General features: G+C 37.3%; 1 protein-coding gene and 1 pseudogene across 1 annotated transcript; both read left to right on the forward strand.

The window, feature by feature from the left end:
* Positions 1-7322: 7322 nt before the first annotated feature.
* Positions 7323-69319, forward strand: A2m (alpha-2-macroglobulin). The gene is made up of 36 exons (XM_020174956.2): positions 7323-7494; positions 9583-9766; positions 10577-10733; positions 10899-10951; positions 12623-12643; positions 12917-13082; positions 13513-13597; positions 15635-15755; positions 17128-17242; positions 17390-17499; positions 18776-18937; positions 29636-29866; positions 30066-30129; positions 31111-31253; positions 31849-31998; positions 33428-33592; positions 34053-34149; positions 35477-35600; positions 43290-43518; positions 44261-44387; positions 44715-44836; positions 45231-45282; positions 59597-59680; positions 59990-60166; positions 60619-60706; positions 61492-61648; positions 61923-61997; positions 62443-62623; positions 64535-64758; positions 65270-65488; positions 65628-65755; positions 66621-66711; positions 67415-67483; positions 68278-68380; positions 68830-68871; positions 69195-69319. The coding sequence occupies exons 1-36, from the start codon at positions 7409-7411 to the stop codon at positions 69209-69211; spliced, it is 4419 nt and encodes a 1472-aa protein (XP_020030545.2). The 5' UTR covers positions 7323-7408; the 3' UTR covers positions 69212-69319.
* A 4994-nt stretch (positions 69320-74313) lies between these two features.
* On the forward strand, positions 74314-91289 carry LOC141424279 (dehydrodolichyl diphosphate synthase complex subunit NUS1-like; annotated as a pseudogene).
* Positions 91290-111029: the final 19740 nt, after the last annotated feature.

Raw genomic sequence — 111029 nt, forward strand, 5'->3', positions numbered from 1 at the left:
TGCTGCTTAATGAATATAAAAGTTCAGATTTGCAAGGTAAAGAATTTCTGGAAATCTGTTTCACAACAACATAAATATACTTAACACCACTGAACTGTACACTTAAAATGGTTAACATAAAAAAAAGATAAACCTGTTTCTCTGATATACAGAAATATTTACAGACAAGAAATATTTGAGGAAGTTCATGGCTTATTTTCTGTTTTCTTCATATCTATATATTTTATAACAGGCATGCTTTGCTTGTATAGCTCACAAAATATTTTTAAAAGCTAAAAAAGATTCAAAGTTACTTTCTTCCCTCCAATTCTCAATACCTAAAAGTATTATACAAGTACTTTCCAAAGTTTGTTGGAAAGATAACAGAAAAAAGGAGAATGAGGTATTTTATAAAGAGAAAGGAAGGTGAGAAAAGGGACAAGTTTGGCGTGGAGTTTCCCCATGCTGGCTCCCTGGAAAGCATGAGTGTCCTAGAACTGCTACTGATAGACTGTGGGGAAATTGTATACTCTTCACGCTATAGCTTTGCACTTTTCCCTCTGGTACTGTAATGCTTTCTGGCATTAGTTTCTCTGACCTTTTCAGCAAAGTCTAATACCATAGCACAGCATTACATGGTGATGACACAGAAGACAGGCAATAGTGAAAGAGATTGTAGTGAAAGAGATTATAGAGGGGAACAGAGTGCCAGGCAAGAGACATATGTGGACAAGTTTCAGGCAGCAGAAAACAGAAGTCCACTATGCTCCTTGTTTGAGAAAAGAGCTGAGAAGGCACCAATATTGAAGAGAAACTTCCAGATTTGGAGCAGCTGGATTCTTTCACAGACACCAGCCCTGTCAGGAATCTCATGATGGGAGCTGGAAATCAGCCAAGTGATGACTTGGAGTCCTGGTACTCTGGATTCTATATGGGGTAGATCTGTACTAGAAAACCAGATGGGCAGCTGGTGAGCTATGCATTCTGTTCCAAAAATCAAGTAACCTAAACCGGGACTCTTACCAGATTCATCAAAAGATGAGCAACAGACAAACTTGCACTTCCCTCTAAGAAGTCTGGTATCACATGAAAAGCTTCTCATAGACTAGAGTTTCTCCTACATGTCAAATCTAAAATCGTCACTGTTTCAAAATAAAGTTTCAGGGGTGGTGAAGTGAGCCAAGTGGTAAGAGTGCCTGCCTAGCAAGCGTGAGGCCTTGGGTTCACACCCCAGTGTTGCCAAAATAATAATAATAATAATAATAAATAAAGTAAAATTTCAGTAGAAAGTCACATTTTACATAAAATTTGAATGAATTATACAAAAAATTTTCTTAACTGGTCTTCATTTAAAAGGCTCACCACAACACAAAAAAAGGAAAAGAAAAAAGTTTTAAAATAAGAAGAAAATAAAAGACTCACAGATAAAATAATATTCTCCATTCTAGAAAATGAAACCAACAAATTATTAAATGCCTGTGTCTAATTATAATCTTTAATATCCCTACACATTTTGTTCCTAACACTTGAGTTATATGTTTATTCAGAATCATTGTGATATATCGCTAAATGTTATGCAAGTTGTATTATTAAAATTATCAGGTTTAGTAGTAAAGTACATGAACTGACAAAATGTAAACATAGAAAAGGCATTTCAGTTTCTATTTAGGTCAAAAATCTGTGGAAGCCAGGCATGTTGGTGGACAACTGTAATCCAAGCTACCCAGGAGGTGGAGATTAGGAAAAGCACTGTTTGAGGCCAGTTCAGGGGAAAAAATTAAAGCCAACCCATCTCAACAAACAACTCAGGCATGACAGTACACAACTGTAATTTCAGCTCTTCAGGCGATGAAAGTAGGAGGACTGAGGTCCCAGGTCAGCCCCAGGTAAAAACATAAGCACTTACCTACAAAAAAGATTGGGGGTATGGCTCAAGTGGTAGAGCAAAACAAAACTAGCAAGCACATGGCCCTGAGTTCAAACCCCACCATCACAAAAAGATACCTCTGCACACTCAAAAGTATGTATGTGTGCTGTATATGTATACACAGTCATGAAATTTTATTGGTTGTAATAAGCTGTTTCAGTTGAGGCAATAATTCTTTCGCATCACAATGTAGGGTCTAGTAAAGTGGACTGTGCATGGATAGCAACCCTCTTTAGAAAACTAAGTGAGCAAATAGATTTTAATTGAAAACATACAACACTAAATTTTCGACCATTTTGAGAAATTATGGCAAGTGTTCTACAACATAAACCACCTGAGAGTTTGTCACGCTTTTATCTTCGCTCATTCAAATTTATTTCTTTAACAATTGGGTGGGGGAAGGGTTAATAAGCACAAATGAGAAACACTCTGATCTGGAGGGCATCTCCGTGGATACCATCACCCTCACTTCCTAATCCAGGCTTTGTCCAAGACACTTACGCAAAGAAGCCAGCGCAGTTCCTGATAGGGCAAGAATGGTTACATCATCATCTGAACTCTCTGCTCTCGAAGGTGATTAATATGTAACCAGCCAAAATGTCCTTCACTGTCATCACTGACAGGAAATACCTGTCCTTCAACTGTTCTCTTTCATCAGGCAGCATGAACGAGGTGTTCAGTTAGTACAATTACAGAAGCACTATTGCACTAGGAGGGGAAGATATTGTTTTATCTATTTTTACGAAGCCCCATCTACCTCCTAATCCTAATTTTTCTCAATTCCCAAAGCTTCCTCCTTTGTTCTTAATGTCATGTGTTTCCCAGTATTTTGCTCCCCTGCCTTCTTTTCCATGAAACTCCCTTTCTTATTCCCTCACTTTCTTTTCTCTTTGCCTGGACTTTGTAGCAGTAAATATTTGTTAAGTTCTTAAAAGTTTACAGAATGTATCTGCTTTTTGTGTTCCCTTTTCAGTTAAGAACTTCCTTACTAGGGTAACACAACTCAGTTTTTTCCTGGAAATATTGTTGGCTGCTCCTTTTCAGAGCAGAGAGGAGATAGACCTCTTTCTCAACCATTAGGGTATAGTCAGGTGAACAATTTTAAAGCTCTGTTACCTCTAGCATCTTGTTCAAGCTACTCCCACAAAGCTGACACAACAGATATTATAACTTGCACATTTATTAGTAAGGAAGCAGAAGTTTACAGTAATTAACCGAGTTATCCAAGATCACACGGCTTAGTTAAAACTAGGACTCAGGTGTTCAGGCAACTGGGTGGTCCAGTCATTTTTCTCTTCTGAAGCCTTACTGAAGTGAAATTTTAATAAAAGTGGAGTCCCTCCTCCCAAAGACAACTTCTGCACACACATTCTTTGTTTTTATTAGCACACATGAATGTGCATGTTAACGGGGCCAAGTGGATATTTCCATATACACATACAGCATTCACTGATCAAATCGAACCTTCGTTTTTCCACCCATACCCTCCCACACTCTTCCCAATCTTCAGTAATCACTATTTTACTTTTAGATTGACTTTTTTTTTTTGGCATGACTGGGGCTTGAACTCAGGGCCTACACCTTGAGCCACTCCACCAGTCATTTTGTGTGTGTGTGTGTAATGGGTTTTTTCCAAGATAGGGACTCATGGACTATTTGCCTGGGCTAGCTTCGAACCTCGATCCTTGTGATCTCTGCCCTCTGTGTAGCTAGGATTATAGGCATAAATCACCAGCACCCGGCTGACTTTTTTTAGTTTCCACATATAAGAGAGAAACTGTAGTACGTGTCTTTCTGAGTCTGGCTTTATTTTTAATGTCCTCTTGTTCCACCCATCCACTTTGCTGAAAATATGGGACTACACTCTTCTTCATCACTGAATAATACTCCATTATCTACGTGTTCATAATATATCTGTCCATTGCATCCTCTGATCCTCCCTCTGGGATTATCCCTTCTCACTCCACACAGTTCACCCTCCTCCTTTCTGTTGGCTCCTCCCACTTGACATTTGTAGAAGCAACATTTCATTTAAACTTATTCAAGAGTCTCTTTCCCCTTAAAACCACCTTCCTTTCACTTTGCATTTCTGACACACTCTGCCCTGTTATTTTTCTCCTCGGCAAACAAATACTACAAAGCTAGCTCCAGCTTCTCACAGTTCCCTCCCTCCTTAACAAGCCGAAATCAAGCTTTTGCCTTATGCAGACACTGAAATAGCTGTATTTTCTTGTCCCTAAATCCAGCACATTTCACACTGGCATTGGACAAAATAGCCAGGAATTTAGCAATAACAGCCTCTGTAAATCATTTTTGCAATTTATGATGAAGCATCAAATGAATGCTTTAATAGCAATCCCCTCTATTTTAAGTAGTTAATCTTGAAAATGAGTTTTCAGTTGTTTTTGCTTCTTATAAATTTAAACTCTGTTATATCTTGAGTCAATATATTATGAAATCAGACAATAATTTGTAACTTTTATTTTGTGGGCTATTAATATTGATGTCTTGGCATAACGTCAATCTGACCTGGTAAAAATCTTGTAATGATTATTCTCTTGTTAAAACTGTCCTTTCCTTGGGCCTCAGCGATTCCTCCTCCTCCAACACACACCCACACACACACACACACACACATGCTCCTGACTGTTTCACCCTGTCTGAATGGCCCTTCTTCTCCATGTGAGCAACTCTGCCCATCACCTAGACAAGAGTGTTCCTTGTGCCTCTGTCTTGGGCTCTTTCCTCTTTTCATCAGCATCTGGTGATTATTTTCATTCTTTTCCATGCCACCAGCTCTCCCCAAAACCTGATAAATCTCTAGTCCGTGTATTAAGCCAGATCTTGTTACACAGCTATATCCAGATTGCTTTAACTAACTCACAGTAAGAAACCTTGCTCTTTTTCAACAGGCTGTTCACAGTATATCACTGCAATCATGTTTTCACAATGTAGCTTTTAGGACACTCACTGTGGACAGAGGTGATCTCAAAATACAAAAGTTTAACCCAGAGAAAGATTTCTCTCCTATCAAAGCTCAGGCCTTTTGATGATCCAAGGACTAAAGTCTTGTCTTGCTTGTTGTTTTGCCTTTGTTAGCCTGTGACTTCTGTGTTATGGTACATGTTATACTCCCTATGAATACTGATAGCTATCTATTTCACAAGCACTCTCTGAAGGATGCTCTACCTTCTCCAGCCCCAGCCCATCTGCTAGTCCTGCTGCTGCTACAGATGTTTCCTGCTTGACTCCCTCAGTTAAAGGCAACATAATCCCTCAGGAATCAGATGGAAAATTTAAAAGGCACATTTTTTTTTCATTCCTTTTAATTTCACCTCTTAAATATGATATAAATCTGCAACCTCTTTCCAGTCCCTTCATGAATACCCTGGTTTGGCAACAACTCCTGCCTGAACTTACTGCTTCCTGGACTCCTTCCAGTTCATTTTCCAAATCTTAGCAAGAGCTATCTCTTCAGGAAACCACTGATCTTAATGTTGCCAACAAGTCCTTTTCTGATTTGAAGCCACCTTTCTTCACCACACTTCTAAGTATTCAGGAATTTCCTTCATAACAAATAGTTTCCATTGTACTGAAAGTGCTAAGAGCCTTTGCATGTGGCATTTCCCAAGCTGTAATATTCCCTCAGTCTCCTCCTCTCTCTCTCCCTCCCTCCTTCTCTCTCTCTCTCTCCTCCCCCCCTCCCTTTCCCACTCAGACTTTAGAGCTTTACTTATATTCCCTTTCTCCTAAATTTCCTTTCCAAGACCCCAAATCTGGCCTGTGCATGCCCTTAATTACTCTTAGAGCATTCTGAACTGCTTCAATAAAAATGAAGTTTGCCAGGTTCAAAAGACCAAAGGCTGCATGTTTCCAGTCATATGTGGAATATAGACCCAATACAAATACAAGCAATATTATGAAAAACAGGTTGTGCTAAGGGGAGGTCACTAATGGGAGAAGGAAGTTAAGAATGTGAATATGGCTGATGTACTTTCTATACAAGAATGAATATAGAATTTTTAAACCTGTTGAAATCACCATGAGAAGGGGACTAAGGTAGAAAGGAGAAAATTAGAGGGGATGAACCAATTTGGATTATAATACATACATACATGGAAATGTCACAATGAAATACCCTGTATAGCTATCTTGAACAAACAAAAATGTCTTTTTCAAAAGCAGAGAACAGGAAGGTAAAACAGGTCCTGTCTTGAGGTTGGTACCAGTGGCGGGGGTGGGGGAGGATACAAGGAAAAGGTGTAGGAGGGAATGTGGCAGAAATATTATGTACTCATGTATGAAAATGGAAAAATGAGACCTGTTGAAACTATCCAGGAATGGGGGGAGGAGGGATAAAGGACAATGATAGAGGGGGTGAATGCAACTATGATATATTGTAAAAACTTTTGTAAATGTCACAATGTAACCCCAGTACAACAGTAATATGACAATTTATAAAAATTCAGAAATCTGAAAAAAATGTTCGGTTACCATTTGTATCACTTACAATTTTTGCCTGTTTTCACCCCTATAAAAAATGTAAGACCTTTCAGTGCATACCTGCTTCTAATTATTGGTCATTCTCTTTCTAAACTCTTGCATGGTGTCTGGCCCTTATAGGATCAATAAATAATTACAAAATAACCAAATAGCTGCATAAATGAATTGATGGATGAATGAATTAATAAAATTAGTCAGATAAATTAAAGACTGAGAAGAAAGTCATATATAGAAGGCAAAAGGATATTTCTTAGGATATTTGTCTGTAGAGTAGATGGGAAAGACAATTGGGATCTTTGTTAGGCACAGTAATCAAAATTGTTTTTGAGGTTTTGTTAACTTCTCCTTTTACTGTTTCACTTTCTTAAAACAGAAAACTATTTTTATTTTTCATTCTTCCAGGCCCTGATGCTTCATCTACAGCTCATCATTTAATCTAAGAACAAAACCTACTAGTACGATCCAGTATCATTCCATAGAGGATTACTGAACACTGAAACAGCTTCAACATTTAAGGCAGGCATATCTGCTAGGGCACTTGCAGGCACACTAACTTGCTGTGAAACACCTATTTTGAGCCTGCCACGGCTGCTTACACTGCAGCCTCCCTTTTAACTATTCACACAAGAGATGTGAGGATCCATGAAAGCCACTGCAAGAGGGCTGGGGAGGAGGGGCGAGGAAAGTGGATTGAAAAGCTGATTAGCTGCTTTCCTGTAAAACCCTGAGAAAGTGAGCACTAGCAGAATATGGGCTTACCCCTCCTGGAATTCTCTGTTGCCAGCTGGGAATTAACCTTGACAGTAAAGAATCCATCAATGATCCTTTCAGAAACTGTTCTCTAAACACTTTGTTTAGAGAACTTGTGTGGGTGGAACTTCCTGTTTGCACAGAGAGCAGTATAAAGCCCTGCTTCCCTGTGGAGTGTTTGGGACTAGATGGTTGCAAGGAGTGGAGTATAAGACAGTGTGGTTTCCTCCGGTTCTTTCTCCCTGCAGCATGGGGAAAAACAAACTACTTCATCCAAGTCTGGTTCTCCTTCTCCTGGTCTTCCTGCCCACACATGCCTCAGTCTCTGGAAAGCCGTAAGTTCCACACAAAGTTTGAAGTTTACATCCCTTTTCTTTACTTTACATTCTCCTTTATATCATTCATCTCTTTCCTATGAACCTATACCCCTTTTCCTCTCAGCTTCTTTCCCTCCTTAAGATTTTGTAAACCTAGCTTGTTTATTCTTCACTTAGTCCTAACCTTTTCCTCAAGCTCTCTGCATCTCTGCAACTCTAAATTCTTTGGTGACATGCAAAGCCTTTCTAAGGGGAATCAGAAATTAATACTTTTGTAAACAAGTACCTTTTTAGATCCTCCTGTCCCTGTGGCTCTGTTAGGATTATGCTGTTTATCCTTTCCTGCTTTCTCTTTCTTAATTCTCTATCTTCTTGTTTCATAAAATAAAAATCAACCTGCCCCTCAACCAGATATTGTCATGGAGCATGCTTCTAGACTATAAAAATCTCTAGGGTACAAAATAAAGGAGCAGTTTGAAATACTGGTGTTGATTTTAAGAAACTAAAGCTCTCTGGTGATAGAAAATACTTTTGCAGATCAAGTGGTGATGAAATGTTTGTTTCAACAAAACTGAAGGAAAAACTAAAAAGAAGCACTACTGAGAAGTGGTTAGGACATTTATTCCTAACACAAGAGTAGGTGACTTAGGGCTGATAATAGAGGAAAGGAGGTTCAAGAAGTGGTATCAATGACATGTTTATATTTACCTGCCATTTACTAATTTTTTGAGTGGACAATTATTTTTAACACTTAAAGCTAAACAAAACACAAGGGCAGAATCAATGTTAGATTTTGTTTAATTCTTGCAATAAGGGATATCCATCCATGAATACACAAATTCACAAAAGGGGTAAAAACAGCTTATCATTCTCATTAAAGGCATACTTCAAAAGTATTTAAATTTTATGTCTAATACATGTGAATCATAATTTGTAATATATTTATTTTGTTTTGATCAATTATGTGTTAGTACTTTTGACAATAACTCAATCAGAAAATATTTAATATCTACAAATTTATGGTTGTATTATATTTAAATTAACATATATACCCGTCAATAAAAACAATCCATAAAATATTTTGAAGCATAAAAATCTTGGCATAAATTTCTCTGGGGTAACTAATATGGAAATTTAAGTAAAGGAGAAAAAAATGTTAAATTTCTGACCATTAACAAAAAGAACTTCTTGCTGTATTTTTAAGTAGGTATTACTAGTATACTTACCTCTATCATATTTAACATTTTACAGTAAAATTGCAAAATAATTAAGACTTAAATTAAAATATCAAAAGTGATGTATTTTGCTGTTATTTAAAACTATAATAAAAATAGAAATATAACTGAAAATATGTTAAGAGGTATACAGTGTCTAAAAATAATTTTAGGAATTCTATAATCAAAAATATTTGAACAGTACTGGGCTCATCTTCAATTATATATTAGGGTATTGGGAAATTTTCTTTCCTGCTCATAAGTTACCAAGGTCCAAATTCAATCACTACAGGATCAATTTTGAATAGAGTTTTTCTCTAGCTAAGACTTGAAAGGCAAATATTTAAAATGCAAACATCCATGGTTAGGTAACACACAAAGACTGCTTACCACAACTGAGACTTTAAACTAATGACTCACTGTCTTTGAGCCTTCGATTACCTATTTGCAAAGTGGAAGCAAGTACTTTCCACATGATCTTCACAGGGTTGTTGAACCCCCCACATACACATTTGATAAAACTTCTGTGATTTTATTGTTTTTTTCTGGTATCCACATGCCTGAGTGCTTCTTTGTTTTTTATAAAATCTTAATGTAGAACCGATTTTAACAATATGTTTGTAAATACAATCAAGATATTTTTATTCAAATTCAGATGATCTCATATTGGTGTTCCTTAAAGTGAAGTATGCTTACAAAGTTTGGTCACCTTAAGGCCTACCTCTAGTAAAATGTTCACACCCTGGCGTGTAATGGAAAGAGGAAATAATTTGTATGCCTGCCATTTGACAGCAGAGTTTCATGCTCATCAATGTCTCCTCTTGGTATTGAACTGATGATTGTACCAGTAACTGTCCTTCACTCTTCTCTAACTGGACTCTCTTGTTCCCAGACATTATATGGTATTGGTCCCCTCCCTGCTCCACTCTGGGACCCCTGAGAAGGGCTGCCTCCTTCTGAACCACCTGAATGAGACAGTGACTGTAAGTGCTTCTTTGGAGTCTCTCAGGGAAAACAGGAGCCTCTTCACCGACTTGGTGGTGGAAAAGGACTTATTCCAGTGCATCTCCTTCACTGTGAGTGTGGCTGTTTGCCTTAATAAACTCAGTTCTATTAGTCAGGGTCTAAGGTTCTAGAATTGTTAAGACAAGGCTCTGAGATGCTGGTAAAAACTTCAAGAAGTTATCAAATGGAGTAACCAAGTGTAGGAATTAAGATGCAATGCATTAATTTCCAACTATAAGAGATACAGATTTATAGGCATATTGAAAAATCATTTAATGATAAAAGAAAAATTCCATTAGTCTGAAAAAAACAGCATGCATTAGACAAAGAAAAGTGTGACTTCTCCTTACAATTACAGTGGAAAAAACATGTATAAAACAAACTTGGTCAGGCTAAGCATGAGCCACCAGGGTGAACTGACAAGACCCTCATACTCTTTCTAAGAATAAAACTTATAGAAATTACCCTGAGCAAATATCCAGAATCTGTTTAGAGTTGCCTATATGAGGGATACGTCCAGCCTAGTGTCAATAACGTAGTTTTTTCATAACCTCAAGTCATGCTTCTTCCGTGCCATTTTAGGATACAGCATCAACTTAGTAAAACCGTGTAAGTGAATTAAGACTGTATTGTGTGAGACCTCTATGAATAAAGATGTGACTCTCAGTTACAACCTCTCTTACTAATGTGTTTTTCTCCACCATTTGTAAAATGGCTGAAGTAATTCTTGTTTATGCCAACTTTCCCAGATGAGAACAAGTAGGAGAAATTTTAAAAAGTGGGGGTGGGGGGAGCTAGACCTCCAGAAAGGAGTGAAATAAGAAATGAGGAAGGAGACTTGAGAGACTAAACGGGCTGTTGGGTTCTCTTCTGTATTTCAGGTCCCACAGACTTCATCCAATGAAGTAATGTTCCTCACTGTACAAGTGAAAGGAGCAACTCAAGAATTCAGGAAGAGAAGCACAGTGATGATCCAGAAGAAACAGAGTCTAATCTTTGTCCAGACGGACAAACCCATCTACAAACCAGGGCAGATAGGTATGATGACATAGTTTTAGTCAGGACAACAATCATAAAGAAAAGATCTTCTGGCCTTAAATATTCCCCAAAGTCCCTATAATACTGGTTCCTTAATAGTTTGCTTTACCATCCTATAAGCCTGGTCAAAGGTTTTGGAGCTTATGAAAATCATTTGTGTTTCAGTGAAATTTCGCATTGTCTCAGTGGATGAAAGTTTTCACCCTCTGAATGAATTGGTAAGTCTCCTATTGTTCACATAAAATCATTATTGTTTGTATAAGCTGACTGGGAACCTCTTTGGGGTTTTGAGGGGAGGACCAAAGAGAGGAAAAATCTAATATCACTAACAGGAATTTCTGACATCACAATAGCACAGGAGCGTCATTTAAATCATTATCCCAGGCCAGGATCAGGTAGTGGCTCATGCTTATAATCCCAGGTACACTGGAGGGGAGACAGGACAATTGTGGTTTGAAATGTTAGCAGGAGACCTTATCTGAAAAACAAACTAAAAAGCAAAAAGACTAGGTGTCGAGGGTAGAACACTTGCCTAGCAAGTGCAAGGCCCTGAGTTCAAACCCCACTATTGGGAGTGTGGAGGAACATGATATCAAGTCAGAAGAGTAAGAAACTCTTTTCATCTTGGTATGCTACTTACTCAGTTGTCACACAATTAAACTTACTCTTCAGTTTCTAATTAGGAAAATAAATTCAATAATAGACACTAAAAAGTATCAAAGAACCTAATTTCAAATAATTTCTCAGAGACCTAAACTTTTCCTAACACACTTACCAAAGACTCTGTTATGAATTTGTTCAAGACTAACCCTTGGGTAGGAGGGATAAAAGAGAATGGTGGAGGAGGTGAATTCAAGTATGCTGTATTTGATATATTATAAGAACTTTTGTAAATGCCAACACAACAAACAAAAGTTAACCCTTGATATCTGTGAAAAGACATACTCTTTTATTATAATGCAGACCTCAAACCAAGTCTTCAATTTCTCTCCCAAATCTATTGCACAATGATTTTCTTATCTCAAAAAAGGCAATTTTTCTCTTCTAGCTTCTAAGACAAAAGATGATGACATAATCCTTGCTTCTTTTTATCTCACATCCATATCCACTTTACCAGAAAACCATGTTGTCTTGTAATGTACCCAGTACACTTCTTAGTATCTGAATTGCCAAAACCACCTCTAAACAAAATCACTGCAATAACTTTGAAACTGGACCCCAGCTTCTATTTCACTCTCTTATTTAAAATCAAACACTATATTTATCATTCTATCATTTTAACCTGATTTGCTTTTCTTCTTAGCATTTAACACACGTGTGCACACACTCTTGGGTCCTTTTCTATCCATCCCTATTAGAATGTAGTTTCCATGAGCATAGATATTATTCTTTTATGTGTTCCTATATTCTTAGCACATAGAATGACGCACATCACACGAGTAGGTATATAATATCTATTAATTTTAAAAAGTGACTATTGTTAACAGAAGAGCTAGTCCCATTCCTATTCATTCTTAGAACTACCTAATAATGCTGTGATCTACATTAATTATTGGAGCCAAGCATGGTTTCTTCCAGTTCATGTTTTTATTTCTCAGTCTATAAAATTGCCTACCAAAAGAGTGTTCTTTACTGGCATTCTGTAAGCACTTAGTGTTAGTAATTCCCATTCCTAACAGCAGTACACATACATGTTGTTGCTGATGGCCTCATCTATTAATATACTTCATCAATTAATTGCATTAAGTGAACTAATTTAAAGTTCTATAAAATTGAATCTGGAATCTTTTATTGTATGGTTATTCTACATATGTATGGAGTTATTCCACATAAATTAGAATTGTAAATATTTGAGAAAAATATAAAATTCTTTTCTTTTTGTCTTTCAGATGACACTAGTATACATTCAGGTAAGCAACATGAAGCACTCAGTAATTAGAAGGAAAGTAATAATGTCAGGAAAAATGTTCTTATTTAAACATACAATATCACAGAAACTTGTTATCAAGGGAGAAGCCTCCAAACTCACCTAGGAATGGATGTTTATAACTCATCTCCCCTCCTTACCTGTCACCATCACCCCATTTGTTCTCCTTGTGGATAATGTAGACGTTTCCATTGATATCTTTTATTGTCTCTGATGTTCTGGGAACCTTTATAAATGACCATTAACTTATCCACAGGATCCCAAAGGAAATCGCATTGCACAATGGCAGAGTCTCAAGTTGGAAAGTGGCCTCAAGCAACTGTCCTTCCCGCTCTCATCTGAGCCCCTTCAGGGGACCTACTTGGTAGTGGTACGGACAGAATCAGGTGAAAAAAATCACCAGTTCACTGTGGAGGAATTTGGTATGTACCATGGAATATCATGCAATATTTTCTTTCATGTTTAAACATCTAAATGTGAACTCATTTGGAGTCCTTCAATTTCCCATGGGCAATATTGGGCTTGGAGTAGAACTAATTATGTCTAAGTCTGATGAAGACATCAATGATTTGAGAACAGGATTTCACATAGCTTGGTTATTTTGTAACAATATTTAATACTCAAAATAAAACGTCCTAGTTTTAGTGGAATCTTTTATGATCCATTAAATTACAGTGTTCTGTCATAGTCCATCAACCAAAATCTCTATTTGATAGTAAGGTAAACACAAATATATTGTAGAAAAGAGTTTTTCAAAGCCCCAGGATATCATTAGAGAATTGTAGCAGAGATCTTGAGAATATTAGTACCCTAAGTTTTCAATCACTAACCTTCTTTATTACTAATCAACAGTGCTTCCCAAGTTCGAAGTACAAGTGACAATGCCAAAGACAATCACTATCTTGGAAGAAGTGATGAATGTGTCAGTGTGTGGCCTGTGAGTTGATTTTTCAGTATTTTGAGGGTAATGATTTAACAAGATTCAGCTTTGTGATATTTTGACTAATTTTTCTAAAAGCAGTGACAAGAACACTTTTAAAACTTTGGGAACATCTCCAACTATATAATGTTATTCTCCTTTTGCTTTTTATTTTCTCCTTTTCATTTTCTTTCATGTATTTATCAGCATTACTATAACTATCATGGGGTATAATATTTAAAGAGAGGTTATGCTACTAGGATTGGTTCTGAAAGTGACAAAGCTGTACAGAGACCATACACATGCACACATACATGATCACACACATGCAATAAAGCACACACATGCACACAAACCCACACACGTGCACACTCACATGTGCATACATGTGCGTTCACGTGTGTGCACTCACATGTGCACACACTAACACACATACATATGCACACAGGTGTTTACACTCACACATTGCATACTCACGCACACACACATATGCAAACACAATGGAATATTGCTGATGCATAGTGACTTTCCCTTAACCAGAAATATCAAAACATTTTGTTACTAAGGAGATTAATTAATATATGGTTATAGAGGAAATCAGTCATCAGCATATCACTTACCTGATCTTGAAAATACAGTGGGAAAAGAGCTTAGATTTGAAGTTTGCAGGGTCTAGCATATATCCAAAATCTCATTGAACTCAGCAGTCTATGTTAGACATGGCACATACCTCCCTGCGTTGCCTTTTTACTCAGGAAACTGAACATGGCCTCTCAGAATGAACTCTTTAAACTTTCATGTTTCCAAGATCTTGGACCCCATCCTCAGTAGCCCTTCAGTAGCAGTAGCAGTAGCAGAAAGAACAAGCAAAGCAAAAAAGCCAGACCTGCATGAAGACCACATAGGTAATGTGTGTTTACTCAGCTGGGACCTGACCCAGTTCTGTTTCAGAGTAATGGCCACCAAGGTTTCAGCCCCCTATACTTGGTGAGCAAACATTCTTGCAAATAAAGATATTGAGAACATTCCAAATAAGGAAGGAAACAAATGCCCTTGAAAATACAGCAATCACCTACTCCATACTTATAGCACAAACTGACTTTTATAGAAAGTAAACAAAAGTAGCCAGGGACCAGTGGCTCATACCTGAAATCCTGTCTACCTCGGAGGCTGAAATTAGGAGGATCTCAGTTCCAGGCCAGCCTGGGCAAAAAGTGAGACCCTCATCTCCAAAATAACCAGATCAAAAAGGACTGGAGATATGGCTCAAGTGATAGAGTATCTGCTAACTAGAGCAAAGCCCTGAGCTCAAATTCTAGTACCACCCCCAAAAATAAAATAAATAAAAAGAAAGCAAAACTCAATATAAGTAGAGATTTATATTGAGGAGAAACCATCAACCATCACATTAATAGTTTGAATTCCCAGGCAATTTTTAGAGTGTTTGTTTTTCTATATTTTTGTTGTTGTTGCTGTTTATTTTATTTTTAATGGTATTGCTTTTCTCTTGAGTGTGTTTGGCTTTTGTAACAAAAAAGGCATTATTAAGATGATACTGAAATTAAAATGAAGCCATGTGCAGTGGCTCACACCTGTAATCCTAGCTATTTAGGAGGCAGAGATCTGGAGAATCATGGTTCACGATCAGCCCAGACAAAAAATTAGTACAATCACATTTCAGTCAATAAGCCTGGTGTAGTGGTGTGCGCCTGTGGGGGCATAGACAAGGGGACCTCAGTCCCACGTTGGCCTGGGCAAAAAAGTACAAGACCCTATCTGAAAAGTAAGTAAAGAAAAAAGGGGCTGTGGGTGTAGGTAAAGTTGTAGAGCGTTTGCTTAGCAAGTGTGAGGCCCTGAGTTCAAGTCCCAGTGCTGCCAAAAGGAAGGAAGGTTAGTTTTATAAAATAGAAGTGTCGTGTGCTTCCCCTCAACGTGCTATGAGCTCTGCAGAGAGAAGTTTGGAGGGTGAATGTGTAGCAGCGGAAGGAGAAGTGTAGAGGTAGAGAGGGGTGTTCGGTGTTGGCTGTGATTCATTTGGCACGGTTCTCGTGACAGATATACATACGGGAAGCCTGTCCCAGGACATATGACCATGAGGATTTGCAGGAAGTATAATGAGCCTTCCCATTGCTTTGGTGAAGAATCGGAGGCATTCTGCATGAGATTCAGTCAAAAGGTAAGTTTTAGAGCTGTGTCTTCTGGGACCAATAGTAAAGGTATTGTGGATAAGCAGTGAGCTGCAGCATGGAGCTGAGGAAAAGAGCAATCTGGAAGATAATTCCATGCTATTTGTTGTAATTTTCAAAAAAAAATTAGTGACTTAGCCCAATAGCGGTTATTTATTTCTTGTAATTGCCAACCACAAGTGTTCCAGAATAGAAGTTAAGCCATCCAAAGATTCTTTACCTCCTTACTTCTATGGAGGAAGAAGAAACATATCTTTTTTTTATCGCCTTGGCTGGTAAGGGAGTCAGTTCTGCTCTTTATGAGCAGAAACCTGTCACAGTCCCCTGTCCAGGTGCCAAGGAGATGGTGGGAAAGTTCTCACATAAACAGCCAATTCCCAGTCAAAACGGTCTGCTATGGGAGGAGACCTAGAGCTTGGGGAAGATTTAGCTATCTGCTATAGTAAGGTTATCCTGCCTTCCCAATTTTTTTTATTCATTTATTCGTATGTACATACATTGTTTGGGCCATTTCTCCCCCCACCCACCTCCCCCTCTCTCTCCCCTCACCCCCCTCACTTCTAGGCAGAACCTGTTCTGCCCTTATCTCTAATTTTGTTGAAGAGAATAAGGAAAATAATAAGGAAAACAAAGTATTTTTGCTAGTGGAGTTAAGGATAGCTATACAGAGAGATTACTAGCATTGCTTCCATGTACAAATGTGTTACAACCCAAGTTGATTCATCTCTAACTGATCTTTACACTGGTTCCTGATCCCCTTCTCAAGTTTATCTCTGTCACTTCTGTATTAGTTCCTCTGGAGTGGGGACATCAAACTCTTTCATGTTTTGGGTTTTCTACCTGTTCCCATATCTCCCCTATGTGCTCTCCCCTTGTCATGTGATCCAAGTCCAACCACATTGCAGCATTTGCCCTAGATCTAAAGTCCGCATATGAGGGAGAACATATGATTTTTGGTCTTCTGAGCCTGGCTAACCTCGCTCAGAATGATGTTCTCCAGTTCCATCCATTTACTTGTGAATGATAAGATTTCATTATTCTTCATGGCTGAGTAAAATTCCATTGTGCATAAATACCACATTTTCTTAATCCATTCGTCAGTAGTCTGCCTCCCAGACTTTAAGGCATTTCTGAATTATTCTTTCCATGGAATTTCAGATACCAAGGAATTATACCTGTCGGTTATATGCAAGAGATTGTCATGAAATGTTATAATAATCAGTCCCTAGACAGTCTACATTATGTCACCTCATAGAAAATACCTAGATTATGTTGTCCCAAAAAATGCTAGCAAATGAACTAACCCCTGATCGTCCAGTATGATTCCATTATGTTTCTGTGTTTTGTTTTCTCTCCTCTTAGCTGAATAGCCAGGGCTGTTTCTCTCAGCAAGTGAAAACCAAATCCTTCCAGCTGAAGAGGCAAGAGTATGAAATGCGACTCAAAGCAGAGGCCAAGATCCAAGAAGAAGGGACAGGTCTGTGTACCACATAGGCCTGGGAGGAAAAGCGGTGGATGTTGATCTATTGCCCTATCCAAATTACGAATTGTGAAGGGGGGAGTATAAGAAGTTTAGAGACATCATCCTCCCAAAAACGAACTTATCTTTTCTTCTTTTTTTCAGATGTGGAAGAAACTGGAAGAGCATCCACTGAAATCACAAGAACCATAACCAAACTCTCATTTGTGAAAGTCGACTCAAACTTTAGACATGGGATCCCCTTTTCGGGGCAGGTGCGGTAATTTGCAATTCTCTAGTCAAATCACATACTGTTACATAATTCACATCATTTATACAATTTCTGCTAAAATGTGTACCTGGTTAACGTTATCAATTAATGTAATCAAAGGAAGAAAACAAACAAATGTTGATTAATACAACCAAAAATGTAAAACCACATTAAATAGATCTATTAATCTTCAATTTGCACATGAAATTTATAAAATCATTCTACAGCCCTATCAAAATTAGCAAGGCTTCTTTTTTTCACTTTTAGAACAGCATTGTATGACACCGCCTGATCTTTTTTTCAGGTTTACCTGGAAACCTCAGATTTTTATGACATTTTCTCATGAGAATATCAATATTCGTGGTGACTAGCTAAATTATGCTACTCACACTAACTTTGTATGGAAATGGATGAGTAGATGATTTTACTCTTGAATTTGAAGTATTAAATACTCTACCTAGGATTTCTTTCATAAATATGATATATTTATATTAATTTTCTATAATAACAAGTATATCTTTAAAAATGTAAACATAGGAATAAAATAGTATTTAAGGTTCCCAGATTTCAAAATTATGAATTTTCTCACAGACCTATAAAAAATCTTTTCATTGTGATTATTTTTAAAGACAAAGAATTGGAGTTTGTGCCTATTTTTGTGCTTATAAATGTAATTGACATTTCACTTGCAGACTTAGATTTTGTTAGTCAATTATAAAAACTACAGTCATGCTGCATTGCTTCCTGCTACCAAAAGTAGCTTATGGTGGAGAGGATTTTAGATGTTCCTAAACAAAAGAAATGACTAATATCTGAGGTAATAGATATGCCAATCACATCAACCTGATCCTTACACCCTGCATACCTGTATTGAAATTTCACACTATTTATTCCATAAATAATGCACAATTTGTGTATTGACGTAATACCCAGTATTTCCAAAATATCCAGAATATATTTTTCAAGTCACCCTTATTATAATCCCTGTCACTCTCTATCCCTTCACACTACTTTACTCTATTCCTTCACACTACTTTACTCTATTCCCTTTGGATTGATTAATACTAAATAAGTGTATTATTTATGTTTATTTAGCATCTGTTTCTTTTACTAGACTGTAAACTCTGTGATGGATGAACCTTTTCCTGTTCACTAGTATATTTCGGTGCCTAGAAATGTATGCAACATATAGAAGTTACTTAAAAGATATTTGTGTTAAAAATGAATGGGTTTCATGTAGTTCATATTCCTAGAACTGACCCACAGTTTTTAACCTTCAGGTGCGCCTACAGGATGGGAAAGGTGTCCCCATGCCAAATCAGCTCATCTTCATCACAGCAAATGAAGCTGACTATCAGTCAAATGCTACCACGGATGAGCATGGGCTCGTGCAGTTTTCCATCAACACCACCAAAATTACAGGCAACTCTCTTACTGTAAGGGTAAGTTTGGAAAGACCTAGACTTGAAGTTTCATGGAAAACAAAGTTGCAACCTAAAAGAGGAGACATTTCCAAGTTGTGTTTTGTCCCATGGAGATATAACACTAGAAATTAGGACCAATCTAAGGTCAACTTATAATAAGTTTATGGCAAGGAAGTAATATAGTGTTGTGGTTAAAAGTGTAGATTCTAATTTAGCAGAATTTGTGGGAATGTAAAATGATGCAGCCACTGTGGAAAATAATGTGGCAGTTCTTCAAAAAAGAAAAAAACTATTTGCATCATAAGACCTAGCAATCTTACTTCTAAATTTATATCAATACTATTTGCACAGTAGGCTATATATTTGTACATATATAGGGAGTAATACTGTGTCTTTGAAAAATCTGGAAGAAAGTATTTTGAATGTTCTTATAAAAAAAATAATAAATATTTGGGGAAATAAATTCTTACCCTGATTTAAACATTATGCAATGCATACATGAATCCAAACCACACATAAATGTGCACAATATGTGTTTGTTTATCAGTTTAAATTTCTTAGCTAATTTAAACCTTTAAAAAAAAGAATAGAAAGTAGAGTCTCAAAAAAGTTTACACGTCTGTGTTCACAACCCATTAGAGGTGGAATTGTTCATCAGCAGATGAATAAATATGCAAAGCAAAATGTGGTATACACATACAATAAGGTATTATTTGGCTTTAAAACAGAAGGAAATCCTGTCTCAGACTTCAAAATTTCCCTAAACTTCAAGGTCACTAACCTAAGTGAAATAAGCCACTCACAAAAGAACAACCACTATACCACTCCACTTACATGAGCTTTCTAAAATAGTCAAAGCCATAGAAATAGATAACAGAGTAAATAATATTTTCCTGGGACTTGCCAATGGGAGCGATGGCTAGCTGCTGTTCAATGGGTAAAGAGGTTTAGGTATGTAAGACAAAAAGTTCTGGAGATACTTAACACAACAGATGTACTTAACACTGCTAAACTACACATGAAAAAATTATGAAGATGGTAATTTTATATTTTGTGATTTTTAACTACAGTTTTTTAAGTCATTAGTTTCAGAATGAAAACCAAATACACTAGTTTGAAACACTGACTCAATCCAACATTAAAAACCAGTAACTGCATAATCCTCCATGGTTCATTTAATTTGCTTGTTTTTCTTGAGAAGGGTCTCACTTGGTAATTCAGAGCTGTCCACAAACTTGCAATCCTACTGGCTCAGCTTCCTAAGAGCTGGGATTACAAGCATGTTCTGCCACTCCTTTCTTATGCTTCATTTCTTTCTTTTTTTTTTTCATTTTCTGAAAATGGTTTGAAAAAGTAAGCTCTTTCAAAAGTACTTCATGTAATTCTAGTTGTAGGTTATATACCATGAGAATTGAAAATTTAATTCTGTATTTCTTCACATTGATGAGATGGAACTCATTTTATCATCTGAAGAAAAATATATTTCTTTTCCATAAAGCAGCATATTTCTTTCTTTTAAGTTTCTTTTATTCACATGTGCATACAATGTTTAGGTCATTCCTCCCCCCTTCCCCCACCCTATTCCTCCACCTCCTCCTTCTCCCCCCCACCCCTTCCTTACCAGGCAGAAACTATTCTGCCCTTATCTCTAATTTTGTTGAAGAGAGAGTATAAGCAATAATAGGAAGGACCAAGGGTTTTTGCTGGTTGAGATAAGGATAGCTATACAGGAAGTTGGCTCGCATTGATATCCTGTACATGTGTGTTACTTTCTAGTATTCTTCTCGAACTAACCTTTTCTCTAATTCCTGGTCCCCTTCTCCTATTGGCCTCAGTTGCTTTAAAGTATCTGCTTTAGTTTCTCTGCATTGAGGACAACAAATGCTATCTAGTTTTTTAGATGTCTTACCTATCCTCATACCTCCCTTATGTGCTCTCGCTTTATCATGTGATCAAAGTCCAGTTCCCTTGTTGTGTTTGCCCTTGATCTAATGTCTGCATATGAGGGAGAACATACGATTTTTGGTCTTTTGGACCAGGCTAACCTCACTCAGAATGATGTTCTCCAATTCCATCCATTTACCAGCGAATGATAACATTTCGTTCTTCTTCATGGCTACATAAAATTCCATTGTGTATAGATACCACATTTTCTTAATCCATTCGTCAGTGGTGGGGCATCTTGGCTGTTTCCATAACTTGGCTATTGTGAATGGTGCTGCAATAAACATGGGTGTGCAGGTGCCTCTGGAGTAAGCTGTGTCACAGTGTTTTGGGTATATCCCCAAGAGTGGTATTGCTGGATCAAATGGTAGATCAATGTTTAGCTTTTTAAGTAGCCTCCAAATTTTTTTCCAGAGTGGTTGTACTAGTTTACATTCCCACCAGCAGTGTAAGAGGGTTCCTTTTTACCTGCATCCTCGCCAACACCTAATGCTAATGATAGCTATTCTAACAGGGGTGAAGTGGAATCTTAGTGTGGTTTTAAATTGCATTTCCTTTATTGCTAGGGATGGTGAGCATTTTTTCATGTGATTTTGGCCATTTCACTTTCTTCTTTTGAGAAAGTTCTGTTTAGTTCACTTGCCCATTTCTTTACTGGTTCATTAATTTGGGGAGAATTTAGTTTTTTAGTTCCCTATATATTCTGGTTATCAGTCCTTTGTCTGATGTGTAGCTGGCAAATATTTTCTCCCACTCTGTGGGTGATCTCTTCAGTTTGGAGACCATTTCTTTTTTTGAGCAGAAGCTTTTTAGTTTTATGAAGTCCCATTTATCTATGCTATCTTTTTCTTAGTTCTGAGCTGCTGGAGTTCCATTGAGAAAGTTCTTACCTATACCTACTAACTCCAGAGTATTTCCTATCTTTTCTGTACCAACTTTAGAGTTTGGGGTCTGATATTAAGTCCTTGATCCATTTTGAGTTAATACTGGTAGACTAATAAACATGGATCTAGTTTCAGTTTTTGCAGACTGCTAACCAGTTTTCCAGGCAGTTGTTTGAAGAGGCTGTCTTTTCTCCATCACATACTTTTAGTGCCTTTATCAAAGACAAGTTAGTTATAGTTGTGTGGCTTCATATCTGGGTCCTCTATTCTGTTCCACTGACATTCATGTCTATTTTTGTGCCAGTACTATGCTGTTTTTATTGTTATTGCTTTGTAATATAGTTTGAAGTCAGGTATTGTGATACCTCCAGCATTGTTCTTTTGACTGAGTATTGCCTTGGCTATTCGTGGCCTCTTGTGTTTCCATATAAATTTAATGGTAGATTTTTCAATCTCTTTGATGAATGTCATTGGGATTTTGATGGGAATTGCATTAAACATGTAGATTACTTTTGGGAGTATAGACATTTTTACTATGTTGATTCTACCAATCCATGAGCATGAGAGCTCTCTCCACTTTCTATAGTCTTCCTCAGTCTCTTTCTTCAGAAGTTTATAGTTTTCCTTGTAAAGATCGTTCACATCCTTTGTTAAGTTTATACCTAGGTATCTGACTTTTTTTGAGACTATTGTAAATGGAATTGTTTTCATATATTCCTTCTCAGTTTGTTCATTATTAGTGTTAGAAATGCTAATGATTTTTCTATGTTGATTTTATATCCTGCTACCTTGCTATAGCTATTAATGGTGTCTAGGAGCTTCTGAGTAGAGTTTTTTGGGTGTTTAAGGTATAGGATCATGTCATCTGCAAATAGGGATATTTTGACAGTTTCTTTACCTATTTGTATTCCTTTTATTCCTACTTCTTGTCTAATTGCTCTGGCTAGGAATTCCAGTACTATGTTGAATAGGAGTGGAGATAGTGGACATCCTTGTCTAGTTCCTGATTTTAAAGGGAATGGTTTCAGTTTTTCACCGTTAAGTATAATGCTGGCTGTAGGTTTTTCATATATAGCTTTTATGATGTTGAGGTACTTTCCTTCTATTCCTAGTTTTCTTAGAGCTTTTATCATGAAATGGTGTTGGATCTTATCAAAGGCTTCTTCTGCATCTATTGAGATGATCAAGTGGTTTTTGTCTTTCCTTCTGTTAATGTGGTTTATTACGTTTATTGATTTTCGTATGTTGAACCACCCCTGCATCCCTGGGATGAAGCTCACTTGGTCGTGGTGAATGATCTTTTTGATGTGTTGTTGAATTCGGTTTGCCATTACTTTGTTGAGTATTTTTGCATCAGTGTTCAATAAGGAGATTGGCTTATAGTTCTCCTTTTTGGAGGTGTCTTTGCCTGGTTTTAGGATAAGTATAATACTGGCTTCCTAAAATGTGTTAGGCAGTTTTCCTTCCCTTTCTATTTCGTGGAACAGTTTAAGGAGGGTTGGTATCAGTTCTTCTTTAAAATCTGATAGAACACACAGCAGAGAATCTATCAGGTCCTGGACTTTTCTTTTTAGGGAGACTCTTGATTGCTGCTTCAATTTCATTTTGTGTTATAGATCTATTCAGGTGATTAATATCTTCTTGGTTCAGTTTTGGATGATTATATGTATCTGGAAATCTGTCCATTTCTTTAAGATTTTTGAATTTATTTGAATAGAGGTTCTCACAGTAGTCTCTGATGATTTCCTGGACTTCCATGGTGTTTGTTGTTATCTCCCCTTTTGCATTTCTGATTCTACTTATTTGGGTTTTTTCCCCTCCTCATTTTAGTTAGGTTTTCTAAGGGTCTATTGATCTTGTTTATTTTTTCAAAGAACCAACTTTTTGTTTTGTTAATTCTTGGTATGGTTTTTTTGGTTTCTATTTCACTGATTTTAGCTCTTATTTTTCTTATTTCTCTCCTTCTATTGTTGGAGATTTGCTTGTTCTTCTTTTTCTAGGAGTTTGAGATGTATCATTAGGTCATTGATTTGAGGTCTCTCAGGCTTTTTAATATATGCACTCATGGCTATAAACTTTTCTCTCAGGTCTGCCTTTGCTGTGTCCCATAGGTTCTGGTAAGTTGTGTTTTCATTTTCATTGACTTCCAGGAACTTTTTAATTTCCTCTTTGCTTCATCAATAACCCATTGTTCATTAAGCAATGAGCTCTTCAGTTTCCAGCTGTTTGCATGGTTTTTGTCTTTATTTTTGTTGTTGAGTTCTAGTTTTATTGCATTGTGATCAGATAGAATGCACAGTATGATTTCTATTTTCTTGTATTTGCTGAGGCTTGCTTTATGCCCTAGCATATGATCTATTGTGGAGAAGGTTCCATGGGCTGCTGAGAAGAATGTATATTTTGTAAAGTTGGATGAAACGGTACCTTTTGATGGGGGAATTAAGTCCATTAACATTAAATGTTAGTACTGATAGGTATGTGGTAATTCTTGTCATTTAGTTGTCTTAGTTGTTTGAATGTTTGATTGTATGTACCTAAGTTGAGGTTACTCTCTACTTTCTTGCTTTTTCTTTTCCTGTAGTTTGGTGCTGCCTGCCCTTTCATGGTTCTGTTGGGGTTCACTTTCTGTGTGCAGAATCCCTTGAAGAATCTTTGTAGTGGTGGCTCTGTGGTCACATATTGTTTTAGCTTCTGCTTCATGGAAGACTTTTATTGCTCCATCTATTTTGAATGATAGTTTTGCTGGGTAGAGTATCCTGGGGTTGAAGTTATTTTCATTCAGTGCCTGGAAGATCTCACCTGAAGCTCTTCTTGCTTTAATGATTCTGTTGAGAAGTCTGCTGTGATTTTGATGGGTTTACCTTTGTATGTTACTTGTTTTTTCTCTCTTACAGCCTTCAATATTCTTTCCTAGTTTCTGTATTTGTTGTTTTAATGATGATATGCCGTGGGGTAGTTCTATTTTGTCTGATCTGTTTGGTGTTCTGGGGGCCTTTTGCATCTGTATGGGAATAAATTTTTAGATTTGGGAAATTTTCTGTAATTATTTTGTTGAATATATTACGCATGCCCTTTGCTTGCACCTCAACTAATAGTTCTTCGGTTTTTCCCTTAATTACCATTTCATCTTCGAGTTCTGAGATTCTTGTCTTCTGCTTGTTCTATTCTGGCCCTCTATTTTGTTTTGCATTTCTGTTTCATTCTTTTTTCTGAAGTTTTCCATATCCTGAGTTTCTTCCTCTTTAATGTTGTCTATTTTCATCCTGATTCATTTATCTCTTTATTAATCGTGTTCTTTGTTTTACTTTGGTGTTTATACAGTGCTTCTATGGTTTCTCTTATTTGTTCTTGTGCTTTCTCAAATTCTCTATTTTTGTTGTCTTGAATTTCTTGAGTGTTTCCTGTACATTTTGGTTGACCATATCCAGTATCATCTCTGTAAAATTCTCATTGATTACTTGGAGGATTTCATCCTTCTAATATTTTTTGTGGGCTTCATTTGGTTCTTTGGCATAGTTTATCTTCATTTCATTGGAGGCTGAATCTGAGTATCTGTTTTCTTCATTTCCCTCTGGTTCCTGTACTAATTTTTCCTGTGGGGAAACTGGTTTCCCTGTTTTTTCTGTCTTCCCATCATTGCCCTTGGTATTGTTACTGTCCCTGTACTGTGTGCAATTAAGTATTTTCTAGCTTGTAATAATAACAGTGGTGATATTTAGAATGGGATGGTGAGGGGAGAGGGAAAGCAAAAAAGGTAAAGAAAAAGGGAAAAACAAATAAACAAGTAAAAACAAAACAAACAAATAAAAACCGTGTCAAAGATATAAACAGGGAGAGATAGTGTACTAATCAACAGTAAGCTAAACAGGCATTAGATAGACAGTGAAAGGATTAAAAAAATAAATTAAAATAAATAAAATTTTAAAAAATAAATAAAATAATTTTTAAAAATATCAAGTTCAAATGCAATGAAGTTTAAGTCTTAATAATTTTGGTGTTAGTCCTTCAGCCTCCAATCCTGGAGATGGTGTCTCAGAAGTAGTTCTGGGGGGTGGGGGCAGGGGGGAGAAATGAACCAAGCCTTGTATGCACATATGAATAATAAAAGAAAAATGAAAAAAAAAAAAAAGAAGTTCTGTCATTTTCTAATCAAAAGGAAAAAAACCAAAAAGGAAAAGAAAGAAAAACCAAAACAGAAGAAAGTGGCCCAAGTTCAGATGCAATACAGTTTCAGTAAGTTTTTTAGCATGCAGGTGTAGTTAGGTTGTTGTCTCATCAAAGGAAGTGAAAAAAAAAAAGAAAAAGAGTCTGGAGAGATTTCTGTGAATGGCTATCTGAGGCTGTGGCTCACCTGCCTACTGTCAGCCTGCTGTTGCTGGAGGCTTTATTTATGCAGATCTCAGGAGTGACCTAGTCAGGCAGGATTTGTTTACTTAGAGTTCTCCTGGGCATGTCCACCACTGTTACAAGCTTTCCTCTTTCCAAGCACACTGGGGGAGGTGGTGCTACACAGGCAATCTCTGGCCAGCGTGTTTATTTACAGTTCACGTGGGAAATGGGTCTTCCCCCCTCTCCCATGGAGTTTTCCTCCCACCACCACTTTTACAAGCTTTCCCACTCCTGGTTGCTTGGCTTGTGCCGCTCCTGCCTTCTCTGGCCAGCTTGTTTATTTACAGTTCTGTGAGGGATTGCTCCTCCCCCTCTCTTCAGTGCCCAGGGGGCCCCACTCTCTTTGATACATGTCTTTTTTCTTTTTTTCAGCTGCTTGTTTATTATTCAGTTTGTTTTTTTCCCTGGGTGGGAGTTACTCTGTCCAGGGAGCTATGCTGATCTGGCCCAGGGTTGTCTATGAGAGTACCATGTGCCACTTAGCTCACCTGCTGTTCTGCTTCTCCCAAGCAGGTTAGGCACTGGCTCCCACAGCGTGGGAGCCCTCCTTGTTTCTCTGTTTAACTTGGAGTGGAGATGCTGTGCGTGGGCTGGGGATGTGGTGGTGCTGGAGTTTTACCTCTTCTTGGTGGTTTTTCCTGCAAGGTGTTTCTCCAGCATCTCTCCAAGATTTTACTTTAGGAAGCACACTTTCTGCTTCCTCCCTCTAGTCACCATCTTGGAATCCCTAAATCTCTCTAATTTTGTTGAAGAGAGAGTGTAAGCAGTAATAGGAAGGACCAAGGGTTTTTGCTGGTTGAGATAAGGATAGGTATACAGGGAGTTGACTCGCATTAATTTCCTGTGCATGTGTGTTACCTTCTAGGTTAATTCTTCTTGAACTAACCTTTTCTCTAGTTCCTGGTCCCCTTCTCCTATTGGCCTCTGTCACTTTAAAGTTTCTGCATTAGTTTCTCTGCATGGAGGGCAACAAATGCTATCTTGCTTTTAGGGTGTCTTACTTATTCTCACACCTCCCTTGTGTGCTCTTGCTTTATCATGTGCTCAAAGTCCAGTCCCCTTGTTGTGTTTGCCCTTGATCTAATGTCTGCATATGATGGAGAACATATGATTTTTGGTCTTCTGGGCCAGGCTAACCTCACTCAGAATGATGTTCTCCAGTTCCATCCATTTACTTGTGAATGATAACATTTCATTCTTCTTCGTGGCTCAGTAAAATTCCATTGTGTACAAATACCACATTTTCTTGATCCATTCATCAGTAGTGGGGTATCTTGGCTATTTCCATAACTTGGCTATTATGAATAGCGCTGCAATAAACATGGGTGTGTAGGTGCCTCAGGAGTAACCTGTGTCACATTCTTTTGGGTATATCCCCAAGAGTGGTATTGCTGGATCATATGGTAGATCAATGTTTAGATTTTTAAGAATTATGCTTCATTTCTTGACCCCCAATGGTAAGTAGAATAAGCCAGTTCCAGTGGCTGATGCCTGAAATTCTAACTACTTGAGAGGCTGAAATCAAAAGGACTGGTTCCAGGTCAGCCTGGGCAAAAAACTTTGTGAGAAGAATCTGTATGTGGTATCATGCACCTGTCATCCCAGAGATGAGGAAAGCATTAAATAGGGGAATTGTGGTCTAGGCTGGCCTAGGCAAAAAGCAAAACCTTATCTCAAAAATAACCAGAGCAGGGCTGGAGGCATGGCTCAAGTGGTAGAGCACCTGGCTAGCAAGCACAAAACCCAGAGTTCAAACCCCAGTATGACCAAAATAAATAAATGACATAAAAAATAACCAGAGTAAAAAAGACTGGAAAGGAGATTCAAGGGGTGGAGTGCCTGCCTAGCAAGTGTGAAAGCTCTGAGTTCAAATTCTAGTACCACAAAAATGGGTAAAATATTAGTGCTTAACTCTTAGAGTAGTTGTGAGGATTAAATGAAAGTTCACACTGATGCACTTAGTGAACCCTACTTAACCTTTACATACCTTTACTGTCAGAGCCCATTTTAACATAATTAGCATTTAAATTTGGAAATACACACCACATAAATTATTTCTTACTTTACTTTTGTCCTGCTAGTCTGATGTTCCCCAGATGGCCTGCTTCTCCCTAACTTTTTGTACAGCATACAGCCTATCCATCAATAGAGATGTATGTTTATGATTATAAGGATACACAGTGGATATTACATGGTCATGGTGGTGGAAAACCTCTGCCTCTGAGGAGTTTTCATGCTTTTAGATAAAGGGAAAATAATGGATTGTATTGGTTCAGCTGTCAACAGATGGCATAAAAGTCTCTAATAACTAAAACTTGAAGGCTTACTACTTATTGATCAAGAAGTGTCTTGAATGCTTTCTGTGCCCCAGGCTAGCTTTGAAAAAGAAATGATTTTAAATACTCCCTTTTTTATTTAAGTTTTATTGTCATATTATTGCTGCACTGGGAGTACATTGTGACATTTACAAAAGTGGTTACAATATATCTTATCTAAATTCACCCCTTCCGTCATTCACCTTTATCCCCTCTTCTCCCATTCTTTAGTCTCAACAGATCTCATTTTCCATTTTCACACCATGAGTATGTAATATATCCACCATATTCACCCTCCTTCACCCTTTCCTTATATCCTCCCTCCTACTACTGGTACCAACCCCCAGATAGGACCTGTTTTACCTTCTTGTCCTCCATTTTGAATAAAAAGATATTTTTGTTTAAGCTTTCTATGCAGAGTACAGCATTTCCATGTATACATGTAGATACTCCCTTTTGTGATTATCATATATATTGTCACTATCACATGACTTTAAGATGTGATCAAAGTATTTTGCTAGCACAAAGATTCATTCATGCTATTTGGGACCTGTGGGTGAGGGTAGAGAAGACCAGATGGAGCTAAGGAATAGCTTCTGTGTGAACAAAAGTTGGGGGGAAAATCAAATAGATCCTATGAGACACAAGAATCCAGAACCACAGGAAGCATTAACAACAATCGACCTAAGACAGGCCTGGAAAGGAAGACATCAGCTAGTTTATCAACCCACTCTTTAAGCAAAGCTTCTTACAGAAAGTTTTCTCAGATATCATTTATTCATAACACCCAGCTCAATTCAAAGAAGCAGCTATTTTCTAAACTACAATTAGTGATTTCTAAAGATTATTTACTCTCCTTATTAAGGTTTCATGGTTTCAGTGTCTCTAACTTCATAGGGTAAAGTAACAAAGAACCTTCCAGCAAGCTAATCAGCAACAGATACCTAATTATTTACCCTTCGGATCTATAAATACTAAATCCAAGATGCTTTCTAGTAGAAAGAAACAAATCATGCCTACATTTGATACAGACAACCAAAATATGAGACCTTCTCACTTGTCACTATAAAGCAAGAGATTTCTAGCTACTAGTTAAGCCAGGACAGTAAACTTACACAGCTTTGTGAGGACATTGATTCTTGACATTCACTCTATAAAGTAATACTGTTTTTCTAATTCATTAGGTCAAGTATAAAGATCATAGTCCCTGTTATAGTGGTTATAGATGGCTGACAGAAGAAAATGAAGAGGCACAACACACGGCCAGTGCTGTGTTCTCCCCAAGCAAGAGCTTTCTCCACGTCGAACCCATGCCTGGTAAACTGCCGTGTGGCCAAACCCAGATCATCCAGGCACATTATATTCTAAATGGATGGGTACTACAGGAGCAAAAGGAGCTTGTCTTCTATTATCTGGTGAGAAGAGAGGTTACTTTAGGTCAAGCCTTTCTGTGGGGCAAGTCATTATAAACCTCTTTGGACATAACTACTTTGACTCCTTACCCATGTTCCTTTGGAAAGTCTGACTTCTCCTGGGGCTAAGTACTTCCAGTAGAGCCAAGACTGGAGTAAGTCTCTGTCAAACAAACTAAATTTCCTTTTTTTTTTTTCACAGATAATGGCAAAGGGAAACATTGTCCGAACCGGGACTCACGTGTTGCCTGTGGAGCAGGGAGACTGTGAGTATCTCTGTGATCTTCACATTCCTGCCTCATTCTCACCCACCCAACCTTACACCACAGAAATACCAAAAATACTTTCAAATACAACTGATGTCCATCCAATCACACTAAAGATGAATGAGGGAAAGCAATAAGCTTTCTTTTGTTCGCTTTTTAACAATTACTTGTTTTCTTTTTCTTCAAGATACTCATTTAGATTTTCTAAAATGATCATGTCTTTGTGTGTAGACTATATTTATTCCAAATTTTCAAGCTATAAATATATATGGGCCTTATTCTCAAAATAAGGACCATTTTTAGAGTTGTGATAGAGAATGGGGAGAAGGGATGGTAAACTTTTGGTGTTTCCTATATTCCAGGTCTTGTACTGAATCATTGATATTTGTATAAATGTCTTGTTTCTCCTTTGAAGTTATTTACAATTTATGAAGGATAAGTTGGGTATTTCCCATGGAATGGGATTCACCCCATGAACAAATAAGGAACAATGTAAACCCTTGAAGTTTTCTCCTATTCTAATGGAATCTAAACAATGACTAACTAGAAAATTATGAATGAATTACTGTTTGGATACCTCTTTGTACAGGGTAGTAGAGAGGACAAAAGCATAAATACTGTGTGCTCTTACTATTGAATCTTTTAACTCCACGTTTTGTTTCCCTCTTCTAGTGTGAGGTCTATATTGAATGGTAGTAAAGTAGACTATACCATATCCTTAGGTAACATCAGAGCCTTGTACGGGTAAGTTAAGCTTAAAGTTGGTGAGAAATCAAAATGTGATTTATACAAGAGATAAGTCTTTCATAAAGTCTTTTTTCTAAAGCTGTTGTTCTTAGAAGTACTCATCCATTTATTATGAACTATTTGTTATTTCTACTAATACAAGGTCACTAACTAGGTCAAGTAACAGAATTTTATTTCGGCTCTGGGCAGATGACTAACCCATGATTGCTTCATGTTCTTCTCTCTGCGCTCCAGTGAAAGGCCACTTTTCTGTGTCACTCCCTGTGGACTCAGACTTGGCTCCCATTGCCCGGTTGCTCATCTTTGCCATTTTACCTGATGGAGAAATGTTTGGGGATTCTGCAAAATATGATATTGAAAATTGTCTGGACAACAAGGTGAGTTGTTTCTATCATAATATTCCACATTTAAAACTAGTAGTTACTATCACTATTGCTATTTTGTCTATAAGTGAGGACTGACAGCAAAAAAAGTTAAATGAACGATCCAGACATTCAACAAGGTAGAAGCAGAGTCATAGTAAGAAACAATATCATTTGAGTCACTTTGTAATATTCTTGTACAGCATTATCTCTTATCATATGTCACAGTTCAGAGTATCTTATTCTTTCTTCTATGATGAAATATTGAGAAATATGCAACCAAATATTTAAGACTTCAAACTGCCAAAATAAAAACACAGGGGCACCTAGACCCATTCACCTTGTACCCAGAGTTAACTAGCACCTCGTCATATGTACAAAGAATTAGTACATCATAAGAATAATTAGAAATTGTTGCAATGGCTCAACTGAATCTTGAGAATCAAAACAAAGTAGAGGGGACAAAAAGCCTCAGTGCTAGCATAACGCCAACCACCATGAAGGCCAACATAGCAGTTATGCATTGAATGTAAGAAACACTTGGGAAATGGAGGTGAATACATGGGTAAATCTAGAAACTTGTTTTACTGACCTTGCTCCCCATTCATAGGTAAATTTGAACTTCAGCCCAGCACAAAATCTCCCAGCCTCACACAGCCAACTTCAAGTTTCTGCTTCTCCCCACTCCCTATGTGCCCTGAGAGTAGTGGACCAAAGTGTGCTGCTCATGAAGCCTGAAGCTGAGCTCTCTGCATCCTCGGTGAGTTCCCATCAGCCTTGGGCAATCAAGAAGGGATGTGCACAAGGGGCTCAGATCAAGAATAAATACTTGAGTGAGAGAAAATCTATTAAAATTCTATTTATCTATGGATTAATAGTTTTAAGCTCTTTCACATGCACTTTTTCAGTAATCTCTCATGTTCTGTCACTCCTCTGGATTAGATGATAGATACATAGATGATAGATGATAGATAGATAGATGAGAGAGAGAGAATCACACACTACTATATTCTTCAGGCAAATATTAAAATACCTTTAAAGGAATTATTAAGTGCCTTTCAATAATGGAAGCAAGGGACTATGACATGATTTTTAAATTCTAGGGTTTTTTTTTAATTATAACAACTCTGGTAGATATAGAAATCAGACAATACTGTTAATTTATTAATAATAAAGCAGAAGCGTTCAGGTATTTGATAGAGGGACACCAGTTCCTATCAATCTTTGATTAGTGTTACTGATGAAACACTTTGTTCCTCATAGTTTAATTCATTCACTGAACTTGTATTGATTTAATGCTTACTGCATTGTGGGCACCATACTAAGTGCTAGGAATCTAATAGTGAAATACTGGAGTGATAAAAAAAAACTTTATGTCTTGTGGAATTTATATTTTCATAGATGAGACAAACAATGACATATGTTTTGGAGAAAAATCAAGCAGGAAGGAGAAATGGGAAACATTAAGAGGGAGTTGCCTTTGAGAAAGCATCTAAGTTCATCACACTACTCATTTTGCTGATCCATTCTTTTCAATCATTTTTCAAACTCCTATGAATATTGTACAGTGTACCTGTCAGCATTTTCTTGTCTATCTCTCCCCCCATTCACATGTACTTAAAAGCATCATTTCCAATATTTTAGACTTAAACACTTATTTATTGTGTGAAGACCTGAAGCATTTTGTTCCATGAATAATACCTTAGAAAATACTATCCTGTCCTACATGGAGGATATATACAATATATATACAATATTTATTCATGTGTCTATTAAGAACATGCATCCATAAGCCTTGTTGTATACTGAGCCAATTGCTAACTACAGGTATAGACAAAACTATCACTCATTCAATCATCCCCAAGCTTTGTACGATGACTCACCTCTAGCAGAACTCAATTTCTCAATTAATATTACTTAATTTCATTTTAGTATTGAATCTAGTGTTTTCCTGTGAGTGATATAACCAAGTATTATGACCTTTGAGTATTTGGGGTGTTTTAAAATGCTAAACATCTTCAAAATGAAGCTAATGTTTAGACAAAGTTATCCATTTCTGTTCTATAAATTATCAAAACAATAATGGCACTCAAAGAAAGACTGGTAGTGATTTTTCTCCTTCTTTTCTCCTGGCACTTTTAAAACAAGCCACAAATAAGTTTGCCCTTGCATCTTTTGCATTTCTTCAGGTTTATGAACTGCTACCAATAAAAGACCTCAGCGATTTCCCTGGAGGTTTGAGTCTGGAAGAAGAGAATGAGGAATGTGTTGATCACCATAATGTGTACATTAATGGAATCCTATATTACCCAGTATCAAATACAAATGAAAAAGATATGTATATGTTCCTACAGGTAAAATCCTTACATTGTAGATAGTCAGTTCTTAAGGTTCTTAAAAAGTCATACGTGGAAAAAAATACTTATTTTTAATGCCTTATTATCATGGTTAGGGTTAATGGAATAGAGAAGTCAAGTGACTACTCCAAGGTCACTAATAGTACCAGATCTGCCAAAAGCATCAGAACCAGGACTGGGACTTTCTGGTCTATTAATCAAATTTTCTTTTTTATTGAAAGTCATTGCTGTATGATGTTTACAAACATCAGTTATATAAAATAATTGCTACTGAAATAGTTTAAAGTTCAAAGTGAAATTATCTCCACATGTATAGTAAGGTTCTTTGTACAGATATGAACATTAAAAGTTTAATATTAAGCTAATTAGACTGTTTATTCAAGTCAAATAAAAAGAAGCATGTGCATATACATTTTATAATATATATGTACTGATGAGATGATAATTTCCATTGCAGGGTATGGGCTTAAAAGTATTCACCAACTCAAAAATTCGTAAACTGAAAGTTTGTACACCGCCTGAACGATATGAGGTGCACTATGCAAGATATTCTGGTAAAATAATAATAAATTATTGCCTAAAATATTAAACCAAATAAAATAAATTTTAAAGATAAAATGTGATAAAAATTTAAAAAAAAACGAGTTGTGATTCAGATACATAAATGTTCTTGCACAAGGTTACATAGCAATACAAGCCCAATTTTTATTGTGGCAAACCTCCTACAAATGCAAATCTGAAAGAATACAGGGCAGTTTATCAAAGTTCTGAAAGAGAAGTTCAGGTAAAACACAGGAGCATGAATAAAGGCAAGGACTAACTTTGATTGGGGAACTCAGGAAGTCATTCGTGAAGAATCTGCTTCTGATGTGTGGGATTGGAAAGAGAAGGGGAAGTTTCCAGGCATAGAATCAGCGTAAACGGTAATAGAAATGTTCACTTAACAGTACCACATCCTCCTCAGTCATGAAAAGAAGCTCTTGGCTTCCTCCAAAGCATCAGCTAATATTTATGTCAGAACCACACACATTCATCAAATGATGTAAGCTACTTCTTTGATGAATCAAATAATAAACAAGCATTTATGTTGTCTTACATTGTCAAAACATGGTTGAGCATAAGTTGAATACAGCCCAAAAAAGTGTCAAAAATGAAGGAAAGCATTCTATGAGAATCAGTTTCTATGTGAAATTTGCTATAAAGATGATTGTGTATTTTATTTTATAAACTATAAAATCCATTACCAATAAAATTTATAGTAAACTTATATATATACAGGTATATACACAAGTTTTCTCAAGAAAACTGACTGTTAAGTATCTACCAGAACATCACTAGCAGAAGGTGAATAGTGGGAGAACCTAAGTCTAACACTCTAGCTCAACATGGAATAAAGAGCCTTGGCTCTTTCTGAACCTGTCATTCCTATAAACTGTTTCTCAAAATCACTATCATATTATGTGTGCTACAGTTTTTCTTTGTTCCCACAGATGAACAGATAAATCAGTGGCTACTTAGACTTCTATACTTCGTCCCACTCCATAGTCCCCATCTGTCCACTTAGCCCACTGTCTATGGGGCAGTAGCTTCCTAGGACTCCACAGAGCCCTTCTGCTTCACCAACAATCCAAGGCTTTTTGCCAAAGTCTTGTTTACATTCTTTGTGGTTTTCTAGCCACAGTTTAATGTATAATAATACTTCAGAATTCAGTTAAAATATCTCCACCTCAAAGAGATGATGTTTCCTGGTTACCCACGTGCCCTCTTCTGGCTCCCCTCTGTTTCATCACCCTACTTATTTCTTTGGTACCACTAATTACAATCTCTCATAAGCTTTATTTTTGTATTGACTCTGCCTGTCTTCTCTCTCACCTATCATAGAACCAGTTGCACACCTTCACAAAAGCCAAAACCATGAAGACCGAGTACTTGTTTCAGCGTCTCAAAAAGAGACTGTGCGAAAGTATTTCCCTGAGACGTGGATCTGGAACTTGGTGGCGGTGGAGTAAGTAACTTTCTGAATATATAAAACACAATATAGATGCCTCACAGTTTTTAATTCATAGCTATTCCTTCTTTTTTTACTGTGTATATTTAAGGTATATAGCATGATGTTTGGATACACATAATGAAATGATTAGTACAGTTGATCAAATTAACATACCCGTCCCCTCACATTGTTACCTCGTGTGTGTGCCATAAGAGAATCCATGTATTCTCTCAGCAAATTCCCAAAACACAATATAATATTATTAACTGTAGTCTTCATGCTGTACATTAGATACCTAGAGTTACTCGTTCTACAATAACGGCAACTTTGTGCAGTTAGACTTGCTTCTCCTCATCACTACTCCCCCAAACACCATTCTACTGTTTCTATGTATTCAACTTAGTTAGATTGTGCATCCAAGTGAGATCATGCAAGATTTTTCTTTCTCTGTCTAGCACATTTCACTTAACACAGTATCTTCCAGGTTCACCCATATTTTTACAAGTGGCAAGACTTCCTTCTTTTGAAAGGCTGACTAACATAGATTTTGTATGTGTGTGTCAACTTCCTTATCTCTTCATTCATTTGCTTTTACCATGTACCTGTTGACCATTCTCATATCTTCTCTGGAAAAATGTCTATACATTACCTTACCCACTTTTAAACCAAATTATTGGGTTTTTTCCATTTTTGATTTATGTGAGTTTCTTGTATATTAATCCTTTTTCAGATATCTGATTCACAAATAATTTCTTTTAAGCCACAAGCTACTTTTTCATTTTATTCACTGTTTCCTTTGCTGTGAAAAGCTTTTCAGTTTGGTATAGCCATTTCTCTATTTTTTCCTTTGTTGACTGTGCTTTTGGTGTCATATCCAAAAATTCATTTCTGAGATCTTTATGCTTTCTTCTAGGAGTTTTACAATTTCTTATCAGTTCTTACACTCAGGGTTTTAACCCACTGTAATTTAATTTTTTTTTTTGGTGGTACTGGGGTTTGAACTCAGGGCCTCATGCTTGCTAAGCAGGCACTCTATCACTTGAGCCACTCCACCAGTGTAAATTGATTTTTGTGTATGGTGTCAGATAACAGGCCAGAGTCACTCTTTCATGGACTTATCCAGTTGTCCCATTACCATTTATTAAAGAGACTGTCCTTTCTCCATTGTATGTTTTTGTGGGCTTTGTCAAAAATTAGTTAAGCATGTGTGCTTGAGTTTATTTCTGGGCTGTCTCTTCTGTTCCAATATTCTATGTGTCTGATTTTATGCCAGTATCCTGATATTGTCATTATTTAGGCTTTGTAATAATAAAATTAGGAACTGTGATGTCTCCGACTTTGTCTTCATTTATTTTTTATTCAAGTGACACATATTTGTACATATTTTTGAGGTGCGATATAGTAATTTGATACATGTATACAATGCATAATGATCAAATCAAGATAATTAGCATTTACATCTCCTCAAACACTTGTCATTTCTATGTGTTGGGAAACTTGAGACTCTCATAGCTATTTTGTAATAATATATCATATATTGCTGTAGACTAGAGCAATACCATTGTGCTGTAGGATACTTGAACTAACTCCTCCTTTCTAATTATAGTTTGGTACCCGTTTCTAACCTCTACCTATCACTTCTACCCTCTACCATTCCTAGTCACTAAATGACTACTATATACTGCCTTCTATGGGATCAATTTTTTATACTTTGCATATGAGTGAGATCATGCAGAATTTGTCTTCTTATGCCCAGTTTATTTCACTCAGCATGTATCCTCTAGTTCTATCTACATTGTTACAAATGACAGGATTTCTTTTTTTATGGCCAAATAGTGTTCCATTGTATATACATGCCACATTTCCTTTTGCTTTTGTTTGTTCCTTTGTTTATGACAGGTTTCACTATTTAGTCAAGACTGGACTCAAACTCACAATGTTCTTGCCTCAGCCTCCCAAGTGCCAGGATTACAGATGTTCACCATCACAATTACTACATACCACAGTTTCTACACTAAATTTGCTTTGACTATTCACAAGCTTTTGTGGTTTTATGCAAATCTTAGAATTTTGTCCGATTTCTTTAAAAAATGCAATTGTAATTTTGATAAAGATTGCACTGACTCTGTATATCACTTGGATAGGATGAGTATTTAAAAAATATTAATTCTTCTAATCCATGAACATGGGATGCTGACACTGTTCCATTTGTTTTTGTAAAGACTTTTTCCCTCCTTCCTTAAATTTATTTCTAAGTATTTTTTATTCTATCATAAATTGGATTGTTTTCTTGATCTTGTTGATATAAACTGTAAGTTGTTTTTGTATGTTGGTTTTATACACTGAAACTTCACTGAATTTATTGATTAGTTCCAATAGTTTTTAAATGAATTTTCAGGGTTTTCTGCCTTTAGGATCATGTCATCTGCAAACAGGAATAATTTTACTTATTTTGCTATTTAAATGCTTTTTAGTTCCTTTTCCTTGTACGATTATTCTTGCAGGTGTTTCCAGTACTACACTGAATAGAAGTGGTAAGAGGGCATCTTTATCCCATACAGGAACTTTAAGACAAAGTTTTCTGTTTTTCTTCATTGGCTATAATGTTATCTCTGGGCTGTCATAAATGGTCATTATTAATGGTGAGGAAATTTCCTTCTATACCTGCTACTCCATTGACATCCTCATAAAAGGGTATCAAATTTTATCAAATGTTTTTTCTGCTTCTCCTGGGATAAACATGTGGTTTTTATCTCCCATTCTGTCAATATGGTATACCACATGGATTTGTATATGTTAAATCAATCTTGTATTCCATGGATAAATCCCACTTGTTCATTCTGTACAATCTTTCTGGTGTATTGTTGAATTCAGTCTACTATTATTTTATTGAGTATTTAGGGTTCTGTGTTTATCAAAGATATTGCCTTCTAATTTTCTTTTCTATGAGATTCCCATCTGGCTTTGATATCAGTGTAATGCAGACCTCATAAAGTAAGTTTAGAGTATTCCCTCTATTTCAATTTTGGAAGAGTTTAAAAAGGATTGATGTTAATTCCCCCTAAGTGTTTGGGGTAATACAGCCATGAAGACATCTGGTTCTGGATTTTTCTTTGCTGAGAAGTTTTCAATTATTACTTCAAACTCTTTTTGAAGCTTTCTGTTTCCTCTTGAGCCAATCTGGATGAGTTGTATGTCTCCAGGAATTTTTCCATTTCCTCTAGGTTACCCAATTCATTATTGAAAAGTTATTCCTAATGACTTCTATGGTCTTTTTTATTTCTGAGCCATTCATTATAACATCACCTTTTTTGTTTTTCCCTTTTACTTATTTGACTCTCCTGTCTTTGTTTCTTGGTTAACCAACCTAACATTTAATGATTTTTTCAAAAAATTTTTAGTTATATTGATTTTTCTGTAGTTCTTCTATTCTTACTATTTCTGATTGTATCTTTATTATTTCCTACCTCCTGCTAACTTGTATTTAGTTTGTTTTTCTAGTTCCATGAGATGTGAAGTTCATTGAGCTCCTTCCTATTTTGTAATTTAGGTATCTGTTACCATTGTTTTACTTAGCTAAAATTAAACTTCCCTCTTAGTACTGCTTTTGCTGCATTCTGTGACTTCTGGTTAGCTGTATTTTCATTTTTTTTCCTTGGTATATTTTCTCAAATTTCCTTCTGGTTTCCTGAATAATCTAATGGTTTTCAAAAATGTGTTAAATTTCTATGTATTTATGATTTTTCTGTTTTCTTACTGCTACTAATTTTCAGTTTCATGTCACTGTGGTGAGAACAAATTCATAGAAACATAATTTTTATCTTCTTAAAATTGCTCAGACTTGGTTCATGACCTAGCATGTGATCTACCCTAGAGAATGCTCTAAGATCTGCTTGAGAATGTACAATGTTAGGTCCACTTGATTTTTTTTTATGTTTATGGCTTCTATATTCTATATTGACTTTCAGTCTGGATACTGTGTCTAGTTTTGAAAGGGTGCATTGAGACTTCCTAGTATTATTGCAGTGTTGTCAATATTTCCTTTCAGATCAATCAGTATGTGCATATACTTAGGTGCTCTGACGTTGCGTATGTATATATTTCAAATTGTTACATATACTTTTTGAATTGACCCTTTTATCATTATGTTCTGATCTTTTTTGTCAATAGAGGCAGGTTTGTTTTTTTGTATTGTTTTGGTTTTGTGTTTTAGAGATAGGGTCTCACTATGTAGGCCAGGATGGCAATAAATTCATGATCCTCCTTCCTCCACCACCTGAGTGCTGGATTACAGGCATGTACCACCACGCCAGGCACTAGAAGCAGTTTTAACTTACAGCCAACTTTGCCTGTTGTAAGTATAGCCACTCCTGCTTTACTTTGGTTACTGTGCATGGAATATCTTCTTCCCTCCCTTCACATTCACCTTACGTGTGTCTTTGAATCTAAAGTGAGTTTTTTGCTCACTTACTGTAGATTAAGCATGGTTTTTATTCATGTAGCCATTCTTTATCTTTTTATTGCAAAGATTAGTCCATTTACATTTAAAGTAATTATTGATGATGACAAGTTTACTATTGCCATTTTTTAAACTGTTTTGTCTTATTTTTTGTCTCTTTTTTTGCTTTTTTTTTGCTGTCTTTTGTATTTTGTTGTGGAGTTGTTTTGATTAATAGGTTTCAATTCCAACCTCTTTCTTGTGTTTAATTTCTGTAGGTATTTTCTTTGTTGTTACGAAGGGAATTACATAAAATATATTTGTAATCATTTACTTTAATCCAATAACAGTTTAGCTATCCTTGAAATCAAGGACTCTCTGCTTTTATCTTTCCTACGCACGTATTATATGCTTGATATCACAATTCACATCTCTTTGTATTATGTATTATAACTTAGTTGTAATTATTCTAATGCTTCCTCTCTTAACTTTTATACTATAGTTAAAGTGATTTACCCTATACCATTTTACTAAGACAGAATTCTCAATTTATCTATATATTTATCCTTTCAAAGAGTTTCATAATATTAATGCCCTATGTTGTTTTATGGTGTCCTCTTATTTCAAGTAGAAAAACTCCAATTAGTGTTATTTTAAGGCAGGAGAAATGGAGATGAAGTCCTCAGCTTTATCACACCTCATTTTTGAAGAATGTGTTTGCTGAGTGTAGAATTCTTGGTGGAAAGTTTGTTTATTTATTTTTTTTCTTTCAGCCTTCTGAATGTATCATGTAGTCCTTTCTGAAAAGTTTCTGGGAAAACAATCCTTTAATAATCTCATGGAGTTTCTCTTATATACAACAAATGGCTTTTCTCTTGCTGCTGTCAAAATTTTCTTTATATCCTAACTTTTGTTGATTTTACTACAATGTGCATCAGTGTAGCCCTCTTTGGATTGTTATTTGGTATTCTTTAGTCTTCCTGTATCTTAAGCTCTGTTTCCTTCCCCATGGGAAGAAAACTTCATTATTTTGATTTCTGTCCCTTTTTCACTCTCTTTTTGAGACTCTGATAGTACATGTTAGTCTTCTCAATGCTGCTCCTTTGGACTCTTAAGCTATCTTCACTCTTTTTCATTCTATTATTATTATATATTAGTTAATAAAATTAATTATTTATTAAGCATATATTATTATGCTTTCATTCTGTTATCATTATTAAGATGATTTTTACATGAGTTGTGGTCAAGTTTGCTGGTCCATTCTTTTCTTTGGTCTAGTCTTTTGTTGAGCCCTTTCGGTGGATTTTTCACTTCAATAATTGTATTCTGCAGATGTATGATTTATGTTTGGTGATTTTTATATTTTCTCTCTCTTTGTTGGACTTCTTATTTTGTTCATGCATTTTTAGCCTGACCTTGTTGCTTGCTGTTTTGAATCCTCTATTGAGTAAACTACTTATCTCCATTTCATTAAGGTCAGTCTCTGGAGATTTTTCTTTTTTTTTCCTTTGGAACACCTTTCCATTTCTTTATTTTCCTTGATTGTCTACATTGGTTTCAATGTATTAGATAAGGCAACTGCCCCTCCCAGTATTGTCAGACTAACTTCATGTAGGAGAAACACCTCCTGAGTCAGCCCAGCCAAAGATTTTAGGTGTCCCTCAAATCTTTGTGTTTGTCCAAGCCACTGTCTTTCTTCTTGGTGGCCCCAGGAAATTAGGGAATACTGAGACCTGTCAGTGCCTTGAGACAGGCAAAATGGAAAGAAAACCCTGGAAATGCAGTTGGAAAAGTTTGAATGGCAGGTAGATGTCCTAAATCCTTCAATCTTTAGGGAGAAGCTTGGGAGTTGGAATTTATACCCCATTCTTTCTGTGTAAAGCTGGGAAGAAGACCTATGGCAAATGCCTCTACTCCCATCATACTGCATATACATTCAATGCATTGCTTTGTTCTCTGTGTCCCCCAGAAGCCAAGAAAATGTCTACTGTTTTTGCTCCAAGAGACAGGCACATTGTCTGGACAACTCAGCTCTATCTCTGGAGCTGGCCAGTAGAAGATGTAGGAAGACACCACATATCCATTAGATACCAGCTAATGAAAAGCCTGATCCTCAGGTAGCAACTCAGAAAGTTAAAACATTAAGTGCAATCAAACCTCTCCAGGGAAAAACTGGAAACTTAACATTTTTGTCTGTTCTCTTTATGCTGAGCCCAGGGAGAAAGCCACTGAAGGTTCTCACATATTCATTTAATACCGTCTTTTTGTTCTCTATGGTCTCAGAGGTCTTGACAATGCAGGTACCATCCATTCCCAGAGACAGGTGATTCAGGAGTCAGACCCTTGGGTAGGAGCTATAAAAGTTAAGGTGCTTGAAAAAAGTTGATACATTGAAAAATTACTTCCAAGGAGAAGTCATAGACTAATTTTATCACTGAATCAAACAAAGGGTAAAAGCATGAGAAGTGCTCACACCCCCACTCAGGATCCAGAAAGTCTGTTTGTTTACCTGCCTCTTCTTCCAAATGGGGATAGGGACAAGTCCAGCCCTTGGGCAAAAACTGGGAGAATGTGTAAACAAAAACTTTCCAGGAAGAAACTGGGGAATTTTAGCTAACTTTTCAATATCCAAGTACTTTTAAACTCATTGCTATTTTCAGGAGAGATTTAGCATAAATATTTAAAGAAAGTCTCATTGATCTAACTGAATCAGCAATAAGAAATTTTGCAAAAATTTAATTCTAGGATTTCCAGAAAATGAACATAATATAAACAAGCACTGAACAGATTAACAAATAAGTTATTTTACTGGTTAGAAATATAGGGTTACAATAGAATCAAAGTAGAATTAAAAATTACAGGGGTTGGAGGCATGGCTCAAGTGGTAAGGCACCTGCCTACCAAGCAAGGCCTTGAGTTCAAATCCCTCTATACACATATACACTTAGCCTTAATGCAGTGTTATTTTATATAACAGAACTTAAGGAAAATAGCAAATTACATATTTGGTTTATAACTATATTACCTATAAAAGTTTTTGCTATGACTACATATTTATAGGAGATTTTGATATAGACTAGATAGAAAACAGATTTGGAAGAAAGGCCTAGTCTTTTCCCATATCTGGTTTTGATTATGCTCTTCATTATCTGTATTTTTGTTGAGTGCATGCAAGTCGTGACAACAGAACCATTTATAAGAGTGTACTTCCTAGGCAAAATTTATTCACATGCTTACCTTCTGTCCTTCACCTCTCCATCCTCCAGCTCATCAGGTGTGACTGAATTAGGAGTAACTGTCCCTGACACCATCACTGAGTGGAAGGCAGGGGCTTTCTGCCTGTCCAATGACACTGGACTTGGTTTCTCTCCCACTGTCTCCTTCCGAGCCTTCCAGCCCTTCTTTGTGGAGCTCACAATGCCGTACTCTGTGATCCGTGGAGAGGCCTTCACCCTCAAGGCCACTGTGTTGAACTACCTTCCCGAATGCATCCGGGTAAGAACTGCTCATTCCTAAATTGAACACCAGGGAGTAGTCAGGTAAATCAAAATTTCCATCCAAGAATACTGACAAACTTTTGTATATAATGTGTAACCAACAAAGGAAGAATACTGTGAGAAAGATATTCATTTGTGATATAACTTATAGTTTCTGATATCTCTAAATACCAATTTGCAAAAACATGTTTCTAGCTTGTATTATAACCCTTTATAGTTAGGTCGTTTTTAAAGATTCCTGACATGGACAACAAATACCAAGTCTCTTCCTTCTCATGTCATAGATTCTCCAAGATTCTACTTCTACATTCCTATGTATTTAACTTTTCACAGCTCATTACTATAGTCATTTAAAAAGTTGTCCATGAACATATTAACTCTGCTGAATTTAACTGTTTATAAATCTTGTTTACTCTCCTGTGGATGCTGAAGATATTGTTAAGCTTCCAGATCAAAGAAATATTGCTCACATGGGCAGCATTCCATTGTTACCTTCCCTCTCCTCTGGTCCCACCACATGAAAGAGGAAACTACCCCCAAAATACTAAGATTAAGATCTCAGGTCCTGCTAATATACTAAAGATGCTTGGTCTTCATTTATATCATCTTTGATATTGACCAACCTGAAATCTAACCATTTCCTTAATATGCTTTATTTCAACCCATTCTCCTTCTAATCCCTCTGTCTATTCTTCTTTCTAATCCCTTCCCTAATACTTTTGTTTCTTGTGTCATTTCAGGTCAGTGTGCAACTGGAAGCTTCTCCCGCATTCCTTTCTGTCCCAGTGGAGAGTGAACAGGGCTCTCACTGCATCTGTGGGAATGGGCGTCACACTTTGTCCTGGGCAGTAACCCCAAAGACATTAGGTGAGAGAAATTCCTATAGTCTACAATTCTCTACTCAAGGATTGCATATTTCAGTGGGATCCACAATATCACCAGTGCTACTTTTCTCAGGCAATAACCCCCAGATGGAGGGTTTTTATTTCTTTGCTTTTCATTCAAGGATGCTTAGAAGATTATCCTGACTCACTGCCATCTCCACCTTAGCCTCTAGTTTATGCTACTTCCATTCCTGCCTGTGTTTTATGAAACAAAAGGTTACAGAATATTAAACTGTTCCAAATCTGGAGTTTGGAAGCATGGAGGAAGGGGAAGATTGTACTCATCTCTACTGACTTCCCCCATCCCCAGGAAATGTGAATTTCACTGTGAGTGCAGAGGCACTGAAGTCTCAAGAACCATGTGGCACTGAAGTGGCTGTGGTCCCTGAACATGGAAAGAAAGACACAATTATTAAGCCCCTGTTGGTTGAAGTAAGTAAGTCTGCCCATTTGATAGGTAATACTGAGTCCCCAGAAACAACAGATAATTCAGTTAGGCTTCTAACTTTTAGGTAAGAAGAGCTAAATAATATGTGGCCCATAAAAATATATGATAGTGCATAATAATAAGAATATTTCACAATATTTTTCATCCCCATTCCTATTTATCAACTCTGTCTCTGTCTCTTTTTCTGTCTCCATCTCCTTTATATCTTCATTTTCTACTCACTTTCTCATCTGTCTGTCTCATCTATCAGTCTGTCTCCTTTACAGTGCTTATAAATACATTAATTCAAAAATTCAAAAATCTGTGGTCACCCTATCAATACTCATGTCCTGAATGTCAGCTTGTTCTCACCTCTAACTTTTCTTTCTTTTACCTAAGCCTGAAGGACTAGAGAAGGAAGTAACATCCAACTCCCTGCTTTGTCTATCAGGTAAGAGACAACCATTGTAATTAAAATAACATTAACAAAATATCATATAATACTTGAAGTCCAAATATTTCTTTTACATTATCTACACGTTCCCTAAAGTATCATCAATATATGTGACAAATAAGGAAGAAACTGGTTCATAAAAGAGGCCAAGTATTAACAGGCACAGTTGTTCATGCCTGTAATCTAAGCACTTGGGAAACTGAGGCAGAAGAATCATGAGTTTGAAGCCCATCTGGGCCAGCTAGTGAGTTCCAGGTGAGTCTGGTCTACATAGAGAAACCTACTAAATAAGTAAATGAATAAAATCTCTACCACAGCAAAAAGAAACCACAGCCCTCTGACCTACTGTGTAAGACAAGGGTTTAAGTCCTTTTTGTTTTTTTTGCATGTGGATATTCAATTATTCCAACACCAACTACAGAAGAGACAATACTTTCCTGTGTGTATTCTTAGCATCTTTGTTGAAAATTAACTTACTACACATATTTAATTCACTTCTATGCTTTCAATTCTGTTGTATTGGTTTTGTGTTGTTAGTACCATAGATTTACTCATGATTGCCTTGGGTTTTTTATGGCTCCATACATATTTAGGATTGTTTTTTCAATTTCTATGAAAAATGACAACAGAATTTTGGCAAGAATTACATTAAATGCATAAATTTATTTGGATAGTATGGACATTTTAACAGTACTTGTTCTTTTAGTCCATGAACATTGGACATTTCCATTTATTTGTATCTTTCTTTCAGCAGTATTTTATAGTTTTCAGAATACAGGTCTTGGTTAAATTTGTTCCTATATATTTTTTCTCAAAACTATTATAAATGAGATTATTCTCTTTATTTCTTTTTTCAGAGAGTTCATTGTTAGAATACAGTAGCACTACTGATTTTTGTGTGTTGATTTTGTGTCCTGTGATGTTACTGTGTTCATTTGATAGTACTAACAAGTTTTTAGTGGAATATTTAGTGTTTTCTGTGGTCATGTCAGACACCGAAAATTTTACTTCTTCCTTTCTGGTTTGTATTCCTTTTATTTCTTTTCATTTTGTCTGATTGATCTTGCTGATACTTCCAGTATTACACTAAGCAGAAGTGACGAGGAGGCTTCTTTATTATTATTATTATTATTATTATTATTATTGTGGTGGTTGTTGTTGTGTTGGGGTACATTGTGACATTTACAAAAGTTCTTCTGATTTATATTTGAATTCAGCCCCCATCATTCTCCTTTATCATCCCCTCCCCCCCCCATTCCTGGAATAGTTTCAACAGGTCTCATTTTTCCACACTATCTATATTATCTTCCAAATTATAGAGAAAAGGTTTTAAATTTTTCACTGTTGATTATGTTAGCCATGGGCTTATCACAGATTGTATTTTATTGTCTATATTCCTCCTAGGTTCATTTAATAAGAGTTTTTATCATGTCATTATGATCAGAAAAAATATGAAAATATTTTCATATTTTTTCTGTGTGCATTTGAAAAGAATGTGTATTGTGTTATTGGATGGAGTGCCTTATTCACATCTGAAAGGATTTTTATTTTTGTCAAATGCTTTTTCTCCATATAATAATAGGATCATATTTTTGTCCTTTATTCTGTTAATGTAACATATAACATTAATTGATTTGTTTCTGTTGAACCATACTTGCATCCCAGGGAGAAATCCCATTTGACCATGGTGAATGATCCTCTTAATGTGGTGTTATATTTAGTTTGCTAATACGTAATTGAGTATTGTTGCAGCTGCGTTCATAAAAGATATTGGCCTGAAGTTTTTGTACAATGCCTTTGTCTCACATGAACAATGATGACCTCATAAAAATCATTTGGAAACATGCCATCATCTTTGGATTCTTAGAAGACTTTGAAAAGGATTGGTATTAGTTCTTTAAATGTTTGCTGGAATTTGGCAATGAAGCTGTCAGGTTCTGGCCTTTTCTTTGGTAGACTTTTATTACTGAATGAGTAGTCTTGCTCATTTTTGGTCTAGTCACATGTCCTATTTCTATATGACTCAGTCTTGTAGGTTTTTTGTTAAAAAATACAACCATTTCTTCTAGCCTACCTGATTTCTTTTAATGTAGTTGTTTGTAATAGTCTGTTACGATCTTTTGTATGTCTTCGATGTGTGTTGCGATGCCTCATTTTTCATTATTGACCTTACTTATTTGAATCTTCTTTCTTGTATTCTTAGTTAATATAGCTAAAGGTCAATCAATTTTGTTTATATTTCTAAAAATTAATTCATTTCATTGTTATTTCATATTATATTCCTGTTTATTTCATTTATTTCTGCTGTGAGTTTTGTTACTTTATTCTTTCTGCCAACTTGGGTTTAGTTTATCCTTATTTCTCTAGTTTCTTTTTTTTTTAATTTATTCACATGTGCATACATTGTTTGGGTCATTTCGCACACCCTGCCCCCCTCCCCCACCCTTCCCTCCTCCCCTCCTCACTTCAGGCAGGTCCCATTTTGCCCTTATCACTGATTTTGTTGAAGAAAGGACATATGTATAAGAAAGACAAAGCGTTTTTGCTAGCTGAGTTAAGGATAGCTATACAGAAAGAGTCCTCCTATTTCTCTCATGTACCCATGTGTTATGACCCATGTTGATTCAACTCTAACTGATCTTTACCTTGGTTCCTGATCCCCTGCTTATGATAACCTGTCATTTTAAGATTTCTGTATTAGTTCCTCTGGAGTGGGGACATCAAATGCTTTCATGTTAAGGGTTTTCTACCTATTCTTATATCTCCCTCATGTGCTCTCCCCTTTGTCATGTGATCCAAGTCCATCAGCATTGCTGCATTTGCCCTAGATCTAAAGTTTGCATATGAGGGAGAACATACAATTTTTGGTCTTCTGAGCCTGGCTAACTTCACCTAGGATGATGTTCTCCAGTTCCATCCATTTACCTGCAAATGATAAGATTTCATTCTTCTTCATGGCTGAGTAAAATTCCATTGTGTACAAGTACCACATTTTCTTGATCCATTCATCAGTAGTGGGGCATTTTGGCTGTTTCTATAACTTGGCTATTTTGAATAGCACTGCACCCATGGGTGTGCAGGTGCCTCTGGAGTAACCTGTGTTGCATTTCTTTGGATATATCCCCAGGAGTGGGATTGCTGGATCATATGGCAGGTTTATGTTTAGATTTTTAAGAAGTCTCCAAATTTTTTTCCATAGTGGTTGCACCAGCTTGCATTCCCACCAGCAGTGGATTAGGGTTCCTTTTTTTCCACATCCTCGCCAGCACTTATTGTTGGTGGTGTTTTGGATGATGGCTATTCTAACATGGGTGAGGTGGAATCTTAATGTGGTTTTGATTTACATTTCCTTTATGGGCAGAGATGGTGAGCATTTTTTCATGTGTTTTTTGGCCATTTGAATTTCTTCTTTTGAAAAAGTTCTGTTTAGTTCAGTTGCCCATTTCTTAATTGGTTCATTGATTTTAGGAGAGTTTAGTTTCTTAAGTTCCCTGTATATTCTGGTTATCAGTCCCTTGTCTGATGTATAGCTGGCAGATACTTTCTCCCACTCTGTGGGTGGTCTTTTCAGTTTAGAGACCATTTCTTCTGTTGTGCAGAAGCTTTTTAATTTTTTGAAGTCCCATTTGTCCATCCTTTCTCTTAGTTGCTGGGCTGCTGGGGTTCTATTGAGGAAATCTTTGCTTATACCTATTTGATCCAGAGTGTTTCCTGCTCCTTCCTGTAGTAACTTCAGAGTTTCAGGTCTGATATTTAGGTCCTTGATCCATTTTGAGTTGATACTAGTACAGGGTGATAGACATGGATCTAGTTTCTGTTTCTTGCAGATGGGTAACCACTTTTCCCAGCAACATTTGTTGAAGAAGCTGTCTTTTCTCCATCGTATATTTTTGACCCGTTTGTCAAAAATAAGGTGGGTATAGCTGTGTGGGTTCATATCTGGGTCCTCTATTTTGTTCCACTGGTCTTCATGTCTGTTTTTGTGCTAGTACCATGGTGTTTTTATTGCTATTGCTTTGTAATATAGTTTGAAGTCAGGTATTGTGATACCTCCCACATTGCTCTTTTTGCTGAGTATTGTCTTGGCTATTCACAGTCTCTTGTGTTTCCAAATGAACTTTAGGGTAGATTTTTCAATTTCAGTGATGAAAGTCATTGGGATTTTGATGGGAATTGCATTAAACATGTAGATTGCTTTCGGTAGTATAGCCATTTTTACTTTGTTGATTCTACCGATCCATGAGCATGGGAGATCTTTCCATCTTCTGTAGTCTTCCTCGATCTCTTTCTTCAGGAGTTTGTAATTCTCCTTGTAGAGGTCATTCACATCCTTTGTTAAATTTACTCCTAGGTATTTGATTTTTTTTTTTTTGAGGCTATTGGGAATGGAATTGTTCATTGTTGGTGTATAGAAAAGCTAATGATTTTTGTAGGTTGATTTTGTATCCTGCCACCTTACTGTAGCTATTTATGGTGTCTAAGAGTTTTTGGGTAGAGTTTTTTGGGTCTTAAGTTATAGGATCATATTGTCTGCAAATAAGGATATTTTGACAGTTTCTTTACCTATTTGTATTCCTTTTATTTCTTCTTCTTGCCTAATTGCTCTGGCTAGAAATTCCAGTACTATGTTGAATAGGAGTGGGGATAGTGGACACCCTTGTCTTGTTCCTGATTTTAGAGGGAATGGTTTCAGTTTTTCACCGTTAAGTATGATGTTGGCTGTAGGTTTGTCATAAATAGCCTTTACAATGTTGATGCATATTCCTTCTATTCCTAGTTTTCTTAGAGCTTTTATCATGTTGGATCTTGTTGAAGGCTTTTTCTGCATCTATTGAGATGATCAAGTGGTTCTGGTCTTTGCTTCTATTGATGTGCTGTATTACATTTATAGATTTGCATATGGTGAACCACCCCTGCATCACTGGGATGAAGCCAACTTGGTAGTGGTGAATAATCTTTCTGAGGTGTTGAATTCGGTTTGCCATTATTTTATTGAGGATTTTTGCATCAATGTTCATTAGGGAAATTGGCCTTAGTTCTCCTTTTTGGAGGTGTCTTTGTCTGGTTTTGAGATGAGAGTAATATTGGCTTCATAAAATGAGTTAGGCAGTGTTCCTTCCTGTTCCATTTCATGAAACAGTTTAAAGAGAGTTGGTATTCGTTCTTCTTTAAATGTCTGATAGAATTCAGCAGTGAATCCATCAGGTCCTGGACTTTTCTTTTTTGGGAAGCTCTTGATGGCAGCTTCAATTTCTTTTTGTGCTATAGATCTATTCAGGTGATTAATATCCTCTTGGTTCAGTTTTGGGTGGTTGTAAGTTTCTAGATATCTGTCCATTTCCTTGAGATTTTCAAATTTATTAGAGTACAGGTTCTCAAAGTAGTCTCTGATGATTTCCTGGATTTCCATGGTGTTTGTTGTTATCTCTCTTTTTGAATTTCTGATTTTACTGATTTGGGGTTTTTTCCTCCTCATTTTAGTCAAGTTTGCCAGGGGTCTGTCAATCTTATTTATTTTTTCAAAGAACCAGCTTTTTGTTTCGTTTATTCTTTGTATGGCTTTTTTTGTTTCTATTTCATTGATTTCAACCCTTATCTTCATTATTTCATTCCTTCAGCTTGTTTTGGGGTTTGTTTGTTCTTGTTTTTCTAGGAGTTTCAGCTGTAGTGTTAGGTCATTGATTTGAGATCTTTTTGTCCATTTGATTTATGCACTCATGGCTATAAACTTGCAGGATTGCCTTTGCTGTGTCCCATAGGTTCCAGTAGGTCATGTTTTTATTTTCATTAACTTCCAGGAACCTTTTAATTTCCTCTTTTATTTCATCAGTGACCCATTCATCATTGAGTAATATGTTGTTCAGCTTCCAATTGTTTGTGTGTTTTTTACTGCTGTTTTTGTTGTTGATTTCTGGTTTTAATGCATTGTGGTCAGGCAGAGTGCATAGGATTATTTCTATTTTATATTTGCTGAGCCTTGCTTTGTGCCCTAAGATATGATCAATTTTGGAAAAGGTTCCATGGGCTGCTGAGAAGAATGTATATTGTGCAGAAGTTGGATGAAATATTCTGTAGACATCAGCTAGGTCCATTTGATCTATGGTGTGATTTAGTTCTAGGATTTCTTTATTGATTTTTTGTTTGGATGACCTATCTATTGGTGATGGTGGGTATTAAAGTCTCCCACTGCCACTGTGTTGGGGGTCTACATATGCTTTTAGGCCCTGCAGGGTATGATTGGTGAAATTGGGTGCATTGACGTTGGGTGCATATAGGTTGATAATTATTATTTCCTTTTGGTCTATTTCCCCTTTTATTAGTATGGAATGGCCGTCCTTATCTCGTTTGATCAAAGTAGGTTTGAAGTCTACTTTGTCCGAGGTAAGTATTGCTACCCCTGCCTGTTTTCAGGGACCATTGGCTTGGTAAGTCTTCTTCCAGCCTTTCACTCTCAGCCAGAGCTTGTTTCTGTTGATAAGATGGGTCTCCTGTAGGCAGCAGATTGTTGGATCTTCCTTTTTAATCCAGTTTGCCAATCGGTGTCTTTTGATGGGGGAGTTTAGTCCATTAACATTCAGTGTTAGTATTGATAAATACGTGGTGATCCCTATCATGTAGTTGTCTTTGTTGATTAAGGGTTTGATTGTGTGTGGCTGAATCAGTGTTACTCTTTGCTTTCTTGCCTTTTCTTCTCCTGTGGTTTGATATTGCCTGCACTTTCATGGTTTTGTTTCATTTTCTGTGTGCAGAATTCCTTGGAGAATCTTTTGTAGTGGTGGCTTGGTGGTCATATATTGTTTTAGTTTCTGCTTATCATGGAAGACGTTTATTGCTCCATCTATTTTGAATGATAGTTTTGCTTGGTAGAGTATCCTAGGGTTGAAGTTATTTTCATTCAGTGCTTGGAAGACCTCACTCCATGCTCTTCTTGCTTTTTAATGTTTCTGTTGAGAAGTCTGCTGTGATTTTGATGGGTTTACCTTTGTATGTTATGTTTTTTCTCTCTTACAGCCTTCAATATTCTTTCTCTAGTTTCTGTACTTGTTGTTTTAATGATAATATGTCGTGGGGTAGTTCTATTTTTGTCAGGTCTGTTTGGTGTTCTGGAGGCTTCCTGTATCTGAATGGGCATAGTTTTCTCTAGATTTGGGAAATTTTCTGTTATTAGTTTGTTGAATATGTTATGCATTCCTTTTGCTTGCACCTCTTCTCCTTCTTCAATGCCCATGATTCTCATGTTTGATCATTTGATGGAGTCAGTGAGTTCCTGCATTTTCTATTCACAGGTCTTGAGTTGTTTAACTAATAGTTCTTCAATTTTTCCTTTAATTGCTATTTCATCTTCAAGTTCTGAGATTCTGTCTTCTGTTTGTTCTATTCTGCTGGAATGGCCTTCATTTTGTTTTGTATTTCTGTTTCATTCTTTTTTCTGAGGTTTTCCATATCATGGGTTACTTCCTCTTTAATATTGTCAATTTTTGACCTTAATGTGTTTATCTCTCTGTGGTGGTCTCAGATTCAGTTTGGCATTTATTTAGGGCTTCTATGATTTCATTTATTTGTTTTTGTGTTTTCTCATATTCTTTATTTTTGTCCTCTTGGAATTTCTTGAGTGCCTCCTGTACATTTTGGTTGACCATGTCTAGTAACATTTCTATGAAATTCTCATTAATTACTTGTAATATTTATTCTTTAAGGGTGCTCTTGTGTGCTTCATTGGGTTCCTTGTATAGTTTATTTTTGTTTTGTTGGAGTCTGGGTCTGAGTATCCGTTTTCTTCATTTTGCTCTAAATCCTGTAGCACTTTATTTTGGGGGGGTGGTTTCCTTCCCTTTTTCTTCTTCCCAGTTTCCACTAGGTAATGTTTCTATCCATGCACTATGTGAAATTTAGTATTAGCTGGGTAACAGTATTAATACTAACAAGACCAAGAAAGAATGATAAAAAAAAAAAAAGAGAGAGATGGAAAGATAAAAGGAATAGAGTAGTGAGGAAAAGAAAAAAAAAAGTAGAGATGGTGGATGATCAAACAGTAAACCAGGCAGCAAATCCCTTAAAGAAGGGAAAAAAATTACAATTGAAATTAAAAAAAAAAAAAAAAAGAAATCACCAGTTCTGGGACAATAGAATTGCAGCCTTAGTTTTTCTGATGCTAGTTCTTTAGCATCCAGACCTGTCTGTGTGTGTGTCTTTTAGGTAGCTTTAGAGCCTTCCTGTGGCCAGTGGAAGGTGGGAGGGGTCCCACAGGCCTTTGGGTGGAGGCCTTTAGCTGAGGTGAAGTAGTGGCCTTTGGATCGTGGGCTTGGCATGCCTGAAGGGCGCAGGCCGGTGGAGTGGAGATCCTGCGTGTCTGTGAATCCCTGACTTGACAGGCTTGGGGGGGGCGTGGTCCAGCAGAATGGAGATCGTGGGTGTGTGGGTCCCTGGCTTGTCAGGCCTTCGGGCACAGGCTTGCGGAGTGAATATTGTGTAGGGCTGTGTAGGCCTTGGGCGTGTAGCCCAGCGGAACAGAGATCGTGCAGTTTGTATCTCCAGCACAGCAGGCCTTGGGGGACAGAGATTGTGCAGGTTTGGATCTCCAACGTGGCAGGCCTTGGGGTGCATGCCAACAGAGCAGTGATCTTGCAGGCCTGTGCAGGCCTTGAGTGCATGGCTGGCAAAGCAGAGATCATCCAGGGCTGGTTGGCACAACCCAGCAAAACAGAGCTCTTGCAGGGCTGTGCAGGTCTTGGTGGCGTGGCCAGGTGGAGACCGTGCAGGGCTGTGCAGGCTGGGGGTCATAGCCTGGCGGAGATCATAAATGTCTGTGGATCCCTGGCCTTAACCGCTTGTCCCATGGAGATCCTGCTGTTCTGAGGGGTGGGAGTTTGGGTTAGCACAGCCATGGAGGGGCAAAGGAGCAGGGCTAGAGGATCAGAGATCCCACAGTGTATGGAGCAGTGGCTCGCGGGCCTATGGGGCAGGGCTTAGCGTGCAGCGCCAGCTATTCTTTTAGAATAAGGTAGCGTGGAGAGGCCTCCCGCCAGCTAGGGGTTCAGAGTGCTGGTGTTTCAGCTCTCCCTGGTGTTTTACCTCGATCAAGCAGGTCTCCAGCTTCTTATTAAGGTCCCTGGATCACGGAGGTCAGAAGGTCTGTGACTGTATTCCGGTTGCCATCTTGGATCTCTCCCTTATTTCTCTAGTTTCTGAAGAGGAATGTTTAGTTGTTTACTTGGGATCTTGCTTCTTTTTTAGTGTAGAAGAATATCTTACAAGTGTTCTGAGTGTGTTTGAAAAGAATGCGATTTCTGTTGTTGATGGAATGCTCTGGACACATCTGTTATGTCCATTTGAACTAATGTGTTAAGTCAAACTTTTTTAGTCTTTCTGTTCCGATGACCTTTTTACTGTTTAGAGTGGGGTATTAAAGTCCCCTACTATTATTGTATTTCACCCTCTCTTTTCATATCCTGTAATGTTTATTTTATGTATTTAGGTACTCTAATGTTGGGTATGTATGTTTTTACAATTGTTATATTCTCTTGAATAAATGACTTGTATATAATGTCCTTCTTTGTTTCATTTTATAGTTTTTTACTTAAAGTCTATTTTATTTAATATTACTCCCCATCTTATTCAGTTTCCATTTGTGTCAGTGAGCCTGCATATGTCCTTAAAAATAAAGTGATTCTCTTATAGTCCTCCCTAGTGTTGGATCATGTTTTCTTATTCATTCAGTTATGCTGTGTCTTTTTATTGGAGAAGTTAATCCGTTTATATTAAAGGTAATTAATGATAGATAAGGATTTACTACTGCCATTTAGTTAATTGCTTTCTTGTTGCTTCATAAGAACAACTGTCTTCTTTCATGGTTTAATGGTTTTCTGTAGTGATAAGTCTCAAATCAATTTGCTTTTGATTTGTGTATCTACTAAAGGTTTTTGCTTTATGGTTACCATAAGGCTTATTTAAACAAGTTATACTTACTCTATTTTAAGCTGATAATAAGTTAACTTTGATTGAATCTATACTTTTATTCCCCCACAAACATTTTATGTTTTGATATCAAAATTTACATCATTTTGTAATGACTCATTTTGGTTATAGATTTTATAAATAATTTTGTCCCTTAGCCTTTGTAGTAGGAATAAAATTGCTTTCTATTTCATTCTTACAGTCCTAGAATATTCTGAATACTGTATTACTTACATCATTCAGCTTTGAACTGTCATGTGTTTTATGTTATTAATTAGTAGCCTTTTGTTTCAGCTTAAAGAAGTCCCTTCAGTAGTTCCTATAAGGCAGACTAATGGTCATAAATTACCCTAGCTTTTGTTTTCTAAGAAAGTTTTTATTTCTCCTTCATTTCTGAATGGGTGAAGTGTTCTTGGTGGTCAAGATTCTCTACCCCTACCCCAATCAGGCACTTTAAATAATCCCACAATCTCTTATCCTGCAGGATTTCTTCTAAGAAATCCATCAATAGTCATATTAAGACTCCTATGTATTGGTGTGTTTCTGTTTCTTATTTCTTGTTGCTCTCAGAAGTTCTTTCTTTAATCTTTCATGTTTTGATTACTATGTCTGGTGATCTCCTCTTTGAGTTGAATTTGATTGGTGACCTCTGCACTCCTTATTCCTGAATGTTTCCATCTATCCCCAGATTAGGGGAGTTTTCAGTGGTTATCTATTTTAATAGGCATCCTTGCCCTTTTCCTCTTTTTTCTTCCTCTGGAAATCCTTTTATGTGATTTTTAGTTTCTTGATGGTGTCCCATAACTCCATCTTTTCATTCTTTTTTTTCTTTTTGTTCTTCTGACTGGGTAATTTCAAATGTTCTGATTTCAAGCTCATTGATTCTTCTGCTTGATCAAGTCTGCTGCTTAAGCTTTATATTGAACTTCCAGTTCAAGCACTGTATTCTCTTTTATATTAGTATATAATGATTAAACAGGAAATTTCATGTCACATTACCACATATATGTGCAGTGTGCCCTGGTTAAGTTCATCCCACCATTATTCTCCCTCATCCCACTACCTGTTCTTAAAATGACATTTACAGGTTTCAATGTTCCATATTTATACACATATAGAAAGTACATCAACAATATTCACTCTTCTTTACCCTCTTCATTTACCTTCCCCCTCTCACTAGTACCCTCCACTTAACATGACCTATTTTACATTCTTTTTCTTCATTGTTTAAGTGTCTGTTCATTATTCAGAGGGGTTTTGCCTTGGTATTTCACCTATAAACATCTTGTACTTTAATCAGTCTAATCCCCTCTATTACTCTTCCTTACCCTTTTTCCCTTACCCTGTATTGTTCAACAACTTTAGTAAATTTTGTTGAGCCTTTTTCCTACACAGATGCTATGTGTTTCATTAACTCTCTACATTATCTTCTCCCTTCCCTCCTCCCATAGTTTCCTCAAAAAGTCCCACTATTGGAAACATGATACACGTGTATATATATAAAATCGTGTCAAGCATTGTATTACTGGGATTTCTATATCTTAGTATGATATTTCTGCTTATTTAATTTTAATAATTCAGTAGATATTTACCCATGATATAATGAGAACAAGGTGTTCTTTGGGGTATCATGGGTCATCTGTAGGATTTCTATTTTGTTTTTATTGTTTGTATTTATCTGTTTTATTTCTAGCGTCTCTGAATTGTTCTCCAAATTCCATTCAATTTTCTAGTCATACAGTTTCATAATTCACTGAGACTTTTAAGAGGATTAGTCTGGATTCTTTGTCAGTTATTTCATAGACTTCTGCTTTATTTTTGGAGCTATGTTGGTTTCTTTCGGAGGTGGCATTTTTCCTAATTCTTTGTAATTCTGTCTTTGCATAGTTTTCTGGGCATTTAAGTTGACAGCCAACTTTTCTGCCCCTTATAGGTGTCTCTTGATGGATCCATAGCTTCACTATTTAGTTATTTAGTATAGCCTGTGATTCTGGAAGGTTCAGATGCTAACAATCCCAGACAGAGACTGCTCTGGGTTTTTTAGTTGGCAGGGCCAATGCCCTTTCTTTGATGCTGAATGAGGCTGCTGTCTGGGCTGTACACACTGGGAAGATCATTGTCTGGCCTCACCTATCAGTACAGCTGCTGGATGAGTATTGCAGTGGCCTCTGGTCAAGTTGACCATAGACGTACTTCTGACTGGATGATTCCACTATCGGAGGGTGCATTTGGGCAAGGTTATATAGGCTGAGCTTCAAGATTAGTTGGAGCCACTACCCAGGAGAGGTAGAACAAGTGACTGTACTCTTTAGAAAGGTATAACTGATGATTTTCTACCTGTCTGGGGAAGCCATGAGATGGTGTTTAGCTGAATCAAGCTTGTGTTTGATGTCCCAGGCAAAGCAAATCAGGCTCCTGTTCTCCAAAATGTGTGGAGGTGGGTATCTTCCTTACCTTAATGAGGTCATTTTTTTTTTTTGGCTGTGCTGAGACACTCTTTGGACTGCCAGATCAGTGATGTTCAGCCCTACCCTTCTCCAAAATGTATGGAGACAGGTGTCTTCCCTGCCTGTGTGAATTCATTAGGATATATTCTGAGGCTAGGCATAGACAAGTCATCTAAGGACTGAACCCAGACTGAACATCCCACCATGCTTCTGAAAGCAACCACTTCAGCTTTGTGGGTGAGCCCCTAAACAGGCTCCACAGCTAATAGGAACATAGAGATACCACTAAGAGCCACATGCTGCTCACCATGAGCTCTCTTTCTTTTCTTTGTTTCTACCAGACTCTTCATAGTTTAGCTGTGACATTACTCCCAGTATTCTCTGTGAGGTGAGACCACAGTGGGCTCCCCAGGAAGCATCTTAGACTGACAGAAGCTGGATGACTTCCTCTGGTTCTCTTTCCCCCCACAAAAACTGTGGGCCCAGGGAAATCCTCCCCATTGAGCCAACTTGGGGGAAAGTGTGATGATTCTTACCTTCTAATTGATTTTCAGTCAGTTCTGTGGACCACACAGGTGTCTCAAACTTGTTTCTAAGTACTGAGAATTTCAGAAAGATGTCTCAGTCACTGGATAGCTGCTAGCTGAACTCTCTGTGGGAAATTGTGGAGCCTGATACTTCCACTATGCCATCTTGCTTTATTCTTAGTTTTAATAGAACTAATAAAACTCCCCTCTTCATTACCTAAATATATTTATGCTTACATCAGTATAAATTTTCATAGTATATACTTACCGTCATTACAGTTACCTTCAATGTTTATAATTTTTGCCAAAAATAGAGATTAAAAAATATTTTGCTGCTCAAAGTAAACATGTTGATAAATTGCCATCAAATCATTTGACTGTTTGTGTTTGAGTATGTTGTCCTTTTTGACCTTAATTTTATGACACTGATTCTTTAAAGAAAGAATTCATTAAAGGATTCAACAAAGGTTAAATGCATTGCAAATATTTTCATTCAGTTGGTCATTTATCTTTTCACTTTTCTCGTGGCATCTGACTTCTTATATAATTGCATTCATTTTATGAGGAAAAGGATTACACTTCTCTCATTTTCTTCTTCATATATTTCACCAAGATTAAAATAGAAGTATATGTATGTTTGTCAGCAATAATTATTTTATTTTAAATAAGATAAAGTATTTTCTTCCACTTGGTTGTTACTCTTTTTAAAAGTTTGCATCTGGTATTTGTTTTCTCACAAAAATTTTAATATTAACTTTATGAAAAAGGGCTTCATTTGCATCTTCATATAATTCACTAAGATTAAAACAGAAATAAATTATGCATTGGTAGTAACTTTTACTTTCACTCAGTCAAATATCATCCGTCTTCATCTCTTCATCCCTATTTTATAGGTCTTTCATAAAAATACTATATTTATATCCAGTGAAAAGTAATTGAGGAAAGAATATGACATTGTAGAATTTAGGACATTGGGGGAATTTTTTCTTGTCCTATGTGTATATTGATGATTTTGTTGAATGTTTTTCCTCATGCAGCTATTAAAGAGGTCAAAAGTGGGCATGAAAATAGATGACCTTGTCATGGCCATCTTTTGTAAGCCATAAGATGACTGTCACAAAATCATAAGATCATCAATTTTCTTTTGTAATGAAACTCTACATACAGGGGGAAAGATAGTTGGGGATGAAATGCTAAAAACATCTGAATGCCAGTAGCCCATGTTTAAGATATTTTAAAAAAAATAAAAACTGTTTTACTAAAAGAGAAACAACTTTTCAGTAGTTTGGATGGAAAGCATAATTATACCTTCTGGGTCTTAGAGCCTTAAAAAGATGCATTACAAAAATCGTTTTCATATAGCTGATTTCTTTCTTTCCCTAGGTGCTGAGGTATCAGAACAATTATTGTTGAAGCTGCCACCAAATGTGGTAGAAGAATCTGCCCGAGCTTCTATCTCAGTTTTGGGTGAGTGTTCAGTTCCTAGTGGATTTGGACATTAACAATTTCTATACTGCATTTCTTCTCTATAAATATTTCTTCAAAATTACAAATATAAACTGGGTTTGGTGGCACACACCTGTATATATATATATATATATATATATATATATATATATTTTAACTTCTTTTTTTATCTTCTTTGAACTTATTTGTTGATCATACATCCTAAAATTTCTCATCATTTTACATCAGTCAATTATTTGTTTCTTTGTAATGATTCAGATAAATTATAATTTCTAAAGTTTATCACTTCTCATCTCTCCCATCCCCTAGGAGACATACTAGCCTCTGCCATGCAAAACACACAAAATCTCCTCAAGATGCCTTATGGCTGTGGAGAGCAGAACATGGTTCTCTTTGCTCCCAACATCTATGTTCTGGATTATCTAAATGAAACACAGCAGCTGACTAATGAAATCAAGTCCAAGGCCATTGGCTATCTCAACACTGGTGAGTGATTGAATGAGTGATTAGAAAGTTGATGTGTTATTTCAGTTGGATTTCCCAATAGGCTTAAATAACTTATCAATATTATTATACTATTATCCCAGTGTGATAGCTACTATGATAAGAATGCCATGATGTTTAATTCCATGGAAACTGTCCATTGTCCAACCTCGAATAAAATGTTTACAATTGAGAACCTATTGAAATTCTTCTAGGAATGAGGGGTGGTAAAAGGAGAATGATGGAGGGGGTGAATTCAACTATGATATAATAACTTTGATAAATATACAATGTGCCCCTGGTACAACAATAATTTTTTAAAGGTTTAGAACCTTGTAACATATGACAGAAAAATTTACAAAGTGCCACAAGAGAGGCCAAGACATTTTAATAATTTCTCTGAACTCAGCATGCACTTTAATCTGCCTCATTGTTTCACTAACCTTCCATTTCAGGTTACCAAAGACAATTAAATTACAAGCACCATGATGGCTCCTACAGTACCTTTGGAGAGAAGCATGGCAGGAGCCAGGGCAATACTTGGTAAGAGAAGGGGCATTTCTTGAGCTCTTATGTTTGTGCCAGCTTTTTATATGTATTACCACAATATATTCACAGTAACTCTATCAGAATATGTATTATTTGACTTATAGTGGATTTCCCAAGATAAATGCACCGAGATTAGCAAGTAACAAACAGAAAATCTGATGTTCAAATATAAATATGTTAGAATTGTTTCCAAAAGTCATCCTGTTAATGATATACCATGGTATTCTTTCTAAAATAGATCCTATAATCAGAGTTTTTAAATGATATGGTCAGTGAACATATCATAATTTCCAGTAAACCATGTTAACTTCAGCCTATATTAATGTTATTTAGGTCATACTTATATTGACAAAATAAATTAATTTAAAGGAGTAAAGAATTGAGAGAGAGAAAGTAATATGAACACTATTTTTTTTTCATTCCTAAGGCAAAGCATATTAGGTGCTGTTGCATATAAGAGCTGTAAGTGAGAACATTCTGTTGTCTATAGAAGAAAATCTTTTAAGGAAAAGAGAGATTTAGAGTCTTCCATGCATAACTAAGAAAATAAGTAATTAGAAGTAGTTAGCCTCCTATAACAAAAGGAAAGTGAGTCAGCAAGGAAATATTAGATCTAGTATATTAATTATGCGACTAAAGGAGAGAACAACTCTAAGTGCACGTAAATTCCTATTACAGAGCTTCTCGATGTAAAACAAGCCTCTTGAAGCCCGTTGCTGTGAAATGGTTATAAAATCATTGTAATAACATAAATATCATCACTTCTTCTCCCCTGGCAGGCTTACAGCCTTTGTACTGAAGACTTTTGCCCAAGCTCGAAGATATATCTATATTGATGAAGAACACATTACCCAAGCCCTCCTCTGGCTCTCCCAGAAGCAGAAGGACAATGGCTGTTTCAGGAGCTCTGGGTCACTGCTCAACAATGCCATAAAGGTGAACCATTTCAGGGCTAGTTTTGACTTGTACATTATGATATCCATAAAAATGAATACAGAAAATGATCATGTAGAGATTGTTAACAGAAAGCATCTGAGGAAAATAAAACCTAAGAAAGAAGGGATGGAATTTAGATTGGTTGTGGTATTTTTCCCTGGGGAGATGGATATGAATGAGGATAAATTCTATGACGAAGTAGAATAGAAAGAGCTGATTAATGGCATTCTGGGAAGTTTAATTACTCAAATCTCATTCTCTTTTGCATTCACAGGGAGGAGTAGAAGATGAAGTGACCCTCTCTGCCTATATCACCATTGCCCTTCTGGAGATTCCACTCTCAGTCACTGTAGGTGTCACCTCAATTCCCTGTTAAAGGATAGTTCTGCATGCAAAAAAAAAAAACTATTTACTTGCTGATAAAGCACTAACCTACTGAAAACCAAATATCAGCTTTCCCTATCTGCAGCATGAATGCTCCTCAGACCAAGAGAGAACCGGTCATTTACAAAATTTTAATACTTTCCCAGGGATGTCCCCTATGCTATTTCTCTCCCACCACAGCCCTCCCCTACACTCTCAAAAAAAGTATCCAAAAGATATAGTCTATAGTCAACCTTTTAAAAATAAGAGTAGCAGATTTTTTAATACTATTCTCTTTATCCATAAGAAATGAAAAAATGAACAAATCCATTCTAAAAACTTCTTTTCCTCCTGGCCATCATCATCCTTTACCAGGGACTGCTAGCACCCTGCTCCTGTAGCTCACTTCCTTTTCTGCCCTCCTTTCACAGCATCCTGTCGTCCGCAATGCCCTGTTTTGCCTGGAATCAGCCTGGAAGTCAGCAAAGGAAGGAGCCCATGGCAGCCATGTCTACACCAAGGCCCTGTTGGCCTATGCATTTTCCCTGGCAGGGAACCAGGACAAGAGGAAAGAAATAATGAAATCACTTGATGAAGAAGCTGTGAAAGAAGGTGAGAGCACACCTGAGTTATTTCTCCTGTCTCACATTCTCTGTATTGAGAACTGTAATGTAAAACTTCCCTACTCCTTCCTCTTGTGAGCTCTGTCCCCCTTCTTCTTTCATCATATTTTTATAAAATCTAGGATTTCTTAATAAAATCAGACATCAAAAGACAAGATTTAGTCACTTACAAGTATAGTAGTAAGAAGCTTACTTTGGATACTAGCTCCATAATGTACTATCTGTGAGATCTTGGAGAAGTCATCAACTTGGCTGTGTTTTAGTTCTTTTATCAGTAAACACGGATAATGAGATTTACCTCACAGAGTTATTGTGAGTACTAAATGAGTTAATAGGTAGAAAGCAGTTAGAGTATATGACACATAGTAAATGCTATGAAAGTACTAGCTCTTATTACTGATACCTGAGTTCCTAATATATACCTAGCCCTTATTTGGTATATCCTATAATCTTAAACATTAGGAAAGATTAATGGTGATAACACCATGAATAAATTATGTTATTTTTATCCCATTTCACAAGACCAATCTAAGAATATTCACATAATACTTTTGCATATATTATGGTCTGTATGAGGTATTGAAGAAACAGAAAATAAAATGCAGATGATAAGGTGGCTGATAAAAATATATACTCTTTCTTCTTTGATGGTACCATTAAATGGTTTAAATGTATTGGGAAATATTTCAGATATACAAAAAAAGAATACAGAATAGAAATCATTGAAACACCTGTATAATTCCCTCCAATGTTAGAAAATATTACCAGTACATGAAAATGGTAAATGTAATTTTGAATTTGTCATTACAGTTTTCACTGATTTCTTTATATTTTTGCTGCACATGTGTTCCTAAATAATGCTCAGTTTTCCCATAGTTTCATCTTTACATATATGGTATCATATTTATGGATATTTCATTAGCTTGGTTATTCCTGCCTTTTTGCCTTTGTTTTTTAATTTCAACATCATGCTAATGGAGGTCTTCACACTGGTCCATGTAACTTTAGTTCATTAGTTTTCAGGACTGCACAATATATTACAATATGTAGTTAGATCATAATGTACATATTGAGTTCCTCTTCATGGATCTTTTCTCTTTTTTTGTTTGCTTCCTTTTGCTTGGTTTGGGTTTTTTAAGGCAGAATCTCACTTATGTTGCCCAGGCTGGCCTCAGACTTGCCATCCTCCTGCATCAGCCTCCCTAGTGCTGGAATTATAGGCATGACCCCAGCTTCTTGTTAGTTTTTGCTAACACAAACATTGCTGAAATGAATACTCAGATGCTTATCTCCTTGCATACTTGTGAGTTTTTCCAGGTTATCCTTTGAGAAGCATAATGACTGATTATAAGTGAGGCATGCCTTCTCCTTTGCTGAATATTGACAAATTGCTCTCAAAAAGCAGATAACTTCCCATAACAGTGTATATCAGTTCCCATTGTTTGTACCCATGTCAGCTTTAGGTGTTTTAAAGATTATTGTCTTTTTTTCAGTTTAGTTAGTATGACCTCTATTATTGCATGTAGTAAGTGATACTCATAAGAAACCTCTATGGACAGGCTTTACAGGAAATTTAACACATAGCAGCTAAACCCTAGTTAACGTCGGAAACAGGAAGAAGCCACAACCAATAAAAGAACTTGCTCTGCCATTTCTTTCTCTCACCAATCCAACTATAGTAACTATTTGAAAACGTGGATGGCTATAGGCTTCTGACTTTATCAGTATTACCTATCTTACATAGGCTGAAGCACACCAAGTTCCTATAAGGAAAAGCAGTTCTCTGAGGTTGGAAGAATTACAATTGTAATTCAATCTTTGCTTCAGCTCTGGCTTGTGTATTTTCATCTTAAATTAAACATAAATATTTAGTCATTAAGTATCTTTTTTGCATGTGCAGGTAACTCTGTCCACTGGACACGACCGCAGAAACCCAGGGTACCAGTGGGTCTCTTGTTCCAACCCCAGGCTTCCTCTGCTGAGGTGGAGATGACAGCTTATGTACTCCTCGCTTACCTCACCACTCAGCCAGCACCAACCTCAGAGGACCTAACATTTTCAGCAAACATTGTCAGGTGGATCACAAAGCAACAGAATTCCCATGGCGGTTTCTCTTCCACCCAGGTGAGTGATTTGCCTGAACCTTTTGCTTCATGTTTTTCATTACTATAAAAAATACATATATCTAAGGCAGGCTAATTTCATGAATAAAAGAGGTTTGATCAGCTCATGATTTTAGATGCTTAAAGTCCAAATAGCATGTCTCAAACTCTTGTGAGGTCTCCCCCAGGCCCTTAGCTACATCACCTCATGGTGGATGGCAGTGGTGAAAGCATATGTGAAAAAGAGATCCTTTCTCAAAATAAGAAGCTGGAGATCTGGGTGGGGCCAAGCTTCCTCTTTTTATAGCAGCCCTCTGATGAGAACTACCAAGGGGTCCCACAAGAACTACCCAAATCCCTTCTGAGAGTGATTTAATGATTTAAGGACTCTCCACTAGGCTCCATCTCTTAAGGTCCCACCGCCTCCCAACATCACTAACCTGGGAACCAAACCTCCAGTACAGGTACCTTTGAGGAACAAACCGCTTCCAAAGCATAGCAAGACTTAAGTGAGTCCCTTATTCCTCTTCCAGGACACTGTGGTGGCTCTCCATGCGTTGTCCAAATATGGAGCAGCTACTTTTACAAGGACTGGGAAAGCTGTCCAGGTGACCATCCAGTCCTCAGGGACATTTTCCAAAGAATTCCAAGTGAACAACAACAACCGCCTGTTACTCCAGCGGGTCTCCTTGGAAAGGGTACCCGGGGAATACAGCATTAAAGCCACAGGAGAAGGCTGTGTCTACCTGCAGGTGAGACGCTCAGGCAGAAGAGGCTTTCTAGGAATTTTCTCACTGAAGAGGATAGGGCAAATCAGAAAAAGAGGTGAAGAAATTAGGAAGAATTCCAAAGAAAGGAGAAAAACAGACTTTTGTCTTTAATGTTCCATAGACATCCTTGAAATACAATATTCTCCCAAAAAAAGAAGAGTTCCCATTTGCTTTAGAAGTACAGACTCTGCCTCAAACTTGTGATGGACATAAAGCCCGCACCAGCTTCCAGATCTCACTGAATATCAGGTAAGAAGACTTTCTGAGAGGATCACTTAATTCTGGGATTAAGAACCCATCTTCCTACCAGATCCTCACTATGCAAACAGGAGGAGTACAATAAATGTTTGCACTACATTTATGTTAAAAAGCAAGCTATTCTTTTAAGTTGATACAATAGAATTTCTCAAGGATGGGTTTTACGTTGTCCTTCCCCTGCTTCCAGGACCCACTGATGCCCAACTTCATTATTTGAATGTTAATACTTCCCCTCAATAATAACAATAAAGAATATTACCCCTTAGCTCTTACCTGAAATCCTTCTAATGTAATGAAACACTACATTATTCTTGGTCTATTCAGGACTGAGAGAGAATTCTTGAAAAGCTTGAATAGAAGAAAATACTGCCTTTTTAATTAGAATTCCTGTTGGCAATAAATATATCTGGAGTTATGCACAATATAATCAAGTTTGGATAGAAATATATATGCAGCAATATTCAAATAACTACAGGAGTTACAAAAAATATCTGTCCACAAGACTGTTACAACTTGGTTGGGGATAATATTCAGGAAACAAATGAAGCATATGTAATAATAAATAGCATAGGCTAGCAGTCTCAAGCCCTTGCATTGCTTGTAGAGCTTTCTTAAAACAGGAATTCCAGAGTCCACACATTTTAAATTCTGATTCATCAGATATAGAGTAGCATTGATCTCTGGCTTTACCAGTTTCCATAAAAATTCTAATACAGTCAGTTTTCTGAACCATTGGGATAGGATATTTAGGAAAACTTACATGTACTTTAAAGAGCTATTGAGTGCCTAACATGGACATTAAAAAGGGAATATTTAATAACACATTAAACTTAATTCTCTTTCCCTGAATCTTCAGTTACATTGGAAGTCGTTCTGCTTCCAACATGGCCATTGCTGATGTGAAGATGGTATCTGGCTTCATCCCCCTGAAACCAACAGTGAAAATGGTAAATTTATTATAATTCCAGAATACTTTATTTTATTTAATATTTTATGTATTCCCAGACTAAGTCAATACTAATACTAAAATACTACTAAATCAGTTTCTACTAAAGACTTATGCTTTCTCCAGACTCACAAATATAACTGAGCATGTTTGTACAACTGTCCGCCATGTGCATAGCATTCTTCTGGAAGCCATGACTACTGGGAAAACTGCCAGCAGTTTTCTGATAGCAATGAAACTGAGCTTAGAATATTAACGTGCTAAAGCATACAAATGCAAACCAGTGAAAAAATATGAAAATGACTGAGGACATAAACTTTTATAAGTGTTACAGAAGTTAAGAGAAAAAAGAGATCGCTCTAAGTTAGAGTGAGCAAAAAAAGAAAAACATCTCCTTTGTGAAGAAACAGAATGTGAGTTGAACCTTGAAATAGTAGGAATTTCCAAATATTGGTATTTAGTTACATTTTCTTCAGATGAATCAACTTTACACATCAGGCATGTGCATGCTAATATTAAATGCTTCGTCTAAATTACTTTTTATTTTCATTTTTATTACTTTTTTATTACATTTTTATAAAAGAAATTTGAAGGAATTCTATCCTCTTGATTTTTTTTGCCAATAATAAATTCTTTTTTCCTCTGAATCATTCAGGGGGGCTTCATCTGTTTATTAATATTTGTGGTGCTTTAATTTTTTTAAGCTTGAAGGATCTGACCACGTGAGCCGGACTGAAGTCAGCAACAACCATGTCTTGATTTACCTGAATAAGGTGAGAATCTGGCCAGTGTAGTTACAAAAACTATAGATAATAATCCTAAGGGAGCCATGTGGGAAACAAGTATTTGAATTTTGGAAACATCACCTCCATGCTAGAAATATGAGAACTCTAATAATCCAGTGAATACTCTTCTCTCCTTTGTTAATATTTCACTTGGGATTATGGAAAGAAATGGATTATTATAATGTTGGGATACTAATATTTATAGGACTCTTTAAGCAAGAAATTTTCCATTAAAAAGTTTTCATAATGTCTATCAACATCCCCAACTACAAAAGGGTTTGAAAATACTGATAATGTCATTAAGGACTTGGACCATAAATAATAAACCAGCCCACCAATAAACCAGGGTGATTGTATAGATAGTTAAAGTAGCATAATTTGTTCATGCCTTATACTGATAGGATTTACAGTTTATAATTTGCAGTGATCAGTCTTTATATTTCTCTTTGAGTCTATACAAGATAAAGGCAAAGCTCTACCAAATCTCCAAATATTTAAAAAGGTCATAGCTTGGGACATAGCCAACAAAAGGCATATATTATTTTCCCCCTGTGAAATTATGCTGGCTCTGATGGAGGTATATGAGTTGCATGAATTATTTAGGAAATAATTTGAGAAATTTTTCATCTTCTCTGAGGGCCTCCTGCACAATTTAAGAACAGGACTGTGTGTTGTTAGTTGGTAAAGTTTTTTCCCCAAAACAGATGCATATTTATGATTCATTTATTCAAAGAGAAAAGAAACCTCCTTGGAAGATGATTTAACTTTCTTTTGCTTTCCAGGTGTCAAATCAGATACTGAGCTTATCTTTTACGGTTCTACAAGATATTCCAGTAAGAGATCTGAAACCAGCCATAGTGAAAGTCTATGATTACTATGAGACAGGTGAGTGTAAATAACTTCCACATGGAAAATAAATTCCTCCTCACAGAAATTTAGCTTTGGGAAACATGTTCAGGTAGTTTAGTACATGAAGTACTTACACCATTTCCTTTTGTCTCCATCAAGTTTGATTCTCTACTTTTTGTCTTCTATACATACATGGGAGAAACTACCTACATTTAAAATATATCAACTACTAAAAGAAAACAGCTGAAGGGTACTTAGTTCCTGTTTTTGTTAAGTAAACCAACAGTAGGACAATATGAGATTTAAGGAAGGACACATCTGAACTGCCCTTTAGGAGTTTGGGGCAAAAGAAAATACAGCATACTGTATCGTAGGCAGCAAGCAGTGCATCGAGAGAATGCTGCTGACCTTTCTGACATAAAGCAGCTCTTCCACAGCAGAGATCCCTTCACTGACTTGGTGTGATGACTTTTGTGTTTTTGCAGATGAGTTTGCAATTGCTGAGTACAGTGCTCCTTGCAGCAAAGGTAAGACATGCACGCTCCTTCAGAATTTCTCTGGTTTGTCTCTCAAACATTCTTCATAAAATCCTGGCTATATATTCTTCCTAAGTGTGATGTTGCTCACAGTGCATGTTATTATAGAAAAAGTGCACATATTTGAGAGGGCCAATGACTGTCACACCTCAGATGAGGCTTCTTATTAGGTAATTATCCTTCATAGATCACATTTCCTGCTGTGCTAATTAGTTTTCCTTAGGCACTATGCTACTGATATTTAAGGAAAGGAACATTCTCTGCTCATGGAAATACAAATCTGTATTAATTTTCTTTTCTTTCTACTATCACAGAGCATGAAAATGCTTAAGGAACATGTTTGACTGGAGTCCCTGTTCTCAGAACTTCACAAGCAAAAAACTGTTTTTGTATCTATTAAAGATTTCATCAATAAATCTTTTTTCTTATCAGTCTCTTATCACTGTTCTCTCACTCATTCAATCACTATTTTTTATATTTCTGTATGATTCTAAATGGAAACCTAAGGAAAAGATAATACCAACCAAGGACTGAAGGACTTCAGAAGACAAAAAGAAGTTACAGTGATGTTGGTCTGAGCAGGCTTCATGTAAGAGAAAAAATACTGGATTATATACTAGGAGAAACTAAAGTGTGTTTATTTACAAGAATACCTGAAGTAAAAGCCAAAGTATATTTTTATGAGAAAATAAAGGACTGAATTGACTAGAGAAGACTTTTTCACATCAAAGGAAAGTAGTGAAATACAAAGTTGGATCAGTTATAGTTTGAGGCAGCATAATAAATCAGAACTTGACCTGCCTGGCAGTTATGTGTCCTAAAGTTATATGATCTAAATCTTCCAGTGACTAATAATAATCAGTCCATTAACCTTTGCTCTCAGAGTCAGTAATGAATGGCAGAATAAAAATATCATGGGGTTGATACATGTAGAAGAAAGGTTTCTGAGAAGAAAGAATACATATGACTTAAAACCCAAACTAGAGTTAGAGCATCCCACATCTCTGAATTATAGAGCAAGGATGAAAGGACAGATACAAAGTCAAGGAGGTGTTCAGATGCAGTCTCTCTCTTCATTTGGCACTTAAGATGACAATATTGAGTTTGGCAGAGTGTGGGTGGAATAGGCTAAGAATTTGAAAGGACTTTGAAGTTAAAACAAGCCTTAGTTCTGTTTCTAGGCTAGGTAAAACCAAAAAATAAATAAATAAATAAATGCTATTATTTTCATGCTAAATTATGCTCTAAGCACCTCATAGATACTAACATACCAGCTCTATGAAATAGGTATTATTACCACCAATAAGAAAATTACACCATCAAACTTGGATTCCCACTCTGTATCCTAATGTCAAACCATGCTGCCTCTCTAGCCCACTTCAGACAAAAACTCCAGAAGAAACCATGCTGCAGAAGTTAATAAACATTACCATTAACTTCCAGCCAGTATATAGAATATAAAAGTAACAAAGATATAGTTAAGGATACAAGTCAAAAGAATTACAATAAGTTTTATCACTAATTCCAGTTCCTTTTCTTTGTTTGAATGGAAACCATGGCTGACCATGGCTGAAAATCTATTTTAAGAAGGTACTTGTTGCAAATCATTAGTTGTATCAACTGAACCAAGAAGATTCCTTCCTGAAATGCTATTACCTGCAAAACAATATTATATGGTATGCTATAAAAATGAGTAAAATGGAATTCCTCCCCTACCTCTCTTAGTTTTCATGGCTGAATAAAACAAAAAGTTACATACTTGAATTATCACACTACATGATTAGTACTACAAATTACTCATTGCTACAATGGGCTGGAGGTAAAAATGACCTTTTTAAGATTTCAAGTATAAGAATTCTGGAGAATTACATCTGAGAAATGGATTTCCAACAGGCCTAGTGGAAGGGCAATCTTGAAATTAAATAGAGTTTAAAATTTTAAAGAATAATATATCCTCCACAAGTGAATGAAACCACATGGTCTGAACGTAAATGGATGCAATGGAGGACATCATGTTTAATGAAGTAAGCCAGGCTCAGAAAGACAAAGTCTGCATGTTTTCCCTCTCATATGTGGGAGATAGACACAATGCAAATACAAGCAATATTATGAAAAGTGGGTCATACTAAGGGGAGGTCACATATGAGAGGGGGAGAGTAAAAGTTTCATCTTTTGACATATCCATTTTGTGAGCCTGCCATCCTGTCTCTGAAATATTATATCTCCTAGCCAGATTATATATATATATATAATATATATAATATAATATATAAAGTATATTATATATAATATATAATGTATATTATATATACCTATATAATGTGCATATATATAATATATATTATATATACATATATAATGTGCATATATATATGTAAAACTGGAGAAAGATGTCGAATGCTAAAATTTTTAATAGAAAAGCTATATAAAAGAGATACCATGCAAAGAGTGTCAAATACAAGTCACCTCCATCTCCTTTTGCTCCTAAATGCAAAGTCAGTACCAAATCAAAACAAAATGAACAAAAACAAGCAAAGAATGCTTTAGAACTTTCAGATACTCCTTGTCAGTTTTCTAAGTAACTCTATGAACTTGATCGGCCTTCCTGATGGCACAAGGGGCAGAGATCAAAGTAAGTCAATCATGCTTGAATTGTTAGGACCTTGTATTTTATTTTTTAAATATAATGAGCCATTCTCTTGCATTTCCATTCTTTTTTTTTTTTTTTCTGACACTGGGGATTGAATCCAGGGCTTTGTACATGCTAGGCAAGCACTGTACCACTTCAGCTATGCCTTCCTCTAGCCCTTTGGGGTTTTTTAAATTTTGTTTTTGAGGTAGGCACTCACTAACCTTGCCTTGAACTCAAGATCCTCTGCTTCTACCTCCTGAGTAGCTGGAATTGCAGGAAGGTGTCACCATGCTTGGCTTCCTGCATTTTCTTATACGTACCTCACCCATTTCTCCCACTTTGAGCCAGTTGGTCAGATGCATCCATTTGACTCAGGGAATATCAGGATTGAAAGAGAACGAAATAGAATATTTGAATCTGCTAAATGGCTCTTATATTTATTTAGACCCCATTGATAAGCCAAGAATTTATCCTGATTAGCGCATAATATTTGCTATGTGAAAGAGGTGATAAAAACTTGGGATATGATAGTACAGAAACATCTGAACAATAGCAAATGATGTGACTGAAAACAGAACGTGGACACACTTTAATACTAATACAGAGATATCTCTAGGATTAAATTTTTAAAAGAAAAAGTAGGAGGGGTGGAGGCATGGCTTAAGTGGTAAAGGATCCACCTTATAAGCATGAAGTCCTGTGTTCAAGCCCTGCCAAAAAGAGAAGGAGAGAGGGAGGAAGGGAAGGAAAGAAAGAAAGAGAGAAAAATTAGACCGCAGGATGAGGTAAATATTATGAACTTTTTTATGTAGAAAGAAAAGAATGACCCTAGGAGATACCACATGGACATTCATAATCAGCATTTGAAAAACTCAGGTTTGTCATCTTTAAAGCAGATGGACTCCTTGAAAATTTTCCATGGCAATTTTCTTGCAACTTATAGCAGGTTCCAGTTTTTTAAAATTTAATAAGTGTTTATTATCAAAGTAATTCCTGAAACATGACACTATAGAAACCACTATAATCTGTCTGGATCAACAGAACTCAGCATAAATCATGGTATTCAATGGATGTATCCTAACACTAAGTGCATTGAACACACCTGCATCTGGTGACATAGTGTCAGAGCAAGGGCAGAAACTAAAGTTTTATATGGAAAATGAAAGATCTTTTAATAACAAAATAAAACGAGCTAGTAATCTAAGATTATTGTTTCCAAATGGCTATAAAGAACCAACAGCACTTGAGAGATTGAGGAAGGAGGACAGTAAATTCAAGGCCAGCCTGCGCTGTGGAGCAAGACTCCATCTCAGAAATTTTTTAAATTTTTTATTTAAAGAAAGAACAAACAAAATGGAAATTCTGAATGTAAAAGTCATATTACAGAAATTGAAATGGGTAAGAATAGGGACCTGGTAAGAAACGCTAACAGTGTTAGCTTTCCATCACTGTGACAAAGTTCCTAAGAAAATCAATTTACAAGACAGAATGCCTGATTTGGGCCCATTCTTTCAGAGGTTTCAGTCCGTAATCACTAGGCCTGATCGTTTCTGGACCTGGGGTGAGGCAATACATTATAGTGGCAGGAGCATGTAGTGGAGGATGATTGAACAACTCATGGAAGCAGTAAAGAAGGAAAAGGAAGATAGAAGCAGGAGGAAGAAGAAGAAGAGGAAGAGGGAAAAAGAAGAGAAAGAAGGAGAAGAATAGGAACAGTGTTGGAGACCAGGCATGACCCTGGACTGGGATATAATGGAGTTTGCACAGCCTCTCCATGACAGACGTTTGCTCAGTCTCTCCTACCATATTTTTCCCAGTACCTGGTGTCTTGACCTTTGATCTCACATCTTCTTGAAGAACACAACCTGCTGTGTCAGCATACCAGCCTCCTGATGCAAAACTAGATAAAGTACCAGAACTGTTAGGAGACTCCCTGATGCCAGATTAATCAATACTTTAGATAAGGTGTCCAGCGTGCCTTGATGATTCCAGAACTGATATGCTGTAATTAAGCTTCATTAGTCTTAGGAAAATTAGCAGACCAAACGTCATTCCTTTCACCTTGAATCAAGAATTGTTAAAGCTTGATTTTTACCTGAGTCTTTTCCTTGTACTGACCTATAAAATAAACACTCTGGCTCAGGTAGGTGCTCATGTTTCCCACCAGGAATGTGCAGTCCTCCCGATCCCAGCTTTCTGTTTTATGTTTTATGTCTGTATGTCTATGTGTGTCTTATTTCTCATTCCCCATCGCTCTTAGTCAGGTTCATGCAGCATACACACGCAGGACGGGACAGAAGAGGGAAGAAGAGGAAAGAGAGAAAGAGAGAGGAAGGAGGAGCCAGGGTCCCAGTATCCCATTCAAGGACATGCTTCCAATGGCTTAACTTACTTCCTCTAGAGTCCACTTTCTAAAGGTTCCAAAGCCTCCCAATAGCACTACAAAAGGGTGACCAAGTCTTTAGCATGTGGGTCATCTTTAGGGGAAATATGCCTGTCCCAATCATAACATTTTACCACTGTCTCCCAAAGGCTTATGTCCATCTCACAACGCAAAATGCATTCCACCTATGTCCAAGGTCCCTAAAGCCTTAACTGCGCCAGAATTTCTCAAAAGCCAAATCCAAAGTCTCTTCTGATACTCAAGGCAAACTCAGCTGTGAGCACCTATAAAAATCAAAAAAACAAGTTATATACTTTCCAAATAAAAATGCCCAGATAAATATTAACATTCCAAGAGGAAGGAATGGGGTACAGAAAGGAGGAATCAACATAGAAAGGTGGACTCAAACTGGGCACAAATGGTGCATAACAGTAATCCAGCACTGGGGAGACTGAGGCAGGAGGATGGTGACTTCAAGGCCACACTGAGTTCCAGAGTTAAACAGCGAGATCCTGTATTTAAAGAACAAACAAACAAGAAACAGGCCTGGCAGAGTGGCTCAAGTTGTAGAGCACCTACCTAGCAAGTGTGAGGTCCAGAGTTCAAATCCCAGTGCCACCAAAAAAAGTAAATAATTTTAGTGGGGTACTGATGGCTCATGCCTGAAATCCTAGCAACTCAGGAGGCAGACATCAGGAGGATCGTGATTCCAAGCCAGCCCAGGCAAATAGTTTGTGAGACCCTATATCAAAAAAACCCATCACGAAAAAAGGCTGGCATAGTACAACCACTCTGGAAAAATATTTGGAGGCTACTTAAAAAGCTAAACATTGATCTACCATTTGATCCAGCAATACCACTCTTGGGGATATACCCAAAAGACTGTGACACAGGTTACTCCAGAGGCACCTGCACACCCATGTTTATTGCAACACTATTCACAATAGCCAAGTCATGGAAACAGCCAAGATGCCCCACCACTGACGAATGGATTAAGAAAATGTGGTATTTATGCACAATGGAATTTTATGCAGTCATGAAAAAGAACAAAATGTTATCATTCGCTGGTAAATGGATGGAATTGGAGAACATCATTCTGAGTGAGGTTAGCCTGGCCCAAAAGACCAAAAATCATATGTTCTCCCTCATATGTGGACATTAGATCAAGGGCAAACACAGCAAGGTGATTGGACTTTGATCACATGATAAAAGTGAGAGCACACAAGGGAGATATGAAGATAGTTAAGACACCTAAAAAACTAGATAGCATTTGTTGCCCTCAATGCAGAGAAACTAAAGCAGATACCTTAAAAGCAACTGAGGCCAATAGGAGAAGGGGACCAGGAACTAGAGAAAAGGTTAGATCAAGAAGAATTAACCTAGAAGGTAACACACATGCACAGGAAATTAATGTGAGTCAACTCCCTGTATAGCTATCCTTATCTCAACCAGCAAAAACCCTTGTTCCTTCCTATTATTGCTTATACTCTCTCTACAACAAAATTAGAAATAAGGGCAAAATAGTTTCTGCTGGGTATTGAGGGGGTAGGGGGAGAGGGAGGGGGCAGAGTGGGTGGTAAGGGAGGGGGTGGGGGCAGGGGGGAGAAATGACCCAAGCCTTGTATGCACATATGAATAGTAAAAAAATAAATTAATTAAAAAACAATAAAAAAATAAAAATATTGACAGAAATGGTTTAAGAGTACACTGAAAAAAAAAAAGAAAAAAGGCTGGTGGAGTAGCTCAAGGTATAGGCCCTGAGTTCAAGCCTCAGTACCCCCCCAAAAAAACATAAAGGAAGACAACAAAGGAGGGAGGTAGGGAAGAAGGGGTAGAAGGGGAACAAAGCAAATATGTGCATACAATGTTTGAGTCATTTCTCCCCCCTTACCCCCCTTACCCCTTGTCCCCCCTCCCTCCTTACCCCTCCCTACCAGGAAGAAACTATTTTGCCCTTATCTCTAATTTTGTTGAAGAGAGAGTATACGCAATAATAGGAAGGAACAAGGGTTTTTGCTAGCTGAGAAAAGGATAGCTATACAGGGAGTTGACTTACATTGCTTTCCTGTACATCTGTATTACCTTCTAAATTAGTTCTTCTTGAACTAACCTTTTCTCTAGTTCCTGGTTCCCTTCTCCTTTTGGCCTCTGTCACTTTAAAGTATCTGCATTAGTTACTCTGCATTGAGGGCAACAAATGCTATCTAGTTTTTTGGGTGTCTTACTTATCCTCATACCTTCTCTGTGTGCTCTTGCTTTATCATGTGATCAGAGTCCAGTCCCCTTGTTGTGTTTACCCTTGATCTAATGTCCACATATGAGGGAGAACATATGATTTTTAGTCTTTTGGGCCATGCTAACCTCACTCAGAATGATGTTCTCCAATTCCATCCATTTACCAGCGAATGATAACATTTCGTTCTTCTTCATGGATGCATAAAATTCCATTGTGCATAAATACCACATTTTCTTAATCCATTCGTCAGTGGTGGGGCATCTTGGCTGTTTCCATAACTTGGCTAACCACCAAGGTATTTTTCAAAACAAATAATTCCAGATTGATGGAAGAAATTCTAAAACAACAGCAGGAGGTTTGATTGGGCTTTGATTGCTTAGAATACTCAACAGAGTTCATAAATAGTAATGACAAAGACAGTCAAGTTTTATGCTGGAATGTCGAGAATCACTAAAACAATTCAAACGTGGTTACCTCCAATAACAGAGCTATAGAAAAACAACATGCAAAGCTGTCCAGGCCCCACGACCTTCCCACCAATACCTCCCCCATCCTCCTTCCCAACCCCCTCCAACTTCCCTCTTTCTCACCAGGGCATGCTTAAAAACCCCAACCTGTAAAAAGGAGGGCTCTTGTCCTTCTCAGAGTGTTACTCTGACAGCTGAGGGTCCCTCTCAGGTCTTTTTCCCCTAATAAAGGCCTTCTGCTTATAAAAGTCACAAATTCTTTCTCATCATGTCTCTCCTTTTCCTTTTCTTAAAGCACCTCAGCTTTTCCTCATTTCCTTTCACTTGTGCCAAAACCCAGGAAAGAGTTTTAAGCTGGGGAAATGCCCTTCATCCCCAAACTGCCCGACCTCTCTCCAAATCTCTCTCTTTCTTTCTCTCCATTCTTTCCCTTCTCACTGTTTTTTTTCATGACTCTGAAACTGTTGTATCTCCTGCTTAGCCTCCCCATCATACTGACCATTGTTTTGGGCATAGGTTTAAGCTCAACTGCTCCTTCTGATTGGACTCCAGCCCCAAAAAATATTGTTAGTTGGCTTTTTCTACCTAATAGCCACACTACTCTGGGCCTTATCTTTTGGTTATACATACACCCCTAACTTCCTGTTCCTCTGCGACCTCCTGCAGGGCCCTTTGCCCATTCCACTCGGCACACTCAACACAGTGTATTCCACTCAACATACCTACTCATTCTGCAGGGATGGGTAAAACCTGGCCTCTGTCCGGCACTCCATGGCACCTCAGTGTGTCAGACTCCAGCCATTCTTGTCTTCAGCATTCCTATTACTCCCTCTCCCTCTCACCTTCTGGCCATTTGACCCCAGCAAGTCTGGCCCTGGCTACATAGGAGACATCTACCTACTTATTGCACCAAGTTTCTTTTCCAGTTTTGCAAACTTTCTCCAGAGGATGCCCAAGGGTAACTTCTTAACATCGCCCATGGGCAATACCCACTCAAAGATTCCCTCTGACTCACCCCTGGGGTGTCTTCTACACAATCTTACAAAATTAGGCCTAAAGGGTGATCTAAACCCAAAAAATCTCATGTGTTTTTCTATAAAAATTTGACCTCAATACAAATTAGACAATTCCTCTACATGGCCTAGATTTAAAACTTTTAATCCCAATGTGCTCCAAGACCTTAATAACTTTATCCTTTATCTCCAGGTTTTCTTCTACCTCAGATCCCGACCCTCCCTTTGTTCAAACCCCTGGAGCATATAGGTTTGACTCCAACTCTCTTCTGCCACAACCTGAGAAGTGGCGGACAGCAGCAGCTCTTCCCAGGTTCACTCTCAGGCCCTGAACGGAGGCTAGACTCTTCCTCCTCCATTCCTACTGTCTCTCTTTTTTTGCCACTCTCCTACCCCTTCCTTTCTTTCTTTTCTTTGATGGCTCCACCAGAAACCATCTTCCATCACTGGATTTCCACCCAACACCAGCTTTCAAATTTTGGTGAGTTTTCCCCTTTATCTCGGTTTCTCTCTAGTCCTTCTGTGGACCACAAAAGCCCCAGGCAGGCGAGAGACTCCCTTCATCCACCACTGAGTGAATTCACCTGCTATTTTCTGGGGACACCTGGAAAATATCCAGGTACACACACTTGTAGGCTATCAATTACTAATAGAATGATCTGCCTTCTCATATGTCTGTCCTACCAAGTAGGACAACTATGGGGATTGCTTACCACCTCTCAATCTCAGTTTAGGTCCCATGGGAATCATCTCGGTTTCAGACTTTAGGTCCCACTGGAATTGCTCCACTGGAACCATCTCAATTTCAAACCCTTAATTTCCAGTCCACAAAATGGGTCAAAAGTCATCCAAGCCCCCAAAGGATAGTCCATTGATATGTCTCCTCCAAAACCTCCAGACCCTGGGTCTCACAAAAATCCTAAACCTAAACTGATTTTTCTACTGTAACACAGTCTGACACCAACATAAATCAGACAATAACTATTGATTAAAAACAAGACACTTGCAATTTCCAAATTCAACATGATCTCAAAAATTTTCTCCAATGCTATGGCAGATGGTCTGGGATCCCATACATCCAGGCTTTCACTTAGCTCACTCAAAACCTGTCAGTCTTGTAATTACTTCCAGATCCTCTTTCTAAATTAAAAAATCCCTCCAAAAACTTTGTCTTCCTTACCTCCAAAGCTGCATCACCATTAAAACCTCCTCCTCTGACTTGTACCCAACTCTACGTCACCCTTTCCTCTTCCTTCATTTCACTATATATATATATGTACATATATGTGTATATATATATATATATATATATGTATCTATATAAAGGTTTAACTTTAAAACTCTTCTTTTTAAATCTGTCTCAGCCATGATGGAGATTACTTTCACCCCTTCTACTCCATGTCCAACTCCTGTCTCCTCTCCTAGACTGGACATCCAGGTGAGGACAACAGGGACAAAAATGGACAGGGCAAAAAGGAAAAGAAAAGTCCTACTCAAGTCACATTGTCAGTTCTCTCAACATCCTGAGTAACTCACATGGTCCCAGAGCTACAAACATAAAATCAATTAAAAACATCTTTAGGATGCAAAAAAAATAAAAGGCTTCTGTTCTCTTCTCTCCCCCACCTCTTCTGCTGCTACTTTTAAAACAAACCAGTTTTTCAAAGTTCTATGCAATCAGGTATAACTAGAATACAGACATTATTTTATTGACAATAACCTTGATCTGTTTCATCCTGTGTAAGTGTAATTTACATTTGATTCTTTTATAATTAGATCTATTAACAAATGGTGTCTTTATAAGTTACTTATTATATTAAAAAAAGCTTAAAATTGCCTTTCTTCATGGGTCTATAAAAGAAGGTATTTTGGACAATTCTGCTATTTAAAACTTGGCCTATATTTGTCTTATCCAAATAAGTGGTAATCTGTATATAAAATGTACTTATTCATTAAGAAATAAAACTATTCAAGACTATAGACACAGTCTCCCTAACTTATTATTATAAGAGATCTAAAATTTTGACTTTTGTCAGTGCTGTATACCATTATTTTACTAGCCAAAGTTCTAAATTTTACTCCAAATATGTAAGCCTTCTAAAATACAAAGCTTAAAAGAGATTCCAAGATGGCAGCTAGAGGTAGGAAGCAGAAAGTGAGCCTCCTATAGTGAAATCTTGGAGAGACGCTGGAGACACACTTTGCAGGCATAATCACTGAGAAAAGGCATAACTTTGACCCCTCCACATCTCCAGCCGGTGCAGAGAATCTCCACCTCACGTTAAACGGAGAAACGAAGAGGGCCCCAGGGCCGCCAGTGGCCAGCGCCCAGACGGCTTGGGAAGATACGGACCAGGTGAGCTTCGTGGAACCACGGTACTCCCACAGACAAGCCTGGGCCAGAGCAGCATAGCCCCCTGGACAGACTGACCTCCACCCAGGGAAAAAAAGAGAAACTGAGTAATAAGCAATAAGAACAATTAAGACACGCTGGAAAGAGGGTGGCGCACCCTGAGCACTGAAGATTGGGGGAAGGGAATCCTTCCCAGGACTGTAAATAAACAAGCCGGGCGGGCCAGAGAGGCTCTGGCAGGAGTGGGGTGCAAGCCCAGCAACCAGGAGCGGGAAAGCTTGTGAGAGTGGCGGAAGGAGGAAAACTCCACAGGAGAGGAGGGACGACCCACTTCCCACGTGAACTGTAAACAAACATGGCGGCCGGCAGGAGCAGCAGCACCGCCCAGTAATCAGGAGCAAGAAAGCTTATGAAAGTGGCGGTGGGAGGAAAACTGCACAGGAGAGGGGGGAAGACCCACCTCCCACATGAACTGTAAATAAACACGCAGGCCTGACAACGCGGGGGCAGTGTCACCTTTCCCAGTGCTTGGAAAGGGCAAAGCCTGTAGCAGAGGCTCCCGCACAGGAGAACTCTGAACAAACAAAGCCTGTGGGACCAGGTGAGTGCTAAGTTCACCCCAGAGATCTGCATAAATAACGCCACCAGCTACAGCAGGCTGAGAGCAGCAGGCAGGCAAGCCACAGTTGCAGATACGACTCTCAGAACTGTCTCCAGACTCTTTTTTTAAATTTTTCTCCCTACCTTTGATGAGAGAACAACAGAATTACACCTGCAAGCCGAAAAACTTACTGAAACTGTATTGCATTTGAACTTGGGACACTTGGTGGGGTTTTGTGTGTGTGTGTGTGTGTGTGTGTGTGTGTGTGTGTGTAGTTTTGTTCTACTTTATACATCCCCTTTGATGAGACAACTACAAAACAACATCTGAGGCACCATCTCCAGGACTGGAGACTGAGACTGACACCCAAATTATTAAGACTGAAACTGGATTGCATATAAACTTGGAGGTTTTTTGGTTTTATTTTTTTAAATTTTCTATTTTCCATTTTATTTTAATTCATTTTTAATATATAGATATTTCTTTCATTTACATATTTTTTTATTTTTATTCCTATCTTAATTTTTTTTTTATTTTTGATTTTCAATACTATCTCTGTCCCTCTAATGTCTGTTCAGCTTACTGTCAATTAGTACACTAACACTCCCTGTTTATACCTTTGAAACTTTCTTATCTGAAACCTTGTTCTGCTTTCTCCCTCTTGTCTGTATATTTGTTTTCCCCTTTTCTTTAACTTGCTTTTCATCTCAGCGCACCCTTCCATTCTAAATATTACCATTGTTATTATTACAAGCTAGAAAATACTTAATTGCACACAGTACAGAGACAGTAACAACACCAACGACAATGACGGGAAGACAGAAAAAACAGGGAAACCAGTTTCCCCACAGCAAAAACTTAGTACAGGAACCAGAGGGGAATGAAGAGAACAGAAACTCAGATCCAGACTCCAACAAAATGAAGATAAACTATGCCAAAAGACCCAATGAAGCCCACAAGAATAATTTAAAAGAAGACATACTACAAGTACTCAATGAGAATTTTATAGAGATGATATTGGATAGGGTCAACCAAAATGTACAGGAGACACTCAAGAAATTCCAAGACAACAAAAATAAAGAATTTGAAAAAGCAAAAGAAGAAATAAAGGAAACCATAGAAGCACTGTATAAACACCAAAGTGAAACAGAGAACACAATGAATAAATGGATAAATGAACTCAGGACAAAAATAGACAACATTAAAGAGAAAACTGCCAGGATATGGAAAACCTCAGAACTGCAAAACAAAACAGAAGGCCAATCCAGCAGAATAGAACAAACAGAAGACAGAATCTCAGAACTTGAAGATGAAATGGTAATTAAAGGAAAAACCGAAGAACTATTAATTAAACAACTCAAGACCTGTGAAAAGAAAATGCAAGAACTCACTGACTCCATCAAAAGACCAAACTTGAGAATCATGGGCATCGAAGAAGGAGAAGAGGTGCAAGTGAAGGGAATGCGTAATCTATTCAACAAAATAATAACGGAAAATTTCCCAAATCTAGAGAAAGATATTCCCATACAGATGCAAGAGGCCTCCAGGACACCAAACAGACCAGATCAAAATAGAACTACTCCACGACATATCATCATTAAAACAACAAGTTCAGAAACTAAGGAAAGAATATTGAAGGCTGTAAGAGAGAAAAAACACGTAACATACAAAGGTAAACCCATCAAAATCACAGCAGACTTCTCAACAGAAACATTAAAAGCAAGAAGAGCATGGGGTGAGATCTTCCGGGCACTGAATGAAAATAACTTCAACCCCAGGATACTCTACCCAGCAAAGGAATCATTCAAAATAGATGGAGCAATAAAAGTCTTCCATGATAAGCAGAAACTAAAACAATATGTGACCACAAAGCCACCATTACAAAAGATTCTGCAAGGGATTCTGCACACAGATAGTGACACCCAACTTAACCATGAAAAGACAGGCAGCACCAAACCACAGGAAAAGAAAAAGCAAGACAGTAGAGAGTAACATCAACCTAGGTACACACAATCAAACCTTCAAACAACTAAGACAACTAAATGGCAGGAATCACCACATACCTATCAGTACTAACTCTTAATGTTAATGGACTTAATTCACCCATCAAAAGGCACCATTTGACAAAATGTATTAAAAAGGAAGATCCAACAATTTGTTGCTTACAGGAGACTCATCTCACTAACAGAAATAAGCATATTTCTGGATGAAAGGCTGGAAGAAGATTTACCAAGCCAATGGCCCCCGAAAACAGCCAGCAGTAGCAATACTTATCTCTGACAAAGTAGACTTCAAACCTACATTGATCAAACGAGATAAAGAAGGACATTCCATACTAATAAAAGGGGAAATAGACCAAAAGGAAATAATAATCATCAATCTGTATGCATCCAATGTCAACACACCCAATTTCATCAAACATACCCTGAAAGACCTAAAAGCATATATAAACGCCAACACAGTGGTTGTGGGAGAATTTAACATCCCATTATCATCAATAGATAGGTCATCCAAACAAAAAATCAATAAAGAAATCCAAGATCTAAAATATGCAATAGATCAAATGGACCTAGTAGATGTCTACAGAACATTTCATCCAACCTCTACACAATATACATTCTTCTCAGCAGACCATGGAACCTTCTCCAAAACAGATCATATTCTAGGGCACAAAGCAAGTCTCAGCAAATATAAGAAAATAGAAATTATACTGTGCATACTCTCCGATCACAATGCGGTAAAAGTAGAACTCAACAACAAAAGTGAAGACAACAAACATGCAAACAGCTGGAAACTAAATAACTCCTTACTTAGTGAAGAATGGATCATCGATGAAATAAAAGAGGAAATTAAAAAGTTCCTGGAAGTCAATGAAAATGAAAACACAGCCTACCAGAACCTATGGGACACAGCAAAGGCAGTCCTGACAAGAAAGTTTATAGCCATGAGTGCATATATTAAAAAGACTGAAAGATCCCAAATCAATGACCTAATGGTACATCTCAAACTCCTAGAAAAACAAGAACAAACAAATCCCAAAACAAATAGAAGGAGAGAAATAATAAAAATAACAGCTGAAATCAATGAAATAGAAACCAAAAAAAACATACAAAAAAGTAATGAAACAAAAAGTTGGTTCTTTGAAAAAATAAACAAGATCGATAGACCCCTGGCAAACCTGACTAAAATGAGGAGAGAAAAAACCCAAATTAGTAGAATCAGGAATGCAAAAGGGGAGATAACAACAAATACCATGGAAGTCCAGGAAATCATCAGAGACTACTTTGAGAACCTCTATTCAAATAAATTTGAAAATCTAAAAGAAATGGACAGATTTCTAGATACATATGATCATCCAAAACTGAACCAAGAGGAAATTAATCACCTGAATAGACCTATAACACAAAATGAAATTGAAGCAGCAATCAAGAGTCTCCCAAAAAAGAAAAGTCCAGGACCTAATGGATTCTCTGCTGAATTCTATCAGACCTTTAAAGAAGAACTGATACCAACCCTCCTTAAACTGTTCCATGAAAAAGAAAGGGAAGGAAAACTGCCAAACACATTTTATGAAGTCAGTATTACACTTATCCAAAAACCAGGCAAAGACACCTCCAAAAAGGAGAACTATAGGCCAATCTCCTTAATGAACATTGATGCAAAAATCCTCAACAAAATAATGGTAAACCGAATTCAGCAACACATCAAAAAGATTATTCACCACGACCAAGTAGGCTTCATCCCAGGGATGCAGGGGTGGTTCAACATACGAAAATCAATAAACGTAATAAACCACATTAATAGAAGCAAAGACAAAAACCACTTGATCATCTCAATAGATGCAGAAAAAGCCTTTGATAAGATCCAACATCATTTCATGATAAAAGCTATAAGAAAACTAGGGATAGAAGGAAAGTTCCTCAACATTGTAAAAGCTACATATGACAAACATACAGCCAGCATTATACTTAATGGAGAAAAACTGCAACCATTCCCTCTAAAATCAGGAACCAGACAAGGATGCCCACTATCTCCACTCCTATTCAACATAGTACTGGAATTCCTAGCCAGAGCAATTAGGCAAGAAGAAGGAATAAAAGGAATACAAATAGGTAAAGAAACTGTCAAAATATCCCTATTTGCAGACGACATGATCCTATACCTTAAAGACCCAAAAAACTCGACTCAGAAGCTTCTAGACATCATCAATAGCTGTAGCAAGGTAGCAGGATATAAAATCAACATAGAAAAATCATTAGCATTTCTATACACTAACAATGAGCAAACGGAAAAAGAATGTATGAAAACAATTCCATTTACAATAGCCTCAAAAAAAATCCAATACCTAGGTGTAAACCTAACAAAAGATGTGAAAGACCTCTACAAGGAAAACTATACACTTCTGAAGAAAGAGATTGAGGAAGACTATAGAAAGTGGAGAGATCTCCCATGCTCATGGATTGATAGAATCAACATAGTAAAAATGTCGATACTCCCCAAAGTAATCTACATGTTTAATGCAATTCCCATAAAAATTCCAATGACATTTATTAAAGAGATTGAAAAATCTACTGTGAAATTTATATGGAAACACAAGAGGCCACGAATAGCCAAGGCAATACTCAGTCAAAAGAACAATGCAGGAGGTATCACAATACCTGACTTCAAACTATATTACAAAGCAATAACAATAAAAACAGCATGGTACTGGCACAAAAACAGACATGAAGACCAGTGGAACAGAATAGAGGACCCAGATATGAAGCCACACAACTATAAGCAACTTATCTTTGACAAAGGAGCTAAAAATATACGATGGAGAAATAGCAGCCTCTTCAACAAAAACTGCTGGGAAAACTGGTTAGCAGTCTGCAAAAAACTGAAACTAGATCCATGTTTATCACCCTATACCAAGATTAACTCAAAATGGATCAAGGATCTTAATATCAGACCCCAAACTCTTAAGTCGATACAAGAAAGAGTAGGAAATACTCTGGAGTTAGTAGGTATAGGTAAGAACTTTCTCAATGAAACTCCAGCAGCACAGCAACTAAGAGATAGCATAGATAAATGGGTCTTCATAAAACTAAAAAGCTTCTGTTCATCAAAAGAAATGGTCTCTAAACTGAAGAGAACACCCACAGAGTGGGAGAAAATATTTGCCAACTATACATCAGAGAAAGGACTGATAACCAGAATATACAGGGAACTTAAAAAACTAAATTCTCCCAAAACTAATGAACCAATAAAGTAATGGGCATGTGAACTAAACAGAAATTTCTCAAAAGAAGAAATTCAAATGGCCAAAAAACACATGAAAAAATGCTCACCATCTCTAGCAATAAAGGAAATGCAAATTAAAACCACGCTAAGATTCCACCTCACCCCTGTTAGAATAGCCATCATCAGCAACACCACCAACAACAGGTGTTGGCGAGGATGCGGAGAAAAAGGAACCCTCTTACACTGTTGGTGGGAATGTAAACTAGTACAACCACTCTGGAAAAAAATTTGGAGGCTACTTAAAAAGCTAAACATCGATCTACCATTTGATCCAGCAATACCACTCTTTGGGATATGGCCAAAAGAATGTGACACAGGTTACTCCAGAGGCACCTGCACACCCATGTTTATTGCAGCACTATTCACTATAGCCAAGTTATGGAAACAGCCAAGATGCCCCACCACTGACGAATGGATTAAGAAAATGTGGTATCTATACACAATGGAATTCTATGCAGCCATGAAGAAGAACGAAATGTTATCATTCGCTGGTAAATGGATGGAATTGGAGAACATCATTCTGAGTGAGGTTAGCCTGGCCCAAAAGACCAAAAATCATATGTTCTCCCTCATATGTGGACATTAGATCAAGGGCAAACACAGCAAGGTGATTGGACTTTGAGCACATGATAAAAGCGAGAGCACACAAGGTAGGGGTGAGGATAGGTGAGACGCCTAAAAAATTAGCTAGCATTTATTGCCCTTAATGCAGAGAAACTAAAGCAGATACCTTAAACGCAACTGAGGCCAATAGAAAAAGGGGACCAGGAACTAGAGAAAAGGGTAGATGAAAAAGAATTAACCTAGAAGGTAACACACATGCACAGGACATCAATGTGAGTCAACTCCCTGTATAGCTATCCTTATCTCAACCAGCAAAAACCCTTGCTCCTTCCTATTATTGCTTATACTCTCTCTACAACAAAATTAGAAATAAGGGCAAAATAGTTTCTGCTGGGTATTGAGGGGGTCGTGGGGAGAGGGAGGGGGTGGAGTGGGTGGTAAGGGAGGGGGTGGGGGCAGGGGGGTGAAATGACCCAAGCCTTGTATGCACATATGAATAATAAAAGAAAAAAGAAAAAAAATAAAATACAAAGCTTAAAAAACTTTACCAAGCAGGTATATTGTGTCCATGTGCTCCTAAGTATAACAAGGAACACCTAGTGTTGCCTCTTTAATGCTTTCAGTCATACTGTGTCTGCAATAAAACTAAATGGATGTGCTGACAATTCCCAAACTACTTTTCAGTATTTTAACCTTGACTAGTCTAAGTCTTGTCATTTGCAGTCTGGGTCCTTCTCTGAAACATTTATAATGTTTTGAAGAAGTGATCTTACACAGGGCTACAAGACATCCAAGCCCTTACAGGCACCTCTAATAGAAGGCAAATTCATATTTTTGGCCAAGGTTTTCTATTTAAGTAGAGACAAATTATTTCTGCTGGCTTCAAATTTACCTTCTTAGTAGTCTGTGCTCATAAAGTTATTTGTCCTACACAGTGTATTTAACTGGGAGTATTCTGATTTGTACCCTGTATTCCACTGATAAAGGTGTTTCTAGTTTTAAACTTAAATGACAAGTACATTTGTTTAGCTGTCAGCTATCTGTCCCCCTCTCCTGTATTTGTTACTGACCAAAAGACCCTAGTTCCCTGGTTCCCCAGGTACTTGGAATGCTTTTATGGAAAAACACTGACTCCCTTCTTGGGCCCACAGATTAACTAAGACAGAAAAAAACATAACATCACTCCATTTTGTCTATTGTCCTTTGCTCTGATCCATTCTCTCCTACAGCCACCTTGGAATAAAAAAAGATCAACAACATCTTTATGACAAGAAACTAAAACTAACCCCAACAACATTCTGAGACTCTACTCAGAATGGGGCACCCTCCAGATAACAACTCCAGAACCTCTCCCCAAACCAGAGCTGAGATAATGACCAACCCAGTCTCACCTGTGGTTAGGACCATTTACTATGCATACCTTTGCCCCTGCCCCCAGTTCTTTTCTCTACCTAAAACTATAGCCAATGTCTGTACCCCAAGATCCATTGGTTTTCTTTCTCATGTCTCACCTTATCTCCCAAGCCCTACATTCTTTTATACAGGTTGCCACTCAAAACCATGCAGCTTCTACAGGAAAATACTGCTTTTATGTCAACTAGTCCAGGATTATTCATGATTTCTACGAGACCTCAAAATGTGCTGCCAAACTCTGACAACAAACAATGGACAGCTGGGGCCAGTGGTCTTCCTGGGCTGAGTGGATGGCATGGGTTTTTCCTCTGCTGGGACCTCTTATTTTTTCCTCATTCTGCTATCAGACCTTGTCTTTTTCTAACCCTTTCTTGCTTTGTTTCCCAGAGGCTCCAGGCTTTCATCCAGGACACTACCCAGATTGACTCAATCCTATTCCTCCAACAGGCCCTGCTATAACAAAAGGATCCTGTTGATAACTCTTCCCCTTAAGAGACCTCGATGCCCTCATTCAGCAGAAAGTATATAGAGAAATGTCGTCACCCCATTACAAATACATATATGCAAAAATGTTAAGGTTAACAGTGAGTACAGCCATGTTAGAACCAAATCCCTTCTTCCCTTGCAGTTGACTTGCTGGAAACTCCCCACCTAGCCCCAAAGACTGACAAAAGGACAGTTGTCAACTTTTATCTCTGGGTGGGTGCCAAGGACAGTTGAACAGACAGTGACCTATCCACAATTTATCTTCCTTAGATAACAGTATTCCTTAGTGAACTTCCTGGTACTTTTCCACTAGACCCCTATATCTTCCCAAGCCTGTGAGTTGGCAGGGGCTCTAGCTGTCTTGCTGGGGTCCCCCTCCACAGGGCTCCTGCCCAAACAATAAACCCTGTGCTCGTGTTTGAGCCATCTCTCTGCCTCTTCCATGGCTCTTTTATTTCTAACACTTGGCTACAATCCAAGACCAGATCTATTCATTAGTGGCAATGGTCCTACAAAACAGGAAGGGATTAGAGCTCCTCACAGCTGAAAAAGGCAGGCTATGCCTCTTCCTAGGAGAGGATTGTTGTTTTTTCACCAATAAGTCTGGCATAGTTAGGGGTGGGATAAAAAAAAATCAGGGATAGAGCACAACAGCTTACATCCTCACAGCCTACTAATATTCTTTCCTCTTTGTAGCCAGAGCTCAACCTGCTGTCAGTCCCTCTCAGCCTTGTTTGTCTGGCCCTAATGTTCCTACCACACCTCATTAATATTTTTCAAAAACTTTCATGGGAATGTATCACCACCATTTCCCAGGCTAACCTTAGGAAAACATTTCAAGGCCATCATGCTTCTACAAACTTTCCAGGCTCCACAAAAAAACCCAGCCAGAAGTATAGGCAAGGACTTCCTCAATAGAACCCCAGCAGCCCAGCAACTAAGAGAAAGAATGGACAAATGGGACTTCATAAAATTAAAAAGCTTCTGTACAGCAAAAGAAATGGTCTCTAAACTAAAGAGACCACCATTAGAGTGGGAGAAAATATTTGCCAGCTATTCATCAGAAAAAGGACTGATAACCAGAATATACAGAGAACTTAAGAAACTAAACTCTCCCAAAATCAATGATATAGGCAACTGAACTGAACAGAACTTTTTCAAAAGAAGAAATTCAAATGGCCAAAAAAACACATGAAAAAATACTCACCATCTCTAGCCATAAAGGAAATGCAAATCAAAACCATACTAAGATTCCACCCCACCCCTGTTAGAATACCCATCATGAAAAACACCACCACCAGCAAGTGTTGATGAGGCTGTGGGAAAAAAGGAACCCTCATACACTGCTGGTGGGAATGCAAGCTAATACAACCACTCTAAAAAAAATTGGAGGCTTCTTAAAAATCTAAACATAGATCTGCCATATGATCCAGCAATCCCACTCCTGGGGATATACCCAAAGGAATGCAGCACAGGCTACTCCAAAGGTACCCGCACACCCATGTTTATTGCAGCACCATTCACAATAGCCAAGTTATGGAAACAACTAAGATGCCCCACTACTGACGAATGGATCAACAAAATGTGGTATTTATACACAATGGAATTCTACTCAGCCATGAAGAAGAATGAAACCTTATCATTCACAAGTTAAATGGATGGAACTAGAGAACATCATTCTGAGTGAGGTTAGCCAGGCTTAGAAGACCAAAAATTGTATGTTCTCCCTCATATGCAGACTTTAGATGTAGGGCAAATACAGCAATGTTGTTGGACTTGGGTCACATGACAAGGGGAGAGCACATATGGGATGTATGGGGATAGGTAGAAAACCCAAAACATGAAAGCGTTTTATGTCCCCACTCCAGAGGAACTAATACAGAAACCTTAAAGCGACAGAGGTCAACATGAGAAGGGAATCAGGAACCAGTGTAAAGATCAGTTAGAGATGAATCGACTTGGGTTGTAACACATTTGTACATGGAAGCAATGCTAGGAATCTCTCTGTATAACTATCCTTAACTAAATTAGCAAAAATGCTATGTCTTTCTTATTATGCTTATGTCTTCTCTTCAACAAAATTGGAGATAAGGGCAGAACAGGTTCTGCCTGGAAGTGAGGGGGATGGGGAGGAGGGTGGGAACAGAGAGTATGGGGGGAGAAATGACCCAAACAATGTATGCACAAGAAGTAGCCAGAAGACAAACAGCGTCCCATGACACACACACATGTATCTCAAAGATCCTAAAATGCTGAATGTTGAGAAACACTGAAATAATTCAAATGTGGTTATCTCTGATAAGAGAGCCAGAGAAAACAACACAGAAAGATGCCCAGCCTCAATGACCTTCCCACCAATACCTCCCCCATCTTTTCCTTCCCAACCACCTTACCTAATGCCCATCCCTCTCCAACTTCCTTCCTTCTTGCCAGGGTGTGCTTAAAAACTCCATCCTGTAAGAAAGGCACGCTCTTGTCCTTCTCAGAGTGTTACTCTGACAGCCGAGAGCCCATCTCAGGTCTTTTCTCCCTGATAAAGGCCTGCTGCTTATAAAGGTCACAAATTCTTTCTCATCATGTCTCTCCTTTTCCTTTTTCTTAAGGTGCCTCAGTTTTTTCTCACTTTCCTTTCATTTTAAATTGCCATTCAGCAGTCAAGCTGATGTCCACAGAAGATGGAAAAGCAGATATTGTGAGAGCTGCTCAGGACTTTTCCCAGTTAGTAGCCCAGCAGCTACAGAAATCTGTAGATTTGGGTGTTAGATACATTAAACAATTTATTTCATTCAAATGTTTCTCCTGATTCTGACTTAGTATTGAAGTTTGGTCCAGTGGGAAGCAACTTTGGCTTTCTTCCCTAGCAAATGGATATACTGAAATTATCTCCATAATAGCCTTCCCATGTAAACATCAGTTATGAGGACTTTTTCTCTGCCCTTTGTCAATATGCAGCCTGTGAATAGCATTTGGGAAAGTGACAATCACTGGTTGTGTAATTTGATTTCAGGCTTTGGAGAAAAGGACCCAAGTGACTCTGATGTTTCCAAAATGCCCATATTTGGTTCTTTTACCTCATAATTTATCAGTAAATAAAGTGTGTCACTTGAGAGTGAATGAGTGTATGCGTGTGTGGGTATGTGCATGTGTGTATATGAAAATAAACTTAGAAATGGGGACATATGGGAGGATGCAGTACATAAACTCACAACTTTGAGCAATTAGCAGCAATGTTTTAGGAGCTGGACTTAAGGCTTCAACCTCTACTACTTCCCTGTTTTTGTGGGGAGTAGAGGGAGTAATTAGAAGGGTTTGGGTTATTGTTTGGGGGAGGGGAATGGTTTTTGTCCAGTTTTTTCTAGTGACCAAACTTATTTTTAAGAATAATATACTGATTTATTAAATAGAAGTATTTTGAGTTTAGGGAAACTTCAGAAGATTCGAATCCTGTGTTGCTCACACAACAGGAATACCTGTCTTCAGATATCCATCCATTTTCATTTCTTCATTATAGTCAAAAAATGTGACTCGGGAGTGCTGCTCTTGTCTGTGCTCTGAGTTGTAAAGATCATTTGAAAAGAACTTATTCAGTGTACTGAAATACAAAATTTTTAAAATTTAATTATTTAATATTTAAATATTGAATGAGGCAGTTAAAAACAAAAAAAAGTGAACACATTGTAATCTTAAAAGTAAAGGTAAGCAATTTCCTAAAAATGAAAAGTTTTGATTTCCTTTGTTTTTGTGTAATGAGTACTATGCCATATAGTACCAAAAGGTGGTTTAAAAATGATTTTACACTAGCTATTTTTATTTTAAAAAGCATTTGAGAGATGTTACCAAGACAGCTCTTTTCCTTAAAAGCAACCTGTTCCTCTTTGGAATAACACCTGGAAATTTTACTTAGCAAATACTAATGGTAACCTTGTATAAAAGATTAAGTAGGATTGAGGCCTGAGGAAGGAATAAAATAATGCCAAAATGTATAGCAATAATTTTACATGTTCTCTTTTATGACAGAGAATAACACTGGTTCTGTTATTTTAAAAATGAGTAAGTGATTTCTTAATGGGTGTTTGATATTTTTCCCTCAATACTGATCTTTGAACAGAAAACATTCTTTTTAATTGATGGATACTTTTTAAGAATACTCTTACTAACAAATGCACAATAATGACATACATTTAGAATGGATTATTTTAAATACTAGGTCTCAGAAGTCTGAAAAGTAGCAAAGAAGACTGGATTTGAAAAGCATGGTCTAGAATTACTTGTCAGATTTTAAAGTGATAAGGAATGAATGTTTCAACTTTGGATTACAAAGCCCCATTTATGATTTTTAAAATATACTTGAAATAAAATTGATTAAATTTAAAAAAAATCAGTCTGTCCTCATTGTGATCCAGGAATATCTCAAATTATAGGATGGCCTGATGCTGTCCCTAGGAAACAGGAAAGATGAATAGGTATATAATGTTACCTATCAATGTCTTTTAATCAGCAGTTTTGGCCAGCTATAAATTTCTGATTTATAAGTAGAGTGTAGCGTAATAAGTTAACAACTCCAGAAAAAAATATTGGGCAAATTTGTAACATCAAAAACTGTCAAAGGTCCTTCAGGTTATTTATAGGTCATCACAGAACAGAGAGTTGAAAATTGAAAGAAACCAGAAGAACACAGAAACCAAATGAAACACGTGGTCTTGAGTAGTATGGTATCTAAGTTTGAATGAATGGCAGACAAATGACAGTTTTGGAACTACTGGGGAAATCCTTATAGAAATTAGATCACACTAAAAGATTATGATTAATGAGTTTTAAGTTATTTTGTCCTTTTCTTTCTTTCTTTTGTGTTCTTGGGAATGAACCCGGGTCCTTGCACATCCCAGCCAAGCATACTACCATTGAGCCATACCTCCAGTCAAAGTCATCTGCCTACATGAAATATTTTGTTTGCTTATGTTTTTTAAGATGCATATTTAGACATTTAATAGTACAATGTCATAATGTCATGTATTTATTTTAAAATCCTTGAGCACACATAATGCAACATCATGTAAGTGTTCAGTCTAAGATATACTTTAGGGATAGTCATTCATACTAATCAAAAATTCATCTTCTAAGCCAGGTGTAATTGTGCATGCCTATAAACCTATCTCTCAGGAGGCTGGGGCAGGAAGATCACAAGTCTGAGGCAAGCCTAGGGTACACAATGAGACTTTGTCTCAAAAAAAAAAAAATCTTCTAAGTGTGGTCATCTAACATTTGACCAAAAAGGCCACATTGCTTAAGCACAATTACAAGTACTCCAGCTTTCTTTATCAACCATCCCAGGGTCCTTGCAAATTAACCAAAGAAACTGTGCATTTATATTTAACATTAAAATGAGAAAACTGTTATTTAACATAACAGATGTTAGTAATATGTTCTCCTCAAAGAAGTTAATGACATTCAAGGAATGTACACTGGCTAGGACACTAAGGAGACACCCAAATCCTGACATTGATGAAGTACAGAAATCTATAGTTTTGACTTGTGCACTAGAGGAATGGATCCTCAATTTAAAAGACATAGAGTTTTATATCCAAGTCACTGATTCAGAAGCTTTTTTGTCCACCTGATGCAAATGTCAATTAGTCTAATTTGCTCTGAAACAGCATGACATTTCCTTCAGTTGAACTTTTCATAAAAGATGTTTTAAAATATGAAAAACCAGAGGCAGGGAAGGTTCTGTGATTCCTTAGTCTCCAAATGAGGGTTTGTGATGTAATAGTTGGTGCAACTCTTCCATTCATGAGGTAGTGGGAGAGTAGCAAATTGCTCATTTCCCTCCTACTACAGATAGTAACTGAGGTTTTGTCCAATAAAATTTACAGTGGGGAAAAACAGTGGTAGAGCACTTGCTTAGAATGTGCAAGACCCTAGGTTTAATCCTAAGCACTGGAAAAAATAATTTACAATAATCTTATCCCAAGTTCCTCAGTTTCAATAATGACACTGAGTTTCTGGACAGGAGGTAGAGCAATATGGTGTGTTAGAAGCAACTTCTATTTGCCTCTATGAAATAGAAAAGTCATGGTAACAAAGGAGAAAGTATATTCTGAAGACAGAAAGAGAGGAATAACATCAGAAATTAAGAGGGAGATTCCAAGATGGCAACTAGAGGGAGGAAGCAGAAAGCATGCTTCCTAAAGTAAACTCTTGGAGAGATGCTGGAGATACACCTGGCAGGAAAAACCACCAAGAAGAAGCAAAACTCCAACACCTCCACACTCCCAGCCTGTGCATAGCATCTCCACTTCACGTTAAAGGGAGAAACCAGGAGGGCTCCCATGCCACCAGACGCCAGCTCCTAACCTGCTTGGGAGACCACCAGGTGAGCAAATAAGCAGCACACAGTACTCCCTGGGACAAATCAGCATAGCCCCCTGGACAGACTGACCCCCATCCAGGGAAAAAAGAAAAAAGAAAAAACAACCTGAATAATAAACAAGCAGCTGAAAAAAAAAAAGACATGTAGCAAAGTGGGTGGGGCACTCTGAGCTCTGAGCACGTGGGGGAGGAGCACTCCCTCATGCTAACTGTAACTAAACAAGCGGCTGGAGAAGGCAAGAGTGGCATCACCCACCCAGCAACCTTGGAGAGGGGAAAGCTTGTAACAGTAGCTATCATGTGGAAAGCTCCACCAGAGGGGGGAGGGGCACTCCTTCATGCAAACTGTAAATAAACAAGCCAGCCAGAGAAGGCGAGTGTAGCACCACCTCCCCCAGTGTGCTTGGAGAGGAGAAGGCTTCCAACAGCGGCTAAAGTGTGGCACCCTCCATTGCAGAGAAGGGGAGGGGCACCTCCCCACGTGAACTCTAAATATAAAAGTACTGCAATTGCAACAGGTGGGTAGGGCTGTATACTGGAGAAAATAAAAGAGGCATGTGTCCAGGAGAACTCTAAATAAACAAAGCCTGCGGGGCTAGGTGAGTGTAAAGCTCATTCCTGAGATCCGCAATAAATAAAGCCTGCAGCAGCAGCTGGTTGACAGTAGGTGGCAGGTGAACCACAGCCTTAGATAGACATTCACAAAGCTGTCTCCATACTCCATTTTCTTTTTCCTTTGATGAGACAACGACAGAACTACTACTCAGACACCAACACCAGGACTGGATGCTGAAGGACTAACAACAAAACTATTAAGACTGAAACTGTATTGCATTTGAACTTGAGAAATTTTTTTTATCCTCTCTCTGTCTCTCTAATGCCTGTTTAGCTCACTGTTGATTAGTACACTATCTCTCCCTGTTTATTTCTACAGCTTCATTTTTTCTTTTGTTTTGTTTTGTTTTTTCCCTTTTTCTTTACCTTCTTTGCTTTCCCTCTCCTCTCCCCCTTCCATTCTAAACATCATTATTCTTAATATTACAAGCTAGACAACACTGAATTACACACAGTCCAGGGACAGTAACAGCACCAAGTGGAATGATGGGAAGATGGAAAAAAGAGGGAAACCATTTTCCTCCCAATAATAAATTTGTACAGGAACCAGAGGGAAATGAAGAAAACAGATACTCAGATCCAGACTTCAACAAAACGAAAATGCACTATACCAAAGAACCAATGAAGCCCACAAGAACAACCTGAAAGAAGAAATCCTGCAAGTTATCAATGAGAATTTTATACAGATGATACTACATATGGTCAACCAAAATGTACAGGAGACACTAAAGAAATTCCAAGACAACAAAAATAGAGAATTTGATGAAATACAAGAACAAATAAAAGAAACTATAGAAGCAATGTATAAAGACCAAAGGAAACAAAGAACACTATAAATAAAGAGATAAATGAACTCAGGATGAAAATAGACAATATTAAAGAGGAAGAGACTCAGGATATGGAAAACCTCAGAAAAAAGAATGAAACAGAAATACAAAAACAAAATGGAAGGCCAATCCAACAGACTAAAACAAGCAGAAGACAGAATCTCAGAACTCAAAGATGAAATGGTAATTAAAGGAAAAACCAAAGAACTATTAGTTAGACAACTCAAGACCTGTGAAAAGAAAACACAAGAACTTACCGACTCCATCAAAGATCAAACCTGAGAATCATGGGCATTGGAGAAGGAGACGAGGTGCAAGCAAAAGGAATGCATAATATATTCAACAAACTAATAACAAAAAATTTCCCAAATCTAGAGAAAACTATGCCCATACAAATACAGGAAGCCTCCAGAACACCAAACAGACCTGACAAAAATAGAACTACCCCACAACATATTATCATTAAAACAACAAGTACAGAGAATAGAGAAAGAATATTGAAAGCTGGAAGAGAGAAAAAACAAATAACATACAAAAGTAAACCCATCAAAATCACAGCAGACTTCTCAACAGAAATATTAAAAGCAAGAAGAGCTTGTGGTGAGGTCTTCCAGGCACTGAATGAAAATAACTTCAACCCTAGGATACTCTACCAAGCAAAACTATCATTCAAAATAGATGGAGCAATAAACGTCTTCCATAATAAGCAAAAACTAAAACAATATATGAGACAAAGCCACCACTACAAAAGGTCTCCAGGGATTCTGCACACAGAAAGTGAAACTCAACATAACCATGAAAGGGCAGGCAGTACCAAACAACAGGAAAAGAAAAAGCAAGAAAGTAGAGAGTAACATTGATTTAGCTACACACAATCAAACCCTCAAACAACTAAGACAACTAAATGACAGGAATCACCACATACCTATCAGTACTAACACTTAATGTTAAAGGACTTCATTTCCCCATCAAAAGGCATCACTTAATGAACTGGATTAAAAAGGAAGATCCAACAATTCTTGCTTACAGGAGATCCATCTCATCAATAGAAATAAGCATAGGCTTAGGACGAAAGGCTGGAAGAAGATTTACCAAGCCAGTGGCCCCGAAAACAGGCAGGAGTAGCAATACTTATCTCAAAAAAAGTAGAATTCAAACCTACATTGATCAAATGAGATAAAGAAGGACATTCCATACTAATAAAAGAGGATTATAGACCAAAAGGAAATAACAATTATCAACCTATATGCACCCAATGTCAACACACTCAATTTCATCAAACATACCCTGAAGAACCTAAAAGCATATATTAATTCCAATACAGTGGTTGTGGGAGATTTAACAACCCACTATCATCAATAGATAGGTCATCTGAACAAAAAATCAAGAAAGAAATCCTAGATCTAAAATATACCACAGATCAAATGGACCTAGTTGATGTCTACAGAACATTTCATCCAACTTCTACAAAATATACATTCTTCTCAGCAGCCCATGGAATCCTCTCCAAAAAAGATCATATGGATCATACGCTAGGGTACAAAGCAAGCCTCAGCAAATATAAGAAAATAGAAATTATACCATGCATTCTATCTGATCACAATGCAATAAAACTAGAACTCAACAACAAAAATAAAGACAAAAAAAACATGCAAACAGCTGGAAACTGAATAGCTCATTGCTTCATGAACAATAGATCATTGATGAAATAAAAGAAGAAATTAATTTCCTGGAAGTCAATGAAAATGAAAACACAACCTACCAGAACCTACGGAACACAGCAAAGGCAGTCCTGAGAGGAAATATATATAGCCATGAGTGCATATATTAAAAAGACTGAAAGATCTCAAATCAATGACTTAATGATACATGTCAAACTCTTAGAAAAACAAGAACAAGCAAATCCCAAAACAAATGAAATAGAAACCAAAAAAACCATACAAAGAAGTAATGAAACAAAAAGTTGGCTCTTTGAAAAAATAAACAAGATCGACAGACCCCTGGCAAACCTGACTAAAATGAGGAGAGAAAAAACCCAAATTAGTAGAATCTGTAATGCAAAAGGGGAGGTAACAACAAGCACCATGGAAGTCCAAGGAAATCATCAGAGACTACTTCGAGAACCTATATTCAAATAAATTTGAAAATCTTGAGGAAATGGACAGATTTCTTGATACTTCTGATCATTCAAAACTGAACCAAGAAGATATTAATCACTTGAATAGATCTATAACACAAAATGAAATTGAAGCAGCAATCAAAAGTCTCCCAAAAAAGAAAAGTCCAGGACCTGATGGATTCTCTGATGAATTCTATCAGACCTTTAAAGAAGAACCCTCCTTAAACTGTTCCATGAAATAGAAAGGGAAGGAAAACTGCCTAACACATTTTATGAAGCCAGTATTACACTTATCCAAAAACCAGGCAAAGACACCTCCAAAAAGGAGAACTATAGGCCAATCTCCTTAATGAACGTTGATGCAAAAATCCTCAATAAAATAATGGCAAACCAAATTCAGCAACACATCAAAAAGATCATTCACCACTACCAAGTAGGCTTCATCCCAGGAATGCAGGGGTGGTTCAACATATGAAAATCAAAATTAACAGAAGCAAAGACAAAAGCCACTTGATCATCTCAATAGATGCCTTTGATAAGATCCAACACCATTTCATGATAAAAGCTCTAAGAAACTAGGAATAGAAGGAAAGTACCTCAACATTATAAAAACTATATATGACAAACCTACAGCCAGCATTATACTTAATGGAGAAAAACTAAAACCATTCCCTCTAAAATCAGGAACGAGACAAGGATGCCCAATATCCCCACTCCTATTCAACATAGTACTGGAATTCCTAGCCAGAGCAATTAGGTGAGAAGAGGGAATAAAAGGAATACAAATAGGTAAAGAAACTGTCAAAATATCCCTATTTGTGGACGATATGATCCTATACCTTAAAGACCCAAAAAAGTCTACTCAAAAGCTCCTAGACACCATCAACAGCTATAGCAAGGTAGCAGGATATAAAATCAACATAGAAAAATCATTAGCATTTCTATACACTAATAATGAACCAACTGAGAAAGAATACATGAAAGCAATTCCATTTACAATAGCCTCAAAAAAAATCAAATACCTAGGAGTAAACTTAACAAAGGGGGTAAATGACCTCTATAAGGAAAATTATAAACTCCTGAAGAAAGTGATTGAGGAAGACTACAGAAAGTGGAGAGATCTCCCATACTCATGGATTGGTAGAATCAACATAGTAAAAATGGCTATACTCCCAAAAGCAATCTACATGTTTAATGCAATTCCCATCAAAATCCCAATGACATTCATCAAAAAGATTGAAAAATCTACTGTTAAATTTATTTGGAAACACAAGAGGCCACGAATAGCCAAGGAAATACTCAGTAAAAAGAACAATGCTGGAGGTATCACAATACCTGACTTGAAACTATATTACAAAGCAATAGCAAAAAAATCAGCATGGTGCTGATTTGAATGCCAGTGGAACAGAATAGAGGACCCAGATATGAAGCCACACAACTATAACCAACTTGTCTTTGACAAAGGCACTAAAAATATATGATGGAGCAAAAGCAGCCTCTTCAACAAAAACTGCTGGGAAAACTGGTTAGCAGTCTGCAAAAAACTGAAACTAGATTCATGTTTATCACCCTAAACCAATATTAACTCAAAATGGATCAAGGACCTTAATATCAGACCCCAAACTCTAAAGTTGGTACAGGAAAGAGTAGGAAACACTCTGGAGTTAGTAGGTATAGGCAAGGACTTTTTCAGTGGAACCCCAGCAGCTCAGCAACTAAGAGATAGCATAGATAAATGGAACTTCATAAAACTAAAAAGCTTCTGCTCATCAAAAGAAATGGTCTCTAAACTGAACAGACCACCCACAAGTGGGAGAAAATATTTGCCAGCTACACATCAGACAAAGGACTGATAACCAGAATATATAGGTAACTCAAAAAACTAAACTGTCTTGAAATTAATGAACCAATAAAGATCTAAACAGAACATTCTCAAAAGAAGAAATTCAAATAGCCAAAAAACACATGAAAAAATGCTCACCATCCCTAGCAATAAAGGAAATGCAAATTAAAATCACACTAAGATTCCACCTCACCCCTGTTAGAATAGTCATTATTAGAAACACCAACAACAACAGGTGTTGGTAAGGATATGGGGAAAAAGGAACCCTTATACACTGCTGGTGGGAATGGAAACTAGTACAACCACTCTGTAAAAAAATTTGGAGGCTTCTTAAAAATCTAAACGTAGATCTGCCATATGATCCAGCAATACCACTCTTGGGGATATACCCAAAGGAATGCAACACAGGTTACTCCAGAGGCACCTACACACTCATGTTTATTGCAGCACTATTCACAATAGCCAAGTTATGAAAACAGTCAAGATGCCCCACTATTGATGAATGGATTAAGAAAATGTGGTATTTATACACAATGGAATACTCTTCAGCCATGAAGAAGAATGAAATCTTATCGTTTGCAGGTAAATGGATGGAACTGGAGAACATCATCCTGAGCAAGGTTAGCCAGGCTCAGAAGACCAAAAATTGTATGTTCTCCCTCATATGCGGACTTTAGATCAAGGGCAAACACAACAAGGGGTTTGGACTTTGATCACATGATGAGGTGAGAGAGCACACAAGGGAGGTATGAGAATAGGCAAGAAACCCCCAAAAAACAAGATAGCGTTTGATGTCCTAGATGCAAAGGAACTTATGCAGAAACTTTAAAGCAACTGAGGCCAATAGGAGAAGGGGACCAGGAACTAGAGAAAAGGTTAGTTCGAGAAGAATTTATTTAGAAGGTAACACATATGTACAGGAAAGCAATGTGAGGCAACTCCCTGTGTAGCTATCCTTATCTCAACTAACAAAAACCCTTGGTACTTCCTTATATTGCTTATACTCTCTCTTCAACAAAATTAGAGATAAGGGGAAAATAGTTTCTGCCTGGTAGTGAGGGGGTTGTGGGGGAGAGGAAGAGTGTGGGAGGGAAGGGACAGGGCGGGGGGAAGGGAGGAGAAATGACCCAAACATTGTATGCACATATGAACGAAAGAAATAAAAAATAGTAATAATAATTAATAAATAAAATCCCATAAGTATAAAAGATAAAAAAAAGAAATCAAGAAAGAGGTGACAGGACAGCTGAAAAGCATGGAGAAACAGAAGGCAATGGAGAAGAATAGAAGAAAGTCTGCAAATCTAACTCTGGCTCCCCAGGAGGGTGAAGCTGAAGATACAAAGACAAGGTAACCAGATGGTCCTGGTACAGACTAGAAATTCTAGCCACAAGATAAACCTACACTTCCCATAAGCCTTAAACACAGTGTCAGGATTTGGCATGACAGTGAACACTCCTGCATAGCAGGAAAGCTTAGAAGAAAACTACTGTTTTTCTCCCCTTATCCAAGAGAGCTATAGCAGCACACCATCTGAGAAAGGGCCTATCGTTTGAGACTGAAGTATTCTGAGGAATTGAAAATAAGGAAAATTCATGACTTGGGGAGTCTTGAAACACCCTGCCACAATGTCTGGGGGAGGTGGCCATGAGAGGTAGTCATGGAGAAGAAGAGGGTCTGACATAGACCCACTGAGACGTTTAAGCAGAAGGCAGCTCAGGCAGTGAAAGGTGTGGTGGTTGGTGGCCCTGGTAGCCCTACCCTCCCTGGAGAGGAGCAAGTCCCATCACCAGTTATGGAAATAAAGCACCCCGCTCAACCTCTGGAGGCTGCCCCCTCACAGCTACATGTGTTTGCTGCCAACTGGAACTGAGATCTAACCTCAGTTTGTAAATCACAAGGTGGCCCCCTACCTCCTCTCTTACACGGGGTGAACTGCTGGAAGGGTCTTGAAGGCACTGAAACCAGCTTCCTTTAGGACCTGCATGAGTTTGCTACCAGGTGCACCTGAGGGCTCTGAGCCTAGGCCCTAAGAATACATGACTACCCCTGGACTCCTCCCTCTCCCAGGTTGGTGATCTGCTAGGAGGGGTCTGAAAGCCCTGAGTCTGGAAGTCAGAGTGCCTGAGTCCCTCAGTAATTCACCATCAAGACGGAACTCAGCGCTCTGTCTGCTCTACATGTACATGCACACTCTCCAATGTATTCAGAGGACACCCCTCGTCTTAGATGCTTCTGGATCTGGGAGCACAAACTCAGGCTTAACAGAATAAGTGTCCCTGCTCATCCCACAGGCTACAAAGCTCCTTGCAGCTGGTAGAGGCTGCCAGTGGGCACAAAAAAGGGAAGTTTCTAAAGCAAAATCAGCCCACAACTGAGCCTCCACTGGCCATCCCAGCCCACAAATAGCAAAAACAAAAGACTCCAGCCAGTTTTCTTCTATCTGAGTGGTGCTGGGGATCAGGCCCAGCAACTGAAAATGGTCCCAGAACTAGAAAATTGAAGGGATTTGTGTTGACTTATGAAATAAAAACACTAAGTTTAGCAAAAGTGATTCCCCAATGAGTTATCGTCAGCTTAACATCATCTTTGTACATTAAATCTTGGCCTTCCTAAAAGAGAAATGTATAGAATATGCTCTGGATATACAGACAGGCAAAACAGCTCATCCTTTCCTTAAAAGGAGAAACAGCTCATCTATTTATTTTGACTCTGGTTTTACAGATAACCAAACCAAGAGCCAGAAAGTGAAAGAAGTTGTCTAAGAATACAAAGCTAGGGACTGTCCTTTGCCTCCAGTGCATTTCCTCGTGACTAGTTTGTGCTTGACTCTTAGGAACCCTCTTACTGAAATTGAGGGGCAGACAGAAGCTTTTACACAAGATTTTTTTGTTTTGCTGTTGCATAGGTGACTTTTTACTTTAATGTATTTTTTTATTTTATCATTTTTACATTTACTTACATGTGTATACATTATTTGAGCCACCTCCTCTCCCTCCCAGCTTCCAGGTGGAAACAAGATTAGAGAAAAAATTTCCAGGTAGTATCTTGTACCATCATTTATTCACATGTCCCACAAATCTTATATTGGTCATGCCAGCTGCACAATCTGCAATCTGGGCAGAGCTACTAGAAAGGTTAGTGATGCAAAGTTACCTGGACTGTTGACTCTTCTGATAGAGAGGGATCAGATTCATCCTGAGCAATGGCAAGGACAGAAGGACAGAGTCTAGCTGGTCATTCCTGTGTATAGTCAGGAGGCACTTCTCACTTTAAAGAGATTCTAATTTTTTTTCTTTTATTATTCATATGTGCATACAAGGCTTGGGTCATTTCTCCCCCCTGCCCCCACCCCCTCCCTTACCACCTACTCCGCCCCCTCTCTTTCCCCCCTACTCCCTCAATACCCAGCAGAAACTATTTTGCCCTTATTTCTAATTTTGTTGTAGAGAGAGTATAAGCAATAATAGGAAGGAACAAGGTTTTTGCTGGTTGAGATAAGGACAGCTATACAGTGAGTTGACTCACATTAATTTCCTGTGTGTGGGTGTTACCTTCTAGGTTAATTCTTTTTGATCTCACCTTAAGAAATTCTAATTTTTAAAGAAATTAATACTTTGGGAAAAGTATTTTCAACTTTTACCCTTCCAGGTAATGGCCTTTGGAAGGAAGATTGCCAGATTCAATATAGGACACCAGTTAAGTTTGAATTTCAAATAAAGCAAATAATTTTTAAGGTACAAATATGTCCCATTTTTACCCCAAATAATTATACTAGAAAAGAAACTATTTGTTGTTTGCTTGACATTCAAATATAACTGGATATCTTCTATATTTTTCCTAAATTTGGTAAAGCCACCTGGGACCACCTCCCACCTTCTTCCATCAACTGCATTGGTTTTCTTTCTTTGTGTTCACATAGTACTTGTACCTGATACCATGATTAACTGTAATTAATCCTCTCATTGTGTTATATAGGATACAGGACTTTAGTAGCCTGGCACAGATAGTCTGTCAGAAAAGTTAATTGAATGGATGGTTAATGCCACAAATGTATTGAGCAAAAAGTGTGGTTGATTTAGAACAGAACTTCCCACCTTGGGAGAAGCATTTCCACATGCAGTGGACACTGGTGTTCTATGAAAATATTTCAGGGGCTGGCCTAAGTGTTGTTATTGAAAACCATCCTCTCCATTCTGGTTTTCTTAAAGCATAATGAAGCAGTTGTTGTACCTTCCTACTGCATGTTGGTTCTGGGGTTGGGTTTTTAGGCCAGCAGAGCTGAGAGGCACATATTGTGACAGGTGCTCTCTCAATACTATTGAGATGTCCAAACACTCTGTCTGCCTGCTGTCTGTCCCTCAAAGCTGCAAACCATTGAATCAGATCCTAGAGGGGTGGCGAATGCATAGGTTTCCTTTGACTTTGTAGTTTTGCTATGTGAAAATGTCAGGAATTGATAAATTTTAGAAAAGGGAACTGGAGAAAAAAAAATAAAACAAAACTATATTTGAATGCTGATTTATTCCCCTTGTCATGAGCAATTCATGAGTCACCTGCAGTTGATACCTCCTGGGAAGCCTGTGTCATATCCCCATTTGTGATTTTAGGAAACAAATTCACTTTATGAGCTTACCATCATTATCTGGGGAAAAGATAAAAATGGGAATACCTTATGCGAGAGTAGAATGGAACCATTTAATGTACGTAGCATACTTAGCATGGTGTGTGGCCTCCAGAAATGGTAGTTGAAGGTTGACAAAAACTGACAGGTATATTAGGTATATTCGGTACATAGCAAGCCAGTCACACTATGAGGCTCGGGCATATCAGGCTTATGCAGTTGGCCAAGCCAAGGTTAGAGCTCAGGTATGGTAATTTTTATCCCATAACTGAACCATGTCAACAGTGAGTCCTCCTCCCCATGTTTAGACCATCACATGGCCTCTCTTCCATCATGTCAAATCTTAGCTATGAGTATGAAGACTAACAATGGAGCATCAATAACTACAGGCACAAACACAGTTGAAGCTTCCATTAGTTATTTTTCTTCAGCGCTGACATTTTATGAGTCAACAAAGTCAAAGCCATCAACATGAAGCAGACTATTTTTAGCAGTTACTTAACCAGTGTGCTCTATCTTTAAATTAAACACTGACATTGGTTATTATTACAATTCTGAAAATTCTGTTCAGAGAGGAGCTCACATTAGTACAATAAATACTAGGCTTCATTACCTTGTTTTGAAAACATTGACTCTCTTGCTGCTTCCACAAAACTCAACTATCTAAAATTAATGGACTGTGGGCTTTCTAAGGATTAGTTGTTCAAGGTCAGAATCTAAATGTGTGGTTGTTTACATGGGTGAATATTACTGCAGACTTCAACCCTTCTATATTTATAATATTGTAACACGGGCTTTATCATATTATCATTTCATTGTAGGAAGTTTGTCCCATTCTCTGACCACCAATACCAAAAATATGCCATTTAGCTTTTTAAGTAAATGGCGTAATAACTTTTGCCTTGCAAATTTTGCTACATCTTTTGCATGTAAGACAACTAGGATAGCCTCTGTGGCAGGAAAGTAGGCCTGGGAATCAATTCCACTGGTGTGATGTGTGGAAAGAACACTGGTCTTGGAGCCAGAAGACCTGGTTTCTACCACTTACTAGCTATGTATCCTTGGACAAATTATTTAGTGTATTTAGCAGATATATTGCTGTTAGAACTAATGTAGGATATTAGACTTTTCACCTTTTATTTGAAGGGATCTGGGCTAGAGTAGTAACAGTCAAACTGAGTCTTACATACTTTGAAGATACTTCAGGAGCATCAAGGAAGGATGAGGTGAAGGATGAGCAAAAGAGTTCAATCTCTCAGTCCCAACCCACTGCAATTTGTTTTACCTCTTGAGCTTCTGCTAAGATTTTTCCTGGGAAAGAAAAATTCTATGCTAAGAAATTTGAAAACCAATGGACAAAATATTTTCCAATCTTTTTATGAATTCAATTCAATTATCTTTAGAAACGATCTGAAGCTCTTCTTTCATTAGATAAAATTCTTAATCTTTACATATAATGGCAAAGTTTACCAAGCTGGCATAAGGATAGAAAGAATTGCAATAAAATATGTGGAAATTAATGTAATTTAACAGCAAAAGGGTAAATACAATTGATTTTCATTTTAAATATTCAGTGTGTTTAATTTGTCTTCCATCTCAGAAAAAGTAAATTTAAAAACCCTGGATTTGGATCCTGACTTGTGTTATCTATTTTTGTTTCCATCTTCTGTAACTGATTCTGTACTTTTGGACTCTCACAAGATGTCTCTCCTGTCCTATGAAACCTGCTGAGTTGTTCTAAGAAGAGGGGGAAAAAGGGAAGAGGGAGAATGATAGAGGGGGTAAGTCTAATTAAGATATATTGTAAGCCAATATGTAAATACCACAATGTATCCACCTGTACAACTGTTATATCCTAATAAAATAATATTTTTAAGTTCCCTAGCTGATTCTAATATGCACGGTACAGAAAAACCACTGTATACCTATTTTTAAAAAAAGTGGCAGATACTTTAAAATCCTCATAGTTAGAAATTTTAGAGGGAAATAAACAAGTCACTATTTTCACTGAACAATGAACTGAATCCTTTTGGGGATAACATTAAGGACAAGATTTTAATTTTCAGATCTTGAAGCTATGATCAAAATATTTTATTTGTAATCACTTTTAGAAATCAATGAAACCACCTGAATCATCAAATTTTTTTTAAAGTAAATGAATTGTAACTGCATATATAGCAATAACCTGAGAAATTTTTATTACTTTTTTTCATTTTGTATATTCTCATTCATTCATTCTATGATAGATGGAAACACGACCAGGAGAAGGAGAAACTGGTCATGCCTGGCAACTGAGGCTCATACACTTGTAGGGGTAAAATTACTATTTAACTCAACACGATGACATTTAGAAGTTAGTACTCAGGCGAAGTGCAGTTTAAATGTATTCTTTTGCAATTTACTTGGATAGATTTCAAACACAAGACTGAGATCTGTGGGATACAAGAATAAGGCAATAGTTTTAATAGCCCACTGTTTTTTGTTTTGTTTTGACTTACATTGTGATATTGGGAATTAAACACAGAACCTCATGAGTACAAGTGTTATAACACTTGAGCCATACCCACCCCCAGCCCTTTTGTTTACTATTTTGTGTATTAGTGAGAGTTTCACTAATTGTGTCCATGCTGGCTTCTTAATCATCCTACCTCCACCTAATGAGTAGCCAGGACTACAAGTGTGCACCACAAGGCCAAGCTGCCACTGTAAATTTTAAGGAGAAAGAAAATTCTATAATGGTGACTTATGATATCTAATCCCACTTTACTCTGTATCCAGTCTCTATTACCTCTTCTTTCTCTTCCTTATCACTGAAACATACTTGTTTCATTTGTAGAGTTCATAGTCTACAGGAAGACAAAAAGCCATGTACATAAGGAAATTAAACTGCTTATAAGAAGGGTTTAGTGTTCTGGGAAAAAAAGGTGAGGAGAATGGGAAAGGAAGGTGGGCGTGACAACAAGTGTAAACAGGCAAGCAGGAAAGAACCATGAGAAGCCAACCCTTAAGCAGAGACTTGGAAGAGAAGAAAAGTTCTTGTGTATTTCCTGTCTGGTTCCTCCATCTTTCTGGTTCTTCACCTCTCCCCCTCTTTCTTTTCACCTTCTACCTCTCTTGCTCTTAATTCCAGAATCTATGTGATGAAATAAGTATTCCAAAGCTCCATAGTCTTTATAAAAGTTACAATAACTCTCCTTTTACAAAGATAATGTCACATACTTTCTGGAGCTGTTGGTAAAAATCCTTCCTTATGCTGATATCAATAATGGACTTGCAATTATGAATGGTGATAATAATTGTCACAATGTTAATGTAATATTGTTATGAAAAGAAGATTATTATTAATGAGGAGCAAGGAACATTAACACATTGTTTGCTTGCTTTGAGTCTACAAGGTAACCCTACTACAATCTTAGTGAAGTAATCCCTGATGACACAAAGTGTTGATAAGGCAGCTTCCATTGTTATCCATTTATTTTTCATAATTTGTCACTAATTCACTTTCCTGACCATCAGAGTCTATGTATTATCAATGTCTGATGATAATAAAGTTAAATGTACACTTACCAAAAAGTCTGTCAATCATACTTCTAGAGAAAAGCTGCTCATGTCTTCTTGAATGTTTGTGGTGGCTTTATCAAAAATTGTTAAAAACTAGAAACAGTACAAATGTTCAACCAAAGGTGAATACATATAGTCTTATAGTAGACTACAACTCTGTAGTGAAAAGGAACCAAATGCTGATATAGACAAAAAGTGGATGAAACTTAAACACGTTTTGCTAAATGAAAAGAAGCCAGATTCAAAGGGCAAAATACTGCTTGATTCTATAATTCCATTTATATGTCATTCTATAAAATTACAATTAGTGAGGCAGAACACAGATCATTGGTGGCCAGTAAGGAATGTAGGTACTGAAGTCAGCCAAGAAAATTTGGGGGAATAATAGAACTGATCTCTACATCTTGATTGTGGTGGTAGTTACACCAAAGTTACACCAAGGTAATAGTGGGGGAGGTGATACAAAGTTATTGTTTAATGGATATAGAGTTTCTAGTTGAGATGATGAAGAAGTTCTAAAAACAAATAGTGGGGATGATTATGCAAGAGTACCAATATACTTGATGCCACTAAAATGTGCACTTAAAAATAGTTAAAATGGTGAATTATATTATGTATGTTTTATCAAAACTAAAATAGTAAATAAAGAATACAAAATTAATAGAACTACACACTAAAAAATTAACTTTCAATATACAAATGTACACACAAAATATGACTCAAAAAAGAAAATATAACAAATTTTACAGTGTCTATACCTCATAAATTATGATGCCATAGTATCCTGATTTTTTTCTGTCCACATGCTCTGGCTACTTCTGGTCTCTAAATATTCTTATTTCTCAGAACTGTTTTCTACACTTCTTTCTGTGTTATGAACTCTATATGTGGGATTTCATCCATTCTTATAGATAAAATCCTCCAAATATAAGTATTATTCCCAAACTTTTAGCTCTAGCCACAAGCTCTTTCATGAGAAAGAGCTTTCTTTCATAACCTGTCATACCCAACTCATTGGTAGACATCCATGGACATACCATGGCCATACCACATTTATGATTTCACAAACACACACACACACACACACACACACACATGCAAACCCTCAAACTCCATGCTGTGCCTTCTACCAGCAGAGAGCATCACAGTTCCCTGATCAAGTAAAGCAGAGATGTGGATGTTAAGTCATACTTAACTTCTCTTCTCTCCTCCCATCCTAAATATCCAATGATTCACCATGAAACATTGATTTTTTTTTTCTTCTAAATATCTCATGAATTTTTCATTTTCTCTCCATTCCTAATACCCTGATCTTAATTCAAGCTGCCCTCATAGCACATCTAGAAAGCTGCACTGACCTTTCAGTGAGTTTCTCTTGAGTCTCTCCTTCAAGTTTGGTCTCTCAAACAACCAAACCTCACTACATCTCTTCATTCCTTAAATCTTTCAGTATATACACTAAGTTCTTCTCTATAAACCTCTTTATGTTTAAGTTCCACCTTAATTCTTCATCCTTATTATCATGAAAGCCTTCCCATTCTCAGATATGCCAAATATTCTCTTGTCTCTAAATATTTTCATATGATTATTTGCATACCCACAACTGTATCCCACCTTCTTCTTCGATGACTTCAGAAGAAGTCATTCATTATAGCATGCTTTTTTCTAACTCTTACAAGAAGTCATCTGTGACTTTTGAAGACTGAGTTTTATAACCACCTCAGTACTTTTTAGTTCCCTGTATGTGTCCTCTCATGACAGTCACCAAATTGCACTCTTATTGACTGTTCACATGTCTGTGTCTACCACTTCCACCATTATTCATGAGAATTAAAAGAGTCCATGTTGTTCAATGGCAATGCAGAGTATTAATCTCAGTATAAAGCAAGAAATATTTGATTAATAAAGGATAAACACATGTAATTATTATAATTGTGGAAGAACAGAGCCAATGGACAAGTTCAGGTGCTGGTTAAACTTTCTATCTATGATTGGTTGGAGCTTTTAGAGGTAAAGCAATGAAGTATGAAAATTTTTATTTGCTATTTCATCCTCTTGATTCTCATCTAATATTCTCTCCCACAATTTTCTTCCTTTTCATTGGAAATGACTGAATACCTTGAAATTACAGTCAACATTGTCTTCTGTTATTTCGCCTCCTGAGGAACAACTTTCCCAGTGTCTTTTCAAAAATCAAGAAATCACGTGGTCTAGGATGAAAATGCTTATGAACATTAGTATTAATTCACATTAGCCAGTGCACTGATATGCTACAGAAGGAATTAAGCTGTGTCCCAAATATTGACTGCCCCAAACCTTAAAGCAATCACATAAGCTGCATTAAATCCCTTTGGCTTACTAGTATACTACACAAATATCATTTTTCAAATGTGACAGAGTATGAGAAGGTTTAGAAGCACTGCTCTAATTTAGAGTTGCTGGCACAGTGACATGAAGTTGGTGACAGATTTTGAGCCAGCTCATTATAACTTGCTCACAAGAATCATAAAGGTAGCCACTTGAATGGTCAGACAAGGAAGAACAGAAAAGCTCTTATCTAGACTAAGCTAGTGGTTCTCAACTGAAGGAAGGGAGACATTTTGGGTTGTCACAACTTGGGTAGTATTACTGCTTTCTAGTGGTTGGAAGCAGGGATGCTTCTAACAACTTAGAATCATAGGACAACCCCACACACAAAGAAAATATTTATCTGTCCCAAAATGTCAATAGTACAGAGGCTGGCAAAGACTATTTTAAGCC

Source organism: Castor canadensis, chromosome 6 (genome assembly GCF_047511655.1).
Source record: "Castor canadensis chromosome 6, mCasCan1.hap1v2, whole genome shotgun sequence".
Taxonomy (NCBI): domain Eukaryota; kingdom Metazoa; phylum Chordata; class Mammalia; order Rodentia; family Castoridae; genus Castor; species Castor canadensis.

Coding starts and splice junctions, on each gene's coding strand:
- A2m (XM_020174956.2), top strand. CDS start 7,409: ATGGGGAAAAACAAACTACTTCATCCAAGTCTGGTTCTCCTTCTCCTG. Junction 34,150..35,476: donor GCACTATGCAAGATATTCTG/GTAAAATAATAA, acceptor CACCTATCATAG/AACCAGTTGCACACCTTCAC. Junction 35,601..43,289: donor TGGAACTTGGTGGCGGTGGA/GTAAGTAACTTT, acceptor TCCATCCTCCAG/CTCATCAGGTGTGACTGAAT.